General features: G+C 41.5%; 1 protein-coding gene and 1 long non-coding RNA gene across 2 annotated transcripts; one reads left to right on the top strand and one right to left on the bottom strand.

The window, feature by feature from the left end:
* Positions 1–33,004: 33,004 nt before the first annotated feature.
* Positions 33,005–60,616, bottom strand: Dpt (dermatopontin). The gene is made up of 4 exons (NM_019759.3): positions 60,243–60,616; positions 48,248–48,373; positions 38,277–38,384; positions 33,005–34,109 (listed from the first exon to the last, which is right to left on the bottom strand). Exons 1-4 carry the CDS (start codon positions 60,545–60,547, stop codon positions 34,043–34,045), a joined length of 606 nt encoding a protein of 201 aa, NP_062733.1. The 5' UTR covers positions 60,548–60,616; the 3' UTR covers positions 33,005–34,042.
* On the top strand, positions 52,316–61,753 carry Gm32569. Its single transcript, XR_373663.3, has 4 exons — positions 52,316–52,533; positions 52,869–53,445; positions 57,107–57,197; positions 59,804–61,753. It is a non-coding gene; the product is annotated as a predicted gene, 32569 (long non-coding RNA).
* The last annotated feature ends 66,237 nt before the right edge of the window (positions 61,754–127,990 follow it).

Raw genomic sequence — 127,990 nt, 5'->3', positions numbered from 1 at the left:
TAAGGATTAATGTATATCCCACTTTGATAATATATTTGAGAGAGCATTATTTCTGGTGAGCAACAATAGGTGTCTTACAAGAATAAAGTGACCTAGTCTTTGAGAGGATATAAGACTGTCAACAGGTTTGAATGGGGGAGGGTTTGGTGTTTTCTTGTCTTTGTCAATGTCCCTACTGTGTTCATGGTCCCTACTGTGTTCACTGTATCATCATGGAAGGGATAAAAATGTGGGTTTTATCCTCAGAAAAGCAATGTTGGCAACTATGAGATTAAAATACCCTAAGCACCATTTAAGAACGATAGAGAAGGTAGTATTTGATAATGGAAGGCTTGGATGTAGAGTTCTTTGAAGTAATTGAGCTAATGGTTTGTTTAAAAAGTTAAACATCAGGAAAAAACAAAACAAAACAAAACAGTGAATCACATGCCATTTGGTTGGTTGACCAGTTGTTCGTCTCACTCAGGTGTGCCAGACAGCAAGCGTAAAAGGATGAGTGGGCCAATGGAGGTCACACCCCTGCCTTAAGGGGCACAGGAGCTTGTAAAAACAATAAACAAAGAAACAAGAAACAAACCCATCAGATGTTCCTGATTACACTAGGCAAAGGAAAGTGAAGTGAAAAGGAAATACAAAGATATAAAAATTATAAAAATCAATTTTATTATTCAGGTGTGTCTTTTTGTTTACTTTGATCTCCAACCTGAAGACAGTATCTCTCTTCCCCAGTCTTTGCTCATCCCCATAAGCTATGTGGGCACAATCCTCTTTCTCCTCCCTTTTGGACATGTTGACATTAATACTTTGCCTTTGGTTATTAAAGCCATTTTTTTCCAAGAAAGAAGGCTCACTGGGTCATTCTACAACCTCACAATCTTACATAGTTTCCCCTCTAGGAGCAACGTAAGTTAGGATTTATGATCATAAATTAAGAGAAATGGTTCAAATGTTTTGAGGTGTCAGAGAAATTCTTTACCCTTTCCCATCCTGGCAGGCTCTGTGGATGATAATGGAGATTCGGAACTCACTTCCTGAGTAAGAATTTGACAAGGGCACGTTTCCAAGTTTCTAATAAGTAATGAGTAACTGACAGTCATTATCTCTATAAAATATTGCTTATAGGACCCCATTCTTTCTGTACATCATTTTTCAGGGAAATGGATATATTGCTGGCTAAGAGACCCTATACATGCCTTGAAAATTACCTTATAATTTAAGACTTTTAAGACCTTTGGTCCTTCCGAGTTTAGCTTTGTAAGATAGTCATGAAACAGTCATGCTGAAAGTGTAAATTACTGGCCAAAGTTAAAATAACCCTTGACTCATCTTTCAAGGCCACAGCATGTAGAGAAGTTGTGCCTTTGCAAGCTGCTGAAGTTGGCCAGCTGCCAGGCAGTGAGGTGAAGGACTGGATGGGTTGACGGCTACTTTCTCAAGGCTTTCAGCTCTGCAATCACCTGTTCTGAGTGATGGTTATTAATAGCCCTAATTTCTGGGGCTTCTGAGTAATTCACCTCAAAGTATGAAGCCATAAGGTAATGTTTGTCTAACTGGAACAGTTAGACATGTGAGTTTGAACAAAACTGCTTCAAAATTGTGCATCAAAAGTGGTGTGTACCCTCATCACATTTCTGAATAATGAATTGTCACATTCTAAAAATAAGAAATAGCATTCCGTGGGGTACCAAAATGTTTACAAATTTTCTCTCCTTAAGGAACTGACTTTACTAACAAGGTTAGTAACTTGATTAATTGTTCTTATATGTATAGTACCCTTTAACGTGTCTTTATAGTCCCCTTTCTCTCTCAAATGGGGACAGAGGAGAAAGAGATGATGATGGTGATAGTGATGATGATGATGAACCTCTATCAGAAGAAAGGGTATGAAGAGCTTTGAGTACCCTTCCTTAACTGTCTTTCATGTACATTGAATTTTCTCACAATAAGTTCAATTTTTAATGTGACACACCCTTTTTATTAGAGGCTGTGGATTGATGGTCACATCTGATGGTTAGAGGAGAAGTTAATAATACACAGTATAGCAGGAACCAACCTGATTGTTTATAGTTCTTTATAAGCAAATCCAAACAACTAACAACAAAACTAAATAAAAACAAAGCACAGATTTAATGTACTCCTCAGCTTTTTCCTGGTTCTTTTGGTAAAAGCTCATGGATAATAAAGCTGTTTTGAAAATTTTTAATTAATTACCTATATTAACATGGTAACACTATTTGTGTATATATACAGAGTTAGGGTCAGGTACATAAAAATTACTTCACTTAATAAACAGTATACATGTATTATGTATTTATGACTCTACAGATGGTATATAGGAACAAGCATCAGTGATGAGTTTTCCAAAGACTTGGAAAAAGGGAAATAAAATTGTCAGGAGTCATAAACTAAATCTCACAGAATTATGCAGTGTCATTTTCCTAGTTAGGATAGAAATGGTTTTATTGTAGTGATAAGCAAGCCCAACATCTCCAAAGCTTAAATGTCAGACTTGGATTTTTGCCTACAGCATGTGACTTTCACAAATTTGGTGGCTGCCTGTGTTCCACGTGGTTTGTACTTTGGGACTGAAAGTGAACTCCCATTTGAGAAATGGCTATGTTTTTGGCAGATAGTAACTAAAGGGGGACTTACATTCATAGGCAACTATTCCTGTCCAGAAGTGACAGTCAGTACTTGAAAATTATTGGCCAGGAATAGTCACCATGCCACACCCAACTCAAAGAAGTTATTAAAAAGTAATTTGGTTATATATGCCCAGAAGGAGGCACTGTAATGGCTACTTTGATTTTTAAAGGAAATAATTGGCCCAAAGGCTAATGTCATATTTATTATAGCCAGACAGATAAGAACTTCAAGTCTCTGAAGAAAGAAATTGAAAAAGATCTCAGAAGATGGAAAGATCTCCCATGCTCTTGGATCGGCAGGATCAATATAGTAAAACTGGCTATCCTGCCGAAAGCAATCTATAGATTCAATGCAATCCCCATCATAATCCCAACTCAATTCTTCACTGAGATAGAAAGGGCAATTTGCAAATTCATCTGGAAAAATAAAAACCCTAGGATAGCAAAAACTATTCTCAACAATAAAAGAACCTCTGGTGGAATCACCATGCCTGACATTAAGCTGTACTACAGAGCAATTGTGATAAAAACTGCATGGTACTGGTACAGTGACAGACAGGTAGATCAATGGAATAGAATTGAAGAACCAGAAATGAATCCACGCAGCTATGGTCACTTGATCTTTGACAAGGGAGCTAAAACCATCCAGTGGAAAAAGACAGCATTTTAAACAAATGGTGCTGGCACAACTGGTGGTTATCATGTAGAAGAATGTGAATTGATCCATTCTTATCTCCTTGTACGAAGCTCAAGTCTAAGTGGATCAAAGACTTCCACATAAGACCAGAGACACTGAAATTAATAGAGGAGAAAGTAGGGAAAAGCCTCAAAGATATGGGCACAGGGGAAAAATTCCTAAACAGAACAGCAGTGGCTTGCGCTGTAAGATCAAGAATTGACAAACGGGACCTCATAAAATTGCAAAGCTTCAGCTCCAAACTTTGTCTCTGTAACTCCTTCCATGGGTGTTTTGTTCCCAATTCTAAGAAGGGGCAAAGTGTCCACACTTTGGTCTTCATTCTTCTTGAGTTTCATGTGTTTTGCAAATTGTATCTTGTTCTTGGGTATTCTAAGTTTCTGGGCTAATATCCACTTATCAGTGAGTACATATCATGTGAGTTCTTTTGTGATTGGGTTACCTCACTCAGGATGATGCCCTCCAGGTCCATCCATTTGGCTAGGAATTTCATAAATTCATTCTTTTTAATAGCTGAGTAGTACTCCATTGTGTAAATGTACCACATTTTCTGTATCCATTCCTCTGTTGAGGGACATCTGGGTTCTTTCCAGCTTCTGGCTATTATAAATAAGGTTGCTATGAACATAGTGGAGCATGTGTCCTTCTTACCAGTTGGGACATCTTCTGGATATATGCCCAGGAGAGGTATTGAGGGATCCTCTGGTAGTACTATGTCCAATTTTCTGAGGAACTGCCAGACTGATTTCCAGAGTGGTTGTACAAGCTTGCAAGACTGCCATACCCGGCGATCCATCCCATAATCAGCCTCCAAATGCTGACACCATTGCATACACTAGCAAGATTTTGCTGAAAGGACCCTGATATAGCTGTCTCTTGTGAGGCTATGCCGGGGCCTAACAAACACAGAAGTGGATGCTCACAGTCAGCTATTGGATGGATCACAGGGCCCCCAATGGAGGAGCTAGAGAAAGTACCCAAGGAGCTAAAGGGGTCTGCAATCCTATAGGTGGAACAACAATATCAACTAATCAGTACCCCCAGAGCGCGTGTCTCTAGCTGCATATGTATCAGAAGATGGCCTAGTCGGCCATCAGTGGAAAGAGAGGCCCATTGATCTTGCAAACTTTATATACCTCAGTACAAGGGAACGCCAGGGCCAAGAAGTGGGACTGGGTGGATAGGGAAGGGTATGAGGGACTTTTGGGATAGCATTGGAAATGTAAATGAAGAAAATTCCCAATAAATAAAAAAATTGCAAAACTACTGTAAGGCAAAAGACACTGTCAATAAGTCAAAAAGGCCACCAACAGATTGGGAAAGGATCTTTACCTATCCCAAATCGGATAGGGGACTAATATCCAATATATATAAGGAACTCAAGAAGGTGGACTCCAGAAAATCAAATAACCCCATTAAAAATGGGGTTCAGAGATAAACAAAGAATTCTCAACTGAGGAATACCGAATGTCTGAGAAGCACCTGAAAAAATGTTCAACATCCTTAATCATCAGGGAAATGCAAATCAAAACAACCCTGAGATTCCACCTCACACCAGTCAGAATGGCTAAGATGAAAAATTCAGGTGACAGCAGATGCTGGCGAGGATATGGAGAAAGAGGAACACTTCTCCATTGCTGGTGGGATTGCAAGCTTGTACAACCACTGTGGAAGTCAATCTGGAGGTTCCTCAGAAAATTTAACATAATACTACCGGAAGATCCAGCAATACCTCTCCTGGGCATATACTCAGAAGAAGTTCCAACTGGTAATAAGAACACATGCTCCATTATGTTCATAGCAGCCTTATTTATAATAGCCAGAAGCTGGAAGGAACGCAGATGTCCCTTAACAGAAGAATGGATACAGAAAATGTGGTACATTTATACAATGGAGTACTACTCAGCTATTTAAAACAATGGATTTATGAAATTCTTGGACAAATGGATGTATCTGGAGGGCATCATCCTGAGTGAGGTAACCCAATCACAAAAGAAGTCATTAGATATGCACTCACTGATAAGTGGATATTAGCCCAGAAACAGAACACCCAAGATACAATTTGCAAAACACAAGAAAATCAAGAAGAGGGAAGACCAATGGGTAGATACTTCATTCCTCCTTAGAATAGGGAACAAAATACCCGTGAAAGGAGTTACAGAGACAAAGTTTGGAGCTAAGATGAAAGGATGGACTATCCAGAGACTACCCCACCCGGGGATCCATCCCATAATCAGCCACCAAACCCAGACACTATTGCATATGCCAAAAAGATTTTGCTGAAGGGACCTTGTTATAGCTGTCTGGTATGAGGCTATGCCAGTGCCTGGCAAATACAGAAGTGGATGCTCACAGTCATCTATAAATGGAACACAGGACTCCCAATGGAGAAGCTAGAGAATGCACCCAAGGAGCTGAAGGGATCTGCAACCCTGTAGGTGGAACAACAATATGAACTAACCAGTACCCCGGAGCTCATGTCTCTAGCTGCATATGTATCAGAAGATGGCCTAGTTGGCTATCACTGGGAAGAGAGGCCCCTTGGTATTGCAAACTTTATGTGCCCCAGTACACGGGAATGCCAGGGCCAAGAAGCAGGAGTGGGTGTGTAGGGGAGCAGGGCGGAGGGAGGGTATAGGGAACTTTTGGGATAGCATTTGAAATGTATATAAAGAAAATATCTAATATAAATAAATAAATATATGTCTGAACCATTCTTTTAGTGTGCTTCTCTCTGCCTCCTGCTTGCAGCAGATGTGGTGTTAACCCTGAGCTGTTCCTACCACCATGCCTTCACTCCACCATCATGGACTCTAATCCTCTGAAGCTGTAAGACCAATTAAACAATTAAACACTTCCTTTATATGTTGCCATGATCATGGTGTTTTGTCAGAAGTAGAAAAGTGACTAAGACAGTAGTCAAATAAATTGTTTTTGTGAGCCAATAATTTTATACTATTATACAAATGTTCAAGCCAGAGAGAACAATTAGTTCACTTTAAGCAAATATTCTCCTGAATAATCTGACTTGGACTCATCTAATCAATGGGAAGGACTTAGAGGAAAAGTGAAACTGCTCACAGCAGAAGACATTTGCCTGAGGACTAGCGCTTCAGCTCCCATTCAAAGGTTTTCAGCATCTTTGGTTGTCCCTACAATCACATAAGATAGTCTCTTAAAACAAATTTCCATATCACATTGAAACTATTATGTTTCCCTTTGTAGAAATGACATGGATTATATTATTAATACCAAGAAGCAAAATGTTGTTATAATAGACATCAAAAACTTCAGAGGTAGCTTTGGAATTAGGTAATAGGTAGAGGCATGATAGAAAAGTCTGATATTGAGCTTTCATAGTAAATGTGAATGTGTTATTGAATTGCTAAGAGAGGGGCAGCAGCAGCAGCCTTACCCAGCTGTGAATCCTGTGAGCTACAGTAATGATTAGTTTGGAAAGATTTGCCCACGGGTACAATAGTTGCATGAACTCATAGCACCCATGGTTGTCTGCAGAATATCTGCATGAGATCAAGCCAGTCAGCATTTTAGCATGGAGTTGGGAAGAGTTCATGAGCCTCTGCTCATAGCTCAGGAATCACAGGCAGTTGATTCTTTTCAGAGGAAGTAAACTAAGTTTTCTTTATGATAATGGTCCCCGGAAGATTGATTGCATTTCAGTGAATGGCCTCAAATCTGTGAGTATATGAGCAGCAAAACTAAATTCACTGGGTTAATATTTTAAAAGAGGACAAGATGCTGGGGTCATAGGGATGTAGGCATGGATCTGGATGGATTTGGAGTGAGGAGGCAGGTGATTATGATCAAAACACATGTATGAAATTCTCGAAAGGATGGACCATCTAGAGACTGCCATATCCAGGGATCCATCCCATAATCAGCTTCCAAACGCTGACACCATTGCACACACTAGCAAGATTTTGCTGAAGGGACCCAGATAGAGCTGTCTCTTGTGAGACTATGCTGAGGCCTAGCAAACACAGAAGTGGATGCTCACAGTCAGCTATTGGATGGATCACAGGGCCCCCAATGGAGGAGCTAGAGAAAGTACCCAAGGAGCTAAAGGGGTCTGCAACCCTATAGGTGAAACAATAATATGAACTAACCAGTACCCCGGAGCTCTTGACTCTAGCTGCATATGAATCAGAAGATGGCCTAGTCGGCCATCAGTAGAAAGAGAGGCCCATTGGTCGTGCAAACTTTATATGCCTCAGTACAGGGGAACGACAGGGCCAAGAAGTGGGAGTGGGTGGGTGGGGGAGTGGGTGAGGGAGCATGTGGGGGACTTTTAGGATAGCATTGGAAATGTAAATGAAATAAATACCCAATTAAAAAAAAAAGAAAAAAAAAGAAATTCTCAAAGAATTGGTGAAAACTTAAAGGACAAAGAAATATCCAATACTGTCTTGAAGAGCTAGAAATGCAAGGGAATCTTAGGTCAGGTCCCAGAAACAAATGAAGTCATATTGGAAAGTACAGAAAGGCATTTTTTATAAAGTAATAAAAAACTTGGCTAAAGCATGTCTTGCTAGGTGGAAGCTACAAATGATGAAGTTGGACATCTTGCAGAAAAGATTTTCAAGCAAAGTGTGGAAAGGACCGTCTAGTTTCTCTTTACTAGGTAGAGAAAGCAAGAGAGGCAGAAGAGAGTAAAGAAGAAACTCTTAAGGATTAGCCTTTGATGATTTAAGAGATTTTCATGTTATCCAGATTGCAAAGAATGCTGAAAAGAAGAAATGCACTGTTAAGCAAATGTACTCTGGAGAGACGGCCAAGGGCACATGAGGACAGTCTTTGGAAAGATTAGGCATTCAACTCATGGATACACTCCCTCATGTTGGAAGCAGCCAGAAATAGTGAAGGGCTGTCCTATCAGAGAATATATGGGAAACTATTGTCTGTCTGAGTGACTCCCCTTGGTGTACACAGACAGCCTATGCTCTCTTGGAGGATTATTATACCCGAGAAACATTTCAGTCTGAGATTGAACAGAGGATGGACAAAATAAAAAGGTATTTTCGGATTCTCTTAATTATATAGGCAGGAAGCGAAATGATAAATTATGCAGCTGCACACATGCGCCAGCCTTCAGGAACAGGAGTGACTCACTGGATAGAGCCATGGAACCAGGGCTAAGGATGATAAAGCAGCTACTGAGAACACAGGCACAGGAGCTGTGAGCCAGCGGATGGATCTGAGAGCCAAAGAAGAGCGCTCACAGACCCTGAAACCCAAAGGGATTTTTTTTCTTGCTTAGTCTTGAATGTGTGTGAGACCAGAGGCTCCTTAATTCCTTCTATTTTTCTCCCTTCTGGGATGAAAACATGTATGTTTTACCTGTGTGTTTTAGAAGCAGGAAACTTGTTTTCTGGTTCATCAGTCCATCATAGGAGAATTCTCCCTACATTCAAAGTGAAGTGTACCCAGAGTGTCATCTATATGTGACTTAGGTGATCTAGGTGGTTAGAGTGAGGGCTTTTGAGAGGTTATTTGGAAAAAATTTTGTATTTAGATTTGTAGAGTATTAAAAAGTTTGGGGATTGCACTGGCTAGTTTGGCATTAACTTGATACAAACTGGAGTCATCTAAAAGGAGGAAACCTCAATTGAGAAAATGCCTCTGTAAGATCCATCTGTAGGGCATTTTCTTAATTAGTGATCAACTGAGGAGGGTCCAGCCCTTTGGGAGTCATCCTTAGGCTGGGGTCCTGGGCTCTATAAAAAAGCAGGCTGAGTAAGCCATGATAGACAAGCTTGGAAGTAGCACTTCTCCATGGCCTCTGCATCAGCTCCTGACTTCTAGTTCCTGTCCTGACTTCTTTCAGTGGTAGACTCTGATATGGAAATGAAAGCCAAATAATCTTTCCCTCCTCACTTTGCTTTTGGTCACGGTGTTTCATCACAGCAATAAACCCTTGCTAAGACAGGAATGGTGTGATAGAGAGAATACATTTTTCATGGGGACAGATATGAGTTAGGAGGTAAGAGGACAAAATATAGTGGGTTGACCAGTGTCCACTCAGAACAAACATTGTTCCTCTGTCCTCTTCAAAAAAGAGTAGTTCTATTGGCGTTTCCAGCCTTTAGGACTATGAATGAGCATACTTCTGCTGTTTTAAGCCATCAGACTAAAGACAATTTGATAAGGTGGTATCTTACTTAGGGTTTTATTGCTGTGAAGAGACACCATGACCAAGGCAAGTCTTAGAAAAGAAAACATTTAATTGGGGCTGGCTTACAGTTTCAGAGGTTCAGTCCATTATCATCATGGCAGGAAGCATGGCAACCTGCAGGCAGACATGGTGTTAGAAGAGCTGAGAGCTCTATATATTGATCTGAATGCAGCCAGGAAGAGACTGTCTTTGGCAGACAGTGAGGAGGAGGGTCTCTTCTGCACTGGGTGGAGCTTGAGCACTAGGAGACCTCAAATCCTGCCTACACAGTGACACACTTCCTTCAACAAGGTCACACCTCCTAATAGTGCCACGTCCACGAGCCAAGCATATTCAAACCATCAGAGATAGCCCTAAATGCATAACCTTATAGTGCACATTTTTACCAGTTTGTACTCAACTTTGTACTTAATATAAACAACAGTGATCATGTTGCTGCCCTAGGTACTAGGTAGATATCTACAAATGAAACACATTCCAGGGCCATAAAATAACTACTATTCAGCATATGCTTGTTGATAAGAATAAATTGAAGATGTGGGACTTCAGGGCAAGTCTGCAGCTTTCTGGGTTGCTCAGAGAAGATCTGTTAGGGTATTGGGAGCTGTCTGGGAAAGGAAGAGCATACACTTTAGAACCAGGAGAATACAGAGGTTTTTCAAGGCTCCATATGGCTGGAATGCTGTATGCTGGCTAGAAGCATTAGACAGAGAGGAGGAAAATGGGGTCTAGCTTATTGATATTCATGAAGCTAGGCACAACAGACATAGTGACGCAGAGAGAATGATTTTAGCCAGGCAAGGACAGATTGACAGAGACAGTTATAAGATTGACAGTTACAAGAAGAGTCCAGACACAGAAACTGGTGGAGCCCTTCCTGAGACAGAGAGAAACACAGAAAATTTAATGTTTAATATTTTGAGTTTGCGATAAAGAGAAAACATCTCAGGTGTGATGGATGAGGTCTGTTGGGGCTAAGTTCATGTGGTTTAGGTAACACAGAATTCATTTTATTCAAACTGAGGTGGTTTGATGGTTTTAAGTTGAAGTGGAGGAAACAGAGAAAATTATTTTAAAAAGCTTCACTCTGAAAAAGAAGAGATGTAGAGTAGAGAAGTCACCAGAGCAGTGGTTCTCAGCCTTCCTGTCACTGCGACCTTTTAAAGCAGTTCCTCCTGATGTGGCAACCCTTGAGTTCCTCATGTTGTGGTGACCCCCCACCATAAAACTATTTTGTTACTACTCATAACTGTAATTTTATTATTGTTATTAATTGTATTGCAAGTATCTGATATACAGGCTATCTATATGCTACCCCTCAAAGGGGTCGAGACCCACAGGTTGAGAACCATTGCACTAGAGTGTCCTTTAAGGATGGGTTAATTACAGAAACATTTTAAACAACCTTTTTATGATGTAACCATAAAGACAAAGAAGGAGATGACAATAACCCCTGTTGTCATTATAATAGGCAATAACTAATTAGCAGGTGAGGTCCACGCAGAAGCCAAAGTATAGGAGTATTTTGGGGCTATTTTATTGGGTTATTATATTTATCACCCTTCTAAACCTTATTCCACCCTAATCCCTTCCAACCCCCCAACACTAGGTAGGAGAGAATGAAGGTTATGGGAAAAGGGGGGGGGGCATAGACCCTTTAGACTACTTCCTGCTGATTAGGGGCATTTTATTCCTTGGGACAAGTACTAGTCATCAGAATATCCAGTAATCCAGTAATCCAGCAATCCACTAATGGGAAAAGCAGAAACAGGAATCAGTGGCAGCAGGAACCACAGCAGAGGAGCAGCAGCTGGCCACAGGCCCTTTTGGTGCTCTGGCATTTATACCCTCTCAAGACTCCCCAGAATTCCAAACATAAGCTATCTACAGCTAGCAAAAATCATGCCCCTCCAAGAGCTAGAGACCATCATGATAAGTGCTATGGACAATCGGAAGCAGCCTGATATCCCATACCTGAGATTAAAACGAAAACATGTTCACACAATATAAATGGGTTTTTAAAGAAACCCAAATCTTCACTACACAGAAGGAGATGGATTCTGAGCAATTATGGCTTTGGCCAGCTGGCACATCTATCCTGTGTGACAAGAGCAAGGAGGGGAAGGATGGGCTGAAGTACTGCAACTGAGAAGGTTGAGTGACAGGAAGAGTTAGAGAAGGAAGCACATTGCATCCATTATTTGTCACTATGTGATACATTCGCTTAAACTTAGCAGCTCAGAAGGATACACACAAGGGCTTCAGTTTCTATGGTACTCCATGCAATACTCCAGTCGGTGCCTGTGCTTCAGTGTCTCTCACAGGCTGGTCATCTCAGCATCCATCTGAAGGAGGATCTGCACCCAGAGTCCTTCATCTGGCTGTGCCTTGGGCTCAGTTTCTCAATATGTGGAGCTTTGTATAATCATCCTGGAGTCTTCGCAACAGGCAGCTGACTTCATCTAGAGTAAGGGAGAGGGAGAGGGAGGGGGAGGGGGAGGGGGAGGGGGAGGGGGAGGGAGAGGGAGAGGGAGAGGGAGAGAGAGAGAGAGAGAGAGAGAGAGAGAGAGAGAGAGAGAGAGAGAGAGAGAGAGAGACTATAATATGGGCAAGGGATGAGAAGGACAGAATTTACATATCAAACGATGTCTACCACTGCTGCCGTTATATTTAACTAATGAAAAGTAAGTATAGTTTATACACAAGGGGAACGAATAATCTCCCTCTCTTGAAAGAAGAACACCAACATGTACTGGCCACTCTAGTTTTGGAGGATGTGCCAAATGTTGAAATGGTGGTCAACCATAAAATAGTTCTGTCTGATCTATAATAATGATGCCCACCGTTTAAACACACCTCTTATGGAGTCTCTAAGTGCACACATGAGATTAAATTGTCCAAAACTTATATTTGCCTCATCTGCTAAATATGCAAATAGAGGAACAAAGTCTAATCTGCATGTGGTTAAAGCATCTATCATGGTTTGTGTCCTGTGGGTCCATTAAAAATCAGAATAATTCAGAGCTAGAGGGATGGTCAGTGGGTAAGAGAGCTTGCTGCCAAGGCTAAATACCTGAGTTTGATTCCCAGAACACATATAGCAGGAGAAGAGAACTGATTTCCACAGCTGACCTCTGAACACACACACACACACACACACACACACACACACATGCATGTGCACACACACTATAAAAATTAAAATAGTCATAGAATTTGAGATGATCCAAAATTTGAAATCAAAGTACAGAAGATCTGAAGGCAAATCATTTTGTTGCTTGGTTTTGTTGTTGTTGTTGTTTTTTATTTTTTTGCTTGTATATTGATGAAGTCCAGAAGCTATGTTTATTGGTCAGCTTAGACAGGACCAATTCTACATTGCAGGAGCTCAGTATATCTGTTAGCAGAATTTACCCCTTAATTCTCTGATAGGCATTTAGCTGTGCCTTTGGAGCACAACTGTCTTGATTTCATGGGGAAGTCAGGGGAGCAATGATAATACATACTTTCTCCCTCTTTTTCCTCACTATAGCCTTTCCTTTCCCTCTTACTGGGAAATATGTAAGCATAAATATTTTTTAATGGTCCCCAGTTTCACAGCAGAGAGGAAGAACGTGAATGCCATCTGAATAGTCTAGGTAAAGATGCCCACTGTCACTGTCAATTTGAATGAAATAGAAACATGTGTGGGTCATGGATAATAGTCACTTTCTTATGCACATGAAGATATCTGTGCAAAAAGTGATGATCTTGTGAGCCACAGGACTCTATAAAATGCACCAGTTGGGTCCAACAAGGAAGACAGGACATTTCTCCAAATCCAGCTGTCTTCCTTGGAAGGATCTGAATGGTCCCTTGGCTAGACCTCTAAGAACCATCTTTATTTGCAATTTTAAATTTGTTAAGGATTGGTCTTTATTCCTCAAAGATCTCCCTATGAGTGCCCATCTATGCCTGATGTCCCCTTTACTTTGTCGCTGGCAGGTCACAAGCCCTCTCTCACCCCTGGAGCCAGCGGTAGAGGAGCACAGCTGCTTGTGCATGACTTATGGCTCGTCTAATTTGTCACAGTGCAGATCTCACAAGCTTCTCCCACCTTTCCCTGCTCTACAGATGCTTATTTTTACCCATGGTGATTAGGCATCCTTCTCTACTACTGAGCATCCCCACTTGTCACAGGTGGATAACCTTAGGTGACAGTAGAGCATGACATCTTTCCACCTAGTTGAGTAGGAGGTTAAATTTGTCCTAATAGGCTCATTTTCCACCAGACAGGCCCTGCCTTCCAAAACAGAAACGAGAAGCCTGAGTGAAGACTTGCAAGGATGCTAATTTTCTTTAGGACCTAAGTGTATGCACTCATTGCTCATTTGTAATCGTTTTTGTGAGTCAAACCAAAAAGGTTCTGCAAAGCTTCAGATACTTCCATGAATAGAGAGCAAGCCTAACCATCATGCTCACATTTTTTGAATTACATTGCAGCAATACTCCAGTGTCCACAAGCTATGGACAGTAGTATTTGCAGGAATAAGAAAGAGTTTGGGGGTCAAGTAGAGAGAAAAGACTGTGTAGCAGGCGGTGGGTCACAAACATGACACCCTCTGTAATACAGGCTGCCCAGCTAATGCAGTCTGTACATAGCCTTCTGGAAGAGACTGAGGCTGCTGTCGGAAGGCCTTGGGAGATTTTCAGTTTGGTGGTAAAAACAGAGACAGCAACACCTTGAGCTGCCAGCTGGAACTTTGGGTAATGTTTGTTGTTGGTGTCAGGTTTAGGATTGTTAAAGTCACATTTTATTCAGTTGTCTAGATGGTGATGGTATCTTACAAAGCCAACAGTCCCTTACTTGGTGCTGCCTGGCATTGCAGAATGCTGGAGAAAAATGTTCAGTTCCTGCCTTGAATGTTCTCAGATCCAGACAAGGATCTTTGCACCCTCCACTCTTCACAGTCTTTAATTTGCTTAGCAGTGGTTTGCAAAACAAGTTCTACAGAGAAATCAATGGTCCATGCTCCATAACTAGTGGTTATGTGCTTATGTGTTCTGCCACTAAAACAGAATAAAGTTATGCTTCAGTTCGCAGAGAAAACATAATTGAACCTATAAGAGATGCTTCCATCCATGTTTGCAGCCTTTCAACATCCAAGTGAATGATTAACTCATAAAAACAAAACCAGGAAATATTAATTAAGATGATTAAAAATATGCCTCTTAGCTAAAACTGCCACTTATGTGGGCAATTCAATCCATTGCTGTCTGGCTTCATCTTTATCATTCATGAAATGTGCATGTAAAAGTACTTAGCATTGAGTAGTTTTATTAAATAATATAATTTAGAAAATATTTTAGTAGTAATTTGTATATGTTACACACTCAAAAATATTACATTGTTTTAAACAATACAAATACTTTAGGGGCATAAGTTGAGAAAGAAACAAAAGGGATTCAAATAGGAAAGAGTTAATTACCTGTTTACAGGTACTCCAGGTTCTAATTCATGAAGAAACTCTTAGTTCTGATAAATACCTTTAGCACACAAAATTCAGTAGTGGGCCAGCAAGATGGCTTAGTGGGTAGGGGTGCTTGCCACCAAGCATAACCTGAGCTTGGCCCCTGTTCTCATAAAGAGAAAGGAAAGAATTAGATCCTGGAAGTTATCCTCTGATCTTCACATGTACCTGGCACTGTCCCATAAACAGACAAACACACAAACAAACAAACACAATGTTATTTTAAAAGCCTGTAGCTTTTCTACATACTGTTAACAGATGTTCTGAGAAAGAAATCATGGGGAAAGTCTCATAAAGTAAAACAAGCAAGGAAACAAAACTCCAGCAAAGAAATCTAACAAACGAGGTGAAGGCTCTCTACAATGGAGGACCTCTACATAGAAAGACTTGCGTTAGTCATAGAACAGCAGAATTAACATTGAAAAATGCTTATTCCTCAGTAAAGTTCCAAAAGCATTTTTCTTAGAAATAGAGAATCAATCCTAAAGTTCACATAGAAGCACAAAAGACTCCAAGTAACCAAATCTATCTGGAGCAAAATAGCCAAACAACCAACCAGTCAACCAACCAACCACTGTCTTAGTCAAGGTTACTTACTGCTATGAACAGACACCATGACCAAGGCAACTCTTGTAAGGACACCATTTAATTGAGGTTGGCATACAGGTTCAGAGGTTCAGTCCATTATCATCAAGGTGTGAGCATTGCAGCATTCAGGCAGTCATGGTGCAGGAGGAGCTGAGAGTTCTACCTTTTGTTCCAAAGGCAGCTAGAATACTGACTCCCAAGTGGTTAGGAGGGGGCCTCATTGCCCACCTTCACAGTGACACACTTCCTCCAACAAGGCCACACCTCCTGATAGTGCCACTCCTTGGGCCAAGTGTATTCAAACCACCACATCAACCAACCAACCAACCAACCCAAAGCCCATATTGGAGGTATCATAATACCTAATTTCAAATTATACTGCCTATCTTTATTAGCAAAAGCATCATGATACTGATAGAAAAAACAGACATATTGAGGAACTCCATGAGCATAGCAAGTCTTTCTATGTAGAGGTCCTTCATTGTAGAGATCCTTCACCCCCTTTGTTAAATTTCTATTGTGGCGTTTTGTTTTCTTGGTTTTAGTTTTAGTTTGTGGCTTTTATGAGTGAGACTTTCTGCATGATTTCTTTCTTGGAACATCTCCTAATATTATATAGAAAAGCTGCTGGCTTTTAGTCATAGCAATTTGATTTTCAACAAAAGGGGCAAAAAAATCTGCACAAAAAAAGCAGACTATTTCACAAATGGTGCTGAGAAAACGAGGTATCCATATGTAGAAGAGAAACATTAGTTTCCTGTCACTTACCCCCACTCCATACACAAAATGTATCAAAGACTTAATGCAGAGCCCAAAGCTTTGAATTGAGAGGCAGTTGTGTGCAGCAGCACAATGCTGGGTCTGTGGGAGGCAATGCTTTTCTGCCTTGCATGTTTAGTCAGTGCAGGCCTGAGCAAGTGACTCAGGCTTCATGAGGCTGTCTGAGGAATGAAGGTATCTATGGCCATCTCTTCATACTGCACTGAGCTGCTGAGGCCCAAATGACTGACAAAACACTCAACCAGTGTCATCCGCTGACGTGGTATTAAAATATTAAGTCCATGGTCTTACTTGTCATTTTGTATTGACTCAGTAAAGCTTGAGTTCCTGCAGCTTTGATTGCAGAGGAATTTGTCAGAAAGTGTTCACTGGGTACTGAGCAGGAGTCCTATACTTGGCCAGGGGCTTTGAGGGTTAACTACAAATAAGGAAAACATATATGCCGTGGTTCTAACTTTTGAGACATCATAATCTAGGCACAGAGACTATGTTGGTGCAAGTTAATCAAGTTTGGGGGAAATTCTGACCAATATAAATGTTTTGGGGCCAGTCAGGTGAAACTATTATCCAAATTCATATAGATATAAAGGTGTAGAGTATAATACACTCATGTATGCAAGTCTATCACACAAATTAGGAAGAAGATTTGGATAAATTAACTAATTTGTGTCTACGGGTTAAAATTTTTCAATTGCAATAAATCCCTATAGTTCGAGTTCAATTTTTTTTTTTAATTTTCAAGTGGTTTATTTCTGAGAAAATCACTGCAACCCTCTTTGAAAAGACACTCTCCTTTTACAAACTATAATATTTTTCTGAAAGAGTGGCTTCATGTGTTCTTAAAACCTTTCGAAACCACAGCAGAAGCCATTATTACAGTTGCAGAAAGTTCACATATACTGTGATGAATGTCCTCAGTTTCTAACCTGAAGCATGCATGAGGTCCTGGTTACTTGTCAATCACAGGCTGCCAGTCTCCCAACACCTTGCTACCTGATTTTCAATCTGCAGTTCAGTATGGTTCTACCATTCACTCAAAGGCTACATGTTCCAACAGTCAGCCCTTTGGCTTCTGATATGCTCAGATGAACTACAGTGAACCTATGGGTGCTTAACTCAAGGAATGGCACTATGAGGAGGTATGGCCTTGTTGGAGGAAGTGTGTCAATGTGGGGGTGGGCTTTGAGACCCTCCTCCTACTTGCCTGAAAACAGTCTGCTCCTGTCTTCCTTTAGATGAAGATGTAGAACACTCAGCTTCTCCTGAACCGTGCCTGCCTGGATGCTGCCGTGCTCCTGCCTTGATGAAAATGGACTGGACCTCTGAACCTGTAAGCCAGCCCTAATTAAATGTTGTCCTCTATAAGAGTTGTCTTGGTCATGGTGTCTGTTCACAGCAATGGAAACCCTAACTAACACAGAAGTTGGTACCAGGAACTGGGGTGTTGCTGTGCTAGACCTGACTATGCTTTTGTTTGGCAGGCTGTAGATTTTGGGACTTTAGAAAGCAGTGGCGTGCTTTAAGTGTTCCTTAATGAATCTCCTAGTAGGAATATGGAGGACTTTATTGCCAAGGGTGATTTGAACTGTGGAAGCCTGCCTGTAGAGGTTTCAGAGAACTTTAGCATGTGGCCAAGAGACTGTTCTTGTGCTATTTTGGTGAAGAATGTGGCTGCTTTTTGCCCTTGTCTGAAGAGTCTGTCTGAGGCTAAGGGGAAGATACTCAGATTAATTGCATTTACAAAGGAAATCACAAAACAACCCAGTGTGTACTTTGTGCTGTGGTCTAGTCTTATGAAGAATGTCTTGATAAAGCTTAGCAATCTTGAAAAGAAAAAATAGAAAATATATGATTCAAGTATTAAAGGAGCACAAGGAAGTAGAACAGAGCTGAATCCTAGGTTCTAGGAACTAAACAGATTAAGGGAGTGGTGGCCTTGAAGCAAGTTCAGACATGGTGTTACACATCTTTAATCCCAGGAGACAGAGGCAAGCAAATCTCTGAGTCCAAGTTCAGCCTGGTACAGAGCAAGTTCCAAGTAGAAAAAGCTTAGGTCCAGGTGTGGTTGTACATGCCTTTAATCCCAGCATTCAGGAGATGGAACCATGCAGATCTCTGAGTTCAAGTCAATCTACAGAGCAAGTTCCAGGACAGCCAAGTTTAGGCAGTGAAGGAACTGGAAATCAGAAAGCTACTGATAACGTAATAGAATAAGGGGGCCATGTTCCAGCTCTAGTAAGCAGTAGAACTCAGCAGCTTTGCCCATGTGGCTCTGGCTTTAGAGTCAAGAGTAGAAAGCATTACTGGGACAGTTGATGCTGGTTACTGAAACTAAGAGATCAGTGGTAATTAACAAGAGACCAGCATCACTGTGGTGAAATCTTCTGGGAAGGGTTTTCTGACAGTACAAAGAGGCTGTATTCCAGAGATAGCCAAGGTTGTATCCTATGCTTCAGGTGGGCTTGGTAGTATGTAATAATCACGCAGGTGGCACTGTTTTTTTTTTTTTTGAAGACATGAAGGGGTCATGAACTGCTGAGGCTGGCACTATGAGAGGCTAGGGAAGGCCACTGGTGAAGGTGCAGCCTCAATTGCAATTTATGGCCCAGGACTGAAAGGTTCATGCAAAGAAGTTGAGGCTTGGCACCATGAAGGGAGCCTATGAGAGGCTATTAGTGAAACCTAGTTGCAGTGAAAGACTCTAGCGCATTGGAGATGCCAGTATCATGGGGTGACCACCAAGAACGGCAGCAGCAGTGGAGTGAAGTCAACCAGAACCTAGAGTGCTACAGAAGGCAGAGCTGGAGAAGTGAGGACAGCCCTTTAAAGAAGCCCAGAAGATCAAGTGTGGATCTCAGATATTGGGCTAAGAAGCTGTAACATTGAAATTGACTTAAGTAGCCCAAGATATTAAAATTGCTAGAGACATGGGATATCTGCCAAGGAAAACCGCTAATAGGTAGTGGAACCAGCCCAGGAGCAAGAAGTCTGTTGCAGTCATCAAAGATGAAAGGAGTTGGAGATATGAAGACTGCTTTTACATCAGACATAGAGATGCAGAGCTGGAGTTTGCCTTGCTGGTTTTCTGGTCTTGCTTTGGTCTAGCAATTCTTCACTATAACATTTTGGAAGGGTAGTGTATATACTGTGATGTGGGAGGTATGTGGCCTGCTTTTTGTTTTGATTTTATAGGGGGATTACAGTTAAGCAATTGGGTGAACATCAGAATAGGCTTTGAACTTTGGATTTTTAATATTATTGAAACTTTTATAGACTCTGGGGACTTTTGAAGTTGAACTAAAGGTTTTTAGCATTATTCTATTGCTAGGTATGGCGCCCATAGACTCATGTATTTGAACAAGCCTATGGGGGCCATGGAGTGGAATGTCATGGTTTGAATATTCCTGGCCCAGGGAGTGGCACCATTAGGAGATGTGGCTTTGTTGGAATAGGTGTGGCCTTATTTGAGCAAGTGTGTCACTGTATAGGTGGGCTTTGAGGTCTCCTAGTGCTCAAGCCCTGCCCAGGATAGAAGAGACACTTCTCCTTGCTGCCTGAAGAAGACAGTCTCTTTCTGGCTGCCTTCAGATCAAGATATAGAATTCTTGGCTCTTCCAGCACTATTCCTGCCTGGATGCTGCCATATTCCTGCCTTGTTCATATGGGCTGAATCTTTGAACCTGTAAGCCAGCCCCAATTAAATGTTGTCTTTTATAAGAGTTTCTTTAGTCATGGTGTTTCTTCACAGCAATGGAAACCCTAACTAAGACAGATCCTATTGGTGACTTCATGTCACTTCTTGGTATGCATACTCCAAACATATTTGACTATTGGAACAAACCGGAAGCACAAGAAAGAGCCTGGGAGGAGTCCATTGTGACACTCTGGACTCATATTGGACAGCACCTTACATTTCTTTACTCTGCACATAGTAAAGTAGTTTCCTGCTAATTAATAGGAAATTTGATTTTAAGTGTTAGTATGTTTTAAGACAAATATCCAGGGACAAATTCTTCAGTTGATTACTTTATTGTTTCTTTTCCTTCCTTCCTTCCTTCTTTCCTTCCTTCCTTCCTTCCTTCCTTCCTTCCTTTTTTCCTTTCTTTCTTTCTTTCTTTCTTTCTTTCTTTCTTTCTTTCTTTCTTTCTTTCTTTCTTTCTTTTTCTTTCTTTCTTTGCCTTCTTTGAATCATCAAATTCATATGACTTGTAATCCTGATTATGGGTAAGCTGTTTGCATTTGAAAATATCGTGTTGTTTTTTCATAAGAGATATTTGTGAGCTGTTGTAGTGATTATATTAAAAGTCAGATCAAGGTTGGAAGCAGCTGGCAGATAGAAGTGAACTTTATGGTAACTACAGCCCAGGAATGACTTAAGCTCAAATAACAAGATGGCACTCAGGGCTGCACACAGAGCATCATAGGAGGTCTCTTGCTGTAACACTTTTAAATTATTCTCATGAACAGTACTTTGGTAAACTAAGCTACAATCCCTGTCTTCTAAGGATATCAGAAGAACTTTAGGGGACTGGGTGAAAGGTAAAGTTTTGGCTACAATAGCATCAAGGGGCCTTTGAAAAATCCTCATCTTAATGATTCAGGTTAATAGCCTAACATACAATTAGTGTTACAAGAAAGTGGGGAATTCTATGGAGATTTAATGTGCATGATGCCCAAATTAAAAAAAAAACCCACTACACTCAGTAATTTAATATAATTGAGAAAAATATTGTATATGAGCATAGACATATACAGGAAGCTAGAAGAGACTCATGAATGTTTTTGAGTCATGTAAACAAATTTAATTAAGATATCTGATGGGCAAAATGCAGTTTTAATGAGGATATGATGTTTACAATCAGGAATCCGGTGTTTTAAAAATGATAACTCTAAGGATGAGGTAATGTAAGCTAAACTAGGCCTCTGGCCTTGTCTCACTCTTGGTAGCACAGCTAATGTGCTTAAGTCCCCTGATTAAATATGCCACTTGCATCCTTTGTATCTTCATTGCCCGGATCTGTGCTTGCTGGAACAAGGCAGCCATGGCTGAATTGGTGGTGCCAGTGGAGACTAGAGAGGGTGTTCTTTTCATATTACAAGAACTGCTATAGATTTTCTATTCAATGTGTCCAACCAAATGTGTCTTAAGTGATGTAGTCTGTAAATTCATGGTAGTGGGAATTAGGAAGGATTATTAATTTTTAGCAAAATGGCATTGCTTTTTCAAAGGCACCGGAAAGCTTAGATTTTGGTTTCAGAAGGCTTTGAGTCTTGGTCCCATTTCATTCAGCTTTGTAGACTTGAGCACCATAATTTCTGGGTATCCAATTTATTCATAAAGTAAGTGGACAACAGTTAGAACACACAAGTCTCTGGAAGAATTATGTGACTATTGTGTTCAGCTCACTGGTAATAATCATGCACAGGGCAGGTTGTACAGGATGCAAATTAGCATTTGGGAAGGGAGAGAGAAGTTTGCATTGGAATCTCAGTGTTAACGCATATTTGGTAAATGAATAAAGTCACAAGTGAACAAAACGTATGTTTTAACACAATTCAATAAAAACCATCTATTGCCAGCTACCAGATTATTTCCTGAGTCCCACTCTCTCCATTTTCACCTTCCTCTCATCAGATGTTTGTGATTAGTTTCTGAGGAGTTGAAGCATTATCTTTTAGTGCCCTTGATTGTCTCTTTGGTATTCCTAAATAGATTGTGAGCTGTTTGAGTCTCAAAAAAAATCTCATTTCATGGTTTCCCTACTGCAGACAATATTATGGTGTCCTCCCATGAGGTTTTCAATAAATATGTATTGATCAGGTGGCTGAAACTTTGCCTTTCAGTAGGAAGCATTGCATGGTAGCTGATACGGTAGAATGCAATATGTTGTTGTGTGCTAGATGGATAAATACAATGATGTCAATGCTGTCTTCATAAGTTTGGGAAAATGTACACTGGAAGTTGCTTTGTAAAATTATCTGCATTATAAAATCTTTGCATTTTTCAAATTATCGTTCATGATATCAGGTTTTGGGTTGTACCAAACAGTTGAATATTGTCTTCAGTTGAGAGCTTCTAATAAGAAATGTTAAGAGCTAGTGAGCTAGCTCAGCAAGTAAAGGCATCTGCTGCCAAACACAATGGCCTGGGTTTGATCCTTAGGATCTTCATGGTGGAAGAAGAGAACCAACTCCCACAAGTTGTCCTCTGGTCCCTATTACACACCATGGTGTATACACACATGCACATGTACATAATGTAAAATGAATAAAGATAAATAATTATATAATATAAATATGATGTTAAGTGGTTTAATATTCAGGAATACATTGAATCTACAGTTTGCTGAAAGGCTCAAGTTTTATTTGAAGGTTTGCTTTTCTTCACGACACTTTGAAGTATTGTTTCATGCCTACCCAGTATTATATTTTTTAGGTACTATTAGTTCAATGCATTTAAGGAGCACATATTGGGAACCGTGTAGACTATCAGGGGTGCAAATGTAAGCCTGACACAATATTTCACCACAGAAAACTCACCGTCTGGTGATTAGATTTGAAAGGCATAAGCAAGAATGGAGATAGAAGACTAGACAGAAAGTTGTTGTCATAGTCTGGGACAAAAAATGAATGGGCTCCACTTTTTATTTTCCACAATTCTACAGACTCTCATTGCTCATTCTTTAAACATTTGTTAGTTAATGAATACCTACTATATTCTGTGTACTGGGTACAAAGGGACCAACAAAGAGAACATTTAATATCTCTCCAAACAGGAAAATGAAAAGGTGTGACCAAGCTGATATAACCAGATGTTTGGTGGCACAGGCGAGGGACTATTAATTTGCCTCGGGAACCAGGAAATGTAGCTCTGAGACTCATGCTGGAAAAGTGTGAAGTGAGAGGCTCCCAGGCATGAGGATTAGCACAGGGGAAGTGTGGCTCCTCCCCCAGCATGTGGGTAGATTTCTTGGAGATGAGAAGGAGTCAGGAGATGCAATGAAAGACAATAAAAAGCTCCATGCAGGAATTCCTTAGCAGGTAAAGGCAGTAACTACTGACCCCACAGTATCCAGATGTACACAGATGCATACAAACTGTACTCACGAGGATTCCAGGGCAAGGCAGGGTTCAGATAGAGTGAGGAGGTTAAGTGTGGGTCTGTGAAAAGGTAGAAGATGAATAGCTACTTGTTTCCCTTTGATCTCTGCTATAGCTTATAAAAGCTATAAGGCACAGAAGGTATAAATGTTTGGGAACATGAAGATAAAAACAACAGTGTAAGGTTATAAAAGGAAAGAATACAAATAAAGAGGATGAGAGATAGTAGATTAATAAAGTGTCTATACTCCAGAGTCCAATCAACTTAAGTGATTCTTTAATATGAATATCATATATATAATATGAGCATGTGTGTGTGTGTGTGTGTGTGTGTGTGTGTGTGTGTGTGTGTGTCCATGTCTAGAGAAAGACTACTGGCTCTTAAGTTTTAGATGAGCTTTGAAGCTGAGTTGATTTGATGCTCATGTGACTGTGCCAGAAGTGAGGAGAGATACAGTAACCCAAGGAGCCTATGGCATGACCTAAAGAAGGAAGCATGGCACCGTCTATACTGGAGTCTGAGGACAGTAAAGGAAACACTATCATATTGTGCCTTATATTCATCCAGGTCTGAGTTTGAGTTCTGTTCCAATGTGTACAGTATATATTCCCGAGAAAGAAAGTGATTCTCAATTTCCTCCTTATAAAACAGAGCGACGGAGCTATCTTTAAAGTCTACTATGAGTATCCAGGTGAGATTCCTGTAGGTGCAAAAGCACTTAGTTATTGTCATCATTATTGTTTGTTACATATTTCCAGAGCCATAGGAAAGACCTGCTCTGATTTCATTGAGGCCAGTGTGGGCAAAGCTGCCTATGACCTCAGGGTAACTACAATGACCACAGAGAATGGCCCCATGGGAAAGGACCGTAAGGTTATACTATTGTAACTTTCCTTACCGTCTCATATGGAGTAAGAGAATTTCTCACTGTGTCTAATAGAACAGGAATGTGTTATTTCCCTTCTTTAGGTTCTTCTCTGAAAATTAAAGGTAATAAATTAACTTCCATGTCTAGACTCTATTATAACTACCAAATACAAGCCATCGATGCGGTTTATGGTGTAGGTAGCCTGTGTGCTCAAGATAAGCTTGAGAGCACATCATGGAGCCAGAAGGGTTGGAGCTTTGATCGACAGAACAGCACTTCTGCCAAAGGACTAAATATCCTGAGGTCTCATCAGCTATGAAGACAGCGGAGTCTACTGAGCACACAGATTCTCTAGGCAGAAAGATTCTCAGAGCCCATGCTGCAAAGCTGAACACGGCCATGAGTCTGTGCAGAGGGCCCAGGAGTCAAGCAAAGGCAATTATTGAGGCAATCATTGGATTTGTTGAATTCTGCTTGTCAGGGTCACAGTGAGTTTCTCATTTCTTATCAGAAATCATCTTAGAAGGCAGACAGTCAGAGGACTGCCACCAAAGATGTTCAATCACTCCAGTGTTGTTGTGCTAGGTAAGGTTCCTGGAAATGTGAAACACCAGGGGAGTATACCTCCGATTTGCAGACTACCCAGCTGGCTCTGTAAACCTACAGCAACATTCTCCTAATAATCTCACCACACCAGATCTCTCTCTCTCTCTCTCTCTCTCTCTCTCTCTGTCTCTCTCTCTCTCTGTCTCTCTCTCTCTCCAGGGAAAACATTTACAGTATTAAAATAAGCATGCCAATCATTTTTTTCTATTGTGTGTTCGGCCATGGAACTGCAAAATAGTTTGAAACAGTATCTCTCTCTATTCCCTCAACTCCAAACTGTTACTGTAGAACCAGCTGAGTTTTGAGAACCACTTGTCTTGAATTCAAGTCCATTCACACTGGTGTGTGAGTTTGGGCAGGTTAACTCCTACTTCAAGGATTTGGGGGTCTGTTTTTATAAATGCCTACCTTTCTGTAGATGCTATATTAGATGGAAGGGCAGCTAGATCATAGGGCACAAACACCAAAAATGCATGTGCTTCCTTCTCCTGCCACAAACTAAACCACCAGATAGGGACTTGCACGTTATATTGTCCTTTAATAGATGTATATATTATGTATTTGTGTATAAATACATTTGCCTATGTATGAGTAGATGGAATTTATTTATTTTTTGATACAGGATCTAGGTATATAGCCTAGGCTGTCTTCAAACTTGTAATATACTTCTCTCAGCCTCCTAAGTTCTAGGTTACAAATGTGTGTTCACACTCCTGGCTGTATAGAGATGTGTGTTCCCACTCCTGGCTGTATAGAGATGTGTGTTCCCACCCCTGGAGTCTGTATGGAGCATTTGCCTGCTAGATCTGTCCCTACATTTTAAATAAATCATTTCCCCCACTTGTCTTCCACCTGAGAGCTGGCGGCAGGAGGCAAGAGGGTCCCCTCACAAGCTTGAAGCGTTCCCTCCCTCCCCTAGCTTGCTCAAGCACCTCAGTTCCTGGCACGGCCCTTCTTCCTTCACTCGTTGGGCTGTTGTCATCTGTCCATGAGCTTGTTCCGTGAGCTTGTAGAGACCCTCCTGCCTCTGAAACACCACGAGTCACCCATGTTTCATTCCTACATGCTTAGTGGCCTAGAGCCTTCTGTCATTCAATAACCTTTCTGGGTTTTGCTCCTTGTTCCCTTTGTTTAGAATTAAAAAAAATTTTTTTTCTGCAAGAAATAAAAAAGTGTGCTATGTGCTTTCTGGCCTCTTTCAGTTTGAACCAGGAGACACAGAAGTGATTAATGAGTGACATCTTGCTGTGATTTGTTATACGAGGGCACACTCGTGTTCAGTTGTCAGTTTAGAACAGGGTCCGTGTGGGAAGGGTTGACTGCACAGTTTCACCTGTATTTTCCAATTCTTTAATCCCTCTGCCTTTGTAGTGAATTTTTCTCAAGGTTCACCCATGAGAACCTGCCTACCCCTTGTGAATTCTCCAGCTCAGACTATACTGTTTTTACACTGTGAAAGAGTTCCAGGTCCTTCCTCCTGGAAGCCTGTGAGTGGAACCAATCTGCATGACATTGTTGTGGGGGGAGGGGGAAGACAGGCATGACACAGGGCATGTATGGCTTCCAAGAACATCTCTCCACAGGGTACTGGCTAACGAACTCACCTGTGAGTCTGCCAACAAAGAGTTCCACAGACACAAAACATTGGTGGATTGATTAATGTGGCTCTTGTATAATGCTGGAGTCTCTGGCCATGAAGCACACCTCAGATATTACCTGAATCTGATGCTTGGTTGTAGGGTGATTTGTGGTTTTGAGCCAGAGATCCCTCAGAGAACCCAGACACCTAGCCCAACACTTCACTTTCAAGTGGGTGAAGTAAAGCGAATATGAATATTTCCTTTGAGTTAGCAACGTTGCATAAATCCACGTTTGTGGTGTGTCTAACAGCACTGGACATACAGAACACAGGTAGCAATGGTGCCTTCGAGTGCCTTGTGACTGGGAAATTTTTCCTTTTTTCTCTGTGTAAGAAGTTCCAGGCTACGAGTCAGGTACACCCCTGTAACTCCAGCCATCAAAATGTGGGAGCAGAGAAATCACACACACACACACACACACACACACACACACACACACACACACACACACACACGTGAAACCAAACAATATAACAAGAAAATAAACAGAGAAAAAGATCCCTTTCCCTCCACAGAGCCAGCCAGGACCAGCCAGGACCAGCCAGGACCAGCCAAGACCAGCCAAGACCAGCCAAGACCAGCCAAGACCAGCCAGAACCAGTATCACACCATTCTCTGCAAGAATCCTATTGAGGTTCCCCTGTCCCTTCCTCCAGTCTCCTGATACACTTGTTTATACTTCTGTGGCATTATCTCCAACTTTCCCTAACACACAGACATGTCCAGTTAATTTCAGACATCTTTTCACTGTGTATCAACCATCTGTCAGCCTGATCCCCATCGTCCCTCGGTCTGCAGTCTACTGGGGGATTAGTCAGTGAGGTTTGATCTCATCTCCACCAAAAGCTGCTCAGATGCTCATTTCAATATGACTTTTAATTCATTTTTTTAAAAAAAATGGCATTCAATTACTTAGGATAGTGGCATAAGCTTTCCAATTGTGTGACAGAGAGACTGTCATGTTTTCCAACTCACCTATCATTAGTGGTTAGTTTCTAAAGGGGTAAAAATGAATGATTATCATTACTTAATGATGCTGGAAGGGAGTAAGAGATGGGCATCGGACCCCCAGAACCGTAGTACCCCTGCAATGCCTTGTCTCTTAATAAAACCGCATAATGGCCAAGACTGTTCAGACTTCAATTTTCAATGAAAATTGTTTAGAACACTGATAGATCGTCCCAGTAAAAACGATCTAGACTCACGTTCTGACTGTTATTATTCCCAGTGGTCGTGTTGCTAGGCTCCTTCTGTGTGTGTAGGCTTACAGTGCGGTAGAAGAGGAAAGAGGTTGCTTGTGGTAAAGTCAAGTGCTTAGCAGGGTTCCGTGGCACAATTTAAAGTTATCAAGACTTTTCAGTTGGTTTGCAGTTGGGGTAGGGCTGTTTTTATCTTGTGAAAGGATGTATGTTCTATGAAATCTCCTCAGTGCCTTCTCCAGATGAAGAGAAGGCAAGGACAGCAGACCAAAGCCCCAGGGAAGGACTTGAGATTTGTAAGGTATAGAAAAGTGGTATAAGGAGTCAGAGTCTGTCCTCAGAAATTGAACTTGGGTGAAGCAGAGAAAGGGTTTCTAGTTACTACCTTAAATGTTACCAGCAGACCGAGGGACAGTGTTTCTCACTGGCCAAAGGACAGGCTGAGCACATCTGCTGCTCTCTCTGGGGATGGTGAGAAACATTGGAAGAGGCAGGTAATTCTGCATCTTAAATTACAGCCCACTAGGCAGCTGGTAAAGTGAAAGGGTCTGGGATTCTATAATCTCATTCTTTCCATGAAGTGAAGCCTTCGGTTGCCTTTCAGCCGGAACGCTGGCCTAGGGCTGAACTGCACGGCAGCCAGTAACAGCTTTTGTCTCATAAGATTTAGAATTACTCTTATTTTGATGGTAAACATGATGCTAATTGTTTTAACTGGAGAAGGAAGAAAGCTATGTACAAATCACGGCAACACAGTATTGCTACATTCCAAGGAATATCATAATTTGCAGTTTCGGTGTTTTATGTATGGTGTGTATGCATGTGTGTATGTATGTCTGCATGTGGGTAGGCTCACATGTGTGTGGAGGCCTTAAGTAGGTGTTTTGTGTCTTCTTCAGCTCTTCTCCACTTCACTGAGACAGGGTCTCTTACTGACCTTGGATCTTTCCGATACCAGCTTCTGTAGCTAACTTAGTTTGTTCCAGTTATCCTCTGTCTGTTTCTGCCACCTAAGTGCTGGGATTAGAGGTATGCAGCCATGCCTGCCCAACATTTCCATGGGTTCTAGGAATCTGAGCTTTTGTCCTCCTACTTGCTGGATAAGCCCTTCATCCACAGAGCCACACAGCCCTGCATTTTGCAGACCTTCTATTCAGCATTTCCTATAACTTACTGAACTGAGCTCACAGGTATGTAAGGTAAGAAGAGCAAAGAGCCCACAGAGTGGAGGGTGTGAAGAGTTGGCAAGCCCCGCGGCATCTCTTAGGTACATTTTACAATCAATAGCGTTTTGCTTGGTTTTCAGATTTAAGCTTGTGAAAAGCCTCAAGTCTCATGACAGTCATGGCTGTGTGTGAAAAGATAATCGTTCCTTACAATGACTTGAACTCAGTGCTGGTACTCAGGAGCTGAGGCAGAGGCCATGGAGGGATGCTGCTTCCTGGCTTGCTCAGACTGCTTTCCTACAGAACCCAGGACCACCAGTTCCAGCAGTTGTCCCCACCCACAATGGACTGGGCCTTTCCCCATCAATCACTAATTAAGAAAATGCCTTACAGATTGCTCTTATGGAGGCATTTTCTCAATTGAGGCTCCCTCAGCTTGGGTCAAGTTGATGTAAAACCTAGCCAGTATACACAGATTCTGCAAAAACCTCCCCTTCCCCCTCCTCACTGACTTCCAGGAAGGTACTCAGGTTCAAGTCCCTAACAGTGCAGTTTCAATAAACAAAACTAAGCTGATATGATTTAATTAAAACTGAGAGAGACTTTATAAAGAAAGTGAATGTTGGTCTCTTCTGTGGACCACCATGATGTGAATAATCACTTCAGTGTGGACTTCACAGAACAATATTTTGTAAGGTGAATAGGAGAGACTCTATAGGCTTGGAGTTAGAGAGGCCCCAGGAAAGGTGCTGGAGTAAGAATGTATGCAGAAGACAGACATGTCTAGTAGTCTAAGTCTCTCTTACTTTCTTTTACTTCTTTCTGTAATTCTTCTGGAGGCATTAAGGAAAGCTCGAGTCTCAGTATCTGTTTCTACCTTTACTAGCATTTTAAAGTTGCACAAATAAGTTACCTACCTTGTGACATTCCATGCACGAGTATAGAATACTTGATCTCATTCAATCCCCTATTAGCAGACCCTGTTCCCTGTCCCTCTGTTCCCCTTCCTGTATCTCCAAGTCCCCCTACTTTTATTATTACTGTTGTTTTCTTTTTTCTTAAATTATTATTGTTACATTTATATACACACACATAAATATATAAATACAATCCGCTGCAATGAGTCCACTAGTGTTGCTTGTATGGATATGTGTTTAGGGCTCAGCACTTAGTATTGGGAAGCTAATCAGGGGGCTCACACTTGAGGAAGACTGACTACCTCTTCTCTCAGCCATCACAGACATCGTTTTAAATATATACCACACGATATTTGAGGTTGGAACACAATACAAGGGTATCATGGCATTTTCATATGTATGTATCGTACTTTATTCTAGTTTCTCCCTGCCCCCACCGTCCTCCCTGTTTCATTCTGTCAAAATTATGTCTGAGTCAAAGAAGTGGAACCTAAAGACAATTGTGTGTGGACCAAGAGGCAGGATGAAGGGAGCACACGGAGAAATTGTGCACATACAAGTGTGTGATGTTTCTTGAGTGTGTGTGTGTGTCCATTTCCTTAGATATCCAAGAGTTCAGGAAAAATAATAAATTTCAATAACATGCACAAATAATGGCATGCTTTATAGTATTGTCAAGAGCTATCAGTTCTTGCTCATAGCTTTAGGGCTATACGATGAAACTCCAAGACCCTGTTGGCGAGGCCCATTCCTTAGGAAATTCTCTTTAAGTTCATAGATTGCTTTACACTCATCATCATGAATGAAACTGTACTATCGAGTTTTATTTGTTTTCCTGACTCTTAGAAGGTGACTATGCTCACCACTATACCACAAGGCTGTTTCTCTCAATTTTTGTTCATCATCCTCAATATTTTAGAGTCTAAACTATGGGAACCTTATTCAGCAGCTGGCTTATAATAAGCATATAATAATTCATTGTTTCAGTAACTAACCAAATGAATGAATGAGAGACAAATCTAAGTCCTACTCGGTTTTCCTGTCATTGGAAAGATTGATATATTTCTTTTAAGACCCTGTTTTCTGAGAAATTATACCTCTGTGTGTGTGCACACTCTTCCCTTCTTGTACTGAGTTTACTGTGGTCTTACAGGTCAATCATTACGTGATTGCGTTTAATTTCATAACAAGTCCATCATGGAGATATTGTTGTCTCTCTGGGTAAAGAAATAGAATCAAGAAAGGTGGCTAACTTGGCCAAGATGATGATGTTGGGAACTGACAGAGTCAGGGCTGATATCCATAGCCCATAGCATTTCTGTTCATTCATCGATGCCAGATCTGGACTCAGCTTCCCCAGTTTCCCCTTTCTGCCTCACTGGCCTGCTTTGACTCTGTTTTCCCAGCACACACATGTCCTGTCAAGTGGGAATCTCCTGTCTCTCCTGCTATTCACTGGGCTTTAAGTGGCAGCATCTTGTGAGGTTCCTGGGAAAGGGATTTTTTTTTTCTTCATTGGACACAGGAAAACATAGGTTTGGAGATGTATAACTCTATTCTGCCAGATTCTGGGGTAGGGCCTAGGTCTTCTGTCACAGTGCCAGGCTGTTTACTCAGGAGAGATTGCCTCAGGAATCCCATTATCAACCATTTGGGAAAGAGTGCAGACGATTTTAAAGCTGCAAGAAATGTAACAGTCACCTGGATCAGTGGATCTTCTTTTGGGAGTCTAATAGACCTTTCCCGGGGGCCATCTAAGGCCACTGGAAATCACAGATATTTACATTATCATTCATGAAGTAGCAATGCAAATAATGTTATGGTTGGGGGTCACCACAACATGAGGAACTGTATCAAAGAGTCAGAGCATTAAGAAGATTGAGAACCATTGACCTAAATAAATGACTTCATTTTAGACAGCTGGCCTAGAAAATGTTAGTTTTGTGTCCAAGACAGTAGAGAAGGTTAGTAGAAAGAACGGAGCAATGAGACCCAAGACTCATCGTCAGGTCTGGAACTTGTTCCTTACTTGGAGGCTCAGCTCTTGTGCTGATTGACAGATAATATAAAATGTAAATGATCCATAACCAAACCAAGCTGAAGATGTCTTTCCTGTCATGGTCCTTGGCTTGCACACAAAGGGTACTTTTTTCTTTTTTGTAAAAGCCCCTTTTATTTCATCTGGCACGGTCTCCTCTTACTAGATGGCCTTCTGTTCTTTCCTTGACTTGTGCTTTTCACAGTCTCCTGACAGCTCCTCCAGCCACAGGCCTCTCACCCCCACATCCCATCCTCCTACCAGTTTTTTGTTGCCGCCAGGGATGTGGCTACTGAGTGAGCCAGTCTGCATGGTTTGTCTCCCTTCCTGCTGGGCTCCACATGAACCCAGCTAAGGCCATTTTCTGGTTGTCATCCTGCCCCAGTGCTGCAATTGCTAAAATATTAATGGCACCCTCTGTGAAAAATAACACCAGGAAACTTCTCCTTATAAATTAAAACTGCAGAAAAGCAGCAGCAAAGAAATAACGGAACTCAGCAGACAGATGTTATCAAAGAGTTCTTAAGAATTGAGACAAAGGAAGCCATCTTTGGTTTTGTCTTGCCCATCCCAAAGCTGGGAGCTTACTGAGGGAAAGGCAGCCACTGTTGGCTGAGATGTTCTATGTCACCATTTCCCTGGGGTATATAGCAAAGTGTCCCCACTGGGGCTTTCCTCTTCTAGTGCCTTTCCTGGGCCTATTCAGGGAGAAGCTGAAGGAAGGGTAGCAGTTAATAAGCAAGTGATACAGATAAAGGAGCTGTGAGTTTCCTACAGCTACAATTTCATGTGTTAGATCGGGTCATGTGATATAGCAGGTAAAGAGCTAGATCTAAAGCCAGAGAAACATGGTTCCATCCTTTGTCCGACCCTTCGGTGACAGGAGCACTCTGAACTTTGTGTTCTAATGATCTGATTCCTCCAATCATCTCACATGGCTCCCACTATGATAGTCTTCAAGCCTCCTCACAAATCACAGTGTGAAGCTGTATTTTCAGAATGGGTTAATGAATGATCAAAAGGGGAGCATAGGGGGCACAAATTGACCTTTGATATTTATGGCACAGTGAATATTGATACTTTTATTTTTTTTTAAAGAAGAAGGTACAAATGGCTAGAGACAGAGATATTACAGTGTCATCTCTGCAGAATACACTTTCAAGTGCCATGGGAAAGGGAGAATTATCCTTCAGGACCAATCCAGAGATGGCGTCCCTATGGCTTCTAGGGATATTACAGTCTTCATATGAATACTGGGTGTGTCTCAAGCTGCTGATAACCCAAGATCTCTTCTCCTCTGACCACTCTTGTCTCCCCAGGTTCCCAATGTGAATCTCATTCACTTATCTTTCTTTCATTGTTTCTGTCTTGAGACTGATTCGCACAGGTTTTCCTGGCCCTCATATTCATTCTCACTGTTGGGTCTGCTGGTGTATATCTTTGAATAGAGGACGTTCTTTCTGTCTAAAGTCTTTCAGCTCAGTCCTCAAACCCTCCCACCTCCCCCTTTCACCTCCAAGTCCCCTCTCTTCTGAAGCACATAGATCTTTACTTGAACTTCTAAGTCTATGTGGCTTTTGTGGAAGGAGAGAGTAGACGTGTTCCCTCAAGACAGAGAGTGACCCCCCACCACCCCAGGTGAGGTCTCTAGGTGCTGTCACTCAAACAGACTTGGCTACAGAGAACCTTTATCCCACCTCTCTCAAGCTCCTTCTTTCTCTCCAAGTTCACGAAGCTGAATCTGAAGCTCAAGTTATAGTGCGAATCACAGCAAGGCTGCGACAGGTGCTCCGGGTGGCAGGCTGTAAGCATGCAGGCTCTGTACATGTGCTGTGCAAGGAAGCTGCCATCAGCAACTAGACATGATTGTCTTGGAATGTGTTGAAAGGGAGAAACATGGCTTAATTGTGAGTTTATTTATATGTGTGATCGTGGTGAGAAAGGCCTAGGCAGCCGACACCATAGCTCCCATCCCAGGGAAGAGAGCAAAAGAAAGAAGTGTAGATGTTCTAATCAATATTAACATATGTGATATGACACCCTCAGGACACCTGGGCCCTGACCCTTCACCCGGACTTCTGTACGCGGCGAGCCTAAACGTTTTCGAATTCGCAGTCGTAGTCAGTCATCCGGCACATGATGAACTTCCACTGGCGATCCCTGTAGGAGGAGCGCCAGAAAAGGAAATGTCAGTGAGTGGAGAAAGAGCGGCTCCCGGGGAAAAGCACTGATGGGCTTTGGCAGGATTCGGAGCTGTGGAGATTCTCACCTTGTTCTCAGAAACCTTCAATAAAGTCTCCAGAGAACTGATGGATCTGTGAGGTTGGATTGCCCGTTGCTGGTAATGGGGCACATGGAGGGTTTTACTATGGCTGGTGGTCAGTCCTCCATGGCTCAACATCCAGGACTCACAAGTTCAGCATTTACTAGCACTACCTCTATTTCACGGTGAAGAATCTATTTTCCTTCTAAAAGGTAATGCAATTTCCCATAATATTTCCTTTCTCCTGAGGACTCTCTATATGCCAGGCTCCAGGAGATGCACTGTGTGTTTCCCCTTTGAAACCACATCTAAGGTGAGTGGGAAACCACTCAAGGCACCTTAAAATGTGAAAAGAAAATGCCTCACCTATCAGAAATGGAATAGCCTATTTAAGTGATAGGATAAAATTGAGAGGGCACAGAACTGTTCAGTTTTGGAAAACATGGTGCAGATACCTGCTGTTTGCTAAGCTTAGGACCATGTCCTGTTTTCAACCACTTAATGGGAATGCAGGGAGTTATATACTCTGCCCAGCACTCCTGCGGTCTGATACTATTTAACTATGACAGCGACCATTGTCATTGTGAAGTCCCTAGTGCTTCCAATGTGCCCAACCCTGCACTAGATGCTCTACAACCTGTCCTATCAGTAATCCCCACTGTGACTCATTGTTTTGTGAAGAAATAGGCTTAGTGTAATCGGACTTGCTTTAAGGGATTACCAACCAGTGAAAGGTGATGCTGTCAGATTTCGAAGGTGCTGAACTCAAATATTGGTCTTTCTCTTGTACCATGCTGCTTCCCTTGCCAGGTGTCCTTAATGCCACCAGAGGACACAGCTGTCATGCTCTTGGCATAATCCCAATAAAGAGTGGAACTACTTTATCCATATTCAGCTGAGCAGTTTCTTCCACAGTACAGTCCTTCTTCCTTCTCTTTGAACCTGCTGGGCTCATTTCTGATCCAGTGTATACCAAACACCAATGGCTGACAGCTCCAGTATCTGGTTTCTGGATGGGAAGGAAGTATGTGGGATGACTGTGCTATTTGGAGTTGGGGGATGGGGGATGGTGAGCAAATAGCCCAAGGCAAGGCAAGCTTTCTAATTCTGAGTCTGTTTTTCTAGCGTGTCCTATGCAGTGCCACTGGGGATAGTGTTCTCCGGCACATGTCTTTAAGGGCCTGGGGGAATGAGATGTGTATTGATATTTGTTCTTGTAAAAATCACCCACAGAGGATACGGCTTGCTTTAGATGACTAACAAACTGGTACAGTGTGTTTTGAGAGTGAATTTAATTACCACAGCTAAGAAATGCGCATCTATGCATGAAGAAGGTAAGGAAGGCCCTGTGGCCAGGCATCTGTGATATAAGTTTAAGAGGCAGTTAATAGAAGTTGAGAAAAATTTAGACTTGGTCCTAAAAGAATCAAGGGGGGTCTACCTTGGTTCTGTTTTCCATGCCAGACAGTAGCTTTCATCTAGGGGCTAAGTGACTCCATGGTATATTTGGTAATGGCTGCAAAGAGTTTTGCCTGTCACCCTGTAGGTAGATAGATACCAGTTGCACTTAGTGGGTGGGGCTAACACCTAGAATCATAGAACAGACCCTTGCAAGGAAGAATGATCTGTCCCCAGAATGAGAAACCATCCCATACACAAGTGGACATAGACAAGTGACCTTCGTTCCAGAAGGGAAACTCTTGCTCAGCTGGTTTTTGTCCAATGGGATTGGGGGTAAGCACCCCATCTTCAATGGAAATGAACAAACTAAAACTGTGGATTTCCAAACCACTGATTGTTGAAGACTGAATCAAAACTAATTAATTAGCATGCTAATTTTATTTATGCTAATTTTATGTTTATCTGGGGGAGGCAGAAGTCATTTTAAAATAATTTAGAGACACTAAGCCTCAGACTTCAGTGATTCTGTACAATTTATGTAACTGATCATTTCCAAGCCAGCTAGAATTGGCCATTTTGGCTGCCAAAAAAATATTTATTTAGCACCAATTTTAGGTGATAGTCATTCATTCTTTAATGTTTCCACTTTGTTTTATATTTTTAACCAGAAAACTCAGGACCAATTTCCCCTTTACCCCGGGAATCTTTAGGAATGCTTGATACTGGCACTGTGTCCTGAACTTTGGCAGACACTTTATTGCTCAATGACATTAGATTTCCATATTCTTTGAGTTCTTGGGTTGGTCTCGTCTTAAGTATCTTTACCACTCAGTTGTTTCTCCTCATTGGCTGAGTTTATCCATAGTATTCCTCCTCTTCTAAACTGTGGCTTTTAGAAAGCAGTTAACCAAGTAAGTTAAAACCCAATCTCAAACAGAGACCAGTTACATATGAAAACTGTGGTGTCCTTCTGTGAAGAAACCAGAATCTTTGTCTATGGAACCTGGAAAAGACAATGTGCTTTTCCACAGCTATTTTTATGTCTTTAAAATGTGGGTTTCATAGTAAATAAGTTAACTGCAGCTAAGTGAAATGCAACTTTCTTTGGAAGCATATACACAAAAGGAGATGGCACTCAAATTGACTCCAGCTCATAGCCCGTTAGAGGATTGGCTTTCGGTTTTATTTGGTTTGCAAAGCATGTGTGGGTAATCTTCCAGAATTCATTTTTGTGTGACATTATTATCATGGAGTGAAAGCTAGTCAACTCATCTCTTAACTTCTGCATTTCTCCATACTTTTTCATGGATTAATGGAGAGATAACACAAGAGCCATATGATGATCTTATCTACAGGAATTTTTTGACTCTTCTTTTCTTATGGTTTCAGTGTCCTTGGGAGAGGCCCAGAAAGGAATGAGGGGAGAAGCAGGGCCGAAGTGCAACTTAGTGCTTTTCCTTCTTGAGTTACTTAGGTCGTCTTTTTACTCCAGAAATATTCTGACTTCATCACATAATGATTTCCTCCCTTTTCATTTCTAAATATGATTAGTTAGATGCTGTGGTCTGCATGTTAATGTCTGTTATAAAATCTGTGTGCTGGAAACTAGTGTCTAAAGTAATCATAGAACTAAGTAGTACTAAGAGGTAAGGGTTGGGGGCTGATTATGTAAAATTATGCTGTCCTTGGGAGTCGTATTAGTGCCTTTGTAACAACAGCTTATGTTGTATAAGGGTAGGGGTGAGATCATGGGAGATTGAATTGCTTACTAGCTCCATGGGCTTTGGCAACTCCCCTCCCTCTAACAACCCTAAATATCCTGCTTTTCAAATGGACTTACGGGGAAGTGTGCATGCACACCAAGCATGAGCATGTGCTGAGGGAAGCAGGAACCTCACAATCTACTGTGCTTAGATTGGAAACCCGAGGTGGTAGTGGGTATACCAACTATGCTTGTAATCCTAGCCCTCAAGAAACTGAAGCAGTAAGACCATTTTCCACTGTGTGGAGACACAATGAGAGGGTCCGTCTTCAAAGCAAAGATCAGCCCTTGCCAAATATCTTCTGCTTCCTTGAACTTGAATTTCCAAGTCTCTGGGACTGTGGACAGTAGAGTTCTGACTTTTATAAGTTGTCTAGTCTCAAATGTTGCATTAGACCAGACTGAATGTAGTGAGAGAATGGATTTTGTGTGTTCTTCCTTGTGAATCCTCTCCTCTTCTTTTCTTCTCTTCCTTTCCTACAGTTCTAAGTGAGGAGCACACAAAGGCACAGGACTAGAAGGGGATCCAGTTTGAGGGCGAATGCCCTTCCAGCCATCTCAACCTTTCCTTGGCATGCAAGCAGTGTCTGAGGCTGACTGCAGGAATTGTTTAGGACATTAAGGAATGCCCATGCCAAGTTCACGGCTGCAGTGGTACTTCAGTAGGTTGGTCTCTGTCCTTCTTGGCAAGGTCACACTGCCTTGTGAGGCAAGTTCCCAAGAATTCTCACTTCTCACTGGTTCCCGCCGCCTAACCAAACCCACAGCTAATCCTTGACTAAGTAGGAAACTAGATTATCGGGGTCATCAGGTAAAAGACCCCACAGTCAGGACCCCAGCAAGGAGTGAATCTGCACAGCCTCCAGCCCTGAGATCACTGGACAGGGGTTACCTCTCTCACCTTTCCACTGCAGAGAAAGTGGTTGTTGCTCCTCGCATATAAAAATCGTAGTCATAGGAAATCATGTCCATGTCTTCCCCATAGTGGCTTGGGTACTCTGTTGTCATCCTGTGCAGAGAGAACAAAGGGTTGGAGCAGACAGGAGGTCAGTGTGAAGGAGAGCGGGAGATCTTGGGATATCGCAACTGAAGTTAGGTGGTTTCTGCCAAGCCATGATGATAGATACCTTCTTCCATTTCTCCACTTCCTTTCCCTAGCTATCAAACTGTCCACTTAGCACCTACAACAACAGCATCAGCAACTGTAGCTGTAACATAGGCAGAAGACTCTCCTGCCTTTGAAGTCATGCTGAACTATTTCCATCCTATTCAAGTTAGCCAGGGTGCTGTTTCAAACTGGATCATAACTCATTATTAGAGCATAAAATCAATTGAAATGATTATGACTAGGTTTATATTGATTGTTAATTTGAAAGGGTCTAGAGTCACCTTGGAGGGAATTTTCCAGATTGTGCTAATTGAGGCTAAATGTAGATGGAACCATGGTGTGGTGGTTTGAATAGGTTTGGTCTCCATAGACTCATGTGTTTGAATGCTTGGCCCAAGGGGAATGGCACTATTAGGAGGTGTGGCCTTGTTGGAGAAAGTGTGTCACTGTGGGGGTGGGTTCTGACATCTCCTATGCTCAGGCTCTTCCCAGTGTGCAATCCAGTCTCCTCCGCCGGAAAGAAAAATTTGCACTTAGAATAAACATCAAAGGGCTTAGGTTCCAGAGGGGCAAACAGTTCCTTAATGGTTTCTCTGGTGAGGATTTCTTATTAATTTAGTGAGCAGATGGGAGCCTTCTGCTCAGTGCATAGGTTTCTAGGAAGTTTCCCTCTGCAGTAGCAGAGTCAGCTGACCAGTGACTTTCTAGAGTTTCCCAGAGAAGGTGAGGTGTCTGCCATTGGTATTGGTCCAAATTAGTGTTAACTTTGATTTTTGGTTGTGTTTTGCTTAGTTTTCATCATAAAACCAGGAGATCAAACTTACTTTCTTCCCGAACCTTGAATTAGGGGAAATAGTGAAGGAGGCTGGAAACTAAAGATATGGAAACAGAAACGGTCTCAATCATTAATAAAATAAGAGCCTTCCAAACACCACCCGCAGCAAGAATTTCTTTTCAATTTAATCTAGGATTCCATCTTTTTAGTCCAATAGATATATGTTTATTTACTTCTTTATGATATCACATACACACATGCACGCGTGCACACACACACTGTCCTAATAAATAAAAGCCTGAGTAATAGTTAATCAAGAAAATAAAAGGCTTTAAACTTACAGGGTTAAAACTGAGACAAAGTTTATGTACTTTTTCAGAAAGTCAAGAGAGGGCAGCGGAAACTGGATGATAATGTTTTATTGCACACAGTATTGTCTTCCATGCAGATAAGAGTAAGATTCAGTGTGGTTTCAGCTTTCCTGTGAATCATTGTGCAGTTTCAGACAGGTTTTTGGCAAAGTCCCTCATACAGAGCATTGGCACACATTTCTAGCCCAGGTAAAATAAACAAGTACGTCTGCGGCTTGACAAGAGGAGAAGAAGGGCAGTGTAATAAAGAAATTAGTGTATTTTAAAGTATTTCTGAGAAATATAGGGGGCATATTTATGCTCTTTTCATCAAAAAATCCACTGTGTTTATGTATATTCACATGTGTGTGTGTGTTTGCATGTGCGTGTGACCACATCCATGCGTGTACACTTTCCTAACACTTTCAAAAAGTATCTGTTGGGGTACAGCGTCTCAATTTTTTGTTCCAAAACGTAGAGAAGTGGAAAACTTAAGATTTGTATAAGTTCTTGCACAGACAGGGATGGATAAGACAGGAATAACTTAAAGGATATGAAAAAACTCAGTTTGAACCGAAGGGAGATTGACACAGGACTTTCCCATCTGTGACCTTTGAGTCACAGATCTTGTCAATAGGTACCACTAGACTGGATGAACAGTTGCTGAGTGCATCACTGGCTGGTGGGTATGGAGATGTCTTTGAGGCATCATTGGTGTACGGCATCATACACGTATTTTATGAGCTAATGTTTACAGAGCATAGAAGAGACACTAAGCAAGCATAGGCTTGATATGTTAAGACTGGCTTACAATGTATATGTAAATCAAAGATGATAACTTTCTGACATGCAAAATCCATACTACATCACGACTTGTTCAAGCTATTTTTGCAAAGACAGAATGATAAAACACTGTTGGGGTTTTGGTCTTTTGCTAGGTGTTGTGACGCCACATACTGACCTCCAAGGCCGGGTTGTCCCAGGGATGAGAGAATCTGCACATACACAAAGTAATGCTATGTGAACTTGCTTCTTAATTGAAAACTATTGGTTGAATAAAGGTGCTGACAGCCTATAGCTGAGCAGGAGAGAGGAAGGTGGAGCTTCAATTCTTGGACTGGGTGTCTGAGGAGGACCACAAGGGGAGAGAGAAGAAGGTGGAGAGAGAAGACACCATGGGGTAGGTGAGTCATGAAAATATGACCATGAGGGCTGGCCAATTGGACTTAAGAGCAGCCCAGATGGAATATAGCAAGTAATAACTCAGGGTTATTGATAGGGAAGTAGACATAATAACACATAGGGTAGATATCTGCCCAGCTCCAGTGCTTTTGGTTTCTTTCTTGTTTTCTCTGTGTGTGTGTGTGTGTGTGTTTATATTTCCCTTTTATTTTTTTACATTTTTATTAGATATCTTCTTTATTTATATCTCAAATGTTATCCCCTTTCTTGGTTTCTCCTCCAAAAACCTCCTATCCCATTCCCACTCGCCCTGCTCATCAACACACCCACTTCCGCTTTCCTGTCCTGGCATTCCCCTACACTGGGGCATTAAGCCTTCATGGGACCAAGGGCCTCTCCTCCCATTGATGACCAACAAGGCCATCCTCTGCTGCATAAGCAGCTGGAGCCATGAGTCCCTCCATGTATACTCTTTGGTTGGTGGTTTAGTCCCAGGGAGCTCTGGGGTTACTGGTTAGTTCATATTGTTGCTCCTCCTATGGGGCTGCAAACCCCTTAGCTCCTTGGGTCTTTTCTCTAGATCCTTCATTGGGGATATAAATATAAAGGTTGTGTGTCCTTTATCTGAGAACTGAATGATCAAAGACGGGGTAGAAACCCTCAATTGAGGTTAAATGTTTACTACAACAAAACCCAAATGGACTTACATTAAAAAATAAATATAAATAGACAGGGGCAAAGAAGCAGGTGTCTTGGTCCCTCCCAGAGAGCTGGGCATTGGCCAAATAGGACCACATGCCATGTCCTCTACAGTCACATTAGTGCCCTTGTCTGTGTCGACAGACTGAATTCTGGGAACCTGGGCTGTGAGAGGGAACATAAAATGTTAGTGTCTATCCTCTGTGGCATTTGGGGGTTTCTATTTCAAACGGTTCAGATATGTATCACCACACAGCGGAAGCACAGTTCTCAGGATGTCTGTGACTTAAATTAGAAGAGGAAAGTCCCTGAACTTTTTTCAAATTGCTGTTTTGGAAGGGAGCCTCGAGCTCTTGCTTCAAGCCCAGGGCTGGTCGGCAGTGGTCACATTTGTTTTGATTACTGTTGACAGTCATAAGCCTGGCTACCCTGAGCTGTACATCAACAAGGACAGTTTCACCTCCAACTTCTCCTTCCCTCCAAATAAAGCAAACACCCCCCCCTCCTTCACTTTGCCATTAGATGTCTGCTGTGTTGCTGCCTAACACTTGATCTGTATTCTTATTTTCTTCCTGTGATAAAGGTAAGTGGCTGTACACTATACACATAACATGGGATCTAGAAGTGGCTGGACCTTTCTGAATCAAGCTCACTCTTTTGAAGAGCATCACAGCTTCCATATCTCATGGTCTCCACGAGCACAAGGATGATATCACTAAATAAATCAATATAATAGCCATGGTTCAGAACTTCTCCTAAATCTGTGAAATATACATATTTTCTATCCTTTCACATTTAGTAACTAATTGGATAAAGAAATGAAGGATGTCTTCTAGAGTCCTGTGGATTGAAGTGGACTTGGCTGTGATTGACAGGTTTGCTTTGTTCTAAGTGGCTCAGGTTGGGTGAGCTGATACTCTGACAATCAGACACATCTTTGAAGTGTCTGCGTTTGAAGTCTGAACACAAAACGGAGTATCTCCTATATGCGCAAATAGATGCCAACATTATAAATAGGGGACAGTAACTGTGACAGCTGCTCCAGCTGAGGAAAGGGACAATTGATTCTGCGCAGGCTCAGGGGAGCTGTGGTTCTCCAGAATGAGTGTACACAGGGCAGGGTGGTGGCTGCTTGTGAAAAACAGGAGTACCCACATGCAGTGTGCCCTCTTAAACACTAACATCCAGATTCATTTTATCAAGATATAGGAGCTTCCATCTCTGCAATAATAGCTCCTATGCTAGCTCAGAGCCATCAGTGTGTACAGTTCCTCTTTTTATCAGGCCTCTGGGAAACATGCTACAGGAGACCAGCCAGCCAGGGCAGGCTGACAGACTCCCTGACGGAAGGCCTATGAGCTCATTCCTGACTTGGACACAGCATCACAGGAATGGTCTTGCCAAGAAACCTCATCTAGTGTTAAAATCAGAACAAAGGTGCCCGATTTCACAAAGATTTTCTTTGACTGGATTATTCACAGTGGAAGAGAAGAGACAAATGCTCTCTTTAACTGACTTTTGTTGTTGAGAACTAGGAATGTCCAGGAATTAAGCGAAGCTACTCTCTGCCTTATAAACTGGACATGATGGGGAAGTCAGGGGGGAAATGATGGAGAATGCTGAGTTTGAGTGTCACAGAAAGCCAGTGACAGTGAAAGGCAATGTAAAGGTCATTTAAACAAGTGACTGTGTCCAAGCAGATCATTCTACAAACCTACTGATCAGTCATAGATCCAGAGAAGGATCATTAGGCAAAACAATAAAGAAGCGAACACGTTCCTAAATTCAAACCCCTCGGTCCCAGGATGCATATGCGCAGCTTCCATCCAGCAGGCCGACTGACTGGGATGTGACCTGGAGGAGCTGGAGCTGTTTGAGGACAGTGGAAGAGGCAAAAGGTCTCCGTAGTCTTGTTTGCCGCCCTTTTGGTGACATGTGTTGGCTGTTAACAGACCATTGGACTACAAATTTGGATTCTTCCAGCTAAATAAATATGTGTTGCATTTACATACTCATCTAGTCCAGTGGGAACCGATTAGAAATGGCATGCCTGCATCGAGCAGGAATTTACTTTCTTGCCAGGTTTCAGTGATGTTGTGATATCCAGAGAGATATCACGCTGAAATCAGAACAGCACCTTGGCTCCCACCAAACAAATAAATCCCACATGCATCTGGGAGTTGGTGATGATTTTGTTTTTCTATCCCGGAATGATATTATTTCTGAGTCTCTAAATGCTCGAAAATACAGAGGTGCCAGACATTCACTTGACAGGCTTCTCATGCATGCTGCAGAGAGAATTTCAATGTAGAAGGGAAGGAGGCTGCATTGGAGCATGCCTGCAATCCCAGCACTCTCAGGATACAAAGACAGGAAATGTCTGCTGAAAGTTTGAAGAATCCCTGATCTACAAAGGCAGTCCTAGACAAGCCAAGGATATATAAAACTTGTGTCAGACAAACACACAGGACTGGGGAGGTGTCTCAGTGATTCAAAGCACCTACTGTTCCTGCAGAGGACCAAAGTTCAATTCTCAGCACCCACATAGGGTAGCTTTCAATCTCCTATAGATCTACATCTAAGGGATCTAATGGTCTCCTTAGGATTCCATGGTGCCTGGACACACAGACACACAGATACACACATAGACACACACACACACACACACACACACACACAGACACACACACACACATGTAGGTGGAAAGGTTCATCCTTTCATGTGTCTAGTTCCACCATTTAATTCAAGTCAGCTAAAGTGACGTAAGAGAAGGTACCAAGGACAGGGCTTAGCAGCATGTCAGTGTGGGGAAGGTAGAACATAGCTGTCCATTCACCATGCAGGGCTGTTAAAAGGATCAAGCACAATAAGCCACACCCCCTAATAGTGCCACTCCCTGGGCCAAGCATATTGAATCACCACAGGTATGCATGCATATACACGAAGTAGTTTAAAAGTGAAAAAGCCAAGTGGTCACAGCATTTGCTATTCTCTGATTCATGGCTGTAGATACAATATGACCAGTTGCCTCCTCAAGCTCCTGCCTCATGACCTCTGTACGTGAGCACATGCATCCTCCAACTGTGAGCCAAAATAAATCCTTTCTCCCTTAAGTTACCTTTTCAGGGTATTTTTATTACGGTGAAAAGAAGTTTTTTTATTATTACCATTTATTAAAAACTCACTCTATCAATATTAATTTCACTGCAATTACTGCTCGTAAGAGCTAGCAACATATAGTTACGCTTTTGACACCTTTTATACTAAGGGCCAGACAGTATGCTGAGATACTGAAGAATTGAAAATGTATGACCTTGGGGGCTTCATTCAATTTAGAAGGGTATAATATAACACCATGACTCAGGCAATTTAAAGATCCCACTAAAATGTCCAGACACCCTTGGAACAGTGAGTCATATGCTGTGTTGCGTGGTGTTTGGTGCACAGTGTTTATGCCACTTCTCCAGTGTTTCCTTGAGAAAAGTATCATTTCCACAGAACCACGAGGTTCTGACACGGTGCTGTCTGAGCTATAGCCAATCACGTTGAAGCAGTCATTTTGTGGCGTCTGCTTCAAAGTTGAGTTGTGATATCATTCTCACTGCCCAGTGACTCTGACCAATTGTGATATATCTGGACCCAGGTGGGATGAGGGAGAATAAGGGATTGGGGGTCAGGAAGGCAAGTGGAAGAACCCTGAAGACCAAGGCTCGGGGGTGAATTTTATGAAACCTGAATGTTTCTGTCAATTCGAGAAGAGTTACTCATCTCATTTAGACCATTGTTAAATTAACCAAGATCCTCTCTGTCCCTTATCTGTACCTTTCCATAGTCATTAAATTCTTAGTATTATAAGTGATGAGCTGTATCTAAGGGGAAACTTTGGAAGTCATTTTTAAAGAGAGAAAGGACATGTAATATTTGTGGGGAAGCAAGGCAGATGACCGCTGGAGTCTGGGGCATCCTTAGATGGGTAGTAGAATTTGGTACACAGTGATTTATCTGTATCCGGCCATAAACAGGGTAAGTTTCAAGCATCAACGCTCCAAGTGTTGACACACAATAATGCAGAATATGCATCATTTCATTGGTTGCTCAATTAGAAGACAAGGATTACAGAAAATTTAGACGCTTCTGCCTTTGTCATGTTCAGCCTCTGTTGTCAGTAAGATTTTCTTGGGCATTTATCTGCCTGGCAGCTGAAAGCTTTGGGCCCCAAGCCCATTCCCTGTAGTTCTGTTTGCCCAGAACCCCAGGCAGCAGGCATGATGATCTGTCTGCAGACACTGTGGGCTCTCTTATTCATCCTGGCAGAGACCCTAGGCTCTTACTGTGATGGCAAATGTGTCTGTCCCAGAATCCTCTTTCTCTCCCTGGGTGAGCACGATTCGGTGCACCCCTGGCTCACCCCTGTTCCTCTGCACATCCAACTCCTGTCACATGTTCTGTTTTCTGCAAGGCAATGCTTGGCCTTGTTGGGTGTTTCTGCCCTTGAAAGGCTTATTAGGATAGAAGGTCTCTTCTGCATTGAGGAAAGTGGAAGGGACTCTGCTTTGAAAACAACCCAGCTTTGTGTGATCATAGCCCATGGCAAAGCCAGGATCCTGTTATCACATTTAACCCTCACTAGAAAGCTAGGGCGTAGGCTAAAGCCTTCATTAATTGAACAAATGGGAGTGTCTGCTGTGTATCTGATGTCACCAAAGGGTCTTGGGACATGGGGAGAGAGATCAGTCTGTAAAGGGCTTACTGCATAAGCATGAAGGGTTTGATCTACAGCACTTGTGTCAAAATCAGAGCATGGTGATCCCACTAGTGATCACCAGCCCTGGGGAATCCAAGATAGGAGGGTATCTGAGGCCCACTGGTCAGCCAATCTAACCTAGAACAGCAAGATCCAAGTCCCAGAAAGAGACTCTTTCAGAGAGATGTCTCCCAGAAAGATGTCGCCTAAGGGGCTATATCCCAGGTAGACATCTAACATCCACACATATGTGTGCACACATCTGAACACATGTTCATCCACACACAAACACACACACACTCAGAGAAAAATATATAAAAATTCTTTTTAAAGGGCTTGGCATACATAAGTACCAAGATCTCTGTGAGCTCAGAGCTTATAACGCAGAGGAGGGAGGGTAGGAATGAAGAGTTAAAAATCTATTTAAGTTTAAAACAACAACCTATGGTTTTTTTCTAACAAAAAAACAAAAAAGAATTCTCTTCCTATTAATGAACCACTTATGACTGGGACTATGGTACAGCCCTAGAAAGAACACTTGCCTAGAATGACGGATTCCTGGTAACGCAAGAAAACAAGAAACTTCAGCCTAGTCTGTCTGTCTGTCTGTCTGTCTGTCTGTCTGTCTCTCTGTCATGCATATGGGTGCACACACAGACATATAAGACCCAAACACTGTGCTAGACAATCATTGGTTATGCAAAGATCAATGAGTTTTCCTATACCAGGTATTCAAAGTCTGGGTAGAAAGAGGTATCCATACACAGAATGTAATAGTGTGTTGTTCTCATCCTTACAGACTGCAAACTGCAGTTTTCATCAGACTTTTTTTATGGAAACACAGTAAATAAACCTTGCCATCATTTCCAATGATGCATTGAGGTTTTCAGAGAAGTAAAGGTGCCTTTCCAGGGACGTTATAGAGGGGACAACGAGGAAAGAGGTCACAGTAAAAAATGGCACGGAGCCTGAGATTCAGGATGCCCTTGCCTGTACCAGCATTCCTTGGGCCCAACATAGCATGCAGATCTTTGGTCTTTGATTCTGGATCTGCTTGGTCTCAATCATCAGCCCTTGGTGTACCTGCTCACCAGTCATGGTAGGGTAAGAAGCAGTTTTGGTGAAGCTAGAGGAGGTTTTTTTCTGGCATGTAGCTTCAGACTTCAGCTGACTTTGAGCTGTGAATTTACTGTCACTGCTGCAAGAAGAACTATTGGACTCTAGAGACTTTGTGCACCACTGGCACATCTGTGGAGTAACACCATGATTACAGAGAACAGAAACTGCAAGGCTCTCCTCCCAAACATCAGACTATGGAGAGACGAAGCCCTTGAATGAGCCAAGCTTCAAATGTTGATTTTGGATAACTATCCAAGGCTTAAAAGCCTGGGTTGTTTGGAGGCCAAAGAATTTGGGATAAGTTGTGCGGTTAACTGGTGTGAGTTATCAGGGTGACTAAATGTGTGTGTGTCATCTCATAGAAGATTGGAAGCCAGAGTCAGGGAGCACTGGGCTTCATCCCAGGGAGAGACAGAGAAATAGGACATCCCAGGCTGGGGCTGCCAAGCAACTCAGAAAACACCAGTGCTGTTTTGCTGTTGCTGTGATTGTTGCTTTGCTTCCTGTCTCCAACTCTTTATCAGAATGTGGTCCAGAAGAGACTTGGTCACTCCTGGAAGTGCTGCAGGGATACAGGTCCCAAACAGACTTGGATGTGAGGCAAGGTCATCATCATGACAGAGGGAACAGGCTTGGGGACAGGAGCCACTAGGCATTATTCTGTTTATTTTTGCATGGCAAAGAAGTATACAGGGACATTGGGTTGGATGACCTGTAGGGCTTTTTCCAGTATGAATGGTCTCCCTCAGCCATTCCTTCTCTTCTATTGTCTAGCTGCTGCTTATCACACTGGTTTGTGACATCCTGGGCTTATTTGAAGGAACAGATCATTGTAGGTTCCCCCACCCCCACCCCCAGGAGCTCTAAGGAGTAAGATTTAGTTACCAGACTCACCAGCAGGAATATGGACACCTCTTGCTATAGCGGCAGCAGTAAAATTGCCACTCACGATCCAGCACTGATTCGAAGTAGCGGCTCTGGAACCCCGCCACCAATCCATTGTTGGAGCACTTCTGGTACCTGAAGAGAAGAAGGCATCAGAGCACTGATGAATGCAGACCTCTTCCTCAGACCCTCTTGACACAGTTAATATGCTCTTTGACCCACACTCCCACAAGTTATTCTATTTGATACAAAGAGTAGCTGTTGCATTGTAGAAATTACATGTGTGCCATAAAGGTTCCAATGTCTCAGTAACTTTGAATGGAAGGAAGCTTGGGAGACCCTGCTCCTAATGACTTTCCATAAATGTATGCTTAGATGAAAGAAAGTTTGTGAATTTTACAATTGAGGATGCTATAAATCATTTTACTTGAATTTAAACTAGAAAGCTGACGAAGAACTGTAATGAGTTGTTAAACTTCAAATTAATATTTTACTCTCTCCCTACACGGCACACAAAGTATAGATAGATGCAGTGCTGGTTTTGGGAACCTGATGAGAAGCTTAGGATCATAGTCAACATTCTGTCTGCGTATCCAGGAATCTTTCTATCATCTTCTAGTTGGGTCTCTGAACTTTACCCCTAGAACCTACAGATAAGCCAGGAACCTGGAAAAACTCACAACAGAAAATCCACAGGCCAACTGAGTTCAAACTCTTTCCAGAGGCCCCTTTTCTTTCCTATCGTTTCCAATTTTTTTTCTTCATGGTGTGTCCTCCATCCTGGTCCTAATTTGGGAGGGAATTTTCACTTTCATCTACCGGTGCTGCTGGCCCACCCCTTCCATCTTTAAGGCATCTCTCTAAGTGAGGAACAGTGAGGCTCCTCCTCTTCCTGCCTTTGCCCCACCCACACACTGCCTGACGGTTTGGTCCTTTCTGTTTGGATGTTGACTGTTTCCTTCCTGGCCTCGGAGCTTCCTTGTCTTATGTAGAACATGATATTTTCTAAGTTTTTCCAGGCCGGTTTCTGTTGTTAAAACAGAACAGCACACCAGTTTGGATTTTTTCTTTCCCTGCTTACAGAGAAACTAATTCTATCACGGGGCCCTTATCTGTTTCCTATTACCTTCCAAAGGACTTATGTCTCAATGCTGTCCACACACAGGTTCAAGGATTTAGTTTATAATACATGAAACAGATTCAAACTACAGTACAAGCCCCTCCAAATCAGGTCTTCAGCTTCTTCTGTATCCTTTGGTTTCTTAGGTACCTGGGACATCGATCTGTCCTCTCTCGTGTGAGACAGAAGGTGGGTGGCTGATGGTACATAGTCTGAAGGCTGCTAGATTAACCTTGATTTGCAAATAAAACTGCCTCTAGAAAGTATGGAAGGGGGATTGTTCCCTTCACTGACTACTGAGTGGGGGACTGAAGTGGAAACTTAAGGGTTCTTTGGAAAGTCAGTTGTGTCTCATGGTGTTTTGCTGGGACAGACAGACACGTGATGGAGTGTTTTCATGAAGCAGGCACAGGTGGAAGGATGTTTTGCTAAAGCAAGCACGTGGAAGGATGCATGATGAAGAATTCTTCACTAATGAAGTGCAAGTGTTGGTTTGCCTTACAATGTGTAGCTGAGCTCTGTCTATTATGACTCTGTAGAGAGAAATGCACCAAAACACTTCTGGTGGTGCTCTGGTGGCTTCTTGCTGCTTCCTTGGACTCCAGCTGATTGGCAGAGTGATGTCTGCTGTTACAGACTCACGTGGAGTTTTGCTAAAACAGACTCATGGGCTGAGGCAAGACATGTGGTGAGGCCAGACTCCTGGAGGACACATGATGTTTGGAGGGAATATCAATTGGACTCAACAGACAGTGACAGAGAGCACTTGCTTGCATAGCTAGCTTTGCAATCAATGCTTCTGGGTCTCGAGTCTTTGCTGACCTCCACTTTGTTGAGAGAGGTACAACAAAGAACTCCTGGGATCCCTGGTGGCCCTGGTTCCTCCTGCTCACTTATGCTGATTCAGCCAAGCCTTGGCTGTTTCTGCTAGGTTGTGCCACCCCTGCTGATTCGTGTTTGCTACCCCAACTCTACCAAACTAGACTGCTGGTATATTCATGAAGTGTTTGCAAATGGATGGAGCTGCCACTGCTGACCCATGAACTGAACTGTGGATTTCCTGACAAGGCAGATGGGATTTGCTCCAAAGAACAATTTCTAAGCAGGTCCACTTCCCCTGTATCCTAATAACTTTTCTTTTCCACTACCTCTGTGAGCTGGAAGGGGGTTGAAAGCATTCAAGAATGTTATTAAAAAATAGGGTTTGAGAAAAATTAAAACCTACAGGCAATCTAATGAGCTGAAATACTGGGGCATTTACTTAAGTATCATTTTTTTTCTCCCCCCATTGGTGGAAATTAACTCATGCATCTTTCCTTTTTATTCATTTATCATTTATGTGTGTATTCATTCATATGTGTATTTAAATATACATTCATTCATCAACAACTTATACCTTACTGCTATTCTGTTTTAACCACTGTATGTATGATGAAAAGGGAATTAAGAGATGGACTGGGTGCTTACTCAACTATGTTCTCAAGAGTGGTAACAAGTTTGGAGTGAGAACTCAGCGATCAATAATGAAATTCAATATGTAAATTGAGATGGATGGCTTTTGATTATCTAGCCTTTTTTTTTTTTTTAACTGCAAAAGTATTGTCACTTTGGGCTTATACATTTGGCATTACACTATGACTGTCATAGTGTGATGGAGAAATAACTTTCCTCCTGTGTCTCAGGTGGGTCTGCTCATCTCAATTCCAAATCAGTGTGGATGGGAGGAAATCAGTCTATGCTCTAAGAGTCATAGGCAAACCCTAAGGTCTTCAGAGGGAGAAGGCAGAGCACACTGGTGTGCTATGAGATTTCCTGTTTTGTCCTCATTAAATAACTACTTTCCTCCAAAGCAGAGCCTTTTTACTCCCATCTCGGGTGTGCTTTTATCCCCAAGACACTTCTATCCTTCTGTTCTGTGTACTCAGCTTCCTATAAGGAAAAGAGTTCCCATGGTGGTGAACTCCCTTATGGAAAATGAATATCCGAAGGTAAGCAGACTCATTTCATGGAAGCCCAGTTCTGAAAGCAGTCCGAGTTCCACAAATTCCCTTCTGGCGCTCCGCTAGCCAGCCAGCCTCATGGCCCTTGCAAGAAGAGTACTGTCGTTTTCACAAGCCCCCTCAAATAAAGCTTCCCTGTGAAGAGTGGCTGCTCCCTACATGACCCCGGCTCCAGACCATTTGGAGAAAGGTAACTGAATATCAGTGGTCCTCTACAGTGTCAGCTGGATGGCCTTCATAATTTGTTAATGTGAGCCTGATATGAGTTTGGTGGTATGGAATTGTTCCTTCTAGAACTGGACTTTGGTAGCGGTATGTATTCACAATGTAAAGACGGACATGGCGGGGCGGGGATTACTATCGTGGGCTATGCTTCTAGACTGGTGCCTCACCGTTAGCTGAGTCATTTAGAACAGTTACCACATCATCTAATGATGTAGGTTTCTTCTCTGTAAAATGCACATAATATATATTTGTATTTCTCTAAAAACCAAATAAGAGGATGCATAGAAAACCCTGAGAATGCTGGTGTTTTGGGGCTGTGTAAATCACCTACTGTGATTATACTTTGGTGTAGTCTACACAACCAGTTGGAGTCTACTTTGTGAGAGCCAGTCCCATGCTGAGTGTCACTGAAGCATTGTATACGTGTTCTGAGCTGTTGTGCCCCTAGGATGAAACTCACGGAGAGAGGATGCCTCGGCCACTCTGTACACAGATGCTCTGCTATCTCTCATCACCCCAGGCAGATAGTACAGGCCTTGTGGGAAAAGACCATTTAATTTTTATTTTGGATTCCTCGTCGTAATGCCTGAGGCTTGTCCCGTAAATGTTTGATAGAATGAATGAGCAAATGACTGACCAGCTGTCTCCTGCTATTGGAGGTAGACTTAACTTGTAAGGGCCTATCATTTGAGCCTTTGAAAGGCTCTGGAACTCTTCCTAGGTTGTTCCTATGGAAACTGGAGCAGTGGTTAATCTTCCTGTTTCCAACGTCTGCTGCAGGAGCAGTCCTTTTGGAGGATGAAGGTGCCAAATGGGTACTGCTTCATGCAGTACTCGCATGCCCTGTTTATACCCTCAGTCGCCTTCGAAATAACCTCTTAGATAACAAAGCTTATGTGAACATTGAGTAGAGCTGCAGAATTCAGAATTACAGGCCCTGGTTCAAGGAGGTGAGAATGGATGAGGGCAGCTGATGAGGCTGAGGGAGGGAGCGGGAAGGTTCTGCATTGATCCACACATTTCAGCTCAACCAAAGAAAACAAACAACGGTACAAGGGCATGTCGAGGCTCTGGGACACTTCACAGCACTGGCTTGTTGCTTTTGAATGGTCTGCCGAATACCGTGTCAGCTCCAAGGCTGTAGCTTTACTGATGAGTTGTGGCATGAGCCCGACTCCTCATCAGACTCCAAGAAAATGTTCCCTTGGCACACGAGGGCCAGGTGCTCTGCTTCAGAGAGTCCCCTCCCATTTTTTTTCATTATCTCTTTGCTATTCAATTTCAGCTTCAAACACAAGAGCGATATCAGTTCCACGCCGCCAAAGGCTGGGAGTTTTCTGGAAGGGAAGGCTTGAGGCTATTACTCTTCCCGTGACAACAACATTTGCTCCCGTGTTCTGAGGAAAATGGCCTTTCTGAAAACGATTTATCTCAAGGTCACCACCTTAGAAGCAGAGACAGAAAATGGACCCCTCTGTCTGCAATGGTAAAATGGAAATAATAGATCATGGGAGGACCTCATTCTGAGGAATCCGCAGGCAGGGAGTCTCCTTTCCACCTTGACATGAATGTGCTCCGTGGGTCCTCATAGACCTGGTGAGGACTCAATGAAGTGACACCTGAATGAGAGTAGCCAAGCCAGTCACTAACTAGAAAAGGATCTGCGACTTGTTTTTTTACCAAAACGTTTATGCACACTTCCCTTCAAGGAGGTACGGAACAAACAACAAACAAATAAACAAACAAAAATGGCATTGCTGTCCATCTGCTCCCAACAGCTCCTCAGCTAGACTGTCCCTTATATGTGAGCTTCACCGAGTCTGGGATGGTCAGACTGGAAGAACGAATGACACCAGTCAGAGGTAGGAGGAAGAAAGAGAGGGGAGGGAGGGGAGGGGGAGGGAGGAGGAGGGGGAGGGCAGGTTTTCTTTTTCTTTTTTCTTTTTAAGTGGTTTGTGGAGTTTTAGCCCACCAACTCTGATCTCTGCTAGCCCATGTTCAAATGTATGGAAAACCCAAGATATCAATGAACTGAAACTAGGATTGAGTTGGGTATAAAAGCAAAGGCCACAGCACCATCTTGGTCAGTAGCTCTCAAAAAATTTCTAAATTGGAAGATCTGGTTGGGTTAGTTTTGTCTCACTTCATAACACACATATTTTAAGGGCTGTTAGCTTGTCTCCAGTGCCATGGCTGGCATGGAATAAGAGTAGTTTTGCCCATGTTTCATACCAGTGGCCAACTCCCTGAATTGAAGGAACCATGTGACACAGCCTTTTGAACTTTTCCAAATTTTCTTCCATTCCTTGTAGTGGATAATTGTAACATAGAATCAAACTTTAGGTGTTTAATTCTATTCTTCCTGGAATAATTCTTTAGTTACCATTAACCATTTAAAACATAATCCACAGAAATTTAGGGTACCCATTAAATATTTCAAAAAGTATTAAAGTTAAAGTCTGCTCTGTACTGAGCCTGGTCTTCTTCTTGGGGTTCAGGTACTGACAAGCAGGTCCTCTGACAGTGCAGACATTTTAAAAAGAAGCAAAGTGAGACTGATGATGGAAGAGCACAGAGCAGGGGACTAGACGGGTCATGGTAGTGACCTGGTAAGGTAATGTTGAGGTAACAGGCAGGGATATAAACCTTGATGCAGGATAAGGATGTTTAGTCTAAAAAACTGAATTTCTGGATTTTTCCATTTAAAACTTATTATTTATGGATTTAAGAAGCCCCTATAATCCTTGGGTCCTCCATGAAGAATCGTTAGTACTGAACTCCCCCAACAATGCGTCCAGTTTCAGAGGTTAAGATGCAGTCCCAGTCTCTACTCCCTAATAAGTCTCACACTTTCTGACTCAGATTGATGTTTTTCTTCCTTGGGATGTATCGATGCACACATTTCATTTCAACTAGTCTTCATCTGGCTGCCCACCCACCCCCAGTGTGACAAGACAAGCTTTTTGAAGATAAATACTGCATCACTTATTTTCCTGCCCCAATGATGGGGGCATGAACGGTCTTTTAAAATAACGTTCAGCTGTACGCAGGCTGCTCTGTTCTTGCTGTTCCTAGATATGAGTTCTGTCACCAGACTCCATGTTCTAGAGCTGCTGGACTGTCTACCAAGAATTAAGCAGAAATGACCTGTCAGGCAGAAAGATGTACTGTAGAAAAGCAGTCAGTAGCGACTATTCAAAGGGCATTGGAGGAGATCCCGCTTGTTTTGTGATATGTCCTTTTAAACCTAAACTTTCAGACTATGAAAAGACAGCAAGCAGGCTTAAGGGTGGAGGGCTCATAATCAAAAGTTATTAAACTACTTTATAACCTGTTGGCATAATGCCAGCTCAGTATCTATTAAGTTGTGGCAAGTATTCAAGATGCTTGAAATTGTACATTTCATATTCATAGATTCTAACTGAATTATATATTCCAAAAGTCCATGTATCCTGCCACTTCCATTTTGAAACTTACTAGCTAGGTGTGGCTTGTCTCAGAGAACCAAGTGTCCCTAACAGTGATCATGAACAAACCTTCACAAGGAGTTACATGGTTGAGTATTCTGTTAAATATGGTATCTGTTTAGTCATTTTAATCATCAAAACAATTCTATGAAATGGGCAAAAATTGCTAGCATGATCTTCCCTGCTTTATACATGAAATGGGGCTTTAGAGATGTTAGGTAACTTACCTAAGAAGACACAGATATCCTTTAAAATTTTTGTTTGGTTTTTCAAGGCTGGGTTTCTTTGTATGAAATGTCCTGAAACTCTCTTTGTAGACCAGACAGTCCTTGAACTCACAGAGATCCACCTGCCTCTGCCTCCTGAGTTCTGGGATTAAAGTTGAGTGCCTCAATGCCTGACATCCTTTAACATTTTATAATATTTTCTAGGACACATTTCTGTTGACATAGAAACAGAGGACATGAGAGCTACAGGATTGTGTTGTGGGGAATTAGTCCTCTTAAGGGTAAAGTTCGAAACCTTGAAACACAAACACATACATACACACACAGGCATGCATGCACTTGTGCACACACATACACACACACAGGCACACATGCACACATGCACACACACACATACAGGTGCACACATACCGGCACAGACTAAGGTTTCCAGCTCTCTGGAAGTCTTTTATTGATTGGAAAGCTGACATCAGCAGATACCAGACAGAGGCAAATCCCACACTGGGAAGAGTAAATTTTATCATCGGACTTTCTTTAAAGAGAAGAAAAGTATCAAGTTCCCCTAGACAATTGATTTCCAGTACTTAGGAAAATAACCTAGATGGGAAGTTGGCCCAAATCCTCAGTCTGCCACAACCTTGTTTCCCACACTCAGCTTTGTTCTCAGAAGAAATTCGTACATGGAATTCATTTTAGCTCAGCACTCAGTATGGATATGGATGGGTATGTGTGTGTGTGTGTGTGTGTGTGTGTGTGTGTTTAAACCTCATACCCATTTGTGGTATAGAGCACAAGTCTTGACTGTTTCTCCATCACTGACCTTCAGTAGGCACTGATAATGCTTAGAGCCATGCTCCCACATTAGGAAAACAAAGAGACTGAATATCTTCCTCCCAGTACTGTAGTGAATATGATTGGGCTGTGAGTAACTCAAGGGTGTAGGTCTGTGTTATTAATCTTCATATTATCATAGTCTAGCAAAGTTTATAGTAAAATCCACAGATTGAGCAAATACATGTACAAATGGCAAAGGCTACAAAGCATCCAAACGCCACGTAAGTTAGGGCCTGGGTCATCTACTCTTTACTTACTATGATGGTTTCAGTGACTTTTCAGTTCCTGGGCTTTCGTTTCTAACCTGTGTTGTAAGAAGATTGGCCTATATTCTCTGCAAGGCCCCTTCTAGGCTTGGGGTAGTGAATACTGTGACATTCTGTTTGTCTTTGAATTTCCCATCATGCAAATCGACAGCCCGAATTCTTAATTTTCACCTTTCAACTTAGGAATAACTTTAGGTTTAAAAATGGCGTAAGATTCACGTCTGTCCTTCACCCAGCTTCCACGGTGCTGTGTCCTGAAACTCGGGTGTGTTTCTAAACACTCGATGACATTAGCAGCAGCCCAAGCTTGAGAAATTATTATGATTTACACGTTTTCCCATTAATGTTCTTTTATTGGCCTAGGACTCAAGCCAAGACATTATGTAACATTTACTCCTTATGCCTTTTGAAACAAAGAATTCGCTATGAAATATTTTAGTTTACTGAAACATTAAAAGTATAGGAGAATGTAAATCCAATAACAAGTCCATCTCGTGGTAACAATGTGGGTCAGCCAGGCTCTGGACATGTTTTAGAGATGCTTAAAGAAACTTAAAAGTTCCCTACCATGCATGGTGGTGGATACAGTAAGCCAAAATGAAATATTGGACTTCATCTTATAAATGTGGAAGTACAAAAGTTCAAAGATATGAGCAATGCATTGTCATGGATTAATTAATTCAAAATCTAAGCTCTAATAAAACAGATGCTTTTAAAATGCCTTTGCAGATTCTCTGGAGTACAGGGACTAGAAATGGTGCGAACACATAGAACAGTCTTCCTCCAAATACATGCCTTGAAGAAGCCTGGTTTGCCCAAAGTAAGTTTTGTCAAGTTCCATATCCACTAAGTCATTATTGACTGCCTTTAAATAAGATGTTAAAGTGCCAAATGTTTGTTTTAGATGTAGATTTGTTTTAGAATTCCCTTCTTCTCCTAGAAGCATCATGATTTTTTATTTCTGTTTTATTTCTCTCATTTCTTCTCCTATACCCTGCCCTCCAGAGGGAATTGAGAACCTAAGACAGTCCAGCTGGGCTGTGTGAAGAATCCTAGCTCAGAGAACCTTCCACCATAAGGCAGTTCCGAGTTACTACAACGTCCAGTTTTGTCTTACTCCACAAAAGACTTGTGTATCCCATGGTATTTGCTAATCAAAGTCAGAGGGCTCCTCTGAGAGCACGGCAGACCTGTCCCTGAGGAGGCGTGCATATGCACAGGGGACCAGAATTTCAATGGTGGAACCAGGCACCCCGCTTTACTCGAAACTTTATTTGAAAACATGTTTTTCAGCATAGACACCATGAGTAACAGCACTCTGCACTAATGGCTCTACCCGGAAAAGATGGCTCCCCATTAGCAAGTTTTCTTCAGCAGATTCTTTGTATTGTCAAGTTTGTGTTTGTCCCTCCTGCCTCTTAAAATAAACCTGAAAGCTAATTTACTTACACAAGACAGCCAAATTGCAGAAAACTCGTCAACAACTCCTCCCCAGAACAGATTAAGAACAGGCAGCCAGTCGGGGAGACGTAATTGCTCCCCAGCCTGTGAACAATTTCTTGCCTTCCAAATTTTTCACTGAGACTGGAGTCTGAACACAAAGCCATAATCATCTAGGAGAAAAATGCCTAGGGAGTAATTGGGTACCAGTTCTGGGGCAGCTGGGTCTGGTGGTGAAGAAGCTGTTTTGTGGGTTCATGACTTTCTAGCCCTGTGAATGGTGGAGATGGAGGAGGCAATGGACCATGGGAAGGTCAAAAGGAGGAAAGTGAAAATCTTAGATCCCATATATCAAAAAAAAAAAAAAATCACGTTTTTCCTTTTTTTCCTTTCCCCCCCCTCTCTTCAACTTTGGGAGTTCATGGTAACCAGCTACAAACAGGCATGTTTCAGACTAAATAGCATTTGGCTTCTTTCCTTAGCTGGGTGAACACACAGTTCAAGAGAATGCAAGCAAAAGCCAAGCGCACGCTGAAGTGAGTGGCTGCTTTGTGTAGAGACTGCAAAGCCTGAGGGTTCATCTTCCAAAGGCAGCAGCAGGGAGACAGCTGAAGCTTGGCCTAAGGTCCCATTACATTTTATCATTAGCACCAGAACCAAAACCCAGCTTGTGACTCACCCCAGGGCTCCCCCCTGCCCTGCCCCCAGTTAGGGGTTAGGCAATCTTCACCCAGTGCTGTCCTTCTGTGGCTCTTTCAAGAGGTTAGAAAGCTGGCCCGTCTATGTGATGGTCCCTTGGGGTGGGTGGACTGGACAGGCAGTTACAACTAGGTCATTTCTACCCTTGAAGCCAGGCAATGAGCCTGCCTGCTGGGACTCACCAGGGTCTGTCCTCTGTCCTCAAGACAAGTTTGGTCTCTGAGTCATCTGTGTCTGAAGGGGGTTTGGATCTGTTTGGCAGAAGCAGAGGGAATGGAGAAGGATGGCCTAACAGCCCTGCTCAAGAGGCCTCTACAGATTCTTCAGTCTGCTTCTGTTCCTATAATGCTGCCTATAACACGGGTAGATAGGCCCTGTCCTCAGGAGCAGAGCTCTAATCAAACTGCCACTTACCACACTGGGCCAGTCCCTGTAGTTCCCACCTTCTCTCAGCTTGAGTGTGGTTCTGGGGCCCTGGCTCTGTCAACAGGAGTCCACTTAGGGTGGAGGCAGCAGGCTCTTGGAAGCCCACCGCTGTAGCTCAGACTTTCTGGATCCAAATCTTGTCTTTCTAGCTAAGGAAACCCACCTATCTCCAGACCACAGTTTGCCAACCTACAGCATGATTTATAGGCTTGCTTAAAGCATTAGATCAGATCAGATAATGTAGTGTGTGGTGTGATGTATGCTCAGGGCATTTCTCCTGGATGGCTGAAAGTATCACCACTAATGTTTTATGTTGATCCATCCCAGATGCTCACTCTGCCAGTGCCCTGCAGGAGCCCCTCATGCAGTTGTCTTGTTCAGCAGAGGGCACACCTGGCAGCCTTCCAGCTGGGCTACCTCCTCCCTCAGTCTGCCTCTCCTAGGGTCAGCCTCCACCATCTCCCTAAGCCCTGAAATTTGGGCTCCATTTGGACAGCTATGAATGACCAGTATAGCCACCCCTGTCTCTTAAGATGGGCTTCTGAGCAAATGCCAGGGCTGGGATAGTCAAACACCACAGAGAAGCACAAACTGGGACCAATGCAGTTCCAATGATTAGGCAAAAGGCAGAAGTCAGGACAGTACCTCTAAAAACCTTTGGTAAACTATATCCTAGCAACAGAGGCTATTTAAATTCAAGAGAAAGGGAGAGAGAGGGAGACAGAGAAATCTCAGTAGTAAAACTCGCCAGAACATATTTCATCAGAACAGCAGAGCACTACTTAACTTCAGGACCCTTTGTTTCTAGTTCTCAGTCTTGTTTACCCAATCACTTACTTTGAATCAATATTTTTTTTTCAGGATATGGATACTGAGGACCCAATTGTTTATTTTGTCCCAACCACCCTGGAGCAGTATTTTTGGAAAACGGTAAATCATCCCAAAATGGAAGTGTTATTCCCATGTCACAGGGATGCCCACTTTCTATAAATTCCTTAAGACATCTCTATTTTGGAAGTCTGGTAAGCATTCTGCGTACACACACCCAGCTTGCGGGACACACTGAGCCTAGGGATGGCCTTTGAAGGAGTAGAACCAGATCCATCCTTCATGGGACATACCCCATCCTGGTTTTTCACCTTACAATGTTATCTACATTGTACACACCTGCCCGCCAGAGCATGCAATAGCAAGTTTAGGATGTGCCCAGGTTATGAGCCCTGCTATTTTAAGGACCAAACTTCTCCCATGCAGTACATACACAGATGTTCCCATCTCTAGAGCACTCTCTGCTTCTTACCATTCCATGCCGGCCCTGTTGATCTCCTCCCACCAGCACTCAGTGGGCTCCCCCAGGCTTTGGGGTGTAGGCATGCAGGCATAGTTCCATTGTCTGTCAGAGCCTTCCTTCTTGCTAAAGATGCTCCTCACAGCTACCACCACTTGCCCGTGGGGACACTGGTAGCTGAAGCCTTGGCGGTTAAGATTCACCCATCCATCATCACCGTAGTCCTGGTACTGCTGGTATGGGTACCCGTAGCCACCATACTGGCCCCAGGCTGTGGTCACCAGTGGCAGAAGAACCCACAGAAGAGTGAGGTCCATACTGCCCGGCTTCTGGCAAAAAAAATGTCACCCTCAGTTTGCTGGGCTGACTTTATACAGCTGCCGCTGACATGTGGTTCCCAGATGTGGGTGAACTGGATCCAACTGCAGTGTGTCATTGCTCAAGCAAAAGCTTTTCCACGCTGAGAAACTGGCCTTGCTTGCGTCCAGCTTGTTTTAAGGTGGAATTCTATGAACATGCAAGGAACATGTAAATCAAGGAAATCTCCCCAGAGAATCACTTCACGGAGAGGGACCAGAGGCAGCTGCTCCACTCTGCTCAGAAACACCTGAGAAAGACCCCCTCAATTGCCTACCTATCCTTCCCTCATCTCTCGGCATGCTGCCCCTCTGCCACGCCCCTTCTTACTAGCAAACCAGGTATCTGGTAGCTGTTCTCCTGCTTAGCTCTCTAGAATTATACGGAAATCCAGGCGGAGATTTCAAAACACAAACGTTGATAAGTTAAAGGAACTCAACCTTTAGATTTCTGCAAACCTAGGTGCCTGGATTCTTTTTATGTTCTTAGTCCGTCTTTTAATTGGGGGTAGAAGCAGATGATCTGTCTTCAGGTCTACTGTTAAAATGTCTAACGTTCAGGTAGAAGTGCTATTGGTCCATGGAGAGAGCAGCGGGGCGTTATCTCTGCTTCAGCATCTGCCTGAGCTGCTGAAAGTGGTCCCTTCAGCTCTGGCTTAAGTATGGAACTGGTTAAGCTCAAATGAATGGTAAGTTTTTTCAGCTGGCACTTTCAAACTTTACATTGACTTTTCTGTTTGTTGAGGTGAAGTGTATAAAATAAAGGCCAGCTTTTCAACTGTGTAGCATACAGTCCTGCAGGCAGCTCTGAAATCATGCTATAGAGTAGACTGGATAGTCCAGAGCACCTCCTCATAGCCCTCTGCATCCTCTTTGTTCCCGATACCTAGTTCTGCTACCCAACAATCGGATGTTCGTCTCTACAGTTTTGCCTGTTCCAGATTGTTAATAACTGGGGTCACACCACACGGGTCAGTCTCTGTTACCCCTGCTTTTGAGACTCGACTGTGCTGCCAGTCACTGACCTCTTGTAATTGCTGAGAAGGGTTCCACAGTATGGGTGTCCTGTTCAATGGTATCATCTGAAGCACGTGTGGAATATCTCATTTGTAAAAATTTATATATAACTATGCATAAGTGCTTACGAATAAAATTTCTATAAGTGCACAGAGGTTTTCGTATAAAGCTTCTTCTTCATTTTGCTTCAGTAAATACTCATGACTGATTTCCAGGTTGCTATGTAAGAGTCTGTCAAACTTTAAAAGAAGCTGTCTGTGCTATGGCACCAGAAAATTATCCTTTCTTTTACATTTTGGTCATTTTAATAGGTGTATAGCGGCAGTTTGGCATGAATATTTTTGTCTCCTGGCTAATGATTTTGAGAAATTTTTTCATTAGAGTTTTGGTATGGAACACATTTTTAAAAATGTCTTACCTATTCTAGCATTTTGAATCACTTGGAGTATCTCTTTTTAATTTGCATTTATCTTATATTTATAGTAGATTTTTAAAATATAACATAGTATGATTATGATTCTCCAACTCCTCCCAGATTCTTCCCATTTCCCCGCCCACCCAAGTCTACACCACATCTTTCTCTCACTTATAAGGATACAAATAAGAATCTAAATAATAATAATAAATAAATAAACAAATAAATAAATAAAAACCAGAATAGGTCAGAACAGACAGAAGAAGAAGAAGAGCCAAAGGAGAAGTGCATTTAGGATTTGCAATGTGTTTTCAGGTAGGTTATCATACATTTCCTTTATAACCCCATGATCTATACTGAGGAACCATTATTAATTTTTCACTATTGAGTATGTTATAGTCTGAAAAATTCTTTACCTCAATTACTAGAGCTAGAGATGTATGGGTTGGGTCTTTTGATTCCATGATTCAATCCTTCTTATCATTTTATCAAAACTGCAGTTATGTTTTTAGATCAACATTTGGACATTACAAATAAAATATTTATAAAGCATTTTATGTTAACATACATAACTAATTTAAACTATGGATTTCTGTGTTGTTTGCAAAGTATGTCTACAAGCCTAGGGGGCTAAATATTATCTCAGATTGTTCTTCTACGACCAGCAGCATGGTTGTTACCAAGAAACTTGTTAAGAATGTAGACTCTCTCTCTGCTCACTCAATCCCCCTGCCTCAGACACTCTGTCAGTGGAATACAGCCAAGTATAGTTTGAGAAGCCCCCAGAAGGTCTGATGCATGCTGAAGGGAGAGTCCTCATACTGCACCCAAGTTCTGGGATCCACACTGGTGGGAGAAGAGAGTAATCCGGAAGCCTATCTAATCCCACTCAGTCATCGTAACTCCAAAGCTGGAGCTCACCACTACTAGAGGATATTTCTCCTGGAAGCCAAAGGAACCCAAAACATTGATGTTTATTGGCCTTAAAAATATTCCAACACAGAGAAACTTTCTGCTTTTCTCATTTCTGCCTAATGACAGGGCATTAATCATTCCTAACTGATGCTAGCTTTATCAGCTCAGAGCCAGGTGCCAGTCGGGACTGCAGACAAGCCTTGCTTCATTGAATTCTTCCGTATATTTGCTCTCCACTGTTTTCCCTGTGTTTAGTCATTCTCTTATGTCTAGCCTCTACCCTAAGATTTATTACTCTTTGTTTACAAAGTAGAAAAGAGTCTTGCTTTGGACTTTTTTTTTTTCAGACTTCACTGTCTTGTGGAAATTTCCCAGACACATAAAGTTAGTAAAACTTGTATGCCTCGTCTCTTGTTAATCTGCCTAAAGATAATTTAATTTATAACCAGAACTAAAGATCGGGTTCTTAGTTCTTACTAAGGCAAGGAGAGAGATGAGGCTTCACTCCTTCACATTCCTAATAACTTGGGAGGCTTTGAAGAAATGCAGCCAAGGGATAATCAAGAGACTACACAAGTCTTTTCTTTGGCTTCTCTTTCTCTTCCTTCTTTTTCTTTATTTCTTATTTATCAGTAGCTTTATGGAGATCTAATTTGTACACCACCAGTTAAGGTATATCACACACTGACAGTATATAGTCAAAGAGTTTTATAACCATCTTGACAATCAGTTTGAGGCCATTTCAATTAGTCATCAAGATATCCTCAACCAGTTCGTGGTCACTGTTTCTCCTCAACTCTTCAGCCCAAGGCAACAAATAATCTCCTTCTATTTCTATGAATTTTTCTACTCTGGATATATTAATGGAATCATTCAAAATGTGATGGTTCATGACCAAATTCTTTAACCTGGTTTATGTTGAATGTTCATCCAAGTTATGGCATGTATTTGTACTTCCTTCCTGATTCCACTGTGTGAATATATGAGTTTTGTTTAACCATTCATAAGGGTGACACCCGGCTGTTTCCACTCTTATGCTGAGCTAATGGTAACGTTATGTTTAACCTGATGAGGAACTACTAGGATGCCTTCCAAAGCAGCTGCATCATTTTACATCCCTAGCAGCATCAGATGATGGCTCCAATTCCTCCATCTCCTCGCCAGCACTTGTCATTGCCTGAGTTATAGAAGCTGTGGAAACCCACAAGTGCTTAGGTAATACATTTTTGGGGCCTGAATTCACACCGATCTGACAGTTACTTTTGCATGATCCATTGCTTTTCTGTTGTGGAACCCACCATTCAAGCATCTGGACTTAGTCCCAGCAGCTTCCAACGAGGTGTAAAATGCACATACTAGAGGCAATGAGAGAATTGTGAGAAATGATGCTGAGAAATTACTGGAAGATGCAGAATAAGGTAAAACAACTATGCGCTTGAAACCTGCTTTCTATGTGGTAGACCAGTTACTCTTCAAACAGTTAGAAGGTAAACAATTTGGGGCTGAGACAATCAAAGCTTTTAAAAAAGTCAATGGTGGGGCTGGAGAGATGGCTCAGTGGTTAAAAGCACTGACTGTTCTTCCAGAGGACCTGGGTTCAAATCTCAGCACCCACATGGCAGCTCACAACTATCTGTAACTCCAAGATCTAACATCCTCACACAGACATGCATTCAGAAAAAACATCAATGCACATAAAAAAAAGTAAATACATTTCAAAAGGTCAATGTTAACTTGCCTCTGTTTTCGCAGGACACTGTACAGACTTGAAATAATCAGTTTGGTTCTCTTAGTGAGGAGATTTTATTGCCCGAGGTACTCAACTGTCACAGTAGGACCATAGGACACTGCATGTAGTCCTGAAGAGAAGAAGGATTCCAAGTGGGAACTATCAGAGTAGAATCCCTGTAAGAAAGCTTAATGACCTAGCATCAAGTTTCCCCCACTCCACTGCTACTGATTCTTTAGACCCAGTGAATCTCTGCTGTGGAGGATTCTGAATACTGCAGCACTTGAGCATCATGCCTGGCCTCTATCAATAAGATTTCAGACGTACTCCTGTCGTCTCCATTGTAACAACCAGAAGAGCCTCCAAACATTGCCAAAAGTCTCTTGGGGGACAAAAATCATCTCTGATTGAGAATCATTGAATTACAAAGACCCACAAGCAACTAAGAAATGCTGAGCATGGGGGAAATAGTCTTCCCTAAGAGAAGAGCACACTGGTTGGTTATCCAATACCAAATGATCAGCCCTGAAAATATACATACGAGTAACATTGCTAAGACTGAGCAGATTATATTGAGGAACATATTTGTATATATATATATATATATATATACACACACACATATACACATATATGATATCACAACAATTTTAAAAACAGGCTATGAATTTGAAAAAGAGCAAGGAGGTGTGTATGAGAGGGTTTGAGACAGGAAAAGGAAAGGGGAAATGATGCAATTATAATCTAAAAGTTTAAAGAAAAAAGATTGTTCTGAGACCTCTATTAAATAATAGTCTTTTACCAAAGAACCAAATGACCCTAATAAAAAGTGGGGCTCAGAGCTAAACAAAGAATTCTCAACTGAGGAATACTGAATGGCTGATAAGCACCTAAAGAAATGTTCAACATCCTTAGTCATCAGGGAAATGCAAATCAAAACAACCCTGAGATTCTACCTCACATCAGTCAGAATGGCTAAGATCAAAAATTCAGGTGACAGCAGATGCTGGCAAGGATATGGAGAAAGAGGAACACTCCTTTGCTGGTGGGATTGCAAGCTGGTAAAACCACTCTGGAAATCAGTTTGGCAGTTCCTCAGAAAACTGGACATAATACTACCTGAGGACCTACTAATACCACTCCTGGGCATATACCCAGAAGATGCTCTAACGTGTAATAAAAACACATGCCCCACTACGATCATCACAGCCTTATTTATAATAGCCAGGAGCTGGAAAGAACCCAGATGTCCCTCAACAGAGGAATGGATACAGAAAATGTGGTACATTTACACAATGGAGTACTACTCAGCTATTAAAAACAACGAATTTGTGAAATTCTTAGGCAAATGGATGGTACTGTAAAATATCATCCTGAGTGAGATAACCCAATCACAAAAGAATACACATGGTATACACTCACTGATAAGTGGATATTAGCCCAGAAGCTCACAATACCCAAGATATAATTCACAAATCACATGAAACTCAAGAAGAAGGAAGACCAAAGTGTGGATACTTCAGTCCTGCATGGAAGCAGGGACAAAATACCCATGGAAGGAGTTACAGAGACAAAGTGTGGAGCAGAGACTGAAGGAATGACCATCCAGAGATTGCCCCACCTGGGGATTCATCACATATACAATGGGATTGTCACTAATTCCAGACACTTTTGTGGATGCCAACAGTGCTTACTGACAAAAGCCTATTGTAGCTGTCTCTGGAGAGGCTCCACTAGTACCTGACAAATACAAAGGTGGATCCTCACAGCCTACCATAGGATTGAGCACAGTGTCCCCAATGAAGGAGTTAGAGAAAGGACCCAAGGAGCTGAAGGGGTTAGCAGCCCCATAGGAGGAACAACTATATGAACTAACCAGTACCCCCAGAGCTCCCAGGGACTAAATCACCAACCAAAGAGTACACATGGTGGGAAGCCGCAAACGCCATTACAAGATGGCACTGGTTTCTTTAAGCCGACGCCCATGAATATGGGTAAACAACCAATGTGCACATGTGCATAAGAGTTTTTTGCCGAGTCACTGCCCAGCCTGACGCATATTAATGAGGTACTGGTAGCATAACCAATCAGGTATGGACACGTCACTCCTAGGCCTCACAAATGGTGCCAAAACCTGGTGCCAGCAAGAACAACGCCACAATATGATCCTTCTGCACACGTCTATTGGGAGAGCATTGACTGCATAGGCGAAAGACCCTGAGCCCAGAAATGGTGCTGTTTATATAGGCTTAGGAATGACATGTCCATACCTGATTGGTTATGCTACCAGTACCTCATTAATATGCGTCAGGCCGGACAGTGACTCGGCAAAAAACTCTTATGCACATGCGCACATTGATTGTTTACCCATATTCATGGGCGGTGGCCAGTGATAGCCAGCACCACTCTGCAATGGCACATGTGGCTTCCTACAGGTGGGCTCCAGCTGCATATGTAGCAGAGGATGGCCTTGTCGGTTATCAATGGGCAAAGGTGCCCTTGGTCCTGTGAAGACTCTATGCCCAGTATAGGGGAATGCCAGAGCCAGGAAATGGGTGTGGGTGGGTTGGTGAGCAGGAGGAGGGGGGAGAGGATACGAGGTTTTCAGAGGGGAAACCAGGAAAGGGGACAACATTTGAAATGTATAAAATAAATATCTAATAAAATAATAAGAAATAATAGTCTTTTAAAGACATTATAAACTGTAATGCTTGATACAAATGAAGGTTGGCATTGTGACCTCAGAGAAACACTAGACACCGGAGTTGAGGGCATCATCAAGTAAATCAGGGTAATGAGCAACCCCTGGGCTCTGCATGCAGCAGAGAATCTTTGTGTAGAGAAGTAACTGCAGGGTTTACGGAATGAACAAAGCTTGATGATACAGTTCTGTCATTCTATGGGGTTCCATTAGACACGTGGATGAGTGTGATTGTGGAGATGTCTGAGAGCAAGCTTCCAGGGGGAGCAGTCATGAAGGCAAGGACTGAACACTAAAGGGGGAGCATGACTTGGGGAGGGGCACTCAGGAGCACCTGAAGCAGCAGAGAAATGGAGAAGCCATTTTCCTGGAGGAGTGGAGCCTAGACTACCCAAGAATGTGTGTTGGAGTGAATAGTGATATTAAGTCAAGTTAGCTGAGATGCCCAATGCAGGAAGCTCCTGTGATTTGTCTCTTAAATACATGTCTGGGATCTGTGAGGATGAATGGAGGCCAGAGACTGACAGATGTGTGAAGATCACTGCTTTGGTAAATATAGCACTTTCGATAGAGCAAACAAGATCACAATTCCTAGTGCAACTTGAAGTTCGCAATGAAGAGCATGCTAACAGAATGTCCCAAAGAGAGTTCTGGATTCAAGAATGGGAAAATTGGGGAGGGATAGTAAACAACCAGAAAGCGCTCCTGTGATGCCATTCCATGACAAATCTCCTAATTCAAGTCACCTTTATAATAGCTCAAGCTTAATTGTGTGTGAAGTAATAACAGTACCTTTCACGTGTGCATCATTTTATATAATACGTATAGACACCACATAATCCAGCAGGCACCAGAGAAACAAGAAATATATATTCTTCCCTGGGGATTAATATGATCCCAGTTCATATTTGTGTTCCTGGGCACAGACTCCACCTTTCATCATTTCCATTTAGTTGACGTATAGGCTTAGGTTTTGAGAGGTTCAGTGATGTTTACAGTTAGAGAACAGTGGGTGAGGAGATCTTCACATACAAGCCTATGCCGCTAGTACAAAAGATCTTAAAAACACTCTCCCATTTATTTATTTATTTATTTATTTATTTATTTATTTATTTATTTAGATGATCAATTCCAATGTATTTGTCAGGTCTCTCAGAGGACGTAACACCTTATTACAGGGTAAGTATCTCCTTTAGAGAACGAAGGTGGTCCATTCCAACTTCGGGAGAGACAATTCATATTATATTTACTGACTCCGGCCTTCTGATCATCCTGAAGATGAGATGGATAAGGCTAGAAGTTACTGGAAGAAGCGCTCACCTCCCACCCCTAGGGAGGCCAGTCTTTCTATACCATCATCGATTCTGTCTCCTGTTGTTTCCGTTTGCAGAGTACTCTGATCACATCTGGCTAAGACCCACACCCACGCTCATGACCCTTTAACTATGTGTACACATTCTCGCATTGGTCTACTTACTCCCTTAACACCTTTCTACAATGTGCTTTACATCAATGGGTTTAAATACGGTAACTGGTCACCAGAGAATCTTCCTGTCTTTATCAGCTTGACACCCACCACATTTTCACTCAAAAGAATTACACTGAACTAATAGACAACCCTGCATCCCTGAAGAAGTAACTGAAAGACAGATTACTAAATCCCTGATCAGCTTAACTGAATGAAGTCCTTCAGCTGGCACCCAGGAACCTGCCTCTTTAATGAGCTTTGTGTTGGCTGTTAGGCACACTAAGGTCTAGGAGCACAAACTACAGTGTGTGTTTATTTCCTGAGATTATTTCTGGTCTTCCCAATACAAGGCAGAATGGGGAAGAGCTCCTCTGCCAGTGTCCCTGCTGTTGGTCAAAGTACAGCCATTCCCGTGGCTCTCAGAAGCAGGCCACCTGTCTCCTGATCACACACCACCCACGCAGGCAGTGACGGAGCAGAACTGAGAACTGCAGCAGAGGCAATAGCTCAGCCTGCCTGCTGTCCCTGTCCCTGTCCACAGCCTGGAGCTCAGCACACTGCACATTAATGAGTCCTATTTTCTACCGCAGCTTCTTTAAAAGCTGCAATATTAACACCTACCGAAATAATTTAACTCTACGTCAGTAGGCTGCCTTCGTCTAAGCAAGAGAGACATTTTTACTGCTTTGCCAGAGAAATTTAACACCCTCCATCTGTGTGTGTCTATGCATACTTATGCACTCACACATACATACCTATACTTTTGTTTTTATCATGAGAAGCAAAGGACACAATCCATGTAACATGCTTAGAACAAAGCCAGTCACTAAAACAGAAATGAAAAAAATCTGTCTTTTCTTCGCTTTCTAGATGTCTTTCCTTTCCTGGACTGTGCCCTGGGAGATTTTTATGTGTTGTCTTTTATGCCCTGCTATCTTCTGGCTCCTGGGTGGTCTTGGTCGACCAGAAGTCCATCAGAGTCTAGTCAAATGGACATGCAGGTTGTAGGGAGTCACAGTAACAAGAGACAGAAGCAATGGCTTGATGGGAAACTGGCCTCCCTGGGGGCAGATGCTTTTTCCACTAACTCGGAAGCAGAGTGTTCTTTTGTAACCTCAAAGCCTACCCAAATGACACATCTCCAACAAGGCCATACCTCCCAATCCTTCCCCAAACAGTCCACCAGCTACAGCCCAAGCATGCAAACACATGAGCCTATGAGGGCAATTTGCATTCAAAGCACCATGTCCCTATGTTTTGGGTCAGGCTTCCCTACTACGCCCTGCAAATCTTCCTTGTGCCTGAAAATCTTCCTGAGCCAAACACACCACGCCCACCTGCTCGCTTCTGTTAGTGTGTCTGGCTGTCATGCACACGTTTATACTTGCTTTATTGAATGTCACCTTCACATTCTTCAAGGAACACGTCACCCCAACTTTACAAATGAGACCATTGATGCTTAAAGGGAAATCTGTTCAAGGTCACCCAGCTAGTGGTTAGGATGTGTTTGGAAGTATTTCAGGACACAAGGCTTAGACTCTCAAAATAAAAAATCTCTTAGGATTGCATGTGGGGGGTGGGGGGACTCATTCTGGAGACTCACGTTGATTATTCCTAGACCCAGTCACAGACTGCCGCAGGCCCTGGAAAGGGGGAGTTATGACAAATGTTTCTGTTCTCTGCCTGGATTTCTGTTCCTCTCTTCTGTCCCCAAAACCACCTCCCCATATAGATTTGTCCTCAGGGAGGCTTTCCTATCTAGTCTGATTCAGAAAATCCATCCCCTTCACAGTCTCTTCAAAGTTCCACCTAACACTCTATACAACCCCCTACTTCCTACTTTGTATACACCCCCACTTTAGACTGTACAAACCCCACTTCCTACTCTGTGCACACCCCCAGTTCACACTCTGTACAATCTCCCACCTCATGCTCTGTTCAAACCTTCTTTAGAGCCTTTATCATAGTTACAACTCTCTACTTATCTGTGAAATGATGTGGCAGCCTCTGACGCCTTACACTAGACTATAAGTTCCGTGAAGGCCAGTACTGTGTCTATTTTTACACATTGCTTTATTCAGGCTCGCGAACTGTTCATAGTACGCAGTTGACATTCAATACATATCAGTCATCCTCAGGCCTGCCTGTGAGGTCATATTCAGCCTTTTAAATCTAGTTACACTCCATTCCTTCAGGAGCAAGGAATGAATTACAGTCTATGCCTCCCAAGATACAAAATTCAGAACAAGAAATAACTCTGAAAGTTCAGATTTTCTGACTTATCATTGATTGACAAAGAATTCCAGAATATCTGGGCAAATGCCCCCCACTGATCTAGACAGCTCACCGATTGAAAGAAGGCTGTGTGCTTGTTGTGTGCACAACTGCATTCCCAGAACGTAGACCACAGTTTGGCACACTGATGGTAGATGCTGCATCAATGTCTTCTTGTATGGATGAGTTGACAAGCCAATATAAGCGAAGGAAAGGGACTCTCCTCTCCTCTTTTCTCAATTCAAAGCTTCCTCCCCTCAAAAGTGCTTTTAGGAGTCACTGAAGCAAGGCTTCTGGCTAATGACATTACAGAAAAATTATCAGCAATGAAGGACACTTGTGGCAATATAAAAAATTAGATGACTTCAGCAAAACATTGCAGTTCATGGGGTAAAGAGGCAAAATTATAAAAAGTGTCAGAATGTGTAGGCCAGAGCAGCCAGCGGCTTCATATAGAGGAAAGTACCAATTGGACAGAAATACAAGCCATAACTTAGTGTGTATGTGTCTGTGTTTCTGTACGTGTGTGTGTCTGTGGTATAGTGTGTGCATGCATGCCCATATCACAGTGTATATATAGAAGTCAGGGAACAACTTTCTGGAAGTTTTCTCCTATGCTGTGGGTTCTTCGAATCCAACTCAGGTCACCAGAATTCTGTAGCAAACTCTTCTGAGCTACCTTGCTGGCCTCTCCTTCCTGAAGGTTTGAACATGATGAACCCATAAGGGATGTCCTGTGGAACTCTGGTTCCTTCTACCTGTGCGTGCATGTGTGTATGCATGTGTGTGTGTTATACATGTAGAGCGTATGAACCCATACATGCACTAGTATGAGGAGACCAGAGGAGAATGCCAGTCTCCTACACTACCACTCTCCATCTCCTTACTCCCTTGAGGCAGAGTCTCTCACTGAACCTGGAACTAGGCTGGTAGTTATCAAGTTACAGCAACCCTCCTGTCTCTACCTTCCACGGTGTTGAGGTCATAGATGTGAGCATACATGATTCTGGCTTTTCATTTGGGCACTGGGGATGCAAGTTCAGGTCCTCCTGCTTGCACAGCGAGAACTCGTTCCTTCTGAACCATCTCCCCGGGCCTCTGTCTCTGAAACTTTGAAGTGACACTTAAGCCATTGGCTATGAAAAAGAATACGCAATTGAGAAATCTCAGGATCTGTCTTCTTGGTGTCTAAGGAGGAATTCAGTCACGTGGATTACTTTTAGGAAAAACAAAACCTGTGATCGTTCTTCCCTGGTCTGTGCTTCATCTTTTCACAGTGCAGCAAACTCTTAGTGTCTTCGGCATCCAACACACCTGCAGGGCTCAGCTTAGAGAAACAACCCCCTCCCCAGACGACTTTGCTGACACCCGAGTGATATTGTGTCTTGCATATTCTTGTTTGAGGTGTCCCCTGTAACAACTTCCACAGGTTTTTTGCGCTGTTCTGTTTCTTTTCTAGAAACATATTCTAAACTACCATAGCCCTAGACATAGACATTTTGGTGTTCACCCTTATGCCCACATGTCTATCTGCATCCTGATGGAGTACTACTGTTGCTGTTATAGAACTTAAACCTTGAGCAGTTTTCAGCCATGCACATAGCTTATGTTACCTCTGAGCCACATCTTGACACTCGTGGCTGCCCCCTGGTTCTTCCAGTTTTTCTATCAATGATAGCATGTCTGTATTACTTATCAGATATTTGGGCATCGAACTATGATCAGCTGAGGACCAGGTTATTTTCAGTTTTACATATTAGAGAATAAAGTATATTTTGCAATGTTTTCCCTAGAATCAATTTATTAGAATCATGGAATTTTCTCCTGACTCCTTTGAATACAATGTAGGTATCATTTATTGATTGCTTATTGATGGTGATAACCAACAGCTATGGCTTTTTTGGCTGTTCCTTTGTCATTCTCTGATGAAGTGTCTTGTAGAAACCCTAGCTAGGGCAAGATATTTCCTAAGATGGTCCTAGTCTTCTTCCTGAGAGGGAGATTCTTTTTACAAAAAAGTATTTAAGGTAAATCTAGTATAATGATCCCTAAACCTCACAAGAACTAGTGCTTCAATCCAAACTCTGAGGATAGATAGTAATACAGAAAATTTGGCTTTAAATCCTTTAAAGTAATGATCTAGATCAGGCTAAGTCATGTGTGAATATAATGGATTTTGTTATTGGTAAGTTCTGTGAATGTTAACAAATAATTTTTATTCATCCTTTTGTCCTCTTAACTGTTTTGTGTCTTTGGCAAAGGTTTTTCATTCTTCAAAAAATTTTAAAAAATATTTGAAATTCATTCTTTGAGAATTTCAGTGGATTTTTATCATTGTGCCATCTCTGTACCAACTTTTTCTCAATAGTAAAGATCCAATTATAATTTACAGACAAAGCAACATTTAAAAGGCTAAACTTGGGAGCTGAGGAGATGGCTCCATGGTTAAAAGAGCTGACTGTTCTTCAGAGAATCCAGGTTCAAATCTCAGAGCCCAACATGGCAGCTCACATCCACCTGTAACTCCATTCTAAGAGATTGGAGAATGGGCACCAGGTACACACTGTTGTATACAAACATACATTTTTAGAAAGCATTCATGTAGATAAAGAGAGTTAATTAGAATTTTATGAAAAATTGCTTTCCCTCTGAGAAGGCAAAGGAGGTGGGTAGTGTTAATGATAATTCTAATTCTGGCTTTCCTGGAAGGCCATGGAATTCTGTCTATGCTTGGACTCTGCCTGGTGTTCATATTCAAGGAATTTGAATTTGACAATTGAAGCTTGGGAGGGTTCTACACTGGAAAGATGGAGTAGTTTGGTAGTTAAAAGAGATGCATGTGTTGTATGTGCATTGTTCTAAAAGGGTGCAGGAGCCCAAGTCCTGTGGAACATCGGGTGGCTAAGCCTTTCCTCTGCTTTCTGCCTCACCCTGAGTCCACACAGAGGTGGTGCGTCCCATTCTAAAGCATTCGCTCATAATACTTCATGACTATGAATTCATGCCAAGAGATGGTAAGACATAAGGACTCTGGCATCTTACCTCAAAGACATCAGATTTGAATTTAACATTCCAGAAAAAAAAAGTATCAGAATAAAAGATGAAAGAAATGTGAGCTCTTGAATTTTAATAGACACAGTATCATAAAATTTTCATCAAATGACTTAAATCTATCACCCGTAGGTTCCTTTCTCTGTATTTAGAAATACTTTTTCCTAATGAATCATATCTGTGACTTGCATTATGATTCCAAAGTATTGTCCCTAGGAGAGATATTTTGACCATAGACTGAATACACACTAAATTATTCACTTGTGAAGCCTCGTGTCCTGACTCGGCCACCCTGATATGGCTATTGCTTCAGAGAGTCAGAAAAAGAAATTCAAGGACTGGTCACTTAAGTTTGTCGCCTCAGATTCCTTTCTAAAATTCAGGATTATTCCAACATGTCACATGCGAGACAGGCCAAGTAGGAGGGAGGGGTGGTGGGGTGCAGGCTTTTTAATAGGAGACAGTGGCAAGACAACAGTACAGTCAGACAGTGGCCAAAATCTCCAATTACAGTGAAAAAATACGACCGTCTCAACACCTTCTGAATTGTTTTCTGCTTAAAAACTCTTCTCTGCCAGCATCTGCTCACTGTGCAAGATAACGGCTCATTTTGATGTCTTCTTTGGAATATATCATGTACTTTGATAATACTGTGCAGCCCAGGCTTTGCTTGAGCTTGGGAATTTGGAATCATCCTGCCTTATTCTTGGGAGTACTGGGATATATGTGTGGTCCACCATACCCAAATGCTTAGAAAATCCAGATTGTATTCTTCAGTTATGCATTTCCACAATCCATATCACCATCTGGACCATTGTTCTTTCACAGTCCTCTCTTTATTTATTTTATTATTTTGACAGAAAGTGTCAGGGAGAAAGGGGAGACACCCATCTATTCCAGTGGCCGAAATTCTTTAACGTTCAGTTCCTTGGGACACAGAGAGAAGGCCTTACTGTTCTCTTTCATACTGCAGGTATTGCTTCCTTCAGTGGCTCATACTCAGGGCGATGTGGGATAATGTCTCTCAGTTCAGTTTCTCACAGTACCTGAGATGGGTGCTCAGGGGAACCAAAGAGATGGGGAGTGAGCAAGGTCCCAAAGGTTTTGGGGTATGGGGGGGCATGTGTGTGCATATGTGTCTGAGAGTATGTGTGTGTGAGTACATGTGTATGTGTGCATGCACAAGTGTGTGAGTGTGTGTATGTGAGTGAGTGTGTGTGTGTATGTGTGTGTGCGAGCACAAGGGAATGTGTACATGTCTGCGTCCACCATGTGGGTGTGAGTGTGTGTGTGTGAGTGAGAGAGAGTGTGTGTCTGTATGTGCATGTGTCTGAGTGCTTGTGCGTGTGCATGTGTATGAATATGTATGTATGTACGCATGTGTACGAGTGTATTTGTGTGTGTGTGAGTGGGTATTTATGGGTACACATGTGTTTGTCTATGTGTGTATGTGTGTGAGTCTGTGTAACTGTGTGAAAGAGAGAGAAAGAGAGAGAGAGAGCAAGAAAGAAACAACTAAGAACATCTGTATTGAGATGGAATGAGAGCTGAGAAGGAGCAGGATGGGGCAGAACGTGCAGAGACCAAGTGTAAAGTGCACAGGCAGGCTCCTTCAGTTTACTTCAAATAATTCCAATCGTCTGACAAAAAAAAATTGTATGTACCACACTAGACTGAATGTGTCAGTTATTTTATTTGGAAAACTTTTGCACATGGTAGGCAGTAAAAATATTTGTGGAATGAATGAAATTATCACCAACACCCCTGAGCCATATGAGAACTAAGCTTAAAATCCTTCTCATTAAAATGCCTTTCTGCAGCTCAGGGCCCCTTAGTCCTGACTCGTTTTTATTGGTAACAGTGGCCATCTGTCCAGGCTGACTGCTTTGAAGGTCATCGCTGTCATTCTTTGCACCACATCGCTTGCTGGTTGTGGAATCTTCCTGTTTTCTTTCTTTGCTTTTCATTGTGACTACATGGCTAATACCCTGACCCTGCCTCTAACCATATACAAGAGACCTTGAGAGCAGCTAACCACTGTGGGATAGTGAGCACTGTGTGCTCTCACTCTCCTGGGAGTTTGAGGCCATTCAGGCAGCAAGCAGTGGAGCAGGCTGCTAACCCTCCTGTGTGCTTCCAAGTCAGAGCACTTGAGCCCAGCGTGGGGTGCCGTGTGTTCTGCAGTGAGAGGATATTTAGTCAAGGTTGCTGACAACTGACAGCAAACACCTGAAGGCTCCTGAGGACTGAGCACCAAGGCCCTGGTACCTCGAGTGCTATAATCAGTGTGGAATTAGAAAATTCACGGTGTTCTGGAAGCTATGACCACTAGAACCTGCAGCTTACCGGATATAATGCAGTGATCTGGCATGAGCAGGGTGGGTGCGCTACCTCATGCTATAAGGACAATGGAAGAAAAACCTGATGTCTGTCAGCAACCTTGAGAAGTATGCTCCTTCCCACCCTTCTACCCAGTACTCTGGGGACTGTCCGTAGCCATCCTGCTTGCTACAGCTCTCTGTGTGGGTGTGGGCTCCCCAGTGCCCTTCCCTAGGGAGGTCTTTTGGCCTCCCAGCAGGACCTGCATTCACTGCTTCATTCCTTTCAGCAAGCCTGACAGAAACTGCTCTCCATCAGAAAGTGACCCAGGACCATTCTTCTGTCAGTTCCCACAGAGCCTAAGAGGCAAAGTCTGACTGGTGCCAATCATAATAGGCCCCTTTGAGCCACCCCGGGCCAGGCTGCACTCTCTGAGCAAGCAGTGTGGCTTTCTGTATCCTGACCTTTCTAGCAGACCAAAGGCAAAAGTGGGAGCTAAGAGATGGTTAAGAGGCCTGGTTGCCTGTTGCCCAGTGCCAGTTCTGCTGTTGGCATTTAAGACCTCCATTCTCATTTAGTCATTGTTGTTTGCTTATGAGGACGATCAGAATAATCCTGTTTCCCAGCCAGGGCTCAGAGAGATGAGACAGAACTCCAACTATACCCTAGACTCTACCTTTGACAAAGTGACATGATGCTGTCATCTACAAAGTTTGCATTTAAGGACTGTGTCATACAAACAGTACCACACATACAAAATCATGTTTTAAATAAGGTTTGATTTTGTGTTGGGTCAAGTTCACAGCCACCCTTGGCTATATAGGAACTGTGGGCTGCAGCTTGAATACACCTTTCCTAGGGAGTGTCCACAATGAGTTGTAAGTCTGTTCTGCCAATAAAGCTGACGTTTCTCTTATGCCACACTACCATAGCACCTGTCTCTCATGCTTCCCTCTGCAGAAATTCAAACAAAAGACGCTAGTCCTCTGTTCAGCTGCGGCCTGCATCCGCACATTGTTCATTTCACCACACTCAGGTTTGTAAGCTTCCTCTCACGCACCTATTTTCCATAGCAGCTTCATCGCATGGATGCAACAGAACCCCGGATCTTGCACAGTTGCCTTCGACCACGGTTAAGTTCACTTAGAGCCGTGGCCTCCATTCTGTACTCTGAAATTCTGAAACATTCATCACAAACTGCTTAGCAGGCAGTACTGTCCTTCTGTGTCATATAAAGGTCGTCTAGGCCAGCATCAGAAGGCTCAAGCATGGGGAAGCCAGGAACCTGGGCTCCAGGGCCATGGCAGGCTAATCCCAAACACCCTTATAATGTCTACATGACATCAGGCAAGTCAGGTCCTCTGAATCTCCCTTTGTCATAGAGCTTAAGGAACTCCATGCTTATGCCAGGACCTGGTTTTCTGTCTGTGGAATGGAGACAATCTGAGTCTCCTGCTTGTGTCCCATACTCTCACAAAGGCTTGGCAGAAGTAACCCGATTTCTGTTAAGCATGGAGTTATCTTCTCAAACCTTCACATGCATCTTTTGATATAAATGTTAGTGCTTTTTAAACAAAGAAACTGAGGCTCATAGAAATGAATGACTCTAAGGTTCCACTCCTAACCACTTTGTGGTTGAAAAACTTACACTTGTCTTCCCTGCCTCCTCTGTCTTGGGGAGGTCTGTCCTTCACAGTCGCCCATATTCCAGTCTTCCCTGCCTCCTCCATCTTGGGGAGGTCTGTCCTTCACAGTAGCCCATATCCCATCCTTACAAATTTGTTTTTAAAAGAAAGAAAAGCTACCTTGTTACTCACAAGTTGTGTGACCCCATTGTACTGGCTGGGTTTGTGTGTGAACTTGATACAAGCTGGAGTTATCACAGAGAAAGGAAATGCCTCCATGAGATCCAGCTGTGGGGCATTTTCTCAATTAGTGATCAATCTGGGAGGGCCCTTTGTAGGTGATGCCATTCCTGGGCTGGTAGTCTTGGGTTCTATAAGAAAGCAAGCTGAGCAAGCAAGGGGAAGCAAGCCAGGAAGTAACATTCTTCCACTGACCTATGTGAGTTCCAGTCCTGACTTCCTTTGGTGATGAACAGCAATGTGGAAGTGTAAGCTGAATAAACCCTTTCCTCCCCAGCTTATTTCTTGGTCCTGATGTTTGTACAAGAATAGAAACCCTGACTAAGACAGCCATCTTCATATACTCTGCCATATATAACTTGGTACTCTTGTCACATCTCTCCATGGAGACACCATAGCACACTCCATTTCAGGATTGTGAGCTGAGCCAGCCTCTCTTCAGAAGTCTTTTCAGACACACTAGCTGTATTAAACAGCCTAAGATTTGTCCTTGATATGGAGAAAATTCTGAGAGAATTAAGAAGGAATTCATGCAAGAAAATCAGATGCAAAATGTTCTTCCCTTTATACATTTAGTAGTAAGATGTTGACATGTGTCTGACAGGTACCTCAAGAGGAGGCTGCTGTTAGTCACCTAAGCATTTGGCAGACAAAAATGGATGCCTTGTTAACAGTTCACATCTCTGGAGAAAAAACAAACAACAAAGAAACATGCGCAAAGAACAAACAAGAAAAAACATGAATTGGAATCTAAATTGTCACTATGTGACTGTATAACCTAACCCAAATGACTGGTCTCCCCATGTGGGAAGCCACATGTGCCGTTGCAGGGTGGTGCTGGCTACCGCTGGCCACCATGCATACATAGGCAGTAAAGTTTTTCCGCCAAGATGAGGTTTTGAGAATTAACCAATCAGATGAGAGACAAGTTAACCAATCAGATGAGAGACAAGTTAACCAATCAGATGTAGGCATGCAAATGAGGTGGTAAGCATAACCAATCCAGGTGTGAGACACGCCTCTCCTAGGCCTATATAAGCAGCACCAGTTCTGGGCTTGGGGTCTCTTCACCTCTGCAATCAAGCTCTCCCAATAAACGTGTGCATAAGGATCCTGTTGCAGCGTCATTCTTGCTGGCGAGCCAGGGTGTGCAAGATCCCCAGGCCCCAGATTCCTGCTTTTCATAGCCACCTCATGGGTTACAAAGAGTAAGAAAGTTATTGTGTAAAACTGTACTGAGCACTGTGCCCAGCATATCGTGAGCACACAATTAGTTCACCTATAGCCATAAGCCTCCTACTGCCTGTGTCTTCCCAAACCACATTGATTTTATTGGTTATATATAATTTTATTGGAGCTATATGGATACACACACACATCTATATGTGTGTGGGTGTTTCTTATTTTATTGGAGATATGTATCTCCTATATATCCATATATAAATAACAAACCAATTCCAAAATCATCCATGCAAACTGACATAATACTGATATAATATTCTTTTGTGGCAGATGGATGGGCTGCTGTAAATAAAATAAGTAATAAATATAGCCTATCAGATCATTGATAAAATATATGTTTCTAGATCATGGCAAATTAACAAGCAAGACAAAGGGAGTCTCTAGGGACCATTGTACATGAGAAGGCTGTTCCACAAATCATGCTCGAGGTGTAGTGTCCCATCATATAGGTGACGGCCATGAGAGTGTGACAAGCATTACCAAGTGCGTTTCTCACTTTAGTTATTACTGTGCTATAAGGAATGACTAACCCCCCTGCAGCGTAAAATTAGACTTCTGAATAATCTTGACAGATGCAGAAGTAATTAGTCATATACTGATGAAGTCACAGACAAGCAAGGCCCCAGTAGCTTATTTAGAGAGAACACCTTCATAAACACATGAATGGGGGGATGATGCATGCCTAAAAATATAGTAAGAAAGGACTTATGCCCATCTAGGAAAAGTGACAGAAGCCAGTGCCACTAGGAGCCATTCAAAGACGACAGGCTTGGGAATCAACCTTGCATTGCATCATGACAGATGGACAGATCTTCTCTACCTCAGCCCCCACCCCTGTGGCTTCCTCACCCTTTCTCCCCAAGATTATAATTTCTACATCACTTAGGACTGATACATGAAGTGACTTCCAATACTCTTGGTTGCCAACCTAACACCCATTTCCTAACGACTAGCAGACACTGAAGTATGTTGGAGGTGGTTGGATGCACTCTCAGATGGTGAGCAGCACAGTGTGAATCCTAATCAACATGATGTTTTCTCCCCACAAACTTTTGATATGTGAAATAATCAGCTGTCCTTGTTTACATTACTGTTGTTCTCATATGTGCTGCCCCCGATGCTGCATTGAAAGAACTGTGAGATGCCTAATACACCCATGTGTATTACTCAATGCTGTGGTGGTTTGAAAAGGAATGTTCCCTCTACACTCATGTGTTTGAATGCTTGGACCATATTGAGTGGCACTATTAGGAGGTGTGGCCTTATTAGAGTATGTGTGGCCTTGATGGACGAAGTGTGTCACTGTGGAGGGTCTCAGATGTTCAAGCAATGCCCACTGTGGCACACAGTCTCCTTATGCTATCTGTGACTCCAGATGTGTAACTCTCAGCTTTTTCTCTTGAACCATGCTGCCTGCATGCTGCCATGCTTTCTGTCATGATGATAATGGACTAAACATCTGAAACTGTAAGCCGTGTCCAATGAGATGTTTTCCTTTGTAAGAGTTGTTATGATCATGGAGAGTTTTCACATCAATAAAACTCTGAATAAGACAATAGTCTTTTTGATAGTCTCTTAACTTTAGCATTTAACCCTGCTGGTCACCTTCTTTTAAAGACTCTTCTTTTTTTGCTTCAGGCATTGTTATTTTCTTCTCAAGTTGTAAGTTGCTATTTCTCAGTCACCTGCCTCTCAAACATCCTTACCCCTAGGGGAACCATCCTTGACTTTTTTCTGCCTTGTTGATTGTCCATTCTCTTGGTTCTCCATCTGCTTCTATGGGGGTGTTCCCCCACCCACTTACTCCTGGCACCCTGTCCTCGAATCCCCCTACACTGGGACATCAAGCCTTCACAGGACCAAGGGCCTCTCCTCCCGTTGAAGCCTCACAAGGCCATCCTTTGCTACCTATGTGGCTGGAGCCATGAGTTCCTCCATGTCTATTCCATGGTTGGTGGTTTAGTCCCTGGGAGCTCGGACGGGGGGGGGGTCTGGTTGTTTGATATTGTTGCTCTTGTATGGGGTTGCAAACCCCTTCAACTACTTTAGTCCTTTTACTTTTTCTTTTTAAAAAATTAGATATTTTCTTTATATACATTTCAAATTTCAAATGCTATCCCAAAAGTTCCCTATACCCTCCCCCTGCCCTGCTCCCCTACCCACCCACTCCTGCTTCTTGGCCCTGGCATTCCCCTGTACTGGGCATATAAAGTTTGCAATACCAAGGGGCCTCTCTTCCCAGTGATGGCTGACTAGGTCATCTTCTGCTACATATGCAGCTAGAGACACGAGCTCTGGGGGTACTGGTTAGTTCATATTGTTGTTCCACCTATAGGGTTGTAGACCCCTTCAGCTCCTTGGGTGTCTCTTTAGGGTTCTTAGATGAACTGATAAGCAGCAGCTCTCCAGAAATCCTCAAGGTCTTAAGCACCACATTGGTACTGCTTGGGCATCCAGCATCATGGACTGAGAAACTCCCATGCACTGGTCTTTTCCAGGGTGAGACAGCCATTTCTTTTTTTTTTTTTACTACTCCTATTGCATAGTGTAAACCCATCTAATAGATCCTCTTTTAATATATACTCATTTTAACGGATCTGTTTCTTTAGAGAACCCTGACTAATATACAAATTCAAACTGTGTAGTATGAGGTGCTACTTAAAGACAATTGATACCCAGAAATATTATAATTTAGAGAGTTACCCTCTATTCTTAATAACTTAATAGTAAATACCATGAGATCCTAGAATTATCAAGCCAGGTATTGGCTAAATTCACTTATTTCACTTTGTATGATGAGGCTTCAGTGCCCATTTCTGCAGTTAATTAATTTAATATTGAATGTCCACCCACACTTCCCTTTCTCATTGGTCAGCTGATAATTAACCCCTTAATTTAAAAATCACAGCATCCTTATCAATGGGAGTTTTAGTTTTCTAAGTTAGCCCAAGCATTCCTCTTCTCAAAAGATTCAAAAAAGCATGGAGTCTAGGTTAAACGCCTTAGGAACTATCTATGGAGCCTGCTCCTAGGCAGTAGGATGTAGAACCATCGTGGACACCAGCAAACTTTCAATGAGAACTCATTCTCCTTAGCCTGCATTCTACTGGAATACTGAGGATGCCAGGATCTTCGCCAGTATGTGGATGTCATTCCTATAGGGCTCATCATCGATGGCTTGGCAGGACCTAAAAAGCTCTGTGTGCAATGAAAACAAGATGTGTTGTGCAAATACACATTCTTCAATTTTTAGGTGTGGGGGAGATAGTTGTGATAAATCCCAAGAATTAATCGGTATTTATGTTCATTCAGTCTCCCATATAACATGGTGTCTCAGACTAGAACAAAAGAATCACGCCATGATATTTGGGTAGGACTTGTACAGATGTATGGCATTTTCCATCTCTTACCTCATAGAACATTTAAAAAAAATCAGTCATTCTTTCAAAATTTATATTTGTCCCCTATGATTTGCAAAAACACTGTGTTTAGTGTCAACAGACCATGAGGTGTATAAAAAAATATTCTGCTTCCAAAGAAAAGAAAGTCACAGTGGCAGCAACATAACTTGAAGAAGCTTTAATGAATAGTATCATTATATCTTCAAAACATTAAAAGAAGAAATAAGTATTTCTAACAAAGATGAAATTTAGGGTTTAGAAACAGGGAACCCCTTTTCCATCATAATATAAGTACCACAGCTGAGACCTAATGGGTGTCCCATGTCAGAATCATTCTCCTGTCTCGCCACCTCTCAAACTACTTTTGTTCTGGACATTGATAACATTATGATGTTTATAACAACATTTTATTGTTTTATAAAAACATCTTCATGCATCATCTTGTTCATTTTGACAGCAAGCATCTGAAGGTGTTATTCCACATCCATTTGTTAGATACACATACATACATTGTGCTATAGAGGTTTGGGTAACTTGTCCATGGTCAACCAGCTAATTTGTGGTGTACCTAGGACTTATTCTTCATAGAAGCACACAAAATTTGGGACTTCAGGTGAGACACACCATTGTCAAGAGGACACTGAATGCTTCTGTAGAGAGTAGAGTACAATCCAGTCTTTAAAAAAAATCTTTGGCTGAGGGCCCTTTACTTTCTGGGGACTCAGACGCTGTGGAGGAAGAGGTAGTCTGGCCCTGTAAACCAGAGCGGCTGCACGGTGCCTCAGCTCCTCCTTGCAATCCCCCTCCCTACTTGCTGCCAATCTGCGCTCTTGCACCATGGCCTCAGGCTCTGCCAGTTTCCACTCTCATTGATGCTAAAGATAAGCTCGAGTCTCAAGTAGCAGGATTGCAAGAAGTATTAGAGTTACAGCAACAGTGCACTCGCCTGTCCACAGAGCTCCAAAATTCCTTAAAAGAGACCTTGACAACTTTGCTTGGTCTCCTGCTTTCCTTCCCTTCCTCCCATTTCCTTCCAGGTTTGTGGTCCCCCTCGCACCCACGAATAACTGAATCCCAAGGGACGGGATAACTGTGGGAGAAAATGAGAAGGGGGCATATTTAACAAGGACAAGAGCAGGAGCAGAGGTGCCCAGAGGATGAGCAGAGTGAAGCTTCTCCTGTTGAGGAAAACAATTTTTACTATGAGAATAAAGATCTGTTTTGTGTTCCCAGCTCCACCATAGATTCATTCAGAATACTGGGCAATTCCCCAGACCTCTTAGAGCTGCTTTCTCCTGCAGAATGCAGGGTAGTGATACATGTGCAATTTCAAAGTGGTGCAACAGAGATGTGCTATAGAAATAGGCTTAAAATTGTATATGACTTTACAAATATCAATCCTTGTAATACTAATTTTAGATAAGATTCATTTGAGGCTCTGAGTATTGAAGCATAGGGCCACAGCCACACAGAAAGGCCTGGCAAGAGCACTGATATCAGTACCAAGGCCTTCAATGAAAAGCCAACATTTCAGGACATATGGCCTTAGTGTGCTGAAAGAAAACCATTTCTGAGCGTCTCTGATCATGAACATGTATTCCTTTCTGCCTTCATGTAAAACCTTGCCATGCAAACATATCTATTTGCACATGTGTTGATGTGAGCAAAGTATGTGGCTCTATGTGGTTTGTTAAGTTCAAAATTCACATTTTAGAAAATTAATCTCTGATTCAACAGTATAAAAGGGCAGAACTTTAAAGGTGACTAGGTCAGGAGGGCTCTGTCCCCACTAGTGGATTAATGTCATTGCCATAGAAGTTAGTCATCACATCCAGAGAATGGGTTGTTGGTAAAAGAACTCCCTTTCCTTCTGCCTTGCCTCCCCTCCCCTCCCTTCATCTCCCCTCCCCTCCCCTCCCTTCATCTCCCCTCCCCTCCCCTTCCTTCCTTCCCTCCTTTCTTCCTCTTTGTACATGATACTGTCTACTATTTATGATACAGCAAGTATGCCTTCTGAAGTCTTCACCTTTCCAGTCTCCAGAACCATGAGCAATAAACATCTGTTCACTATACATTAGCCAAAGTGTGATACTCTTATACCTGAACAAACCTAAGACATAGAAAGACGGCTCAGGACCCATCACTTAACACCACACCACAGGGACTGACTGAAGATACCTTCTCAGTAGAATCTTTGACTAGACTTAGAGGTGGTAAGAAAGACTTAAAACTCATACCATGCGGGGGCAGTCAACCCTACCTGGGAAATGGCACAGAAAATAGCCATTATATGAACAGAGAGAAATGCCTGGCTTTAGGTGAAATTGGAAAAATAGGTTTCATTGCCTTTCAGAGTCTCTTAGCACTCATTCAAGTTAACTTAAACTCTGTGGTTTCTTGGTCTTAAAGTTGTCCCTCCCCTAGAGTCTCTGATATCCAGTCTTCTCCCCTAAAATCCCACTGTGCCTTTACATGTGTCAGGACAAGGAAGGAAATTTGTAATGACTGGATCTTCTATTTGCCGAGTACAGTTTTACTTTCTTTAGTTTTAGTGACTTAAAACTTGCGAACTTAGAAAATATGCGCTTTACTTTTTCAAGGTCACGGGGCTCTGGGTAACCCTGAGATTGGCTTTCAGATCACATCTGCATAATTAGAGCCAATTCATGGTGCTTTGGTTCTGAGGATAACTCAGTTTTCCATCTGTCTCATAAACAACATCTGTTACCATAGCAGACACTTTTAACACCAACATCAGGATGGTGTGAGATTCTGAGTTGTATCTGTCTCTGCTGTGTCCTAATAGAAACCCATTGGGCAAGGCAGGTTCTTTCTCTAACACTGTGTATTGTTAAGTGGGAAAGATAATAGCTATATGAGCAGTTTTGTTGAAACTATGGCATGAGTTTTTTAACAATAAGCAGGTTATCATATGATAGAATCTTAAAGGGGGTTCGTTTAAAGAACCTCTAAGAGTAATCTCCTATTCTAAGCATGCAGGGAAAGGCCTCCAGATCAGTTTTACCATTTGATGTAGGTATTTTCAGTGTTTTTCCACACTGACAGGGGAGTACACTGTAGCCTTTTCCTAAACACAGCACTCATGAGGAAAACTCTACCCAACACATCTTCATATCCAATTTGGAGGTTGTGCAAAGTCTAAAACACAAATCCATAATCTCTCTCCTCTGATGTTCTATCATGAGTGATGCTGGACCTCCTGCCGTTGAAACATTCCTAAACATTTGAGCATCTCGGAGTAAGGGCAGGTGTTAAGGGATGCACGCCACTCTCAGAAGCTCTGATGGCTCAGCTTCTCCCCCTCTTCAACTCTCAATGGCTCCAACAGGCAGCAGTACAGCCTCTGGGTCCTCCTTAAAGTTTGGGACTCTTCAACTGTGGAATCCAAATGACTCTTCTGGATGCTCTCCCAGAGCAAAGCGCTGGCTTCGAGTTATCTGGCCAACAGCCATCATGAAGACATTTGCTACTGCCAGCATGTTGACGAGAACATGGAAAATACGACTCAGGCAGGAACACACGCAGGCGTTTCTAGGCTACCTTGGCCAGGGAACCCTTGTCATTAGCTTCATGGGAAAGAGAAACCATCCGCTCCACTCCCCACTTGGCTAGTTATCAACACTGCAAAATTTAAAAGAGTTCCACAGGATTAAAGGGGAAGAGCCAGGAGAAACAGTCCATAAATTTAACAGCAGGCCCTTAGTTTGCATTTTCTATTCTGCAGGGTTCCTGCACTTCGACATGCTTAGGAGAAAGCTGCAGAAACCAAGTGTGCCTTCTTAGACTGTTCAATAGAGTGTGCCTTAGATTTTTGTTTTGAGCATTTTGGGTTTGGGAGAAGATTGGGTTTATCATCCTCTTATGTCGACTCATGGTACTCTCTCATGTTTGGTCCCATTGTTACCTCTTCTTACTTTGTTTTACAATTTCCCTTGGCCTGGCATCTTCCGTTACTACTCTTTATGGTTTGGTGTGCACTAAAGATGTTCACTATTGTCACTTTGTGTGTGTGTGTCTGTGAAGAATGAGCAGTGGTAGTTTGCATACATCTGCACTTTTGGCTTCCATGCTGTGTCTCTTATGTCCATGCCCAGCACAGTGTCTGATGGGTGCTCACTACCTTCTTCCTGGCAGTTTAACTTTTCACCTGCTAATGACAACTTTTTGCTTGCAAACAGTGTTGCTGCCCTTTTTTTTCTACATGCAATCTTGCTGGCCTATATGAGAACTCCCAGGAAAAAGACTCTACTGTAGGCAGCCCAGACACTAAGGCTAACCCCTGCCTGACTTCTTTTCAGAAACACTGGGCCAATTCCTATTAGCAATACAATGTGGGCTCCTGTTCCTTCAACTTATTTATAACTTGGAGCCCTGTAACTTTTTAAAAATTTGCCAGTTAAGTATATGAAATGCTGTATCACTGCCAGCTTAATTGCTGTGCTTGTAATTATTGATGGGGCTGAGTCTAACGAGTTCTTCAGTTTTCTTCCTTTCTGAATTATCTTTGTATATCCTTTATACATCTTCCTATTTTCCCCCCAATGATCTGTGGGCATTTCTTTATAACACCATTGATTTTCAACTTTTTTATTTTTATCATTTCCTCTGAGTATAGTACACATATGCTAAGACTATCGTGCCCATTCTAAATAGAAATTGTGGCAGCAGTTCTCAACCTGTGGGTCGTGACCCCTATGGCAAATCTTTGTCTCCAAAAATATATACATTGTGATTCATAACAGAAGCCAAATTACAGTTATGAAGCAGCAACAAAACTAATGTTATGGCTGGAAGTCACCACAACATGAGGAACTGTATTAAAGGGTCACAGCATTAGGAAGGTTGAGAACCATTGGTTTACAGAGTCATATCCTTAAGTTTGTGCTTGTAGCATCTTATTTAAAAATCCTTCTCCTTCCAAAGGCCACATTTCCTTCTTACTTGCTTGCAGTTGTACTTTTACATCAGAACTTTAAACTATCTAAAGTCTACATAGCATGAAATAAGAATCTAGAATATCTATTTTCAATATAATAATTCAGCTTAAAATGTCTATTTTCATTATAAATCAGAGTTCATAAAGCCAGCACTTAAACAGCTTCTCTGTTTCCTTCTTCTTGTTTACTTTTCTTGCAAGACACTCATTTTAATCTGGTCTACATGTGATGCACCTGCTGTTGTACTCATTCCTATCGCTTTCTGGTTGCTACAGGGAGCTTTTCCTTTTGCATTTTGTGTGTCTGCATGTGAGTGTGTGAGTGTGCGTGTGTGTGTGTGTGTGTGTGTGCGTGTGTGTGTGCATGTGCATGTATCTGTCTTCATGTGAGTGTGTGAGTGTGCGTGTGTGTGTGTGTCTGCATGTATCTGTCTTCATGTGAGTGTGTGAGTGTGCGTGCGTGTGTGTGTGTGTGTGCGCGCGCGCGCATGCCCATTTATGTGAATATGTGTGAGTGTGTATATGAGTCTGTGAGTGTGGTGTGTGAGTGTGTGTGTGTCTGCATGTATCTGTCTTCATGTGAGTGTGTGAGTGTGCGTGTGTGCATGCCCATTTATGTGAATATGTGTGAGTGTGTATATGAGTCTGTGAGTGTGGTGTGTGAGTGTGTGTGTATGTGTGATTGACTTAACTATTTGTGAGTCATAACTCTGTGAGGTCCATTGTGGAATCAAACTTGCCAAGCTTCTCAAAAGTTTCTGCTGAAATTTGCATGGAATAAAATAAACACATGATTAGCTTCAGGAAGAACTAACCAATTTATAGTAAGTAATTCCATTCACCGTCAAATCTTCTCCTGTGCCTTATAACAGCAGAGTTCTAACTCTAACCCATAATATCCTATGCACTCCCTGTATATTCACTGTTTTCTGTTCTTGGGAATTTTAGAAATTCTTCATGTTATGAATGCATTGCTTTTTTGTTATCACTTCTTATTGATAGTATATTTGGCAACCTTGCTGAATTTCTCAGCTAGTTTTGCTAGGCTGTTATTCTGTGGCGGTTTCAATGAACACCCAACTCTGTTTATTAGATGGTCCACTAAAGCCATGCTCATCCCCACCCCATGTTTTCACCCGGAATTTTCCTAGATCCTAGATTACACATTGCCTTTTGAACATCAAATATTATATCTGTCCTTCTTAGTTTAATATCTGAGGAGTGGTCCAGCTGAGGACATTAATAGCCTATGGTGCTAGGTGCAAAGCCACAACCTGGTATTTTTCATGTTCATTTCCTGATAAAAATCTTGGCTGCATTTTATGGATGTACAATATCAGTTGGTAGCTTTTTTAAGATTAAAAATCAAGTACTTTACCTTTAATAATTTGAGAAATATTTGGTCTAGATGACATCACACATCTCTTTTCTGTAAAGACCACACACACACACACACACACACACACACACACACACACACACACATCTCTTAAATGCTTAAAGATACAAATTGGGCATAACAGAAGTCTGGAAGCACTATGTGTTTGAATGTCCAGATGTCTGAATTGTTTTAATTACATGTTTTATTTTCCAGATACTCCCATTGGATGAGATTCATCCTGAAAACAAAGAAACGCCTCAGAACAGCTCCTTAGGATGCTTTCTTTAGTCCCTGTCTGCTACTTTAGACATCAGCATCCCATAGATCTAAATAGCAAGCATCTTCTGCTGGCCTTGGAGACACAAGGGACCCTGAGCTCTGAGCTGGGAAAGGGTTGTGTTTTTAACAAGATACAATTAGCTTTCAGATTCAACTTCCAACTTTCCCCTGTTGGGAAAAGAATGCCCAGAGCTTGAGTATGGCAGTATCTGGAGGCTAATTATGAAGTTATTGACAGTGTTGACAAATTATACAATTTAGAGTAATCTATATGAATATGAAGTGCAGAAGCTGCCACCACAGCAGACTCTGTGAAGTAATATTGAGATGTCTCATTGACTATGGGAGGGGCATGTAAGATCTGTAAAGAGCTTTGGTGAAAAACATTTCAGACAAAAATATTCAGGTCATATCATGCATCTCAGTGGAGGTTGTGTTGAATAATTTCCCAACAGATAAGTCAATGTAACAGAGCTATTGAAAGGATTTTTAATCTAGCTGCATTAAAAATAATTATCTATATCTAGAGTGTATAATGTTACCGTGTTTTAAAATAATAATTAATGAAGCTAGTATAAGTAATATAATTTTTACATTTGGCTTTTAACCTTCTTGTGTGTCACTTTTACAGAGATTTTTTTTTTTTACAGTGGCTTTATTTAGCTCATGAGAGGAAATTGGAGAAAATCCAAATACTTGACAACTAGAGAATTTTTAGCAAGTCATCTTTACAAATATAATTAAGTACTATGTAACATTTAAAAGAGCTAAGCAGACTATTTCAACACATAATATTGTTGTGCAAAAGAACAGAGTATAAATTCTAGAACAGAAAGACATTGTGCAAGTTATAAAGACCCGAGTATGTGCTCGTGAATACAGCACATTGCTTACACAGCGTGTGTGGCTGCTTGGAAGGCATAGGGCAAAGCTGAGTATTTGCAGTGAAGATGATTTCATATGGAAAGCCTAAAATCTGTGTGCCTATACAGAAAAGGTACTTAATTAATTTGGATGTGTTAGAGTCCCAAAAGTTCATATGGTGGAGACTTGATCCCCAGCGTGGCAATACTGAGAGGTGGTGAAATTTAAAACATTTGGGGCTCAGTACAAAACTGAGGTCACGAACCACACTGCCTGGAGAAATGATTATCTGGTCTAGCCAAGTGTCAGCTCCTGTGAAAGTGGACTGTAGTAAGGTAACGCTTTCCTCTGGCTTTCGGTCCATCATGTGATTGGCACACACTCCATTGTCCACAAAGTCACAGTCCATTCAAGGAGACATTTACCAGAAACCAAACAGATGGGACTACCTAACCTGGGACTTCCAGCCTCCAAACATGAGCAGAATAGAATAAACAGTGTTTTAATACAAAGCACCATGTTCTAGGGATTTTGTTATAACAAATGAAAATAAACTAATACAAGAGACCACTCCTAACACAAGTCCTTGCTCAAGGACACAGGACTCGGACTCTATTTTCCATTATGGAAATTCCATCCCAATAGTCAAAAGAAGGGAAATAATCAAACTACCTCCAATTATTTAGGTCTCAATCTACAAATAAGTATAATGGTTTGTTGACAGCTCAAGAATGTTTAGGAGATGGGTCTCCTAAGAAGTGTGGGGCCTTTTTATGCCACATGCCAGGGTTCCCTTGGTATTTATTCTCTCTTACTTTGATATTACAATACTTTCTTGGTAAACTTCAACTGGCTTCAAAAAAAAAGAATTTTTAAAAAATATCCATTGTACCATTTTTTTTTTAATTTTTGCTTGTATGTATGTCTATCCTACATGCTTGCCTGGTGCCCACAGAGGCAGAAGTGAGAGCCAGATCCCTTGGGACTGGAGTAACTGGCAATCATGAGTCATCATATGGATGCTGGGAATTGAACTTGGGTCCTCTGGAAGAGCAGTCTGTGCTCTTATCCACTGAGCCATCTCTCCTGCCCCATATGGCAGTGCTGTTGCTGTGGACAGATTTCTGAGCAGAGATTTCTGCTTCTAAACAGGGAAGACATGAAGAGCCCCAGAACTGTATACCCTGGTGGTAGAGTAGTAATGATTACGATTGGCTGAAGGACATCCTGGGCCAACTGTGGCTTTCAGGGCTTCCGTGGTGCCTTCATGTTTGCAAGGCTGTTGTGTCACAGCATGTAGTGTTCAATGGCATCACTGAATAAAGAAAGAAAAGCTTGCTCTCTGCTTTGTCTGAAGATGTCACAGCATCTTGCAGGGGACAGGAGGGTGATAAGCAGAAAACAGGGAAAGCAGAAAGAGCTCTTCTAGAGACCAGAAATCCCTGTGCACACACTGGGCACTTCACACTCCAGCCTTCTGTTCCTTTCTGCTGCTTCATGCCAGTCAGCCCCATCTTCTTTCTTCCCTCTCCCTGGAAAGATTATTTAGTGTCTCAGATTTTGACAAGATCTATTCAAAACTGAATTTGTACTTTTGTGCCTTGGAATAGGCCATCAGAAACTTCTGCCTAAGTGCACTTTTGTCCCACAGTCTTAAAAAGTCTGATCTTGCTTTGCAAACAACTTATTCTGTTCTAAGGGCACTTCTGTGGATACAAATTTGAATATTTTGTTCACAGTTTGTGTATGCCTGCATGTCTCCTTCGGAAACATTATGCATTCTAGTACTCAAGATTAGGCAAAATGTATAATATAAAGTGAGTGTATATTAGAATTCTTTCTTGTTGTGAATGTGATGTTTTTCTTGTGGTCTAATGGGGCTGGCAGGAGAAAAAGAAAGACTATCAGTTCAATACCCAGAGAAAAAAAATAGGTGCTTTAGTAGTTTCTGAGTAAACTGAAAAATACTTTCTAAATGTGTCTATTTCTGTGCTTCCAAGTTGGCTACAATTTCTTTACATACTTTTGTGCTAGAACTTTCCCATCCTCTGCCTTGAGATATAAGTGCCTCATTTCTCTGTGTCTCTATCTTGTCCTCTCTCAATCTCTCTGTCTCTTTTCCCCCTCTCTTTTTCTAAAATAAAAATTGGCATTAATATTTTCATGATTAATAAAAGTTATGAGTAGCTCTATTAAATTAACTAGATTAACTTTGACTTTATGTAGTAAAATATTTGTATTTTAAGTGAACCAATTAGAACTGAGAGAACCTTAAGCACTAGAGAAAATATTGGTTAATTATTCATCTGATAAGATATGTTAATACACAGATGTATAAGGGAATGACAAATCAAATAGTCTACTTAAGCAATAGGGAACTGATCTGAATAGACATTTTCCAAAGGAAAAAATGCTCACCAACACAAATTATCAGAAGGACAAAAAATAAAACTACAGTAAGATATTGTTACATTCCCTTGGAATGGGTATTTTTTTTAAAAAAAGATGTAATAATAAATGCTATCAAGGATATAAAAACAAGAAAATAAATGCTATTCCATTTTTGGTGCTATATTATAATCAACATGGGAAATTGTGTGGTGGCTCCTCCAGTAACTAAAATTTGACATAACTATTTCACTACCAGGTATAGAACTAAAGAGAATGGAGTCACTGTATCAGGGGCCCATACATCCCACATTTATTTTATAGTAGACAATGTAAAAATCCAATGGCAGTGTCCCTGAATGGATGAACAGATAAAGGAGATGTGGGCAGCAACACAATGCAATACCATTCTATAGAACCTAAAATGACATCCTGTCATTTGTGGCATAAATGCAGGTAGGGATAGTGTGATTAGTGAAGGAACCTGGTCATAGAGGACAAATTCTGCAGAAGCTCACTTGTAGAAACAAAGTGTAGATACACTTTTGTAGAAACAAAAATAAGAACAAACAAACAAAAAAATTGAATCTCATAGAAGTAGAGAGAACAATTGTCACTTGATACTGCAGAGAGATTGAGGAATGGGGAGGCAAAACAACAGGCACAACAGTGGAGTGCCAAGGAAGGAGATGGCCTGAGTGCTCTATAGCATGGTAGCATACCTACTGCCACAGCAATTTTATGTATATTTCCAAATAACTAAAAAAGAAGGAACCAATGACTCACAAAACAGGGAAATAGTAACTTTTTAGCAACACAGAAATGCTAATATTTGATCATTACATACTTCAGCTTATACTGTACTCTATTGACGTACAAATATGTTTCAGTTAAAAATAATTTTATACAGTGGTATATACCCTAAATAATAGCACCTGGGAAGATGAGGCAGGGGGATTAACCTGGGAAGCATACCAAGATTTTGTCGCCCCCCCCCCATCTCTGTCACTCTGTTTATCAGTCTATAATTTTTAAAGAGATAAAGTTGGGATTTCAAATGAATCTCTTTGACCTTCCTACCACCACCCTTAATGTGACCTAATGTAAGTCCTGGATCTAAGCAAATTTTCCTTCTGAGTTTTGCTGTATCTTTGTCTTCTTGAGAATCATCTTGGGGATTAAAATAATTTAGTATTGACGAAATTATAAACGTTCTTTGCAAATGCTCATCCAAGGTGAATTTTACATTTATAAATAGAATTCAGAATAAATATCACTGTTATTTCTTTGAACAGATATTTGTACATATATAGCTTTGCCTGGATCTCTGATCATGACTCTTTTAAACATGTGGGTTACGTCAAGGGAGGATGAGGGACACTACAAAGGGAAGCAACCAGTGGATGGTTGAGTCTGCTAAGCATCTCTGAGGGAGTCATTAAAGCAATTTGTCATCACTTTAGTTCAGGTGAATTGTGAGGTAAACTCTCTATAGGGTGTTCCTTCACTCCTGGTTACAGTTATTATCTTGATGGTGACTGAAATTAGATGCAGAGTCCTTTAAATGAAGATGAGAACCTAGTGATCGAGACCACAGTAGATGAATGGATTTTTCTCCTCACAACAGTGGGAAGAGTTTGAATAAGGCTTGAAGTTAATCATGAATCTTGTTCTTAAACAAAATCACCACCATTCTGTCCTACAAAGGAGAAGGTTGTCTCTCTTTTCATATTTGATAGCTGAAAGGAGAGAAGTCACATAATAATTTATTATATTTATTTCATAATAGCTACAGTAAGAGATAAATACACACATACCAATGCAAACACACTAATCCAAACAGCCACAGAACACTAGGTGCTTATAAAAGGCCTTACTCATGCACTTCTGGATCTTTCTACTATCCCCTTGGTGAGGAAAGGTTCCTCTGAGCTAGGCCATGCCCAGGCCTCCTGGTGGACAGCAGGGAAATAACTCGGGCAGGGTGAAAGAAGCAGATGTGGCAAGTTTGCCAGTGTGTGCAACAGAAGAAAAAAAAAGACACAAGATTAAGGCAAACATTTACTCATTTTTCCATATGACCTAGAATTCCTGGTTGTTTTTCTACCGTTCTCTCCATGTTTCAACAACAAAGCAAAACAAAAACAAGAAACAAAAAACAAAAAAAACCCTTCCAAACAAAACAAAACATAAAACTATATCAACCCTGTAAAATTTAATCAATAGTGACTTTCATCCCATCCTTAGGGTCCCAAAGCTTATATATTAATGAAGAACATGGAAATTGTCACTTTTGGATTCTTTTTTAGTCTCTGTCTTTTATCTATTCCTCAGCTATCTTCACATTCTTAGCAACTTGAACATAATACTTCATGCTACATATTAAGACTTTTTAGTTCCTCAAAGTTTCTTAAGAGAGAAAAGTCATGTTTATTTGATTGTATAGTGCTAAGAACTAAATATTCCCCAGGGGATAGAGTCATACTTATGTTAGACTCTGTAGTTCTGGTTGAGTGATTGGAACTGTATGATAATAGATTGTTGAGATTTTGAAAGCCAATAATTAAATTACTTCAGGCTCTCATTAGCTCCTTAATAGCCATTTATTGCCCACCTGTGTATTTGACCTAACATCTTTCTGACATCACATGAGACCTTTGGGGTGTTCATATCTCACTAGTTTCCACCAATACCACACAACATCTCGAACCTACAGCAGAGATGTCTTTGCTGTGCTAAACCTGCCCACCTGATGTTGTCATTGAAGGATTTTGAAAAGAAAGCAAACTAAAGAAACCTTGACTTATGACTTTCTTTTGTTCTGTAGCTATAAAAAGTTCATGAAATTGTTTCAACCGTTGAACGTATTTGGAGAAGAAACCTAAATTCCTATTTCCAGGCCATGGTGACTCATATTTGGCCCAAGAATAAGTCGAATCTTAGTTTCTTTGAGGTGAGAGTTGTGTTTTATAATTGTCTTCATGAGTAGCATGGAAACAGTAGGTGGCCCAAAACAAATTGGGATATATGTCTAAATTAATAAAAGGAATGATGGGGTGAGCAGATGGGATACTCATATGTGACCTCCCACACATCTTTATAAACTTAACCTGAATGTCAATACTAACTTAGTTACATATCAAGTATGATAAATAAGAAGAGCCCTTTAAGTAGGTAGATTTCAGATATCATTTAAGCTTTTAAAGGAGAAGTGTCTACATAGTATAAGATCCAATTCAGTCATCTAAATACTCAAAAAGAGACAGCATATCCATTCCAGTCTGATTGCTTTAGTTGTCTCCTATGATGGCTATTTAATGATTCTATTTTTGGGCAATGGCTTGGCCAGCAGTTGATCCAGAAATTTATGCACAGGGGTCAAGACTCAAGTCCTATCTCCAGTCTCCTGTGTTCCAGAAGGAACACATTCTACAGCTGTCACGGTCCATCCACAAATGATATGTGTTCCAAGTTGGAGCTCCAAGTTAATTTATGCTTTAAACAAAGCACAAATTAAATCTAGATAGAATTCACCCAAGAAGTTTGAGGAACTCGGAATAATGGCAGCATGGAAATATGACCATTTTCCAAGAAACATTAGCTCATAGGGCTACCAGGGCAGACTGACATCACCTCCTCCATGTGCAGACCACTCCCCAACAAGGGACTGAAGAGTGCCTGGTTGGCTTGTTGAGCCACGATGGAGAATCTCTGATAAATTAAGAAGACTTTGGGTGATTCAGTGAACATCACTTCCTGGGAGAAATGTCATTTTCTGACAGGGGGAAACTTGGCTCAACGATTTACCTAAAGAACACTTTAGAGAATAAATTCAGACATTAAAGGGGTAGCCAAGGTATAAACAACAAACATGTTTCTTCTGAATATCATAAGACCGCTTCTAAATCCTCCAGTTTAATACTACATGTAAGTTTAAAAGGGGGGACAATTACACAAGCAATGTTTGAAGGCCACACCCCTTCCTGAGTACAATGGGAAGCAAAGACCTGTGTCTCCCAAAAACATTTACATCTCTGGGTGTCCTGGGGTAACTGCCTTTTCTCCCAATATGCTCCTCCTCCTTCCAATAGCTTCCGTAGGTTTAGTACTACTATCTTATCTAGCAACACAAAACATTATCACCTAGAACCCTCATCTTTTCTTCCAGGTTGATTACCTGAGGGAAACATAGATCTGATCACATATCTTCCCTGATTCCATCCTTTAGTCCCTCATCAGAGACGGAATGAAATGATTTCCTCAGCATGATGGAAGAGAGTCTTCAACCCTTGAGCTGTCTTTCCAGGCACCGCTCCTACTAGAATTTTCTAACATTAAAGTTGCTTTTGTCTAAATTATATTTTATTGTTTGAGAACTGTGTATACTGGTGAGTGTGTGTGTGTGTCTATGTGTGTGTGTGAGAGTATGTGTGTGTGAATGAGTGTGTGTGTGCATGCTCACGCCTTTGTGTCTCTGCGAGTGCTGTGAATGTGTGTGTGAATGTGTCTATGTGTGAATGTGTATGTGTGTGTGTGCATGTTTTGATCAAGTCCACCCTATTCCCTCCCTTCTAATCATTCTCTTATCCCCCTAACATTACTCCCTCCCAATTTTGTCATTTTTAAACTCAAAGTACACTTAGCGCTTGCCTGTGTGTTCTAAGACACAGGACCATCCATCTACTACTAATACAGGAATAGCCTCTTGGTGGCCTCCTCCTTAAAGAAAACTGATTCTCTCCCCCACTTTCAACTGCTAATAGCGCCTTCGTTAGGGGTGAGACTCCTGACAACCCTCCCATAGAACCCCACCTCCATCCACCATACTGGAATTTTATCTGACATGATCTTGCACAGACCTTAGGCATGCTGTCACACTGCTGTGTGTTCACATTTGCAACTGCCTTGTGTCTGGAAACCAAAATGATAACAACAACAACCAGTCTCCATGTAGTCACTCTCCTCCCTACAGTGCTTCTCTCTGCTCTGCCTTCTAAATACTGAAGCTACAGGCACGAGCCACCAGTCTGTCTGAAATTTTCCATTTCACGGTCCAATAAATTTTTTTATTGTTAAGCTAGTTGGAAATTGTAACTTGTTCAGTGCTCACAGGTTCCCATTTCAGCCTTCTAACTGATGCAGCCCTGGCTCCTGCCCCTGCATCCCCACTTTAATAAAGAGAAAACAAAGCACAGGTCAGGGAACAGATGTGCTCAGAGGAAAACAGGTGCAGATTTGCTCTGAGAAGACAGGCTTCCATCACCGGGAGTGTCCTTTCTCCAAGATTCCTCAGCCTGCTGTGTATATAGTAGTAGATTTCCTATGTAAACTGGTATTTTAGTGGCTTTTCATTTACCAGGTGGTGACAAACCTATCCCTTTGGTCCCCAGAACTCCTTGAGTATGTAACACTAACTTGGAATGAAACCATATGGGTAGGGCCACTCTGCTTTCCTGACCCCTTCTTAAGTCCCTGTGTCACTTGTGTGACTTGATGTCTGCCTTGTGCAGTCACATATACACAGGGAGAGTTTCCATAGCATCCAGCAGGTATGAAGGGTACTCCTGTGAAATATGCATCTTTGAGTAGATGTGGAACATCAAATCTGACTCATTTCCATGTTTCCAAGTCCCCCCACCCTGCCCATGTGTGCAAAGTTTTATTGGTCTGTTCATTTGTCATTGAAAAGATTGTTTTTTTATCCACATCTTTCTGAATGCATCTCTGCCTCCACCCTTCTCCTTTTCCTTCATCTCTTTCTCTTCTATATCCACCGTGCTTTGAAGCCTCCCATCCTTGAATCATGTCACTACTATTTAAAGAGGTAGAAACCTTTTCTGTGTTCCAGCTGGACATGTGCTAAATGCAGTGGTTGCTATAGTAATAACTCCTCCCATGCCGGAACAGTCATATCAAAGTAAAAAAAAAAATAACCTTTTCTATGAGCAAGAAATATGAAAATAAAAGGATTTACTTGCAAAGTATACCACATGCCACTGGTGTTATATTCCATGAAATTAGACTTTCTAACACTTTATTTAAAATACCAACAAAAGACCTACAAACAGCCAACATAGATTGCTTATTTTCACAGGTACCCTCACCCCATAAGTCTTTCCCAACTTATTCCCATGATTATATAATTCTTCTGTGTCTCCAACACACTTAAATATAGATTTTTTTTCCTTTCCTGTTAACTATTAATATTAACTGACAGGTATATAGATCCCTAAGCACACAATAACATGTTTTATGTGTACAAGATGTTCTGTGCTTGCTTCCTGAGGATGCCCATCCTGTGGAAAAGGGAAGAGAGATGTAGGACTGGTAGTGTTAACAGTGGTAATTTCTTGAGGCAATGGTTTTGAAGGGCCCGATGAAAGAAACTGACATTTCTAGGACAAGCACCCTCTCTTTCTACAGAGGGAAAGGAAGCACGGGTAGAAGCTGAGGTCTGTGTTTGTGGTTTGCATGGTTAAAACTGCAAATGCTCTAGTTGATGCTGTCTGAAAACACACACACACGCGGGCGCATCAAGTGTAAAAAACGAGTCACAATGATGGTTGCGTTAAATACATTTCTCATTGCTAAGCCAGCAGCCAATTGCCAACACTCTATTGAAATTCAGTTTGTTAATTACTTACTTAATTACTTACTTACAGTGATATCTAACCTCTTTTAATCAGCTCATGGTCATTGTACATGTTTATGGGGTAGTGTGACATTTTAGTACATGTATACAATGTTTAATGAGTATGTGACAAACAGTAATTGGCACCCTCACCTCCTTGTCTCTAGAATCCAACATTTTGGTTTGCTTTTATTTCTGAAACCACTGTCTTGACTCATAGTGTCTTTGTTCTGCATCTAGACTCTTGACGGCTTCCTAACTTGCCTTCCTATTTCTAATGCAGTTTCTGCCCTGCAAAAATAATTACATCTCTAAAATATCATCTCACTGATTAGTTTCCCTAGTTAAAAACACCTTCATGGCTTTTCAGATTCTATTGAGAATGGAAGCCAGCCTTCTATGACCAACCACCAAGATGTTTCATCGTTTAGACCCGCCTACTTGTCTCTCCTTCTTGCATACTCTCACAGCTCATACTAAAATGCTTACAGGTCCTTAAATGTATCCCTGCCTCTTGCTGTCTGGGAGTTTGTGCTTCTTGTCCCTCTGCCTGATTCACTTCCTCTTCCTTCCTAGTCTTGGCATGATGAATCGTCATGTGCTCCTCTTGAATGCCATTGTGTCAGAAATCTGTCCTGATCTTCCAGGACTAGAGTGGCTGTTTTTCAAAATGGAACCATTTCTATCTTGGCCCCACCTTAAGTAGCATTCATTTATCTCTGTCGTGCTGTAAGTAATACTTATTTTCAAAGAAAGCCCACATCCCATTTATCACTGTTTCCCTAACATCTTGCACAACAGCTGGCTTATAACATGCATTCTTCAAATCATTTGTCAGATAAATTTTTTAATTAAAAAAAAAAAACTTGGCACTCAGAATGATCAAAAGCCTTGCCCAAAGTTCTTTGCCAAGTAAATAAATGGTAAATCTAAGCCTTTATCTCCCACCCCCTTTACCTCTCCCCTCTCCCATAGCCCCGGCTCTTCTATATGGTAAGGGCTCATAAATGTCTACTTACACTCATAACTCTCTTCAGAAGTGAAGAATCACATCTAGTGGTACATCAACCTTTCTTTCTACAAGGACAATGCCCAAACTTAGCACCACTTAACTAATTCAGTCTCTATGCTCTCTTAAGAATGTTTAACTGGCTTGGGAACAGTGCAATTCATCTTTAATCCCAGCACTCTGGAGCTGGAAGCAAGCAGATCTCTATAAATTCAAGGTCAGCCTGGTCTGTACAGAGATTTCCAGGCCATAGTGATATAGTAAGACCCTGAATTGGAAAAAAAATACGGAGAAGTAACAGAAGAAGACACCCAGTGTCTGACTCTGGTTTCTGCATACATATACACATGTGTGTGCACACATATGCACACATATGTACATATATACATATAAAGGAGAAAGAAAGAATGAAAGGAAGGAAGGAGAGAGAGGAAGAGAAAGAAAGAAAGAAAGAAGGAAAGAAAGAAAGAAAGAAAGAAAGAAAGAAAGAAAGAAAGAAAGAAAGAAAGAAAGAAAGAAAGAAACTAAGTCTAACTGGATTGAAGTGTAAGTAGATCTTGTTCCCAGACAGTGTGCAATGTGCTAATCAGAGATGTGCAGAGACTGGACTGTTGGGAATACAAAGAGGGAAGAAGCCCAGGTCTACCAGGAGGACTAGTTAAAAATGGAAGTGGTTACATAAAAGGGTTCACAGTAAAAATCTCAACACTATTCTTCTTTTTTAAAGTTATGACATTAGCAATAGTTGAGTTCTGTGTTCCCTCCTCAGATGGAAGATGTTCTTGACTTTGGCTATAAACATCTGCAATTCCGATTTAGACTTCTCCACAAGAGCTGCACAATCATCCTATTTTGGCTTCCAGCTCAGTTACTCTGTTACAAGCTTTGACTCCACAACTCTGGGGTAATAGAACACAAGGGCATAGTTTGAAAATAGAGCATGCATCTGCTGCGGATTGTTATTTTGGTTTAATGAGGACTTGCTGTTTCCTGAATTCCTATAATCATTTGATGAATTGTGCTGGTGACTTGCTCTGCAGGCTTTGAACATGTGGTACCCATTGGGGTACAGTGGCGGGGGGGGGGGGGCCTAACTCACCCTCTTCCCCATGAAAGCAATCTTCTAGTAAAACATTGTAAGGGCAAATGTGTGTATTGATTGCTGGCTAAATAGAGAAATGATGCAGCGATGGATAATTTGCTTCGCTGAATGAAGAGAAGATCGGCTCCACCCCATACTAAATACTCTCCGTTCCATGTCCTAATGTATGCCTGCATGTGTAAAGCATGTTAGGGGTTGTAAAGATGGATAAAACAGCTCGACCTTCACAGCATTTCTCAAAAGGAATCAGGAGCCATATCCACACACAAGAAAGGCAATCTGGGATGAGGGCTATTTGAGGCATAAGTAACCATTTTATTTGTTTACCCTGGCTCAATTTGCAAAGAACTTCCATGTGCATTGCCTCGTTCAGTCCTCACAATGGTCCTGAGTGTCCTGCTAGTGTCTTCATTTTGAAGTTACAGATGATATAGGATGAGAAGAGCAAATACCTTGTTCAACTTCCCACAGCTAGAGATTAATATGGATTTCTAAAATCCCAGCCCCACAGCTGAAGGCCATGGGAAGCTGAGAATGTAAACAGATACCATGAACTCTAAGTTTCATGGAGGACATGTAGCTTCAACTGTGGCTCCACCTTCCAGATGAGTCGAGTCAAAAGAAGGAAAGGAATCCCTGAGAAAGAGAAAATACCTGAGCTAAGAACTCTGAGGTGTCTGAGGTGGTGAGAGATGAGTAAGGGGATCCATCCCATAAACAACCACCAAACCCAGACACTATTGCATATGCCAGCAAGATTTTGCTGACAGGACCCTGATATAGCTATCTTTTGTGAGGCTATGCCAGTGCCTGGCAAATACAGAAGTGGATGCTCACAGTCATCTATTGTATGGCACACAGGGCCCCTAATGAAGGAGCTAGAGAAATTACCCAAGGAGCTAAAGGGGTCTGCAACACTATAGGAGGAACAACAATATGAACTAACCAGTACCTCCCAGAACTGTGTCTCTAGTTGCATATGTAGCAGAGGATGGCCTAGTCAGCCATCAATGGGAGGAGAGGCCCTTGGTCTTGCAAAGATTATATGCCCCAGTACAGGGGAATGCCAGGGCCAGAAAGCAGGAGTGGGTGGGTTGGGGAGCAGGGCTGGGGGAGGGTATATGGGACTTTCAGGATAGCATTTGAAATGTAAATAAAGAAAATATCTAATAAAAAGAAGCATGACTGTGTGTGACATTGTTTATGTCATCAAAACCAATGCATCAAATAAAAACTGTGGATGGTTTTAAGCCATTTATATGTTTCAGAAGTATTCTTGTCCTCACAGACTACTGATTTTGGAGAAAACCTACACACAAAAGAAGTGAGACTAAAAAGAGTGTCTTAGATAGTAGTCATATTATGATGTCCACATGAGTTCTAGAGGTGTAGAGTTTTATTTTGATTTATTTATATTTCCATTGATGTATTGATTGGCCTCAGGGAAGTCAGCTCTGGATTGTGGGGATCAAATTGCTCTAAAGAAATCAATGCATTCAGAGGTATTCACCATGGAGTTAGTCCCTGACAGTGTATTGAAAAGTTCAGAGTGAGCCGAAGTGCCTCGCTTTTACCTGGTGAGTGTTCTCAGATGGGCGTGTGGTGTGTGGAGCTGCCAAGGGATGCTCATGGGCTTGGAAAGGATTGAGGGGTTTAAGGAAAATGAGTGAGTTCTCTGTGTGAGGTGCGGAACTATGCTGACTCATCCCATTCTGAAACCAACCAACCCCCATGGAAGAAGGAAGGCAGACTGTGAAGGCAGATGCTGCTCTTAGAGCCAAGGCAGGCAGAAGTGTAACAATTGGATGCTGATTGACTCTAATGTGTTCCTGGCAAGAGAGTGGCACACACAAAAAATATGATGTCACTCAACTATCAGCTTTAGACAAGCAAATGTATCACAAATGCATGTACAGGTTGTCAGAGCTCTTCAAGGAGTTAAGCAGCCTACCTGAAGACTGTCAGCCTGTGGCAAAGCCAGAATTGCAAATGAGGTCTTTCTGATCTCCAACTCTATGGCAACTTTATATTAAAGGGTAAACATTTTAATATACAGACTCATAACGGGTCAGAACACTACAAATGATTGACAGGGGCATGCTCAGCCTTAAGTGCGGTATTATCTGTCCATCAGAGCCAGAGGATGGGAAGGGTGCACTGCAGTAGGTGCCTTCTGGACTTGACATGGCCTTTGCCTTCATGAACTCAGGGCAGATGTGTTTTCCTCCACAAGATCTGAATAAGATTGGCCTGGTGAACCATCCATCATGGATAAGGGAGGGGCTTATGAGGCCCCTCCCTCCCTCGGGGGACTACCGACAGTTAATGAAGGCTGGTGACTATCATTTTCTTCAGTAGTGTAGCCACAGATAAGCTGTTCATGCTCCAGGAAATAACCTTGGGCTCCTGGAAGCAATCCTAGTTAAACTCAGTGGCTCTCACACTCAATGGCATAGATTTAGGATGCCGACTTCTTGGGAATAAAATAAATGTTTCAGCAGCAGGAGTGTATATATTAGGTACTTTGCTATCGCTGTGATAAAACAACATGACCAAGACAACTTAGAGAAGAAAAGACGTATTTGGGGCTGACAGTTCTAGCCAGTTCAGAGTCCATGACCATCATTGCAGACATCATAGCAGCAGGCAAGCAGGTATGGCCCTGGAGCAGAAGCCGAGAGCTCACAGCCTGATCCATAAACAGACAGCAAAGAAAGCTGATGAACTAGAGTCTTTTGAAACTGTTAGTTCTCCCCTGGTCACATACTTCCTCCAGCAATACCATATCTCCTAATCTTCCCCAAACAGCCACTAGCTGGGGATGAAGAATTTAAATCCCTGAGACTTGTGTGCAACACTTTATTCAAATTAACACAGAAGGGGAATGAGAGAAAGAAATGGGGGTGAAAACATCAAAATTCCCTGTATATGTGTGTGAAATTGTCAAGGAATAAAAATTAAATAGTTAAGAAGAGTGATCATTTTGTCAAAGTTTCTTAGATGAATTAATTAATTAGCACAGTAGAGGTGCTAAACCCCAAACTAGAAAGTTTGCAAAGATTGCAAAGTGTTTCATGTACTAATGTGCACATGCATACTGTGTGTGGGATGTTTACATGGTGTGCATGCGTGTGTGTGTGTGTGTGTGTGTGTGTGTGTGTGTGTGTGTGTGTGTAAGAAGCAAAGCCTTGCTCTTGTTAAGCATGTGTCCTCCTGAGATACAATTCTACTTCATTTCCTTGTACGTGGCTGATTGTGCAGCACAGTTGGTGGAATGGCTGCTCTCTTCCCTCCACTGAATTATCTCTTCATTTTTATCTAAAAAGCAAACTGACCATACACATGTGAGCTTTATTCTGAATCGTTTTATTGATCTGTTTATCAACAGTCTACATCTTGGTATTACTGTAGATTTACGGTAAGTGAGATAGCTTAAATGTTCCAACTTCTTCCATCTTCTGCATGGGCTCATTGATGACTTTAGTTCTTTTGAATTTGACCTAAAGTTCTAAGTCAGCATTCTAGTTCCTGTAAAAACACCTTCTGGGCCTTGTATAATACTCTCTGGAATCTCTTCATCATTTGGGGGGCAATTGACATTTTAAAACCTTTTTATTTGAAATAACTATAGATTTAGGGGAAGTTGCAAAAGTGATATAGATTCACAGAGCCTTCAACTTATTTACCCCAACATTTTCATAATAGAGTTAACACATTATGAACCAATAAAACCATGCATCATGTGTGTGTGTGTGTTTGTTTTTTGAGTTTTTCTGTTTGGTGTTTTGTGTTTGTTTGTTTGTTTGTTTGTTTTGTTTGTTTGTTTTGTTTGTTTTATTTTTTTAAAACAAGGTTTCTCTGTTTTAGCTCTGGAACTCCTGGATCTCACTCTGTAGACCAAGGTGGCCTTGAACTCACAGAGATCTACTTGCCTTTGCCTTGCAAGTGCTGGGATTAAAGGCATGTGTCAACATCTCCTCGCTGTGTGTGCAGTTTTATATCTTTGCAACACATGTAGAATTGCCTAACCATCCCCACAAACATAGTACAAACTGTTCATCATTCCAAAAATGCCTCTAACGCAACTGCTTTTATACGCATCCTGTCCACCATCCTCAGTCATCCCTTCCCTCTGAAAACTGTTCATTGACTCATCGTCTCTCTCTATATGTTGACATAGAAACACGATCTAAAACTACAATGAGTTACTACCTCATACCAATTAAAGTGTTTAGGATTAAAAACAACAACAACTGGCCACACCAAATGATGAGGAGACACAACAGGATTCAAGTTCATTGCTTGTGGAAGTATAAAGTGGTACAGTCACTTTATAAGTCTCTATAAGAACAATCACACTCCTTAGACCTCACTTAAGTAAGTTCAATATGTGTGGCCATATAAAACCTGAATACAGATAAAGTAGCATTATTCAGAAATGACAAGACTGAGAAGAAACCTGGTGTCCCATAGGTGAAGGGATAATAAGTTCAATACACCCAGATGGTAGAATATAATCTAGCCCCAAACAAAAAGAATCTTCATGCCACAAAAAGTCAGAACTTCATAAACATTTCACATAAGCATGACAGAAGGTAATCAAAAATGTAACATATTCCGAACTATCATAACATTCTGGGGAAAGGTGAACATATAGAGAGTAAAAAGTTCAGTGGTTGCTAGGACCTAGGGAAAAGAGGAGTCATTGATAGAACATAGAAGATTTTAGAGATGCTGTCAATAGATATTTATCCAAACCCACAGAATGCACAACCCCAAAACTGAAATTTGAGGGTATATATATATATATATATATTCCATTGGGATCACCCTTCTACAGTTTGAATATGCCACATTCATCATCCATCTGTTCACCTACAAAAAGGTATTTGATTGCTCCAATATTTGGGTTATCACATATAAACCGGCCAACAATTGTACACATGGATTTTTCTTCATATGTAAGTTCTCCTGTTTCTGGAATGAATGAGAAGGACTGTATTTCCTGAGCTGTAAGTATGGGTTTAGTTTTGAAAGAAACTGCTAAGCTTTGTCCTACGTGCCTAGGGTACTATATATAATTACCGACTACATAAGGGAGGCCCGGTGCATCATTGTCTGTCTGACACTGTCTCCATGTTTTTATTTAGGTGTGCTCACATGTGGGTAGGGAAGTGGGCATCTAAGAATGAATCCTCGGAGTTGGCCATTTTTCATCATGATGACAAAAACACCTGTACCAGTTTAGGAAGGCTTTCCTCCGGATTAGTTTCAGGGTCTTCAATCCATCACTACTTATCTCACTGGTCCTGTGTAAGAGTGGGGAAGAATAAGGTAGGGAGTTCATGGCAAATCAGAGCCATGAACTTGTGGAGGACATAAGGCAGAGAGGTTGAGAGAAAGAGGCAGGAACAAGATGTGCCCTTCAGAGACATGCCCGTAGTGACCTACTTCCCTGGTTTCTACCATCTTCCAACAATGCATCAAATTATGAACCAACTAATGTATCCACTGATGAAGCTAGAGCTCCTACAATCCAGTCACACCCCAGAAATCCAGAAACTTACAATCAAGCCACACAAAGCCTTTTCAGGGATGCAAATACCCAAGCCATGACAATTCCCGAATCCATTAAAATAGCTTATCTTACTAGATCTTCTTTGAGTTCTGTTAGGAATGTTTGTATAGTTTCCAGTTTGCAGGGATTAGACCTCTCTTGTCTTCTTTATTACTCTGCATTGTTTATATTTTTGCTACTATAAATGCCAATTTATGATATACAATTGCTTGTGGTTAATGTGTATAAATATAATTGATTTTGTGTATCACCTTTGCATCCCGCAAACCTGTTATGTTCAATTATCAGAGCTACTGATAAGATTCTGCTGAACTTCTACAAAGAGTAGCATATTATTGGCAAGAGTAAATGTCTGTCTGTCTGTCTGTCTGTCTGTCTGTCTGTCTTTTCTTTCTTTCTTTCTTTCTTTCTTTCTTTCATTCTCTCTCTTTTTCTCTCTTCCTTCCTTCCTTCTTTCCTTTCTTTCTTTCTTTCTTTATCTCTCTCTCTCCTTCCCTCTCTCCCTCTCTCCCTCCCTCCTTCCCTCCCTCCCATCCTTCCTTCCTTCCTTCCTTCCTTCCTTCCTTCCTTCCTTCCTTCCTTCCTTCCTTCCTTCCATCGGTTGGGACTTTCAGTATAATGTAAACAACCTGGTTACAGTACCTATTCCTCAGTACTTTTCCTAGTGTTTTTCAGTGTTATTTTACTCATTGTAGAATTTTTCTAGATGTCTCTTACCAGAATTTTCTCTTACTATAGTGCTGAGTTTTAACAAGCAATGGGCTTTGAATTTTTGTTCATATTTTTCTGCATAGCAGATTGCATCGGTTGATTATTTAGATGTTAAACCAATGTTACATTTCATGATGAAGTACATTTATTCATAAAGTATTCTCTTTTCATATAAAAATGTCATTTTCTCCAAGATTAATTGAAGAGTTTGCCTACATTTATGAGGCTGGAGGGATAACTCCGGGGTTAGTAACACCTGCTGCTCTTGCAGAGGACCTGAGTTCAGTTCCCAGCAGCCACACACATTAGGTCGTTCACAGCTGCCTATAACTCCAGCTACTAAAGATCCAATATCCTCTTCTGGCTTTGCTGGGCACCTATACTCATATGCACACATACACATAAATATTGGAAAAGCCAATATTTTTAAACAGTTTAGTTATGAGCAGTATATATCCGTGATGTCCTTATGACTGTTTTTCTCTTTCTCTGTTTTAGATTCAGAATCTTGCTGGCCTCATCATTGAGTTGGGATGCATTTCCTCCTCTTTGCTTCTTTGACAGAATCTGTATAGAGTTGGCACTACCTGTATATGGATGTGGTGAAGATGTGTAGTTTAAAAGTTTTCTTTACAAAATATTTAGAGCCGCAAATTTAATTTTCATAATGGATACACAGCAATTCCATTTACGTGTTATTTCTTGAGTAAGCTTTGGTGGTCTGTGTGTTTTCTAGAATTGATCCCATTTCATCCAAGTTGTCAAACTTGTTGACTTAATAGCTGACAAATTTCCCTTATTTACCATTTTAATGTCTATCGATGCTGAAGCTACACAACTCCTCTCCTTCCAGTGAGGATTGGTTTCTTTCTCTCCTAATCAGTCATAGGCAATTTTATTATCTTCAAGAAAGGTCAGTTTTTCCACTTACTATTTTTCTCCACTGTTTTCCTTTATTTCAGTGAATTTCTCTTCTCACCCCATTCCTTTTGCACACTTTCTTTCCCTTCATCATCTTATTTTTCCTAGTTTCTTACATTGAGACCTGAGGTCACTAGCTTTTGAAATACCTTATCCTCAACTTCTAGTGTTTTAACTTATCTATAGTCATAATGCATGCTTTATAAAATATAATGTTAAATACCCTTCGATTCATTCAGAATATAGTTTTGCCTTGAAGATGATCATTTGGATAAACGTTTGATGTAGGTGGAGCGTTGTATAAATGCTAATCAGATCGAGTCAGTTGATAAATGTTCAAGTCTTCCTTACCTACTACTTCCCTCTCCACCTGCTCTGTCAGTTATAGAAAATCGTCCCTGTGCTTGTGGGTGTGTCTATATCTATTTACAGCTCTTATCATCCTTGAAGCTCTTTCTGCATTGTGACTTTTTATTTATTATATTAAAGTTTATTAATTGTGTATACTCCTGCTAAGCTAACTCCTCTTTTATTAAATGGAACTTTTCATTTCTAGTAATTTTTGTTACAAAATCTAATACTAATGTAGCTATTTAGTTTTACATTTTAGCAAAGTGTATTAATTGTACATTTTTAACATTCTTTTACTTTTAACCCATTTGTGTTTATTCAAAGCTATTTTCTTATGAGAAGTATATGTTTGTATATCGTTCCTTAGTCTAACCTTAAAAACATTGCTTTTTTATCAGGCTGTCATTCATCTTTACATGTAATGTGATTATTGACATTGTTGGTTGTAATTCTGACATATAACAGATTCGACTTCATCATATCTCATCTGTTACTTCTACCCTTCCTTTCTTTTCCTGCCTGGTTTTTTGTTTTGTTTTGTTTTGTTTTGTTTTGTTTTGGTTTGGTTTGGTTTGGTTTGGTTTGGTTTGGTTTGGTTTGGTTTGGTTTGGTTTAATATCCCATGACTATACTTCATCCTTCTTTGTTGGCTTAAGCAAACAGCATGCTTCCCCCTTCCTTGGATGCTTTAAGATTCATATATTTAAACAATTAAAGCATATGTTCAGGCATTGTACTTTTCACAGACATAAATAACCACGATCATAATCACCTCAATTTTTCCTCTGTTGTTTTTGATGTCCACAGCAAGACTTGGTTTTACTCACCCGTCACACACTGTTGCCAAAGGAAAGCCTGCTACCTTATACTTCTTTCCCTGCATGGCTAGTTCTATGTTCTCCTCTGCATCTCTGGCTTGAAGATATTGGCTAGGCCCTGTAGAAGGGACGCCTTCTGTCAGAAATAACCAGCAAGACATTGTCCATGGTGACGTTTACATGCAGCACAGAGAGGACCACAAAAGTTGAAAAGAAATCAGATGAGAAACGTTGCTGCTGGTGATTATTTGGGGTAAGAGATGGCAGATATAATAATAATATAAGGGTAATAATAATGGTATTTACATCAAGATTGTATGTCTAAAAGGATTAAATCTAAATAATAGAAGAAAGAACCATTTCCTAGACTTTCAGTTATACTGTCTTTTGGGTGGTTCACTTCCAGGTGTTATGAGTACTTCCTCTCTGTTGGTCCAAAGCTCCTCTAACCACACTACTTTCTGCCACTAGGAGAGTCAGAATATTTTAATATTAAACTGAGAAAAATTCTTCTTCACTTAAGTTTTCATGGTTACTCTTACAAAAATTTTAGACACATACACACACAAAAATGAGAATGTGTGTATATATATGTATATATATATATAAATAAATATATATATATATATATATATATATATATATATATATATATATATATCCAGAGTGGAAATATTTATATTCTTGTATACCCAGGAGCAGAACTTTTTTTCACATCCTCAGAAATTTAGAAAGTTACTGTCTTATAATAAGTTGTTAATAAAGATTTAAAATACCAAGAAAGAAAGAAAGAAAGAAAGAAAGAAAGAGAGAGAGAGAGAGAGAGAGAGAGAGAGAGAGAGAGAGGGAGGGAGGGAGGGAGGGAGGGGGAGGGAGGGAGGGAGGGAGAGAGAGGGAGGGAGGGAGAGAGGGAGGGAGGGAGGAAGGGAGGAAGGGAGGAAGGAAGGAAGAAAGGAAGGAAGGAAGGAAGGAAGGAAGAAAGAAAGAAAGAAAGAAAGAAAGAAAGAAAGAAAGAAAGAAAGAAAGAAAGAAAGAAAGAAAGAGAGAATCAGAGAGAGAAAACTGGAGAATGCTTTCTAGACATTGTTTCCATTTTCTACTATGTTAGAATCATGCATGAGAGAGTGGTGAGCAGTCAAGGCATATTTTCACTTTACATAGAGAACAGACAGCACAATGACAATACATTAATTAATATCATGATATGTAAAACTTTCAAGGAGAAAATGAGTCAGTTCTGTTAGTGTACAAACATTCACTTCTCCACACTTCACCCTCAATTTCTCCCTTGAATTCTCTTCCCTAAAAATCTATCACTCCAAGAAAACCAGTGCACATGGAAAGTATCTCCTAGGGTGCTTTCATGGTTAACATCATATGGTAATTTCTAGCAAATAAGAGCACATGCATTATAGCCCAAGCCAGGTCTGTCATTCTACTGCTGACATTTTCTTTCTGCATGACCTAGAAGACTCACTGAAACTGTAAAACAAATGTGATGAATTAATTCCTACACAATAAACCAGAGCTTTTCAAAGACAAAACACCACAGTATTTGTGAAAATATCAAATACAAGGCCTATGAAAATATTAACGTTCATTTTTTCCAATATAAATCAACATCTCCTAAAGAGGAGCTGAAGGCTCATAAATAGACTAATGGCCACCATGTGAAATAAGTTTATCAACAGTGTACTGTACTTGGAGTGGAAATGAGATGAACTCCAGAATTTGTGATACTCTTAGAATGGCAGCTGGTGGGAAGGGGAAAAAAAAAGAGAAAGAATTTCAAAAGTTCAAATTTATAGCATGCAACAGATCTGTAGTAAAAATAAAATGTGGAAAAAAAATTGCATCAGTACTAGAAAGGACTGAGTCCAGCTGCTACATGCAGATGGTAACCTATATAAACCATTCTACAAGTGGAGAAGATGTTTGAATTGCCAGTGCTATAGTCACCCATTTCTAGTGAGAGTGGAAGAGTAACTTAGGCCAGGAGAAAAGTTCTACCCTTAAGAAGTTTATTTTATTCCTATTCTTCTCAGTATGATGGGAGTTTGGCTGACTGTACAACCAGTACATAGACCTTAACAACTGCCACTACAGGCAAGAAGGAAATGGAACCATTTCCCCCAGGATTACAATACTGCAAAAGTTAGACCCCTAGTGGATGCTTTAGGCATAGAGCTGTCACAGACTCAAAGTCTTGAATGCCTAGGAGCAAGGATAATATCCCTCCCTCTGGGAACAATAACAACAGGCCACATTCTCTGTATACTAAGAGAGCTTCCATGAAACTGGACAGGGTGTGTGGTTTTTACACAGTTCACTTTTAGAACTCTTTGCAGAACCTATATAAGATATTTCCCCATTTAAAATTCTTCATTAGAGTTAACCAAACTGGAATGTTTCTCAGTTCTCTCCACAAATCCCAGTGACTATCCACTTGCTGTCTGACTCCTGTTGAAACACAATGTTCACCACACAGAAGAACACACGACTTGGAAAGAACTTAAAGTTTATTCATTTATTCCTTGGCATGCTCTATGTTTAGTGTGCCAACTACCGCTCTATGCATTCTGTATATATTAGCTCATTTAATTATTCATCATTTAATTATCCCAGTGACATTCACTGAATTCATACCATGCTTTTACAGTATGTCAGACCTTATGCTTGCTGTAAACTAAACCTGCAAGGAACCCACAGTAAATCAGGTGGTCACCGAACAAAGTGTTTTGTCATTACCTGTTTTAAAGGCAGAGATCAAGTATGCAGAGGGAAATACCTAATCAGGGCAGAAGAATAAAATCCAGGAAGTTGGGGAGCACTGGCCATATCAAAGAGAGCCAACTGACAATGTCACCTGAAGCCTCAAAAATGAGCCAGAAAAGAGAAACGAGGCTGCTATGTCATGAAGACACTTCAACTGCAAGGGAGAGCAAAACACAAAGGCATAGTAGAAGTCATAGCCACATTGCATAATAAAAGGAAGAAGGTTGAGGCAGTGTAAGAGACAAGATGAAGATGTAGCCAGGGTGAAATGAAGTCTTTGACCTGTGTAGACAATGAAAAATCACTAAGGGATTTTAGCTAAGGGAAAATTTGGCTTATAATTCTATATTTTGTCTAGTTTAGATCGTCTAGAAGTAATGAAAATGGTGCATGATGCACAAGCAGTCAAGACACTTCTATCTTTAGAACTGAGAAGCGTAGCATAGTGTGTTCACCTTGCACCTTGTGCAACCAATGAGAGTTCTGTAATGTGCCCTAAGTACTGAATCCACTCTATGGAGAAATTCTTAATAGATTGACCTTCGTTTAACATTAAAATTTTCCTTTTTACCATTTATTTTCGAGGGAGTCATGGTTAGAGCTATCTCTTGTAAGAAAGTAAAGGAATTGGAGGAAAAACCAAACTTCCTTTTCTAGCCTCGTTCTGGCCACTGGACACAGCCCCGTCTGGGACTCATGGGCAAGCTCTGAGTTCCTTGACTATAAACGAAATTGATTGGAATAGAAGGCGCTTGAGTTTTGCTTGACTATGAAGGTTCCATGAAGCAACGTCTATTCTTGTGAACATTATTTTTAGTCTTCAAAGGAAACCGGAGACACATACAGAAGTATCATAGTAGAGCTTCTCTCAGTGTTTGTGAATTGTCAAGCAATATGAATATGTATGATAATTAAGTTCCACAGATCTGCAACATGACTACTGTAGATTTAAACACACATACGGTTCTCATACTAAATAGTACATAGTACATTTTGGTATATGCCAGAATACTAAACTAAGCAGAAGACAACTTTTGTGCCAACGTAGTAGTTAAGTTTAGTTTTCTTAACTTTAAAAGAAAGTTTGAACTTTTTTATTTTTTTCTTAAATAATTCTGATTGAATCTGCATTGTTTTTTTAAAGAAAATGAGAACTGGATAGAGGCTTTGCCAAGACAACAATTTTGAAAAATAACTAAAATTAGCATTTAAACTGTCAATAACATTTGCAGACACATTCTATTAAGGTTGAACGTATGTGGTCATTGCTAAAATGTCACTGTGTTCCAATCTATCTGATGTTATTATTATAAGTTTCATTGTAGGCCCTAGAGGTAGATAGAATGCACTGTGCTTTGCTGAAAACCAGTCACAACACAGGGACTTGCTTACACCAATAAATGATCCTTTTCTACACCGAAGTGCTAATAAGACCTAAGTCACGTGACACTGACTACTGTTTCTGTTTAAGAAACTACAGAAATGGACCTAAGCCACAGCAGCAGCGGTCGCCATCTTGGTCCGGGACCCGCCGAACTTAGGAAATTAGTCTGAACAGGTGAGAGGGTGCGCCAGAGAACCTGACAGCCTCTGGAACAGGCAGAAGCACAGAGGGGCTGAGGCAGCACCCTGTGTGGGCCGGGGACAGCCGGCCACCTTCCGGACCGGAGGACAGGTGCCCGCCCGGCTGGGGAGGCGACCTAAGCCACAGCAGCAGCGGTCGCCATCTTGGTCCGGGACCCGCCGAACTTAGGAAATTAGTCTGAACAGGTGAGAGGGTGCGCCAGAGAACCTGACAGCTTCTGGAACAGGCAGAAGCACAGAGGCGCTGAGGCAGCACCCTGTGTGGGCCGGGGACAGCCGGCCACCTTCCGGACCGGAGGACAGGTGCCCACCCGGCTGGGGAGGCGGCCTAAGCCACAGCAGCAGCGGTCGCCATCTTGGTCCCGGGACTCCAAGGAACTTAGGAATTTAGTCTGCTTAGGTGAGAGTCTGTACCACCTGGGAACTGCCAAAGCAACACAGTGTCTGAGAAAGGCCTGTTTTGGGCCTTCTTCTTCGGCCAGGAGGAGGTCCAAATACAAGATATCTGCGCACCTTCCCTGTAAGAGAGCTTGCCAGCAGAGAGTGCTCTGAGCACTGAAACTCAGAGGAGAGAATCTGTCTCCCAGGTCTGCTGATAGACGGTAACAGAATCACCAGAAGAACAATCTCTAAACAGAGTCAACTATAACTACTAACTCCAGAGATTACCAGATGGCGAAAGGTAAACGGAGGAATCTTACTAACAGGAACCAAGACCACTCACCATCACCAGAACCCAGCACACCCACTTCGCCCAGTCCAGGGAACCCCAACACACCTGAGAACCTAGACCTAGATTTAAAAGCATATCTCATGATGATGGTAGAGGACATCAAGAAGGACTTTAATAAATCACTTAAAGAAATACAGGAGAACACTGCTAAAGAGTTACAAGTCCTTAAAGAAAAACAGGAAAACACAATCAAACAGGTAGAAGTCCTTACAGAAAAAGAGGAAAAAACATACAAACAGGTGATGGAAATGAACAAAACCATACTAGACCTAAAAAGGGAAGTAGACACAATAAAGAAAACTCAAAGCGAGGCAACACTAGAGATAGAAACCCTAGGAAAGAAATCTGGAACCATAGATTTGAGCATCAGCAACAGAATACAAGAGATGGAAGAGAGAATCTCAGGTGCAGAAGATTCCATAGAGAACATCGGCACAACAATCAAAGAAAATGGAAAATGCAAAAAGATCCTAACTCAAAATATCCAGGAAATCCAGGACACAATAAGAAGGCCAAACGTACGGATAATAGGAGTGGATGAGAATGAAGATTTTCAACTCAAAGGTCCAGCAAACATCTTCAACAAAATTATTGAAGAAAACTTCCCAAATCTAAAGAATGAGATGCATATGAACATACAAGAAGCCTACAGAACTCCAAATAGACTGGACCAGAAAAGAAATTCCTCCCGACACATAATAATCAGAACATCAAATGCACTAAATAAAGATAGAATACTAAAAGCAGTAAGGGAAAAAGGTCAAGTAACATATAAAGGCAAGCCTATCAGAATTACACCAGATTTTTCACCAGAGACTATGAAAGCCAGAAGAGCCTGGACAGATGTTATACAGACACTAAGAGAACAGAAACTACAGCCCAGGCTACTATACCCAGCCAAACTCTCAATTATCATAGAGGGAGAAACCAAAGTATTCCACGACAAAACCAAATTCACGCATTATCTCTCCACGAATCCAGCCCTTCAAAGGATAATAACAGAAAAAAACCAATACAAGAACGGGAACAACGCCCTAGAAAAAACAAGAAGGTAATCCCTCAACAAACCTAAAAGAAGACAGCCACAAGAACAGAATGCCACCTTTAACAACTAAAATAACAGGAAGCAACAATTACTTTTCCTTAATATCTCTTAACATCAATGGTCTCAACTCGCCAATAAAAAGACATAGACTAACAAACTGGCTACACAAACAAGACCCAACATTTTGCTGCTTACAGGAAACTCATCTCAGAGAAAAAGATAGACACTACCTCAGAATGAAAGGCTGGAAAACAATTTTCCAAGCAAATGGTATGAAGAAACAAGCAGGAGTAGCCATCCTAATATCTGATAAGATTGACTTCCAACCCAAAGTCATCAAAAAAGACAAGGAGGGACACTTCATTCTCATCAAAGGTAAAATCCTCCAAGAGGAACTCTCAATTCTGAATATCTATGCTCCAAATACAAGAGCAGCCACATTCACTAAAGAAACTTTAGTAAAGCTCAAAGCACACATTGCGCCTCACACAATAATAGTGGGAGACTTCAACACACCACTTTCACCAATGGACAGATCATGGAAACAGAAACTAAACAGGGACACACTGAAACTAACAGAAGTGACGAAACAAATGGATCTGACAGATATCTACAGAACATTTTATCCTAAAACAAAAGGATATACCTTCTTCTCAGCACCTCATGGTACCTTCTCCAAAATTGACCACATAATAGGTCACAAATCAGGCCTCAACAGATTCAAAAATATTGAAATTGTCCCATGTATCCTATCAGATCACCATGCACTAAGGCTGATCTTCAATAACAAAATAAATAACAGAAAGCCAACATTCACATGGAAACTGAACAACACTCTTCTCAATGATACCTTGGTCAAGGAAGGAATAAAGAAAGAAATTAAAGACTTTTTAGAGTTTAATGAAAATGAAGCCACAACGTACCCAAACCTTTGGGACACAATGAAAGCATTTCTAAGAGGGAAACTCATAGCTATGAGTGCCTTCAAGAAAAAACGGGAGAGAGCACATACTAGCAGCTTGACAACACATCTAAAAGCTCTAGAAAAAAAGGAAGCAAATTCACCCAAGAGGAGTAGACGGCAGGAAATAATCAAACTCAGGGGTGAAATCAACCAAGTGGAAACAAGAAGAACTATTCAAAGAATTAACCAAACGAGGAGTTGGTTCTTTGAGAAAATCAACAAGATAGATAAACCCTTAGCTAGACTCACTAAAGGGCACAGGGACAAAATCCTAATTAACAAAATCAGAAATGAAAAGGGAGACATAACAACAGATCCTGAAGAAATCCAAAACACCATCAGATCCTTCTACAAAAGGCTATACTCAACAAAACTGGAAAACCTGGACGAAATGGACAAATTTCTGGACAGATACCAGGTACCAAAGTTGAATCAGGATCAAGTTGACCTTCTAAACAGTCCCATATCCCCTAAAGAAATAGAAGCAGTTATTAATAGTCTCCCAGCCAAAAAAAGCCCAGGACCAGACGGGTTTAGTGCAGAGTTCTATCAGACCTTCAAAGAAGATCTAACTCCAGTTCTGCACAAACTTTTTCACAAGATAGAAGTAGAAGGTATTCTACCCAACTCATTTTATGAAGCCACTATTACTCTGATACCTAAACCACAGAAAGATCCAACAAAGATAGAGAACTTCAGACCAATTTCTCTTATGAACATCGATGCAAAAATCCTTAATAAAATTCTCGCTAACCGAATCCAAGAACACATTAAAGCAATCATCCATCCTGACCAAGTAGGTTTTATTCCAGGGATGCAGGGATGGTTTAATATACGAAAATCCATCAATGTAATCCATTATATAAACAAACTCAAGGACAAAAACCACATGATCATCTCGTTAGATGCAGAAAAAGCATTTGACAAGATCCAACACCCATTCATGATAAAAGTTCTGGAAAGATCAGGAATTCAAGGCCAATACCTAAACATGATAAAAGCAATCTACAGCAAACCAGTAGCCAACATCAAAGTAAATGGAGAGAAGCTGGAAGCAATCCCACTAAAATCAGGGACTAGACAAGGCTGCCCACTTTCTCCCTACCTTTTCAACATAGTACTTGAAGTATTAGCCAGAGCAATTCGACAACAAAAGGAGATCAAGGGGATACAAATTGGAAAAGAGGAACTCAAAATATCACTTTTTGCAGATGATATGATAGTATATATAAGTGACCCTAAAAATTCCAACAGAGAACTCCTAAACCTGATAAACAGCTTCGGTGAAGTAGCTGGATATAAAATTAACTCAAACAAGTCAATGGCCTTTCTCTACACAAAGAATAAACAGACTGAGAAAGAAATTAGGGAAACAACACCCTTCTCAATAGCCACAAATAATATAAAATATCTCGGCGTGACTCTAACGAAGGAAGTGAAAGATCTGTATGATAAAAACTTCAAGTCCCTGAAGAAAGAAATTAAAGAAGATCTCAGAAGATGGAAAGATCTCCCATGCTCATGGATTGGCAGGACCAACATTGTAAAAATGGCTATCTTGCCAAAAGCAATCTACAGATTCAATGCAATCCCCATTAAAATTCCAACTCAATTCTTCAACGAATTAGAAGGAGCAATTTGCAAATTCATCTGGAATAACAAAAAACCTAGGATAGCAAAAACTCTTCTCAAGGATAAAAGAACCTCTGGTGGAATCACCATGCCTGACCTAAAGCTTTACTACAGAGCAATTGTGATAAAAACTGCATGGTACTGGTATAGAGACAGACAAGTGGACCAATGGAATAGAATTGAAGACCCAGAAATGAACCCACACACCTATGGTCACTTGATCTTCGACAAGGGAGCCAAAACCATCCAGTGGAAGAAAGACAGCATTTTCAACAATTGGTGCTGGCACAACTGGTTGTTATCATGTAGAAGAATGCGAATCGATCCATACTTATCTCCTTGTACTAAGGTCAAATCTAAGTGGATCAAGGAACTTCACATAAAACCAGAGACACTGAAACTTATAGAGGAGAAAGTGGGGAAAAGCCTTGAAGATATGGGCACAGGGGAAAAATTCCTGAACAGAACAGCAATGGCTTGTGCTGTAAGATCGAGAATTGACAAATGGGACCTAATGAAACTCCAAAGTTTCTGCAAGGCAAAAGACACTGTCTATAAGACAAAAAGACCACCAACAGACTGGGAAAGGATCTTTACCTATCCTAAATCAGATAGGGGACTAATATCCAACATATATAAAGAACTCAAGAAGGTGGACCTCAGAAAATCAAATAACCCCCTTAAAAAATGGGGCTCAGAACTGAACAAAGAATTCTCACCTGAGGAATACCGAATGGCAGAGAAGCACCTGAAAAAATGTTCAACATCCTTAATCATCAGGGAAATGCAAATCAAAACAACCCTGAGATTCCACCTCACACCAGTGAGAATGGCTAAGATCAAAAATTCAGGTGACAGCAGATGCTGGCGAGGATGTGGAGAAAGAGGAACACTCCTCCATTGTTGGTGGGATTGCAGGCTTGTACAACCACTCTGGAAATCAGTCTGGCGGTTCCTCAGAAAATTGGACATAGTACTACCGGAGGATCCAGCAATACCTCTCCTGGGCATATATCCAGAAGAAGCCCCAACTGGTAAGAAGGACACATGCTCCACTATGTTCATAGCAGCCTTATTTATAATAGCCAGAAACTGGAAAGAACCCAGATGCCCCTCAACAGAGGAATGGATACAGAAAATGTGGTACATCTACACAATGGAGTACTACTCAGCTATTAAAAAGAATGAATTTATGAAATTCCTAGCCAAATGGATGGACCTGGAGAGCATCATCCTGAGTGAGGTAACACAATCACAAAGGAACTCACACAATATGTACTCACTGATAAGTGGATACTAGCCCAAAACCTAGGATACCCACGATATAAGATACAATTTCCTAAACACATGAAACTCAAGAAAAATGAAGACTGAAGTGTGGACACTATGCCCCTCCTTAGAAGTGGGAACAAAACACCCATGGAAGGAGTTACAGAAACAAAGTTTGGAGCTGAGATGAAAGGATGGACCATGTAGAGACTGCCATATCCAGGGATCCACCCCATAATCAGCATCCAAACGCTGACACCATTGCATATACTAGCAAGATTTTATCGAAAGAACCCAGATGTAGCTGTCTCTTGTGAGACTATGCCGGGGCCTAGCAAACACAGAAGTGGATGCTCACAGTCAGCTAATGGATGGATCACAGGGCTCCCAATGGAGGAGCTAGAGAAAGTACCCAAGGAGCTAAAGGGATCTTCAACCCTATAGGTGGAACAACATTATGAACTAACCAGTACCCCTGAGCTCTTGACTCTAGCTGCATATGTATCAAAAGATGGCCTAGTCGGCCATCACTGGAAAGAGAGGCCCATTGGACACGCAGACTTTGTGTGCCCCGGTACAGGGGAACGCCAGGGCCAAAGGGGGGGAGTGGGTGGGTAGGGGAGTGGGGGTGGGTGGGTAAGGGGGACTTTTGTTATAGCATTGGAAATGTAAATGAGCTAAATACCTAATAAAAAATGGAAAAAAAAAAAAAAAGAAAAAAAAAAAAGAAACTACAGAAATTAGAGAACTTGGAGTTCCTTCTCTGGGGTTCTTAATCTCATTCATAAAATAATTTTAAATAGGCTAAAGGAAGAGTGAAGAAATTTTTATTAGAGTTTGAAGGAAAAGCAACAGGAGAGGCAAACTATAAGTCTTGACAACTTTGGATGTGAAGAGGAGGAGAACCCATGCCTTTGCAACCTAGTCAGGCAAGCAGCTGCATGGCAGAAGGGAAAGTGGAGTTGGAGAAAGAGCAACAAAGCCCAGAGTGCCAAAGAAAGCCTGCTCAAGCTTTTGGCCAGTTTTCAAAACAAAAAAAAAAAAAAGGAATAGAAAGAAGAAACGAAAAAATGTTGTGCTTTTCTGAGCTAGAACTCAGAAAAGGTGGGCAAACCACATGCTAAGAGACACCATAAACAGCCGTGTGGAGGAGGGGTTTCCGGGAAGAATAAATACATTGCCTCATTAAAGGAACCATTATTTCTCCCATCTTCTCAGCTTTGGGTACATCAGTCTTCTTGAGAGGTGATCTCTTGCCCCAGATGACTGGCAGGCCCAGAGGCATTAATGCTTAAAGGAGGAGTAATAATATATAATGTTCTAATCTTTGGAGCAGATCAAACTATCATGTTTCTATTCAGGAACACAGGCATCTTATTCTGTTGACCAAGAGGTCTAAGGAGTGGCAAAGCTAATGTTTACCTTTCTACTATTACCAAGAAAATGGGAGGCTGGGACCAAAGCCAAACCATGAGAAAGAGTTCATCTTCTAGGATCTCAGTGATATTAATCCCTGTCTAGCTATCTAACATGTCTCCTTCAAGAGTTGAGACACTAAAATCATTTAAGAGATGGGCTAAAATCTCGAAACTCTGGATATCCAATTCCAAGCTGTACACCAGAAAGGATTAGTGTCTGTGGTTGGAGTTTTAGTCACACCATTATATAAAGACTCCAGGCACGGGTGATCCTTTTGGAGAAGAGAGGAAAGAAACCAGAGGCATCCTGCCTGGTTTCCCTAGCCTTTAGCCAGTACAGAACCAAGAACACTTCCTGTTGTTGATCAAGAACAAGAATTTATTAAACTGCTCATTCTCAGGGTCCCTGCTCTTAAAACTGACTCAACAGTTTAAATCTCCTGTTCTCATCACTAGAAATGTCAAATTCATGATGAGATGGGGGGGATGAAGAGATGGATCACTGATTAAGAATAGTTGCTGCTCTTGCAGAGAGTTGGATTTCAGTTCCAAGAATCCATGTCAGGTGGCTCACAACTGCCTGTAAGCCCAGTGCCAGAGAAAGATATACCATTGTTTAGTCTCCACCAGTATACACATCTACAAACAGACATATATGTACATATAATTAAACTTAACAATACATTTTTAAAATGAGAAGGGAACAGGTGAGTGTAAGAATATTCAGTTGTCCATAGATTTTACTTAACAGTAAAATAAACATAAATACCCAAAGATCAGGTATAAACCCTTAAGATCAGGTGTTATTAGGTCCACAGTGGTGATCAGCATCTGTTGTTGCTGTTGTTGTTAGTTGGTTGGTTGGGATTTTTTTTGTTTTAAAACAGAATAACATTTCAGTGGAACTATTCCACTTCTCCATCCTCTACATGGCCCTACTACTATGCCCTGGATCCCCATCCTCTGTGTGGTCCTATCACTGTGCTCTGGATCCCCATCCTCTGTGTGGTCCTATCACTGTGCTCTGGATCCCCATCCTCTGTGTGGTCCTATCACTGTGCTCTGGATCCCCATCCTCTGTGTGGTCCTATCACTGTGCTCTGGATCTCATTCTCTACATATTTCTATCTACCACTGTGCTCTGGATCCTGCTAAACTTTCTCTCTCTATAGGTTCCCAGAGCTAAGAGCCATGTAGTTGTAAAATATCCTAACCAATGCCTTTAAATAAAGTTCAAAAGACTAAGAGGAAACAGGATGTTTCTTTTAACAGAGTAATAAGATTATATATTATATACACTTCTTTCAATGTGATAGCATGCTAGTTGAGCCAAATATAAAATGTAAGTAAATTTGAGGTCATTGAAATATAAAGTACAGTAATATAGTGGTCAGTTAATATATAGGTATGAATTTAATCATCACAACAGGAAGATACTCCCTTATTATAGTTAGATCATTTTAATAGTCTATATAAATCTCTAATTGTAAGTGCTACTTAGTTATGTATTTAGAGAAATATCAAGTGCCTTACTCCTTGTCTTTACAGAGATTTTTCTGAGAATAAAAGCAGAAACTAGCTAGATGTAGAAGTAGGGAATGTGTATCGCTTTTCACCTGTAGCCAGCCCTGGCTTTCCAGCAAGCGTGCCCAACATATGAGACAGAAATATACTCAGAAGCTCTGAAAGCTGTCTTAGGGTGCTTGACTCACTATCTTATCTCTCAGTAGCAATAGATATTTCAAACTTAGTGTGATGAGGCCCTATCTCCCCCAACTCACCAAACTTATTGTATTCATAATCTTTCTCCTCTTGGTTTTATGGAAGACCTTGAAATCAGTCCAATTTGTCTGTTACACTTGAAGAGTTCATTGGGAAACTGTGAATTCAACTGTCGAAACATCCCCGTGTCTTACTCTTGAGGAGGCTGGTCATGTGAGTCACTATCACCAGTGACCCGGAACACTGAAATTGGCTCCATCCTTCATCTCTGCACAGAGCTAATGCCTTAAAATGCAAATCACCCCTTGGTTAAAACTTGCATTGGCTTCTCTTTCCCCTCAGAGCAGAGACCCAAACCCACAATATGACACATGGACCCCATGGACACCACTGCTATCAGTTAGTTTTATGTTGCTGTGATAAAATACTCTGACCAAAAGCAACTTAGGAAAGAATTTGCTTTGGCTTATAGTTTAGAGGGACCAAATCCATCATGGCTAGAAAGGCAAAGCTAAGTCAGGGGAAATTCAGTAGGAAAAGCAAGACCCTGTCTGTTATCATTTTCACCCTCACACAAGAAGTGGGAATTAGGAAATGACACAGGAACTGGGTCAAAGCTATAAGCCCCCAAAGCCTGCCCCCAGTGACATACATCCTTTAGAAAAGTGTTCACTTCCTAAAGGTTCCATAACCTTCCCAACGAGTGCCATCAATTACGGATCAAGTGTTTAAATACATGGGCCTATGGAGAACATTTTTCATTCAAACCACCATACAATGAAGGTTAACCATAACTGTCAACTTGACTAGGTTAAGAGAGACCTTGGAGGCTAGACACACCCAGTTCTGTGTCTGTGAGGGAGTTTCTAAAGATGACCGACATAACTGAGAAGACCCAGCTAGGATGTGGACAGCACTATGCATTGTCTGATGCTTTAGCTAGAATACAATCTCCATGAGGGGAGAGCTTGTTATCTATATTGATTTTTAATGTACCCCGAGAGTCTAAAGCAGTACATGTCGCATAACAGGCCCATCACATGTGCAAGAGAAATAAATAATGAAATCTATAATTTCAAAGACTTCAATACCTATACTTTGTGAAAGTAGGGGTTTATATAATGAGAGTTTAAAGTGGTAGTATTAAAAAATCAGTGACTTGATTGGCCTTTAGCATTGTAACAAATAGAATCTTTAAAAATTGATAGTTTCATAACATATTCCATGTTATAGAAAGAACTTTCTCACTGCATTGTCTAGGCATTGTTCCCTAGATAATTTGTTCAGAGATCCATAATGATTCCTCTTGACCAGTTAGTGATTTGTTTACTGGACTTATGCTTTGGATGCTCAGAAGCCTCTTGAAACACAAATGTCACTGAGGAGATGTAGTGGCTATTCCTGGTTGTCAACTTGACTATATCTGTAATGAACTATAATCCAGAATTGGAAGGCTCACCAGCGACCCTAATCTGGAGGCTGGAAGATAGAAGTTTCTGACCTGGATCTTGGTATGAAGATCTTGAAGCATAGTGGCTATGGATTCCAGAAGATTAAGACAAGGAGATCTCTGAGTTCAAGGCCATCTGGGATTAAAGGTGTGGTGGCACACACCTTTATTCTGGGCTACACCTTCTGCTGGAGACCATATAAGGACATTGGAAGAAGAAAATCCAACTCCTTCGCCTGCTTGCCATGTGGGACTGAGCATCTGCTAGATCCTTGGACTTCCATTCACAGCTGCTCCTGACCATTGTTGGGAGTTGGACTGCAGACTGTAAGTCATCAATAAATCCCTTTACTATATAGCGATTACCCATGAGTTCTGTTACTCTAGAGAACCCTGACTAATACAGGAGGTAACACATTTAGACACATGTGTTCCTTATGCTCTCCACTGTCAGAGAAGTCCGAGTTCCTATAAGAAGGATAAATGGGGAGAAGAGAGAAGGATGGTATATTTTGATTTAAAAATAAACATAAAGTGTAGAAAAACAGGTCCAAAATCTAAGATGTTACCCAGAGAAGATAAACCTCTCTGGGAGATTCTACTTACACATTTATATACTCAGTTTGTTCTTAAATAACCCCTATAGGCTCCAGAAGTGTAATGTATGCACAGATACAATAATCTTGAGCACGTCAGCCCAAAATGATTTGATCACTCATGTAGACACGTGTCTGTTCCAAGAGACACAATAGACACATTACACCAGAAGAAGGATGACATTAAGGGAGAGCTTCAAAGAAAATATAAATGAGCTCATAATTATAAACCAAGTCTAGTATGGTCTCTGGGACTCATGAGGTTTTCTATTACAAGTGGACATGATTAGAAACAGTGCTAAGTGGAGTTCAGACCTTCATAGGTTTATACTGGTTCAAAGATCTGTATCAGAAGTAAAAGCCTCTTCAGATGCCTGGCTTGTGAACATCGATTTCTCTAGAGTTCACTTTATCACTGTTCTTTCTTAAACTTTTTCAGTGCTCGAGGGACAAACAGGATGTACAAACTTGCTATTCCTTCTCAAACTCTCAGAGTGCAGTTTGTACCTACTTCTCACCTTGCTCTGTGAAGATTCAGAACGAATCAGGTTTTGCAAAAAGATGGTTCTTGACTTATGACAGGATTCTGTCCCCATAAATTCCTGGTAAACAGAATATATCACCAAGTCAGAATGCATTTTAACATGCCGAGTCCTACTGTTTTTTATTTCTTTTCCTGTTGCTGTGATAAAATGCTCTGACAAAAGCAACTTAAGGGAGAAAGGGTTTATACTGGCCCACAGTTCTAGGGTAACGTGATATGAATGGTATGAATGTCAAGGCAGTAAGAGCTGTAAGTAGCTGGTAACATTACATCTACAATCAGAAATCAGAAAAATGAATTCATGCTAGTTCACTTTCTTTACTTTATACATACCAGGGAATGACTCCACCCATAATTAAGAAGGGTCTTCCCACATCAATTATCATAATCAAGAAAATCCCTCAGAAGCATTTGCCAGAAGCCCATTTTCTAGGTGGTTATAGATGCTGTGAAGTTGACAATCAACAGTAACCATCACACCTGCCAAATGACATACTTTGACAACATAATGCACAAGACATCTTTTGTTTATCTTCTTAGTGGTGTGTAAGTGGGATGTCAACACAATGCTGTTGCCCAGCATCTACAGATTGTATGCTGTGTATCCATAGCCAGGAGAAAGACCAGAGATCAAAAACTTAACAGGTTAATCCTGACTGTGTAACACTGTTATACCAAAGTGAATTTGAAAACCCTAACTCTAGACACTATGGTAAGTTGAGGACTATCTGTGTGTGTGTGTATATATGTGTGTGTGTGTGTGTGTGTGTAATATGTATATATGCATGTGTGTATCTATATCTATCTAGATATAGATATAGTTATAGATCAGCAAGTGACTTGATGCAAGGCATGCCAGAATGGGCAGGGAGAACAATAGTAATAACAGCAACTACTACTACAAAAATCTCAGATTAGGATAAGACATGAAATGATGAACATACATATTTTACATGGTATATTTGAAGATAATGAGCACTGAAGGGAAAGAAAGATAGAGACAAAACAGTCACACTGTTGGACATTGCATCCTTTATTCTGTTTAGCATTTGGAAACATACTGAATTGCCTTCTGAAGACTTTCCTTTCTTTCTTTCTTTCTTTCTTTCTTTCTTTCTTTCTTTCTTTCTTTCTTTCCTTTTTTTAAATTTCTTTTTAATTTTTTATAGAACTTTATTTGCTTGATTTGGCGTGTTCATGGCATCAGGCAGAGTGCACATAGCTGTGGTGTATGGAAAGGGAGCCTGTGGAAAGGAAGGGGAGAGGGAGGTTCTCTTTACAGTTTACAAATCTATCACTAGGAAAGCAAGCTGTAGCTACCTAGTCAAGACCTACAGAAGACCAAACCAGCCCAAATCCTAGCATGGCTGAGAGAGGGGCTCAAGAACCTACCTCTAGCCCTTCCGCTCGACTCGTGACTCGAGCCCCGGGCTACCTTGCCAGCAGAGTCTTGCCCAACACCCGCAAGGGTCCACACGGGACTCCCCACGGGACCCTAAGACCTCTGGTGAGTGGATCACAGTGCCTGCCCCAATCCAATCGCGCGGAACTTGAGACTGCGGTACATAGGGAAGCAGGCTACCCGGGCCTGATCTGGGGCACAAGTCCCTTCCGCTCGACTCGAGACTCGAGCCCCGGGCTACCTTGCCAGCAGAGTCTTGCCCAACACCCGCAAGGGTCCACACGGGACTCCCCACGGGACCCTAAGACCTCTGGTGAGTGGAACACAGCGCCTACCCCAATCCAATCGCGTGGAACTTGAGACTGCGGTACATAGGGAAGCAGGCTTCCCCGGGCTTGATCTGGGGCACAAACCCCTTCCACTCCACTCGAGCCCCGGCTACCTTGCCAGCTGAGTCGCCTGACACCCGCAAGGGCCCACACAGGATTCCACACGTGATCCTAAGACCTCTAGTGAGTGGAACACAACTTCTGCCAGGAGTCTGGTTCGAACACCAGATATCTGGGTACCTGCCTTGCAAGAAGAGAGCTTGCCTGCAGAGAATACTCTGCCCACTGAAACTAAGGAGAGTGCTACCCTCCAGGTCTGCTCATAGAGGATAACAGAGTCACCTGAAGAACAAGCTCTTAACAGTGACAACTAAAACAGCTAGCTTCAGAGATTACCAGATGGCGAAAGGCAAACGTAAGAATCCTACTAACAGAAATCAAGACCGCTCACCATCATCAGAACGCAGCACTCCCACCCCACCTAGTCCTGGGCACCCCAACACAACCGAAAATCTAGACCCAGATTTAAAAACATTTCTCATGATGATGATAGA

The sequence above is a fragment of the Mus musculus genome, chromosome 1 (genome assembly GCF_000001635.26).
Source record: "Mus musculus strain C57BL/6J chromosome 1, GRCm38.p6 C57BL/6J".
Lineage (NCBI taxonomy): Eukaryota > Metazoa > Chordata > Mammalia > Rodentia > Muridae > Mus > Mus musculus.
The sequence above is the reverse complement of the archived record's forward strand: the minus strand, read 5'-3'. Positions and strand labels throughout refer to the sequence as shown.

Bases quoted from the DNA above. Each gene is read 5' to 3' on its own strand.
- Dpt (NM_019759.3), bottom strand. From the start codon at position 60,547: ATGGACCTCACTCTTCTGTGGGTTCTTCTGCCACTGGTGACCACAGCC. The intron at 48,374-60,242 runs GTAAGAAGCAGA...TCTTCTCTTCAG, and splicing joins AACAGGGCCGGCATGGAATG to GTACCAGAAGTGCTCCAACA. The intron at 34,110-38,276 runs GTGAGAGAGGTA...CTCCTCCTACAG, and splicing joins ACTTTCTCTGCAGTGGAAAG to GGATCGCCAGTGGAAGTTCA.